Source organism: Mirounga leonina, unplaced genomic scaffold, assembly GCF_011800145.1.
Source record: "Mirounga leonina isolate KUSES-001 unplaced genomic scaffold, KU_Mleo_1.0 Mir_127, whole genome shotgun sequence".
NCBI classification, from domain to species: domain Eukaryota; kingdom Metazoa; phylum Chordata; class Mammalia; order Carnivora; family Phocidae; genus Mirounga; species Mirounga leonina.
In genome coordinates, this window is record NW_023270316.1 from 49928852 (window position 1) to 50073030 (window position 144179).

Sequence of the window (144179 nt, forward strand, 5' to 3'; positions counted from 1 at the left end):
AAGCACTGTGAATTGTGCAAGACTGTTGAATCTCAGACCTGTACCTCTGAAACAAATAATGCAACATATGTTAAGGAAAAAAAAAAAGAAGAAGATAGCAGGAGGGGAAGAATGAAGGGGGGGAAATCGGAGGGGTAGACGAACCATGAGAGACGATGGACTCTGAACAACAAACTGAGGGATCTAGAGGGGAGGGGGGTGGGAGGATGGGTTAGCCTGGTGATGGGTATTAAAGAGGGCACATTCTGAATGGAGCACTGGGTGTTATGCACAAACAATGAATCATGGAACACTACATCTAAAACGAATGATGTAATGTATGGTGATTAACATAACAATAAAAAAATTTAAAAAAAAGAAGATCTGTAGCATTCCAACTTCCTTGTCATATTCTTGCAAATTTCCTACCTCAAGGATTTTTCTGATACCTGAACATGTCAGAATGCTTACCAACAGTGTTTCAGCCTGAAACTCAATATAACTAAGGATGATTTAAAGGGATTAGAATTTAGATATAGCTATAGGTTTAGATTCATAAGATCACCTTATAAACTGGCCCATTTAAGAGTAGTCAAGAAGTTTCCATTTCATGTTGAATTCCTTTCCATGACTTATCTGTACAATTTCAAATGTTTAGACAAACATATAACACAATAAAAGAGACCTATTTTTCATATTCTCAACCCTTCTTGTTTGCTAGACTAAAAGAAGTACAAACAAATAAAACTCACAAAAAATTCAGTGCATAAGTTCTGCCAATGAAAATGCTACCTTCGGAATCTTGGACATTTGGGTTCTTTCTACATACTTCTCTTCTCCATTTAGAGCTTCTGCATGAGAGGAAAATTCTGCACAACTATGGAGAGATCATAAGTAAAGCCCCACGGCTCTATCCTAGTGAATACAGAGGGGTCTTCGCTTCATAAAGGTGACCCCTTCATGTATTACCATATTTGTGGCTTGGATCTTCAAACCCCTAATGCCTTAGACAGATAAGGTGGAGGGTCTGGGAATGTGGCCCAGGGGCTATTGTGCACAAATTCCTGTGTACAGACAATGTCTGAAATATTAAATTTTGTCCCCATGTGGTATTTTCTCTTTTCTTCCCTCACATTTAAAAGAAACAATTGATCAGGTGTCAGGTTCCTCTAAAAGGGAGGTATGCAAGAGGTTGAAAACCAGAAAATGAACACTATGCGTCTAGCTTTTACACATATGTCAAAAGCGCAAATCCTTTGGTAGTTTTAGAACACTGCACAGAATTACTGGAGAGCGCTCCAGCTCCTGAGATACTATGCAGAGAGGAACAGGGAACACTTTGAAAGAGAACTTTGATTTTTGAGGCAATAGAAGATGATGGATCATAATGGCATTAGCTGATTCCTGAATGGACAGGTGATTCAAGAGCCCTCCCACCCCCAACAAAGACTTGGCGCTAGGTAAGCGCCTGGAAATTAGCCACAACCTTTTGAAAAAAGGGAACTCTTAACAGAATGAAATTTAACTTATCCTTAAGTTTTAGGGCTTTAAAATAGTAACTAAATTGCAAAGTCATATTATTTACACATTTTATGGACTGAGAGTCCTACCTGCTCACTAAACTATACTGGACAATTAATCCGGTGTACATAACTGGAACCCCCTTTCTTAAGGGGTAACTACAGGTAGTGAATCTAATGTCTTTGCCTGCAGATATAGTTATATGTAGAATGGAAAAGTAACTACTTAAATTAATGTTAACCTCTATACTCACTTTCCCATACTTCCTGAAATACAATGCTTTAGATCTTACTAATCCCAATTATATCTATTATATATAATATATAATATATGTAATTTATAACCACAAAAGTCAGGGAATGAGGTATCATCTGGTACACTGGGTCATTAGACATTAGTTTGGACTATGTATAAATCGGATACATGGAAAATTCCCAAGTGCAAACAAGATAGTGAAGTTGGAGAAGACAAATATTCTGGTTCTAATATGCTCCCCCAAAACGAACTTCATCATGCACTACAGTAAAAATTAGGAGGAGGTAGAGGAGGGGTAGTAATAAGAAAACAACAGGTAATTTTCACTACTGTGGGGATTTACTATGTGCCACGCACTGCACTAAGTACTTACAAACATTATTTTATTTAAACTTTGCAATCATTTTATCTCCAGAGCCCATGCTTCTCATTACTCTTCCACATGGCTGTCCTTAACCTTGACCAAGCTCTAAAATGGGCTTTCCAAAGAAGAGGAATCACCGCTATGTGTCTCAATTGTAATTTGGTATTCACTTTTAAGTAGCACATGGTAAGACCGCCAGAAACATATATATTGTTTTAAATTCAGCTTCTCTGAATTTCTCTGCATCATCATTGACAAAGAAACACTGATATAAAAGGAAGAATACACTATTAGATTTTTTTTAACTTAAATGATTAGCAAATTATCCAGAGGATGCAATCTCTCATTCACATGAGTCCACATTAATAAAACAACATCTACTTCCTGCATTTTACCTGGTACATTGGTTACGACTTCTAAAACCTGGGTACGTTCAGAATAGAGAGTTGTGGGTATTATACTCCCAACATGGCTGAAGCATATCTGGAAATGGACATCTCATCTGCACTGTTATTTTTATGTGGAGAGTAGTTCTTCACAGTTATCAGAGTGAAAATTCCATCTGCTACTTGCTGTATACCCAGACTCAGAGCAGAAGTCACAGACCTTTAGAAATGCTTATTTGCTACAAGAAAGTACAATTCATTTTGAGAATCCTCAAATATTGAACCAGAAAAGATTATAGAAAACTCTATACCAACAAGAGCTAGCAGAGATTACAAATGTTATACAGAGGGGAAAATAAAAACATCCTGACTATCCCTATGGAGTAAACTGCCTCATTATATAGTTTTGAAACACAACTTAGATTTTTTTTTCCTCTATTGTTTCTGATATAATTTCAAGTCAGGCAGATAACTAGAGAGTGGGAGGGCAGAAAGCATGTACTGTGAATGACAGGGGCACAAGGAACTAGGGAGGCAGGAGAAAGGCAAGAACAAATTTAACTTTAGATTCTTTTTAGAAAAAAAAATGACAATTTATTAAATGAGAGGCAGTTACACACACCTCCGACATCTCAGAGTTCTAAGCAGCTGATAGAGCATTTTAAGATGTTAAATATGCATTGTGGGCTGTTTTTTCAGAAAGTCATTTTCACCATACCCACTGTCTGTAAAAATGAATGGTTAAGTAGCCCTGCAGTTTTTAGGGAACATTTTGGTCATCACAAATTCTCCAAAACAAGCTTGCTTATTTATTTTCTAAATACGCAATAAAATACACATCTAGGCCAGCAGACACAGGTTGCTCGACAGATATTTTTTGATTGGCTTTCCTTTTCAGATGTTCATGATACTTGATGTCATTGTTGGGATATATTTATTAAAAAGTATGAGCATGATTATTCTTTACCTCTATTTGGATCTCCTACCATTACCTATTATTTTTCTAGTAATTCTCGTTTACCTATGCCTATGAGGCTTATGTACTTGAAGAACCTTCCAGAAGAAAAAGTTACTTTTATGTGCCCTTGCTTGTTTTTGTTTTGTTTTTTTTCCCCAAGAAGGTTTTTTACTAGCCCCAAAGATGTGCATTGTTGGAATAATTTAGTACTATCCTAGGGCTAGTCAATTGTAAACAAGTCTGCTGTATGGAAAAACTGCCTAAAAATTGCAACTCAACATCTTAGACTATGAAAAGGCACTGGCTGAGGATATGTTTTATAATAAGGTTACTCAATTAATTTTTTTAAATCAACACTTCCCATTAGATTTTCTGTGGGTTAGAAAGAATGTTACATTCTGAACTAACATCATTTAAATAAAAGCAAGGATTTAAAAAAAAATACTTTCTCTGATTTTATAAAGGCGATTCTAGTCCTAAATCAACAATCCACCAAAATTTAGAAATTGTTTTGTATTTGGGTCTGTTGCCATTTCCCACAATTGAAGTGACCACTAAAAAGTAAAATTCAAAGGATTTATCCAGGAGTTGGTAAATTTTTTTTCTGTAAAAGAACAGATAGTAAATATTTTTGGCTTTGTGGGCCAACTGTCACTATTACTGAACTCTGCCATTACTGTAACTCACAAGCAGCCATAGACAATAAAACCAACGGGCTTGGCTGCGTAGCAGTAAAACTTTATTTACAAAAACAGGCAGTCACTGCTTTGGCCTATGAACCATAGTTAGCCATAGTTTTAAAATGCAGTGATTAAAATGTAATCATTCCTTTTAAAAAGAATCTTGAATAGCTTTTTATAAAAACTGTTTTATTTCAGATGTTTTTAGAATATCACTATTCTTTTATCACATTGTCAACAAATCCAATATTTTGACTGAATTGATAACTTAATGTAGTCATATAAAATGGTTGTAAAATTGGGAAAGTTTATTTTATACATGCTTTTCATGACCCCCTCCCTTTTTTCTTTTTTTTACTGTTTCAGATTTCTAAATTACTTACTGCTATCTGACAGAACAGGTCAGTTTTCTTTTACCTTCCAGTGATTTCCTTGGTCAATAAAAAGCTCAATACAAAGCTCTGAGGGATTGAACCTACTGTTAGTCTTTAAAACCTTCCTGAAAAGAGTCCTTACCCATGCAAATTATTAAAATATTGATGCAAACAGATTAAGCCACTCCAGCACATGCTACATGGTGAAAGTATAATACTAAGGTTAGTTTACAAAATAATCTATGAATAACGAGTTTGGAAAAAGAAAGCTTCATCTTTTACATACAGTTCTAAGGTGTGTCGTCATTCTTATTCACAACAGGACACTCCGAGCAATCTATAGACTTTAATGGTTCTGCTTAGCTCTCTTCACTTCTTTTGATATTACCAGGAGGTAGACTGTCCTTTATACACATCTTCGGCGTCATGAAGACTCTGCTTAGAACCTTTTACTAGAGTTAGCTAAGAGCTTTGGCTTGCTTAGCGGACACCTGAATTGCTGCAGCTTGATCCTGTCCTCATACAGACTGTGACAATGTTTTCTTTAATATCTTGTTATTGTTTAAAGTGTACTTTACCCACTTACATTAGCAGAAACCCATTTCCTCCTTTCACTAAGAGTGGCAAAATAGATCTATTAGAACTTTACAAGTGCAAGAAAGGAAGATCTACCACTGAGCTTGAACTAAGAAAGGCCCACTTTTCACTGCTGATTTAGACTCTCGCTTTTGCTACATCTCATTTACCCAACACGTGGCTGGCAAACAAAGAAAAATTGGAGAGCGCTTTATGTGTTTCATTTATGGTACAACGCATTCTGTATCTAACCCGAACCTACATCACAGAATGTTAAATCTACCTGGCATCAAGCAGTTCATGCCTTGATGATTAATTACAAGTCTAATACAAAAGATAAACAACCCATTGCAATTGCAGAACAGTAAGCATACATTTCCTTAATCATGGAGAAATTACTAAATCCTATTCACCGCAGGTGTGTAAGTTTATGTTACCAGCATCTGCTGTGAATCCCATGAAGTTATTATTTTCATTCCACAGCACCAATGGGTGTTTATGGAAATAACTGTACACTATACAATTTTGATTGCACAGAGAGAAAAATAGTTATTTGAAATGCAATTTGGACTGCAATATTTCTTTTTCGTTGCCTCTCATTTGGCAGCTTATCCGACTCAGATATTATCATCAATATGCCATACATAAACTTACATTCATCACTGGTACTTAGGCTTATTAACTAAACAGCAATTATATTGTCATAGGAGGATTATGGGAATGGGAATGAAGACAACTGTGTGTCACAATGTTTCCTTCTTTATAGCACAATGTTTTTTGTTGTTAACAACAAGCCGCAATATAAGTCTGAAAATATAAGAAGTGTCACTGAAGGCAAAAACAGCATTTTTTGTGAATATGCCCATTTATAGACATTCTTTTATAAAATTTAGCAACCCATAATGTTCTAACATAAACTTATATTGAACACAAACTGCATAGAAGATTCAATTATAGTATGCAATTTTACAAATTAATCAAGATCTGATTTTTCTGAAAAAAAAAGGGTGATTTTTAGAGTTATCAGTTCCTACTAAAATAGCATATAACTGGTTGCTTGTTGCACATCTTGGTGGCTTTTCACCTCCCTATGAAAGGATCCTTCTGTTGGGACCCAGCCTTCCTGATTCCAGATCAGCAGAAAGCAGATGAGCTCTTCTGCATCATACAACTACAGCAAATTTGTGGACCATATCGTAGGTCCTTGATATTCTCTTGACAACAGTTTCTGTGATGGGGTAAGTTCATTTTTCCCTTATGTCAAATTTCTGAAGAGTGCAGGAGAAATGCCTACCTGCCTACCACTCAAATGGTTAATGTAGTGAGCTGGCTTTCAGATTCCAGGAATGACTTTTCCCACAGCCTGTAGCATTACAGTGGATTCCTTAAAGGAGATTCCTTAAGGCTCAAGGATATTAGTAGCATTAAAAGTGGTCAGATTTTTTTTTTTAAGGGCAGAATTGAAAAGGAGATTCTGAGAGCTATTTTAAGGAAGGTAAACTAGTCCTTTTGGTGGAAAAATATACTTCTCTAACCAGATATAAATCTTCTACCAAATGCTTATACACATGGAGACCTAGGATGAGAACCACTTTTACTGGGGAGGGGAAAAGAAAGAAAAACAAAATCGTTATCAGCTGCTATTATACCTGTAAATAGTAAGTTGTATTATTTGAAATAATGACAGTCATATTAAATATTCTCACCCAAATTAACCAGGTTTATTGACGTAAGGGCAATTCTGTTCTAATTTGCATATATTAACAGAGCTTTTGTAGTCACTATATAATGGTTTCATAAAACGACATGTGATTAAAGGTGGGACTAGAAATGAGGAACTAGCTAATAAGAAACCCCAGGCTTTCTATTCAAGCTTCAGGCAATGATCTCACCTGAGTTTGGATGAGCTGTTCCCTTTTGTGTGCTCACTCTTGCTAGGTATAAATTAGAATTGCCACTTTTGTTCTGCAATTCCTCAGAGAGGATGAGAATATAGGTTCAGATTTTTAATAAATCCTAGAAGTCTTCAAAGGAAGAAAATAGGTCTATATAAAATAATTATGAATCTATAATTTCTTTTTATATTTAAAAATTATAATTGCAAACTTGCATTTTATTTTAAAAACTTGTCACTGCTGGGTGGCCCAGATATTGGGTTGACATTCCCACTCTTAGCAAGAAGTGACTCATTCTTTACATGTGCTATTACAATTCTCAGTCTATTTACTCTTTTAAGACTGCAAAATCCCGCTGACTTTTCACACTTTTTGAATAGAGAAAAGCATATACATGAAAAATAAAATTATCACTTCTTAAAAAAGAAATTTAGAATATTGATTCAGAGTATATGTTCCTTAGCATGGCTTTTTTTCTGATTTTAGGCTGATTTTTCTTTTAGCTCTCAATTAATAGAGTTTATTTAATTTACATTTAAATAAGGTATTTGAAAGAATTTTTAAAAACAATCTAGATTGCTTAGATTGTTTAGCCTTGTACATTTTTCTCCTAATAAGTATTAGTTTTATGCAGAAATTTTTACTTATGAATACTGAAACAAAAATATATATATTCTATCAGGATATATATTCTGAATACATATATTCACAACATGATTAATGATAATGGGTAAGGTAGTCAAGGGGAACTTCTACATTTGAAAGCAAAATTAATGACTGCATATATGCAGAAGTTGCCACAGTAGCTCCCCCCTGCCCTCATCTTTGGTTTCACTTTCCACAATTTTGGTCCTGAAGAAAATGATCCTTCTTCTGACATGATCATAAAGGCAATAGGAGCCTAGTGTAGACAGCCCTGGGGGTATACGACATAGAAACAATAGCTTGAAAAGCCTCTGAGGTAGAAGGAGATTCTACGAATCTCAGATCCATTGCTAGAGGGGTAGAGGTCTCTGGGAGACTTCAACAACAAAAGCACTGGCAGGTGCCATCTCCCTCCCCCATCCCCAAGCCTAGACACATGGACACCTGAAGGAATTGGCACAGCACAAACATTCTGCATGTAGCTTGCTAAAAGCACACCAGGCCCCAGTACTCTTTTGTGGGCCTGCCCTCTCTAACCAGGCCGAGATGGAGTTTTCCCAGGTAGCTGCAGGCCCCCAGCACAGACACTGCTGGCAATGTGTCCCTGCCCCCCAACCCCATTCTTCTTCCGACCACCCTCCACAGCAGTCCCTCTAAAGTTGTACTACAAGCCTGGCAGTGTGCGAGTAGCTCCAAGAAGGGCCACCACCGCTACAAAGTGACTCCCGCCCCAGGGTGGTGGTAAGGACACACACCGTGATTGCAGGCCCCACCTGCCAGTGACAGCTTCCCAGGGGACAACACAGGGAGAGTGCCCTGCAGTTGGATGCAACTGTAGCTCTGGGAAACATCTGCTCTGACTCAACTAAAGGCCAAAGAGGTCCCAGACTGGCCCACTAACCACACAGGCACCAAACCCCACCCACAAAAGGCAAAGAGAGCCACTGCAGGAGACTGGACTAATGTGGCCCAGCCACAACAGTAGGGGACACACAACACGCATAGGAGATGCACCTGAAATGCCAGGTCCTGGTAAAGAGGGGACACTGCACTGCAGGGCACTACAGGGCTTCTTCTTCATAAGGCCACTACTTGCGAGAGTAGGAGACGTAGCTGACTTTGCTAACACACAGAAACAGGCTTAGAGAGCTGACAAGTGAGGAGACAGAGGAGTATGTCCCAAATGAAAGAACAGGAGAGAATCACAGCAAGAGACCGAAATGAACACAGAGATAAGTAATATGTCTGAGAGAGAATTTAAGGTGATGGTCATAAAGGTACTCAGTGTACTTGAGAAAAGACTGGGGGACCTCAGTGAGACTCAACACAGAGACAGAAAACAAAAAAAGGAACCAATCAGAGATGAACTCAATGACTGAAATTAAAAATACACTAGATGGAATAAACATTAGACTAGAGGAAACAAAGAACAGATCAGCAACCTGGAGGACAGAGTAATGAAAAACAATCACACTGAATAACAGAGAGAAAAAAAGAATAAAAAAACGAGAACAGACCTAGGGAATGCAGCAATACCATCAAGCGTAATAACATTCACATTATTGTGAACTCAGAAGGAGAAGAGAGAGAAAATGGGGCAGAAAATTTATTTGAAGAAATGCAAGCTGTAAACTTCCCAAATCTGGGGAAGGAAATAGAAATCCAGCTCTAGAAGGCACAGAGAGCCCCCAACAAAATTAACTCAAGTAGGTCCACACCAAGACACATAGTATTAAAATGGCAAAATGTAGTGATAAAGAATTTAAAAACAGCAAGAGAAGAGAAAGCAACTACATACAAGGGAAACCCATATGCCTATCAGCTGATTTTTTTTTTTTTTTGGTTAAGATTTTATTTATTTATTTGACAGAGACACAGCGAGAGAGGGAACACAAGCAGGGGGAGTGGGAGAGGGAGAAGCAGGCTTCCCGCTGAGCAGGGAGCCCGATGTGGGGCTCGATCCCAGGACCCTGGGATCATGACCTAAGCTGAAGGCAGACGCTTAACGACTGAGCCACCCAGGCACCCCCCTATCAGCTGATTTTTCAGCAGAAACGTTGAAGGCCAGAAGAGAGTGGCAGGATATATTGGAAGTGCTAAGAGAAAAAAAAAATTGTAACCATCAATACTCCATTCAACAAGACTATCATTCAGAACAGAATGAAAGATAAAGAGCTTCCCAGGCAAACAAAAGTTAAAGGAATGCATCACCACTAAATCAGCCTTATAAGAAATGTTAAAGGGGACTCTGTAAGCAGGAATAAGAAAAGTAGGAAGCACAAAAGCAGTAAAATTAAATATATGTATGAAAATCAGTTAAGGTATTCCCAAAATAAAAGGATGCAAAGTATGACACCATATTCCTAAAACGTGTATGGAGGGGGGAGAAAAATTTAGTGCTTTTAGAATGAATATAAACTTAAGCTACCATCAATTTAATATAGAGTGCTATATGCATAAGATATTATATACCAACTTATGAAATCAAAAACTGGTAATACCCATGCAAAAAATAATGAGAATGGAATCTGAGTATACCACTAAAGAATGCCAGAAAACCATGAGAGAAGAGAGCAAGAGAAGAAAGGAACAGAGAAGAACTACAAAAACAACCATAAAACAAGTAACGAAGTGGCAATAAATACATTACTTACCAATAATTACTTTGACTGTAAATGGACTAAATGTTCCAATCAAAAGACATAGGGTGACTGAATGGATAAAAAAGTAAGACCCATCTATGTGCTGCCTACAAAAGACTCATTTCATACCTAAAGACACAAGCAGATTGAAAGTGAAGGGATGGAAAAATATTTATCATTCATATGGAAGTGAAAAGAAAGATGGGGTACCAATATTTATATCAGATGGAAGAGAGTTTGAAACAGGCTGTCACAAGAGACAAAGAAGAACGCTACATAATCACAATGGGAGCAATTCAATAGGAAGATACAACAATCATAAATATTTATATACCCAACCATGGAACACCCAAATATATAAACCAGCTAATAACAAATATGAAGTAATTGATAGGAATACAGTAACAGTAGGGGACTTTAACACCCCACTTACATCAATGGATAGATCATCTATATAGAAAATCAATAAGGAAACAGTGACTTTGAATGACACATTGAACCAGATGGATGTAACAGATATTTTCAGAACACTCCATTCTAAAACAGAGGAATACACATTCTCTTCAAATGCATATGGAATAGTCTCCAGAATAGATCGCATGTTAGGCCACAGTACAAGTCTCAACAATTAAAAGAACAAAACAAAACAAAACTGAAGTCATACCATGCATCTTTTCCAACCACAACACTATGAAACTAGAAATCAACCACAAGAAAAAATCTGGAAAGAACACAAATATATGGAGGATAAAATTACATGCTACAAAACAATGAATGGATCAAACAAGAAATAAAAGAGGAAATAAAAAAATACATGGAGACAAATGAGAATGAAAACAGAATAGTCCAAAACCTTTGGTATGTACCAAAAGCAGTTCTAAGAGGGAAGTTTATAGCAATACAGGCCTACCTCAAGAATCAAGAAAGATCTCAAATGAACAATGTAACTTTATACATAAGGAACTGGGAAGAACAAAGAAAACCCAACCCCAGCAAAAGGCAGGAAATAATAAATATTAGAGTGGGAATAGATGAAATATAAACTAAAAACAGAATAGAACAGATCAATGAAAACAGGAGCTGGTTCTTTAAAAAGATCTACAAAATTGATAAACTTTTAGCCAGACTCATTAAAAAAAGAAGACTCAATAAACAAAAATAAGAAATGAAAGAGGAGAAATAACAACCAGCACTAGAGAAATACAAAAAAATTATAGGAGAGTATTAGGAAAAATTACTGCCAACAAATTGGACAACTTAGAAGAAATAGAAAAATTCCTAGAAACATATAACCTCCCAAATCTGAATATGGAAGAAATAGAAAATTTGAACAGACCAATTGTCAGCAATGAAATTGCATCCATAATCAAAAAGCTCCCAACAAACAAAAGTCCAGGACCAGATGGCGTGACAGGTGAATCCTATCAAACACTTAAAAGAAAAGTTACTACCTATCATTCTCAAACTATTTTAAAAAGGAGAAGAGGAAGGAAAGCTTCCAAATTCATTCTATGAGGCCATTCTATGAGGTAATTTGATATCATTACCCTGATATCAAAATGAGATAAAGATAATAGAAAAAAAGAACTACAGGCCAATATCTGTGATGAACACAGATGCAAAAATCCTCAACACAATATTAGCAAACTGAATCCAACAATACAATAAAAAACAATCATTCAGGGGCACCTGGGTGGCTCAGTCATTAAGCATCTGCCTTTGGCTCAGGTCATGATCCCAGGGTCCTGAGATCAAGGCCCGGAGCCCCGCATCAAGCTCTCTGTTCTGCGGGAAGCCTGCTTCTCCTTCTCCCACTCCCCTTGCTTGTGTTCCCTCTCTCGCTGTGTCTCTCTCTGTCAAATAAATAAATGAAATCTTAAAAAAAAAAAAATCACTCAACACTATCAAGTGTGATTTATTCCTGGGATGGAAGGGTAGTTCAATAATCACAAATCAATCAATGTGATAGATCACCTCAACCAGAGAAAGGATAAAAAAACATGATTATTTCAATAGATGCAGAAAAAGCATTTCACAAAGTACAACATCCATTCATGATTAAAATCCTCAACAAAGTAGGTTTAGAGGGAACATATCTCAACATATTAAAGGCCATACATGAAAAACCCACAGGTTACATTATACTCAATGGTAAAAAACTGAAAGGTTTTCTCCTAAGATCAAGAACAATATGAGGATGGGCTCTCTCCCCACTTTAATTCCACATAGTTGTGGAAGTCCTAGCCACAGCAATCAGACAAGAGAAAGAATTAAAAGTCATCCAAGAGGGTAAGAAGAAAAAAAAACTTTCATTATTTGTAGATAACATGAGACAATACATAGAAAACCTAAAGACTCCACCAAAAAACAATTAGAACTTTTGAACAAATTGGGTAAGGTTGCAGAATACAAAATATAGAGAAATCTCTTGTATTTCTATACACCAATTATGAAGCAGCAGAAAGGGAAATTAACAGTTCCATTTATAATTTCACCAAAAATAATAGAATACCTAGGAAAAACTTGACCAAAGAGGTGAAAGACCTGTACTCTGAAAACTATAAAACACTGATTAAAGAAATTGAAGATGACACAGTCAGTTGGAAAGATATTCCATACTCATGGATTAGGAGAACAAGTATTGTTAAAATACCCATACTACCAAAAGCAATCCACAGATTTAATGCAAGCATTATCAAAATGCCAACAGCAATTTCCACAGAACTAGAACAACCCTAAAATTCCTATGGAGCCACAAAAGACAAATAGCCAAAGCTATCTTGAAAAAGAAGAACAAAGCTGGAGGTATCATAATTCTAGATTTCAAGATACACTACAAAGCCATAGTAATCAAAACAGTGTGGTACTAGCACAAAAATAGATACATAGATCAATGGAATAGAATAGAAAACCCAGAAATAAACCCAGGATTATATGGTTAATTAATCTTCAACAATGAAAGCAAGAATATGCAATGGGAAAAAGACAGTCTCTTCAATAAATGGTGTTGGGAAAACTGGACAGCTACATGCCAAAAAAAAAAAAAAAAAGAAAGAAAGAAAGAAAGAAACTGGATCACTTTCTTAGACCATACACAAAAATAATCTCAAAATGGATTAAAGACCTAAGCGTGAGACCTGAAACCATAAAAATCCTAGATGAGAGCAGAAGCAGTAATTTTTCTGACAGGCCATAACAACACTCCTGTGGCTAGGTCTGCCGAGGCAAGGAAAACAAAAGCAAAAACAAGCTATTGGGACTACATCAAAATAAAAACTTCTGCCCAAACAAAGGAAACAATCAACAAAACAAAAAGACAACCAACTGAATAGGAAAAGATATCTTCAAATGACATAGCCAACAAATAGTACCCAAAATCTATAAAGAACTGAAACAACTCAATACCACAAATACAACCTAATTAAAAAATGGGCAGAAGATATGAGCAGGGGCACTGGGTGGCTCATCCATTAAGTGTCTGCCTTCGGCTCAGGTCACGATCCCAGGGTCCTGGGATCGAGCCCTGCATCGGGCTCCCTGCTCAGCGGGAACCTATTTCTCCCTCTCCCACTCCCCCTGCTTGTGTTCCCTCTCTCACTGTGTGTCTCTCTGTCAAATAAATAAAATCTTAAAAAAAAAAAAAGACATAAGCAGATATTTCTCCAAAGACATAGAGACAACCAAGAGACACATGAAAAGATGCTCAACATCACTAATTATCAGAGAAATGCAAATCAACAAAACCACAATGAGATATCACCTCATACCTGTCAGAATGGGTAAAATGAAAAACACAAGAAATAAGTGTTGGCAAGAATATGGAGAAAAAGGAACCCTCGTGCACAGTTGGTGGGAATGAAACTGGTGCAGCCACTGTGGAAAACAGTTTGGAGGTTTCTTAAAAAGTTAAAAACAGGGGCACCTGGGTGGCTCAGTCGTTAAGCGTCTGCCTTTGGCTCAGGTCATGATCTCAGGGTCCTAGGATCGAGCCCCGCATCGGGCTCTCTGCTCAGTGGGAAGCCTGCTTCTCCCTCTCCCACTCCCCCGCCTGCTTGTGTTCCCTCTCTCACTGTGTCTCCCTCAGTCAAATAAACAATAAAAAAAATCTTAAAAAAAAAAAAAAAGTTAAAAACAGAAATAGCATTTGATCCAGAAATTTCAGTATTGGGTATTTACACAAAGTATACAAAAACACTAATTTGAAAAGATATGGGCACTCTTATGTTTACTGCAGTATTATTTAGAATCACCAAATTATGGAAGCAACTCAAGTGTCCATCCAAAGATGAATGGATAAAGACAAAGTGGTGTGTGTGTGTGTGTATTACCGAGCCATAAAAAAGAATGAAATCTTGCCATTTGGCAACAACATGGGTGGATCTAGAGTGTATAATGCTAAGTGAAATAAGTCAGTGAAAGACAAATACCGTATGATTTCACTCATGTAGAATTTAAGAAACAAAACAAAGGAAGAACAATAAAAAAGAAAGAAACCAAAAACAGACTCTTAGATATAGAGAACTGATGATTACCAAAGGGGGATGAGTGAAATAGGTGAAAGGGATTAAGGGTACACCTATCATAATGAACACGGAGTAATAATATAGAAGTGTTGAATCACTGTATTATACACCTGAAACTAATATAACACTGCATGTGAATTATACTGGAATCAAAGTTTTTTTTTTTAAAGTTGTTTAAGTCCTAACCCTCAGTACTCATGAATGTGACTTTATTTGGAAATAGTGTCTTTGTAGATGATCGGCTTAAGATGGGTGGGCCCCAGCCCAAGGTAACTGTGTTCTTATAAAACGGGGAAATTTAGACACATAGGCACTCACACAGGGAGAACACCATGTAAAGATAAAGACAGAAATCAGTATGATGCATCCATGATTTCAGGCAAACTATAAGAAGCTAGGAGGGGAACATGGAACAAATTCTCTCTCTCAACCCTCAGAATAAACCAACCCTGCCAACACCTCGATCTCATTTTTGTAGCTTCCAGAACTGTGAGGCAATAGATTTCTGTTGTTCAAGTCACCCAGTGTCATACTTTCTTACAGTAGCCTTAGGAAAGTAACACATGGGTCTATACTCACTGAGTGGAATGAGTTAAACAAGACAGCTATATATATATATGTGAGTTTAAATTTAACGGAGAAGCCTGGGCTTGACACTGTTTAAACAAAATTTATATGTAGTAAAGTTGAAAAAAATGCTTCCTTATTAAAATAAGGCACACAAATCTATTATTTTTATGAGATTCTGAATTTTAATTATAAAATGACCTATATCTGTACATTTTTTCAATGCATAATCTCCCCATTTTCAAATGAAATCTTTTGGATCCTAGTTTAAGTTAGGTCTACCTCACATTTCTGTTACCATCATGCTCCCTATAAAATCAACATGAGAACTGCTTTGAAAACATACTAATATATGAAATTATAAGGAACTGGCATTTATTGAACATCCACTACATGCCAGGAACTGTGTTGTGCATACTACATGCATATTCTCATTTTAATTTTATAATATCCTTTAGTAGAAAAAGACAAATCAGAATTTTTTTGCAGCTATCCAATTTATAGTCCAGTAAATGAGGCAAAATACTAGTAAGTGTGACGTCAAGCACATGGTAGGTTTTCAATAAATGTTAGTTTCCTGATCTTTATTGGTGGGTTATTCATCATAAGAACTATTATTATTGGGACGCCTGGGTGGCTCAGTTGGCTAAGCATCTGCCTTCGGCTCAGGTCATGAGCCCAGGGTCCTGGGATCGAGTCCCGCATCGGGCTCCTTGCTGCTACTCCCTATGCCTGTGCTCTCTCTCTCTCTCTCTCTGACAAATACATAAATAAAATCTTAAAAAGAGAACTATTATTATTATCAAGAATGTATCAATATAACCAAAATCACAATAGGCCCGTGTCTGTCTTATGGTACTATGTTCAAAGGAGTGTGTGTATGTATGTGTATCAGACTTCTTAGTTGTAATCAATAATTGCATTTGGGATAACAGAAGTAGAAAAGGAATTTTTTAAAAAGATGCTATGTAGCTAGATAAATTAATAGGGGATCTATGGAATCATCAGTGGAATGTATGGAATCAGATTCGACTTCCAAAACCATGTGCAGAATTCATCTATTAAAAAAAATTAGAGCTACCCTTGATTACCAATCACAAGGAATTAGGGGTTTCTTTATTGCCACTAATACAGGGGAATTTGATTCTGTAGACTTCACTACTTCTGCTCTCCCTTGGAAGAGAGGTCTATGGTCCCCTTTTCTGGTATCATTAGCTTCTGGGTCAAAATCAGCACAAATGTCACTGATTGGCAGAAACTAGATCACATGCTTGAGTCTCTGTTACAAGGAAGTCTGAAACAGCATGAATCTGGCATGCCGAGCTTTTATCATAGGGAACGATCTCTTACTCTCAACAAGATCTTTATGGCGAAACATTCCCAAACATACAAAAGAAACTCAAATACTGCATGATCATAAGGGATGATGATGTCTACCGCATGGGGAGAGACTGTGTCTCACCTGTCTGTACATCCCAGCACTTAACCACATGCATAAGGTACATCAAACACTTAATTTAAAAAAATTAAATAAGGAGCATGAAGAATAAGAACACCAACTGAGTGACGTTCACTTTTATTATTTATTGAAATTTGAGCCAATGTTCCCAATTTTGAAGCCAGGCCAAATTTCTTAGTTGGACCTGTAAGTAAATGGGATCAATAGGTTGGTTCTGTTTAGTCTGATATTGGTCAAGTACTAAAATTGAAATGTATATTTAAAAATGCAAGTGTTTTGTTCATTTAATGAATAATGGTGGCAAGTTTATTAGAAATATCATTCCCGGGCCCCTGAAGCAGTAATTTCTCATTTGAATTCAGTTGTCAGGGAGATGAGGCTAAAGCAAAATCAGCGTCACATCATTCACTTGGGATAGAAAGCAATTAATAAATAGATCGGGGAAAATAGATCGGGGAAAAAATAATAAATAGTGGCCAAACACTCTGAAGAACTAACCAATTAACAGAGCATCTCACTCAGGGTCTCGAAACATCATTCAGTCATTATTCAGCATAAATTTATTGAAGAACTAGTGAAACATGCCAGGCATACTCTTGGAGCTGAGGATATATCCTATATATGAAAGTAAAACAGTGTCACATTTCCCCCTTTAAGGTTGAAAAAGGGGAGAAATTTTACTTCCAAATAAATGCTACTGAAGCTCTAAAATGTTGGGCTAATCAGGAAGTTATTTTTGCCTAAATTATCATACATGTTTCCATGTCACTCCAGATGTAACTGTCAGGTACAGTTTGTGTCTCTTTGCTCTTTGCCATATCCTTTCTTTGGCCTTTCCTTCCATATGTTTGTCTCTCTCCTGTCTGTGGTTTTCTATTTCTGTCTCCCTTTAAAAAAAAAAAAAATGAAAATGGGGCGCCTGGGTGGCTTAGTCGTTAAGTGCCTGCCTTCTGCTCAGGTCATGGTCCTGGAGTCCCAGGAGACAGTCCTGCATCCGGCTCCCTGCTCAGTGGGAAGCCTGCTTCTCCCTCTCCCACTCCCCCTGCTTGTGTTCCCTCCCTTGCTGTCTCTCTCTGTCAAATAAATAAATAAAATCTTAAAAAAAAAAAAGAAAGAAAAAGAGAAAAAGAGATACCACTTTGCCTGCTGTACACTAAACTGAATAAGGAAATGATACCCATCAACTTTATCTCTTGGCACCATTCTTCCTAGTAATATATAGCATGCTACTAATTTTCAAGTGAATAAAATGCCCTTGCTACCTGACTGTGGATATATGGATATAATCTTTCCTTTTGTATGTGTTTTTGACTATTTTGTAGAACTTTCAAGGAAAGAAAATCTAATCCATCCCTTGTCTTCTTGTCTCCTAAAGGACAGGACATTAGAGTATTTGTCCACTGGTCCACAGGCTCATTGGTTGAAGGTTGTCTTTGGTGGCATTAACTCCTATTTCAGGCTGGGCTTTTGCATGGGCCAGGGGGTCAGAGTCAAATAATTTGGGAGGAAGAAAGGAACAGACTCACTGTTCATCTGAACAAAGGTGTATCTGAGCTCACAGAGAGCTGTCCATCATAGGAGCATCTGAAATCATCAGCAGACCAAGGGGAAAGTCAAATACAAATACCATTGCATATTTTAGTGCAGTAGCTAATTCTGAAATTTCTCTGACAATATTCATCCATCCACCAGCTGATTTTGTCGCCAGTTCTCCTCCTCGCTAGCTAACGAGGAATTGAAGGTGCAGTTGTATCACCAGCTCGGACAGACCAATGAGTTTGGGAACAGCCTTCATCTTGTGTGATAGTTCTAAAATTCAGAAAACCATAAATCCAATCAAACAAAGGCAGCACTGGAGGCATCAGCTAGGGATTTACAGATATTTTCCATCCAGCATCTGAAGTATTTTTGTTTTTGCCTACATTCCAAAGGCCAGATACTATAACACTGCCAACTCTGCAGCGAGTGGAAAAAAAAGAATGCGATGTCATTTAGAATCCTGGGTGTCTGAACTTACCACTATTTTTGATTCACACCTTATTTACCTGTATAACAATTTTATGTACAAATTCCAGTGAATAAACACTCAAGTGTGTTTAAGGAGACAGACGGTTCATGTATATGAGTGAGATAAGCCAGGCAGACCCTATGCCAAACTGGGTAATATGTGCTCAGCTATTGGGGGTAGTAGCTGCTTAGGTCCAATCAAATACTGCATTGTAGGACTGAAGGCCCAGCAGCAGTGGCTCAGCGGCTTTCTCATGATAAACCAGAAATCAGGATACCTGGGTAAAATCTCCCAATTTTAAATTTAAAAATACTTTTTAAATATTGTGAAAATTTTAATTTTTAAAAATGTTGAGTAATTTTAAAATACTTTAAATGTGCAAAACAAAACATATGTAGGCAAGATTCATGTGTGTGTGTGTGTGTGTGTTGGCGGGGGCGGGGGGAGGTGCAGAGGGAGGGACAGCAGACTCCCTGCCCAGCGCAGAGCCCAACTGAGGGCTCAATCTCACAACCCTAAGATCATGACCTGAGCTGAAATCAAGACTGGGATGTTTAACCAACTGAGCCACCAAGGCGCCCCTACAGGCAAGATTCTTAAGTGCTAATATAAACATATTGACTCCTTTTTGTTCAAGTGAGAGGTGACTGAAATTACTGTTTTTGCTTTTTGTTTATCTATAGAGGAGGGAAGCAAAATATCAAAATTTCAACCTAATCCCTTAAATCAGTGAATGGATATGCCTTCAGTTAGTACCTCTGAAAGTTCTAAAACATCTGTCTGTCCTAAGACAACCAAGAGGTAGGATCTCTGTTATTTTACTCCTCCTTAAGGTCCTTGAAACTTCAAAGACCCAATTTCTATAATTCTGTGAGTCATTAAGTTAAAAAAAATTGGTAGTTTTTGAGAACATATGCCAAGACTAAGCCAACAAAGACGTTTACAGAGTTACCTGATCTACACTCAATTCAAGAATATTCACAATCAAGATATAACTTTTATTTTCTTTGGCAATCAGGTGAATACGTAAAACTTTGATATGCCCAGTGTTTCCTTTGAACCTATAATATGGGCAAATGCCTGTATTAAAAATTCATGAGCATTTCACTATATTCCGACCAACTGCACAATATTATCATCTTCTCAGTCCCTGTAAATATTCATTTACACACTTCTAGAATTCCTAAATTCTCCTAGAACTTAGGTATGAAAGTTTTTCCTTTTTTTCCCTCATGTCCCAGCACTAAACATTCTGGATGTTTGAATAATAATATTCAAAACAATAACCATATAATTTACATTCTTGTAGAAAATTACACCCTTTAAATATTTTTCCCCCTGATAGGACTTAACGTTACCAGGATATAATAAACCAAAGAAAGGAAAAATGTGATGGTGGGGATGACAACTACAACTGAGCCTGAACATTGGGAGCACCAGCATTAGGGTTAGAATGTGCTTAACCTCCAACTTCCAGTCTGAGCCTGAATCAAATTACCCAGAAATATGTCCTGTATCTTTATTATAATCAGAAAATCTATTGAACATAAACCACGTGATATCTTTGCTCTGCATAGTAACGTAGTTATACAGGGAAAATCTGATTGAATTCCAAAAATCAGCATAGCTCTTTGTGTGTAATTTGACCCCTACCTGACTAAATCACGAAGATTCATGCTACAAAGTAAAATTTCATGCCTTCTTTCTTTGCTTTTATTAAAATACATAATCTGGGGCACCTGGGTGCTTCAGTCAGTTAAGTGTCCCGACTCTTGATTTCGACTCAGGTCATGATCTCAGGGCCCTGGGATGAGCCTCACATCAGGCTCTATGCTCTCAATCTCTCTCTCTCTCTCTCAAATAAATAAATAAATCTTAAAAAATTGCACGTATGACGGGGCGCCTGGGTGGCTCAGTTGGTTAAGCAACTGCCTTCGGCTCAGGTCATGATCCTGGGGTCCCGGGATCGAGTCCCACATCGGGCTCCCTGCTTGGCAGGGAGTCTGCTTCTCCCTCTGACCCTCCTTCCTCTCATGCTCTCTGTCTCTCATTCTCTCTCTCTCAAATAAATAAAATCTTAAAAAAAAAAATTGCACGTATGTGTATATATATATGTATATATATACATATATATATACACACACACATAATCTACAAATTCTTATGGTCAATTTCCCTGTTTTGGGATAAGTCTTAGTATGATTTTATATACATACACATATTAAAGTTTCCCAACATGATCTTTACAAAATACCTACTAAAACCATTATTCATATCTTACAGCTTGTTACTTTCAGAAGTAATGCCCAAATCGCTACATATATATATATGTAGTTTGATGACTATTGCTAAGCAATTAAACCTTCTAGGTGAAGGTAGTTATCTTCAAATGTACTTAACTTTAAACTTTTATCTACAGAAGAAAAGACTGACTTAACAGTTATAATGTCATATTATCCTTAAATGTTTCCTCTTAAAAACAGAAAAACTCAACTTTGGACCATTCAATCTCCATAGCATTTTTTTCTTTTTTCCTTTTTTCCCTCTCTTCCTCCTTACACATCTTCCTTACTTCTCTCCTTCCTTCCATCCATTTTTTTCAGCTTTACTAAGGTATAATTGAAAAATAAAATTGTAAAATATGTAAAGTGTACAATGTGATGATTTGGTAAACATATGCATTGTCAAAGTATTTCCCCCATTGAGTTAATTAACACATCCATCACCTTACATATTTATTTTTTGTCCTTGTTGGGAACATTTAAATTCTACTCTCTTAGCGAAGTTCAATTATAAAATATAATGTTATCAACTATAGGCACCATGTTATACATTAGATCCTCAGACCTTATTCATCATATAAGAGAAAGTTTGGACCTTTTTGCCAACTCTCCCTCCTTCTCCCATCTCCCAGCCCCTGGCAACCACTTTTCTACTCTCAACTTCTAGAAGTTTGCTTTTTTTTTTTTTTTTTTGACAGTTTCACATATAACTGATACCATGTAGTATTTGTCTTTATCTGGCTTATTTCACTTAGCATAATGTCCTCCAGGTTCATTCAAGTTGTTGTTGCAAATGGCAGGATTTCCTTCTTTTGAAAGGATGTATAATATTCCATTATATGTAACATTTTCTTTATCATTTCTCTGTATCACATTTTCTTTATCCATTCATCGAGATATGGAAACAGCCTAAGTGTCTGTCCATGGATGAATACATATTTTCTTTAGATTTTGAATCATTACTGCTAGACTGATTATTCCCAAATTTGCCTACATATTGGAATAACCTGGGGAACTTCAAAAAAAGGCTAATGATTTTGGCATATCCCTAGATACCGTGATTCAATTGGTTTGGGGTACGTCCTAAGATTTGGAACAGTTTTTTAAAAGATTTTATTTATTTATCGGAGACAGAGAGAGTGCGAGTGAGTGGGGGGAGGGGCAGAGGGAGAGAGAGAGAGAGAGAGGGAGAGAATCTCAAGCAGACTCTCTGCTGAGCACAGAGCCAGACACAAGGCTCGATCTCACAACCCCAAGATCATGACCTGAGCTGAAATCAAGAGTCCGACGCTTAACCAACTGATCCACCCAGGCATCCCAAGATTTGGAACATTTTTAAAGGTTCCCAGAGGATTCTAATGTGCACACAAATTTGGGAATCATTGTGCTAAGTCAATGTCATGGCTCATTTATAGAAATTTCCTAAGCATTGGCAATCTTGCTAAATGCCTGTATCTCAGAGAAAATACTAAGTCTATACAGATACTTTTAAAAGTCCAGCTCTCCAAAAGAATCATGGCTGAAAGTGATTCACAGAAGTAACTATAAAAAAGATGCACAAAGGGAAGCGAGCAGGGTCTAAGAAGCATGGTTCTGAGACAGTAGTCCCAAAGATATCATGTGTATTCCAGTGAATTCAGAGCCATAAGGCTCTCTTCCTCCTGGATGAAGCCTTAGGCTTACCCACATTATTGTGAGAACACAACACTAATTTCAATGGACCAATTGAGCCCAGTATTTTGAGAAAATGTAGATAATAGTTCTATAAGGATATACAGTATTTATGAGAACATTTTATTTAATGGTATTTAATTTAGATGGCTGTACATGAGGATAGTAATTACATTGGTGCTTAATGTACCAATGGGAACCACATTACAGAATCCTATATAAGAAACAAAGTGTTGAAAGAAACAGCTTTATATGCAGTGTAAGGTAAATGAATATTTTATTGTGCACCCTGGGTGCCTGATAAAAATGGAATTTTTTTGGTTATCATTAGTTCAATACCAAAGATAATGTTATTACTATTTGTGGGTGTCATGTTACAATTGTCTCTTTCTTCTACACACCTTGAATCTCAGTAAATAAGAACATAGCTGTTAACAAAGGAGGTGCTTGATATTTATTCATTATCCACTGCTATGTCGCTGCCACTCAAACTAGATAAATTATGAGGGGTATTTTAACAAATTATACTTCAATTAGTAATAGGGATGCTTACATTTTGGCACAGAAATGTGTTGCATGGAATGGAACAGTCTTTCAAAGTAATTACTATTAGATCCAAACTCTAAACTTTAGTAAGCATATGTACATTTATTTACACATTTTAAATTGGGGGGGGGAACATTGAAAAGAATAGTGTAACTCTCTTGCTATATTTGACACTGACTTTCTTACTAAACTGATTTATACTGATGTGCCTTTTCCAGGGGTCTACTTCTGAGCTATCATTCATTTGTAAATATAAATTTTAGTTCATCAGTTAAAGGTATACACTACTGAAAGAATGTACATAATTATACCCCATAAATTGCTAAAATATTTTAAATCATCGTAGAAATGTGTGAACTGATATACACTCAGGAAAAATTTGTCATATGAGTGAAAACCTGGAAGAAACCAGAGAGGTCATCTAATCTCTCCATTTCCATTTTCAGATTAATCTATTAAACATTAACTCAACAAGTATTTATTGAGACTCTATTGTTAAATGTAGATGTAGAAACTGAGACCCAGAGAACTGAGGTGATTCATCCAAGGGCCAAACTGAAACAAAAGAGTAGGATACTTGGCTTCTAATTCAAGGATCTGTATACTAATTCACTACCTTCCCCTTCACTTGCTACCAGAAGTTGCTATCTACTTCTCTAAACCATCTTTCCAACATTTATTATTAAAAATTCAAATATACTGTAAAATGGAAAGAATTTTAAAATAAATTTTAAAGTGAGTACTCATAAACCCACAACCTGAATTTTTCACTGACTGACTTTTGCTCAGTTGCTTTATCGCATATCTACTCATCTATCTATCCTTCTATCATCCCATTACTCAATCTAATTATTAAGTACATTTCAAACTAAATTAAAAACATCAGTATACTACTCCCCCAAATACTTGAACACACACATCATTAAACACATGCTGATGATCTAGCTTTCCTGTCTATAATGTCTACCTCACATATGAATTCACAGGTGGATACTGATTTTACCCCACCTGCAAATTTTTAAGCATCTATAGAACATTAAAAATATTTATCCATATACCAGACCTTTGCTTTCCACAGTGAAATATATTTTAATATATTATATAATTATATAAATATATATTTAATATATTATTTTTTATTAAAACAAAACCAAAACACATAGGCTCCAAAATAACTACAGTTCAAAGAAGAAATCTAAACTATTACAATGTGGTGTTTGCCTAGCATCTGTTTCTTGAAGATTTTTTTTTAAATAATAGGAAAAGTTTCAAAAAAACTGCCATTTTAAAGTCGCAGGCAGTTATTCTTCAAATTGTGACTTAAATTCACTTTTGTGAAAGCAATTTGAGGGAGCTCTCGAGTTACAGAGACGTAAAGAAAGGAAAGTATGCATTGTTCTTGGATAAAATGCTGTTAAGTGACCATTTTCTTTTCAACTCCAATGTTAAGTGTTCTGGTTTGATAACGTAAATTGCTTTGAGAGGCCAACTGACCACAGCAGTAAATGGCTTCTTGTGGAGGTCCCTGGGAAAATAATTTAATACCTGTTCATTAGAACCTGTGCCTTAGGAACCTAGGAAAACTTCTTTAATACCCAGACATAGTTCTTCAAACCAGCAGGTGGGAGCTCAAGTAAATTTTGCTTGAGACGAAAAGAAAGGTGGAATGAATGTTTACACAGAGGCCTAGTTTTCTTGTTCCAGCTATAGTTCATCATGTAGCGTACAGATTCTACCAACCGTGTTATTTTAAGATAACACCTTTCTCTCTCTCACCCATGGCCGGAATTCCAGTGCTTAAAAGAGTGCTGAGCACACTGGAACAGTATGAGTGCTTAATCTGTTAAATTAATAAACAGATGAACAAATTTATAAAAAAAAGAAATAGAAAAAATACTACAAGCCAAGACTAATGGGATACAGCCAAAGCTTCAATGTGTGGAAAAATCCATAATATTAAAAACTATCATTTTTTTGAAATTGAAATTCAACAAACTAAGCATTCTACTTAAATGAGAACATGATAGAATCTAAATGAAACCTAAGATACAAACATATGTGTAGAATGAGATTTTAATGATATAAAAATTCATGATTAGTGAAAATGAATGTAAGAAAAGGGTATACACACATATATAATAGTCAAAGCAAGAAAATACAGCTAAATATGAGATTAATCTTATTGTAAGAATCTTACTTTTATTTCAGGTTTTATCACTTTCTGATAAAAGTTTATATAAATTTATATAAGCTTTATGGTTACATAAATGATGTTTTTTAAACTTAGCACATGTACATGTGTTACTGTATCTCAGAGATAATTTAGACCTACTCTATCATTTACAAAAAAAAAATAAATAAAAGGATTCTGTGGCCATGAAAATAAAGTCACATATTCTTTGGAGACAGAATTGAGGTAATTAATTTTGTTTCAGCAAGTAATTTTTAAGAGTTTATTATGTGCTAGGCATCATGTTAAGTGGTGGGAATGCAAATCGTTCCTATCCTCCAAGTATGTGAGATTCTAGTAAATAGTTTAGATAACAGCTAGATTAACATTTGCTATACTACAGGAGAACACAAGGTGCCATAGGCAAAGAGCCCTTAGCCCAGGTCAAGTGATTGGGAGATAAATATACAAATAAAAGATAAGTTACAGTCACTCAGACTGGTAGCAAGAATGTGAGATGATTTGGTCTATCTTCTGCTTAATATCAGCAGCTCTTTCCAAAAACTGGATGCTCTGAACAAAACTTTCTAACCAACAGCCTCTCTTACTTTATTAAATGATATTTTACACAGTGAGCAATCAGCTACTATTCCACAACAACTGCGCGTAATACTCCATCCCCAAACCTATTAGCTTACAAACATATGCATTTATTTCTTACACACATCAAAACATAAACTGGGGTTTGCTAGTCTGGGCTTCGATGGACGGGGCTTGGTTCAAGCTGTGGGTTCACTCCCAGACTGCACCATGGTCCTGTTGCTCTTAGAACATCAGCTCTACTGGAAGCATAATCTTTTCAGGAAGAAGGGCAGTGGCGCAGGAGACCAAGCCCAACCCTACAAGCTGCCCTGTATTCTTTTATGTGATGGTAAGTAAGGTGTGCTCACAAGAGGGGACAGAGGACAGAGTCAAGAAAACAAAGGTTTATTATATCACAGGTCCTAGAAATAGGAAGCGCAGCATGCAATTGCAGGGCCACAAGGGGGAACCTGAGGGTGGTCAGGAGGCAGAAAGCAAGAGCAAGAGAAAACTGAGGCAGAGCTGGGTAGATAGTTTCGGATTGGCTATTTGAATATTTTGCCTGGCTCTAAGCTATAGGACAGGTCTCTAGTTGCCTGCTACAGAGCCCTGGGATGATCATGGCAGAGGAATACTGCCTTTTTGGTAGTAGGGGCTAGATAAAGGTTATACCCTCTAGGTTGGTTAGTTTACATATCAAAGGCCTGCTTCAGGCTGAGCTCTTTGCTTTCTCTAAGAATTGGCTAACTCGGAGAGGGGCTGTCTCACCCCAGTCAAAAAGCCTTCTAAGATGCCAAAATACCCTTGTAGTATACAGAACATAAAAAACAAACCAAAAAACAATAGACAAGCACATTTAGGCCTCTGCTTGCCATGCACTTACCATCATCCCATTGGCCAAAGCAAGTCACCTATGTGCCTACAAGATGAGGTCATGATAAAGGGAGGGCTCTCTACTATTTCAAAAGGATACTGAAGAATCTATTTCACATCTCAACCCAAAATCCTCAAGCAATTTCCTAAAATAGAACTAAAGCAAAGAGATATGACTACATCATAAAACAATCATTTTACATTGTAAAATGTTGAGAACTTTCTCATCACCAGTGAAGGTGGTTTCAGTACGCTTGTTCATGTTATTCACACAGTTTTGTATATGTCGGTAACATCTTCTATTTTCATCACCTTTCTCAATCCCTTTGCTTCTCCATGACATACTTCAATGCTATCGCAAAATCTATGCAAGACTATGGGGTAAACAGGAAAGCCTCTGTGGAAACACATTCAGGACAGGCATACAATGACACAGAATTGTTCACACTGAGAAGACACTGTGCTACATACATCTCTTCCTGGCAGCAGTCTCCAAGGAGCACATACCCTTTGTGACATTTGGCACACTTCTCAGTTTGTATAAAAGTTACTCTGGCATTCTAGCAGCTGTGTTTGGATTATAACTCAAGAATTTTCCTGCAAGTCATTTGTTAAAAAACATTTCATTGAACTTTGGGGACAGAAATATATTTTTTGTCTTAAATAAACATTCACTGAAAAACACTGTATTAAGAGATATATATGTTCTATGAAGCTGGGACAATAAAAACCAAGGGACATTCCTCTAGAAGAATGTTAACCAGGTAGGTACTCTGGGAGTTTGCCTATAAATGGCAAGGGCCAGAATTTAGAGCTGAGGATGAAAGTACTATCTCATCTATTAAATCTAGGTTGACATCAAATATAAACTAAATCATAATTCTGTGTATCAAAATGAAAGGGAAAATACTGCAATTGACCGGGATTCATCATATTGGGTATATTAAAATGTGAAAAAAAAATATGTGTCTTAAAATCTGTGCATTAAGGTTTTTTCGTATGGCTGGATCACAGAATGCAGATGTGGTGGGGAGAGATAATGCTGTTGATTTAGCAGGGCTGCATTATGTTGGGCAGTACAAGCCAAATGTACAAACTAAAATCTAGACTTTAAAACCAAGAGAGATAAAAAGCCACTGGACTGTTCTAAGTGGGGAAGTGTCCTGATAGAATTCTCATTTTAAAAAATGTAATTTTGTCTGCAGTACAGAAAAAGGAACAGGGATTCAGGCAGAAGTATGAGATTAAAACTGAAAGGGTTAGTTCCTAGTTATAAAGCCGGGGGAGAAATCCAGGTGAGAGATGATGGTGGCCTGAACTAGAATCACAGCAGTGGACTTGGAGAAGAATGAACAGATTTCAAGATCACAAGGAGTTACAGCCAGGGCTGAAACCAGAACATACATACATACATTCATTCATTCACTCATTCCCTCCTTCATTCATTCAGTAAACCTTTACTGATGACATCCTAGGTATTGAAGGTACTGAAATAAAAGACATAATCTTGTTCTATGAAAAGCTCTTGGTCTGGTGAACCACACCTAGTTAGACTGACTCATTTCAGTCTGTTATTATAATAATTTTGCTCCCTATTATTGATGGAAAAAATGGTTTGGGATCTTCATACCTTCTGGGGTAGAAAGTTGGCCCTAAAAATCTTTACCACTTTCTATAAAGTGGTCTTCCCTGGAGCTGTCACTGTCCTCCAGTCTTCTGGTAGGAAAGTAGTAGGATGAACGATAAGCTGCATTCTCATGGTGACTCTTCTCCTCCTAGTACATGGAAGTTGATGAATGGGAACTCAGCAGAGCTTCACCCCATTCTGGCCTCACCACTGGCACTGACATGTGAAGTCTCCATTTGCTCCACATATTCTCCATTTTTACAAACTATTTGAGAGAGAGAGAGAGAGAAAGAGAAAGAGCGCATGTGAGAGGGGCGAGGGACAGAGGGAAATCATGACCTGAGATGAAACCAAGAGTCAGACACTTAACTGACTGAGCCACCCAGGCGCCCCCACATATTTTCCACTTTTTAATGTTCCCACCACTGTTAGTGCTCTATTAGCAGTAGAAACAGATGATGGCTTAATTCCAAATGATGGCTGTGGAAATTCTGACTAAAAGCTTTACATCTATGATGAAAATACTCATCAGAATTCATCAAGTTTCCTTCCCCCCCCCCCGAGATGGGACGGGAGAGGGTGGAGTTCAGTTAGTTTGTTATAAAATCTTGCTGTTTGACCTAAAAAGAATAAAGTAATTTGTTATTATTCCCTACTGCTTCTTCCTGAGGTGTCTGGAGTTAAATGGAGAAGAGAAGCAGCTGTAGTAAAAGCAGCCACAATCCCTCTTTTAGACAGATCTAAACATTCTCCAAACAAAACCCCTGTTATCCACATGTTCCATAAAACCGCCACTAATCCACCTGCTCCAAAGCAGCTGAACTGGCAATTTCAAGCCTCCAAATCCAAAAGGTGAGAGGGGAAAATGACAGAGAATAGCAAGAGATTAATAAGAGAATGAAGCCACAAATCTCATATGGTGAGCCTCTCTGCATCTGTTTGTATATCTGGAGGCAGAAAAAGACTGTGACTAATCCCATTTGATCATCAGGGATTCATTGAGCACATCACAGCATACCTAGCACTTAGCACTGTCTCGTTTCCACTGGGAACAGGAGGACTGTGGACCATTCAGGATTAAAGCCATACCGTGCACTATATCCACAGGAGTAGAACAGTGCCCACACATTATCTCCCCACAGAAAACAACTGCATGGCATTTGAGCCAGTGATAACACAGACCAGCAAAACATTTCGACTCATCTAGCAAGTGTCACTCAAGATCAATGGCGGGGCAGGAGGATACCGCAAACTCTGGTACATCACTTGCTAACTACCATGAGGAATGAATTAAAAAAAAAAAAAAAAAAGGAAGAATGAATGAAAAAAATGTAGTGCCCATCTACAATGTGCCAAGCACTGTTCTAAGCATGTTAGGCATATTATATCATGTAATTCTCATAATTGCTCTGTGAGATAGGTACAACTTTTGAGGAAATTCAGGTAGAGAGAGTCAAGTAACTTCTTCAGGTCACAAAATTTGAAATCATAATGTAATCTTATATAGCTTCCACACCACAAAACTGCCCTTCCCTGTCATTTAAGACAAGAAAGCATCGGAAGACACTCTGAAATTGTCTGCATGTTCATTTGTCATCAAGCTTGGGGTTTTATTTCATGTCAGAGCCACCTCTGTGTAAAGTCCTGTGATGCAGAGATTATTAAGATTTCTTGAATTAATTCATTTATTCATTCATCATATCTTACTTGGTATTTCTACTGCATGGCCTACAGTTTTCCAGGGCTGAAGAGAAAACAGTGAGCCCTACAGTTTCTTCCATTATGGTGGCAACTTTCTAGCAGAGTGCTGGGAAATCAAGATAAAAAATATAGATGTAAAATATTTACAATAGTTTAGGAACAAAGTTAAATAGTATATGGGAATAGATAGAGAGGAGGTAAGGGAGTGAGAAGATACTCTAGGCCAGGTAATCAGAGACGGTTTCTTTGTGGAGGTAACATCTGCAGTGACCTTAATTAAGAAAAGCTGTGAGCCATGCGAAAACCCAGGGGATGAGCCTTCTAGACTGAGAAGAAATAAATGTATTGACTGCAAGGTTAGACTACGTTTGGTATGTTCAAGGAATAGTCAGTCAGGAAGGCAGCATAACTGGAGAAAAATGAGAAAAGGTCTGAGTAGTAGGAGAGGTTATAGAGGTCATGGCTATATTGCATAGTGTGCTACAGGCATGGGAAGGGGGTCATAGTTTATTCTATTTAGGTTTTATGGAACACTGTTGGGAAGGGGTCTGAGTGGTGAATGGATCTGGCTCATGTTTAATAAGATAACTATGGGTGCTATTGGGAGAATACATTGTAAGAGATGTCAATGGTAGCAAGTTGGACAATAAAGGGGCTATGGCCAAACTCCAAGTGGTCAATGGTGGTGGCTTGGTCTAGAGTGGCAAGGAGGAATGTTATGAGGAGCGCTGAGATTAAGACTATATGTTAAGCGTCTCTGCAAACAATGAATCATGGAACACTACATCAAAAACTAATGAGGTAATGTATGGTGATTAACATAAGATAATAAAAAAAAGACTATATGTTAAGTGTCAAACTGATGGAATTTGAAATACAAGAAAAGGAGAGAAGTCAGGAATGATTCCAATGTTTCTGAGCAACTGGGTAAATTGTGGGGTTCTATCTTGAAATAGGGGACCCTTGGGGGCAGGCAGGTTTGTGTTTATGTAGGGGGGAGAAGGGAAGGGGAACTCAAGGGTTCTAGTTCTGGACATATTTGAGACCCTTGTGAGTACCCTGGAATGGAAACACCGTGAGTGTAAGGGCCCTGTCTTACTCTCTGTGGTCACACACAGAGCAGTGCTTTCTTTGCATTATTAGCAGCTGAAAAAAATGTTTCTTGTGTGAAATGTTTGTTGTAAATAAATCTATTAAATGAAAATCGAAATATTATAGGCAACTGGGTCTCAAACTTTGAAATTAAGAAGGAGTTATTGGCATAAGGTTGTTACACAACCACAGGACTGAATGAGATCGTATTAGGAGTCCACACAAAGAAAAACCTCCCAGGACTGCTTCGTAGAGCACCTGATCCAATATTTTCAAAGAAATCAGAGGAATACCCAGAAAAAAAGCAGAAAACAAAGAATGTTCATAAAATACAGTAAATGGAAAACAAGTAGCATGCTATTTCTCAGAGGCCAAGTGAAGAAAGTGTTTCATCTGAGAACAGACTTTATTTGAAAATGTGGGAACCGTTCTAATTAAAAAAAAAAAAAATGTTCTTCTCTAGATATAATTTGAAAGAACATTATTAATATCTGTCCTATAAGTTAAAATCTTGAAGTTACATATGGCAATTTTTATTTTCACTTTCAGTTTTAAAATGCATCAAATACACTTACCTGTGGGCTATTAAAAGAGCATTTATTTGATACCATCCTATATTCTCACAAGAGCACAAATTCATTTATCCAATTATCTGGAGTGGGGTGACCATATGTGTTTTGAATGCCTTCAAAACAATTGAAAGTTTCTGAAAGGGGGCGCCATTTTCACCTATGCTAGTATAACAGGCATTATTAGTGATTTTCTCAGACAAACCAGGATGTAGGGCCACCCTGCCAAGGTGAGCCCTCAGAGGATACACAGATTCAGGGTCCAAGAAGAACAATGAGGATGTGCCCTTTAGTGGGGCAGGGATAAATGTCCTGGGTGGTCTGCAGTCACCGTCTGGCGTTCAGTGGGGAAGAAACCAGGTTGAAAAAAATAGCAGGAGAGCCAAGGCTCTGGAGGACCAGTTGGGCGTGATTAGGTACCCAGAGGAGAAAGCGGGGAGATGCCAACAGAAAAAAAACAAAGGAAGAGTGGCCACAAATGCTAATATGTGTGAGAATAAACAATCTTGGGTTAGCGAAAACAAAGTGACCTTTTACAGTTGTCATAGCTGTTTTCTTTTCCTGATTATCTTTTGTTTATCTTTTACCTCCAAGAAATTTTACATCTAAGAAATGTCACGAACTGGCTTATTTTCAGAACGCCAGACAGGGAGTCCAAATATCTATTTTCTAGGCCCAACTCTGAACCTCTACTTCTGCGATCTTAAGCAAATCATTGGATAGCTCAAAATTTCAAATCCTTCCTGTCCAAACCTCAAAGTAAGTAAGAACAGTAGTATCATTCATAGGATTATGATAAGGATCCAGTGACATTATTTATGTAAACTTCTTTATAATTTATGAAGCCCTCTAAAATTGGGAGCTTTAGTATATTCTAAAATGAATGTCTGATTTGGATATTTCCCAGAAAAAAGACTAAAAGCAGCACTTAAAAATTAGTTGTCCCTGCTTCCATCTGTTCACATGGCCAATAAGTCATAAGAGGAAGCACAGATCGGATCCTTCTGTGGCTACAATATTATGCCATATGAGTTTTCAGAAGTTAGCAAGTAAGTTTTCCTTTAGGGCAGACTCATCCTCTGTTGATGGATTTTGGCTTTGGAAGGATAAACATGTTTCATAATGCCTCTCCTAGTGGTGCCTTGGTACTTCTGTTACGTCTGCCTGGAAGATTCTTTCCTTATTTCTGTTCGTATCTAATGAACTCTTGCTTACGCTTCAGAGTCCAGCTGAACTGTAACCTTTTATCCTGTCAAAACCTGCATTAGGGGAAGTGCAAAGCCATGGTGAGAGTTGTGGAGAGGTGGGTGCAATGGGTACCTCAAAGATGTTTATATCTCCCAACTGTAATGCAGTTTTAGAAAGATGTGGAAGAAACGATACAAATGTGTTATATCGCACCTGAGTTTGTTGTTGTTGTTGTTTGTTGTTGTTTTTACAATTGTTATGTGCCTGATCTTTTGGACCGGAGTCAGAACCCTGCCTCCTAGGTTTTTCTTGCTCCACAACTTGCTAACTGTGTGGTTACAGATAAACTACTTAACTGCCTCCTTAATAAAATGGAGATAATGGTCTCAAATCCGCTGGCACACAATGGATGTAAGAATCTCTGCTCACCTCAAAATGGTCTAAATCACAATCAACGGAAATAATTTACAGATCCTTCTGATAACTTTTACAAAGTGCCTCATATATTAAAAATGATTTTTTTCATTTAATCTTTTAGAAAACTTTAGAAATAGGGTAACATATGATTTGCTGAGGAAACGCAATCAGAAGATAATTTTTTTAACCGTTGCTAAAAAACTTGGCACATATCTATTAGAAAATACACTTTCTACGAAGTACATCTTTGCAAAAGGCCAAGAGAGAGAGACAAACTAGCAGATGTGTGAATTTTTACAACTAGAATGGTGGCAGCTGAGCCAGGCTACATATCTCTCTTAGAGACCCACAGACAGGAGAAAGGCTAAATGGGAAAAAGATAGACCTCCACTGAGTACAGACAGGCGGACATAAAGGTGAAGCTAAATTATGAGAAGTGGTTCTGGAGTGAGCTATTTGCCTATTTTATATGGATGTGCTGAAAGCATATTGTAAATAAATAGGGTGCCCAAGCACAAGATGTTGTTATGAATCTTGAGAGCCCTTAAGCATCAGCCTGGATGTGCAGAGATGGATTAAAGGAGTAGCTAAAGGACAAGGTGGGTCAAAGGGCAAAATATCATAATGTTTAATGCATTGGGCAAAGACTTTTTTTTTTTTTTTGCCAGCTGGTGGGATGCATGCATTAACAAATTGGTGAGCAGAATAAGAGGAAGCAGCACTATCTAAAACAAAGGAGCTCTCTCAAAAGCACAGATCAAGGGGAGAGGTGAGTGGCTATTGGAAATATAGAGAATAACATCACTGATTCGGATCACAAGTTAAGAGGTAAGTGTGTCCTCAGGAAGCTATGGAAAGACAAATAGTCAAGGAGGAATCTAAACAAAAAGATGAATTCGTGAAAGACGACTGGCTTAAAGGGATATAAATAAGAAAGTTTTACCAAAACACATTTGCTCTTTGTCTCTTCCTTCTGAAGAAAAAATCAGACAGAGAAGACAGAAATATAGAATGCTGGGCTCAGGAAGAATGCCTTTGTTTTAATGAAAGAGGCAAAGATGTAGAGATAGGAACAAAAGTACTTAGAGTTACTGGGTCACCATTCTTACTCTAGAAAATACTGAGATTCTAGGATTATTTCTGAGAGTCTATTAACTTATTAACTCTAGGGTTCTATCAATCTAATAACAAAGAGAGGAAATTTTGAGAGGTTGGCCATCAGAGGAAAATGTGAGAAATTTTCAGTCTTATTTTATTTGGGAAGTAGCGGTATTTTTGGTCACCATCTGTTTATTAACAATTTGGCATGGATGCCCTAAGTCAGTTTTCTCTGAATGCTCTTGGTGAGTACAAAATTGATGTTCTGTTTCTTACTTTGAGAATCTTCAGATATGAGCTTAAACTGGTTTAAGGTGGTTTGCCAAGCAAATTATTTAAATTAGGGGGGACCTGATATACATATATATTTTTACTTTCTGAAGCAAGCATGCAGGTTGGGGAAATAACATTTGCCAATGCACAGGGCTTTGGTTACACAGCTAGCAGACCAACTGGGTAGGCCTCCTGCTCGAAAGACCTACCAGAGCCTTACCAACAGTACTCCTCGCACCCGACATGGAAGATGCATCTTTTGTATTAGCCCCAGAAATGTATGACCTGACTTCTAAGTTTCTCCTTTCTGATTTACCCAGTTTCTCTTTTTCCTGGAGGTTCTTATGTCTTCTATTAATTGACCTCCCCTGAAATATTTCATAGGCCTAAACATTCACAAGCTTGGATCTAATTAAGATCATGTAGGGAGTTCGTTAAAATACAGATAACCAGGACTTACCCTCATACTTAAATGCCAATATATTGCTTTTCATTGAGTGTGGGTCCAAGAAAAATTTTATCACTCCTATTCTTATTTCTAAACTATTCACTTATTTATAGGAACAGTTATCAGGATTTTTATGAACCCAATAATAGTAATGGTATGCAGTATTTATCAAGATAAGTATGAACCAGGCGCTCTTCAAAGAACTGTACATATAGGGGCGCCTGCATGGCTCAGTCGGTTGAATGGCTGCCTTTGGTTCAGGTCATGGTCCTGGGGTCCTGGGATCGAGCCCCACGTCCGGCTCCCTGCTCGGTGGAGAGCCTGCTTCTCCCTCTCCCTCTGCCTGCCACTCTGCCTACTTGTGCTCGCTCTCTCTGTCAAATAAATAAATAAAATCTTAAAAAAAAAAAAGAATTGTACATATAATCTTTGCTACAATCCTATAATTATTATTCCCATTTTAAAAACAGAAAAATCAGGGCAGAACATTCCCCCTAGGGTTTTGAAAATAAGTAGTAGACCGAAGATTCAAACCTAGGATATCTCACCTCACTGTGCTATTAACCATCCTCCACAGTGAAGTGAGGTTCATTGCCAGAGCATAGAGATAATAAAGCAAAGAACTTTCCCTAAGTTTTCTTTGATGATTCATCATTGAGCAAGTCTCAGGAGTATAGCCCTACTAAATCTTAACAACAGTTGTATGATAAAATATCTTAAGTATAAGTAAAAACAGACACAATATAGAAATTGAATTTCCCTCACCAGAATATGGTGAGACTAGGTAGTATCACTTACCGAGCAGTATAGCTTAATATCTAATATTTAATGAAAATCAAGATCACCTAGGCCCCAATCTTGCCTTTGTCTCTTACCATTAATGTGACTTAATACAAGGCTACCTTATCTCTATAAGCCTCAGTTGCCTCTTCTAAAAGAGAAATAATGATATATGCCTCATAATGTTTCTATAAAAGTGTACGCAAAAGTGCTTAGTAAGTTCTCTCTAAATGGAAGCCTAATATTAGCATTAGCATTATTATGCATCTTGGAAGGCCCAGAAGAACTTTCAAGGCGACACTAGCTGCCAATGACACTAAAGAGAGAAACAAAGGAGAGCTTTTTCTTATTTATGTGTATCAAACCTAAAATTACTAATAAGGAGGCAGAATGACAGCAAAAGAGAAAATGAAAGGCAGAAAGCAACATATTTATAATAAAGAAATCTCATTACCACGTACATGTATTTAGGGATTCTGCATATTTATTTCAGACTGAAAGGTTCTATTATTGAAAATGTTAATAAGCATTTAGGAGGGAAAACATAATGCCCAATGGAAACCTTCAATAGTTCAATTATATCTAAGTAGTAGTCACTTATTTTAGTTATATTTACTTTAATTTTTACAGTTTCATATGTCTTCCTTCTAAAGAATATATGGATAAATATTTTTAGCAAAGTATTGATTTCCATGTGATTTCATTCTTTAATGGACTTTTTATTCTGTCGATTACAACCTCACAGCCAGTACTACTGGACATAAAACACACTGATGAATTATTAAGCTGATCATCGAAATCCTGTTGAAAAATATTTTAAAAGTCACTTGTAAATAAAATATACAATTATAAAGCTGAACACCATTAATCATTTACATTTAATTTACAATTTCTTTTAAACATTAACTGTAAAGTCAAAAATGTCAAGCATATTAAAATACTGGCCTGACAGAAGCCCTGAGGGGGAAACAGAGCAATGTTTCTTTTGGTAGCAGATCAAATAACCCAAAAAGGACTTGGTCTCCTGGGACCAGGACTGTATTTCAACTCTCAGAAGATGGACATTTCACAACAGCTTCCCTACAGCAAGTAGTGTGAATTAATAATTGGTTATTATATTAACTATCAAAATGTTGGCAGTTGGAACTCAGGCTTCTAGTCCACATTTACATAAAAAAAATTCTATTAATAAATTCTAGTTCATATAAAACAGAGACAACATGAGACAGTAGAGGAAAACTGATGACCTCTGGAGATCGATCCCAGTGTTCTGATCGATTTTGTTCTCTTTCTATAGTAAGTACCGTAGCTTTTTACAGTGACACTGGTAGAGCTACTGGAGGCTTCAGGTCTTTGCCTTGGTCCACAAATGCCTCCCCTATGGAAGCACTGTGCAAGAAATTCAAATACAAGGATGAATTAACATTCACTCACAGATTATTACTCTTGATGTTTAAAAGTTACCAGGGGAGATTTAATATATCAGAGAGATCTGGGAAGATTCCCCTATGAAGTGACACTTGAGCTGACTTGGAGGAGGATGTACAAGGTTGTATCAGAAAGAAGAGCATTCACGGCAGTGAGAACAACAGGGGCAAAGGACCCATGGAAGGAGGGAGTGTGTCAGATGCAAGGAGTAAAACAAGGTCAATGGAGCTAGAAGCACGAAGCAGAAGGGGACCTGGTTCAAAAGTAAGAATTGGGAGGAATAGAGGAGGTAGACAACCCTGGGCCTGGCAGAGACAAAGAACACCATTAAATGATTTTGATAGGTGAGTGAACTGACAAGGTCTACCTTTTGAAAGAATCTTCTAGCTGCTGGAAAATAGATCCAAGGACGCCAAAGTGAATGTACATTAATTATTTAAGATTTGAAGGAGTCTAGGCAAGAAGTAATGATGATTCTGCCCCTCACTGTGTTGGCAATAGAACTTTTGGCAATGACGGAAACCTCCTAATCCATACTGCCTCATGTAGTAGCCACTATCTACAAGTGGCCATTTAATACTTAAATGTGGCTGGAGAAACTGAGGAATTGAATTTTATTTAATAGTGATTATTTCAAATTTACATTTAAAAAGTCACATGAAAAAAAAAGCCACGTGTAGCTAGTAGCAAATGGACTGGACAGCACTGCTCTAGGGGATTGAAATCTAGTGTATTCAATTATTCTAATACAGTGCAGTATGTGTGGGATACTGTACTTTTTAAATTTTATTATGTTATGTTAATCACCATACATTACATCATTAGTTTCTGATGTAGTATTCCAGGATTCATTGTTTGCATATAACACCCAGTGCTCCATTCAGTACGTGCCCTCCTTAACACCCATCACCAGGCTGTACTTTAAAAGGGAGACATTTAAATGTTTAAAATAGGAGATAACTTGAGCAATGTCACCCAGCTACTATCTGGAAGAGTCAAGATTTTAACCAAATAACTTAGTCTCTAGACCCTATTTTCTCCCTCTCTCTCTCTTTTTTTTTTTTTTTTTTGGTTGCACTCTCTTCCATAAGAGGTCGAAGGTCAAGTAAATTTGACCTTTTTCTACTTCTGATTCATTGATGCAACCTTAGGATATCTGCAAATTGTGGTTTTCCCAGGGCAGTTTGGTTTTACACTACTTATCCCAGGATGATATTAATGGTGTCCCCTCACACTCTCAACAGTGTCCCAGTTTGGATGATAAATTATATGCCATCCTAGCCAACCTCTACTGAAGATGTCAGATTTATTGCACAAAATATATTTGAAAATATAAGTAGTGCAAGATGAAATACAGTCTCAAATTCCTTGGTGAAAGTTTCTACTAGAAAGTTTTAAAACATTGCAGAGAATAAAATGAATTATATTTATCAAATAATAAACTGTAACAGTGTATGAAGTTGATGACTATTAAAACTATTGAGTAGTTAAGTTTTGTCAGGTTCTCTTTAGTGATGTCAGTTAAATGTCTTTCATCAATTCTTATTTGCCTCACTTTTCCTGTAAATAACTTATTAACCACCCACTACTTCTTCTGTGACTGATTAAATGGCATAAACGTGGAGGAAAAACAACATGAATGACATAAATGCTAAGAATCGTTTGAAATGTGAAAATATGTTTAATACAGAGGTTCTGTTTATGACTCCTACAAACATGCTTAAGGAAGCACACCGTTAAATAATATCAATAACTAGGATCTGTAGAAATCTTTCATCTTCTTAATTCTTATTCTGTAGCCTATTTGTCAGGAGCTTAAGAGAGGAAATGTAGTAGGTCAAACAAATCAAGAAAAGGGCAATGTACTGCTGCAAGACTTATCTAGTTGATGTGCCAGCGCCAAACATGATCTGAAAATTGAGACAATGCAGAGCAGGAAAGTGTAAAATACTGTAGGAAATAATAAAGTAAAAGACATCAAGTTCTGCCTCAGTTTCCCACGCTAACCCTATCTCTGTTCTTCATTGCTCCTGCCTGCATTCTGAATAGGGCTGACATTGTTCAAAGTGATGGAAAACATTACTCAGTGAATTCTTTTATCTTTTTTATGCTAATGTCTTGCCTCAATTTGAAAGTTCAGTTTAGCAGTTACAAAGGAAAGCGTCATTATTATGGAGACATGGATACTTGAGGGGCTATAGCAATTCAGAGAACAGTTATATGTGATCCCAAATTATAACTACGGAGCAAAGAACCAAAGACAAAGCAGCAGTGAACAATTTAATCTACACTTGTGTGGTGCACCTGGGTGGCTCAGTCGGTTAAGCATCTGCTTTCTGCTCAGGTCATGATCTTGGGGTCCTGGGATTAAGCTCAAGTCATGATCCTGGGGTCATGGGATCAAGCTCAGGTCATGATCCTAGGGTCCTGGGATTGAGCCCTGGAGCCCCGTATTGGGCTCCCTGATCATCAGGGAGTCTGCTTCTCCCTCTCCCTCTCCAATTGCCTGTCTCAAATTTATAAATAATTAAAATCTTAAAAAAAAAAAAATCTGCACTTGTGTCCCCTGGGGGTTACATTTGCTCACAGGATATAACTATGGGATAAAGGGCTTTTGTCAAATGAAGAATACTTTTCTAGGTAGCTCCCAGAATAAAACTTGTTTTCCCACAATACTCCACACATGTACTTCCTACACAGGCACACCATACACACATGCACACACGATTTGTTGGTTCAAAGGAATCACTTCCTGTGTTTTCATGGATTTTTGCATAAACAAACAGGAGTGGAACCAACTCTTACAGAACATAGGTTAAGGAAAATCTTAATTCAGATCTGACTTGCTTTGGATGAAATGCAGTGTAATGTACATTGGATTATAATGTGTGAATTCTCTTCTCTCACACCAGCTTTGGTATGAATTAGAGTGAATTGCAGACCGATGTGAGCCACAAAATAGGATCAGCACATCACACATATCCAAGGACAAAGGAAGAAAACCTTAGTGAGAACCAGATCAGGGATTATCCTGTTACTCATGGCTGTGGCTTTTTCCAATGTCCTAGGAAGTGGAGATGGGAAATTACCACCAAATCTAACACTGATGACAGCTATAAATTATTTGTAATAGATGTGCAGACTTAAATTAATATTTTGGATGTTCAGAGGTGACTTTAACATGGTCCTGTGCATGCAGATGATGAGTTGTAAGGAGCCAGTAGTAGGCTGAGGTGTTCGGTCTCTGTCAACCTCCCTCAAGACTCAGACCATGATTTTTCTGTCACCCAACACTTACCTGTGCCTTCTAGCTATAGTGCCCTTTTTGGGATGAGATTTTTCTGAATTTCCTTAGTGGAGTTTTAGAGACTACAAATCAACTTCTGTTACCCATACCGTTACTGATACTGCTTGTGATCAGTTTCTCATTTAGTTTGTGATTTTTGTTTTGTTTTGTTTTGACTCGATGTGACCCTTTGAAGTTTGGTGCTCAGGTTTCTTGTGAAATGTGTCCCACAGATGATTCTGTTATTTTATATTATTTATGCTTTCTTTGTAAGGATGTTTTCTTCAGACACTTGGGGTAGATAAGAAACACCTCCTATAGAATGGGTTTCTGAGCTGCGCTCATTCCTATTGCAGCGTGCAAACATACACAAAGAAAGGTGAGGAAAAAGGGCAATCTAACATCAGACTTGAGAGGACTAATTTCAGAGAAAAAAATGTTCCTGAAAACTTAATGAAGAAACTTCTTATATCTATCAGCATAGTATGAATCAATGGAAAATCAAAATAATCTGGGCTCTAATTTTTTTTTTGAATCATTGGGTGATAGACTATAACAAGAGCACATGTAAATACAGTTGAAGGCAGAAGTGATTCATTGCAAGAAGATCGATGCAAAAATGTTATGGAAAGTCTCAGGGAAATGAGAGAACATAATTGAAGATTCAAATAAGACTCTGAGCTGATCCTAAAGTATTGGTAGAATTTTGACAGCTCGATATAAAGTAGAGGAGCATTTCATGCCAAGAGAATAGCATCTCAGAGATGGGAAAGTACAGGTAATGTCAAGTTGTCAGGTTGCACAAAAGCATGGAGCTATATTACAGAAAAGATGGAAGAAGAGTTGCAAAGGTATACTGAGACCAGGGCATAGAAGTCCTTGAATTTTATGCTAATACATATGAATTTGTTTAGTAAATCACAGGAATCCTTTCATGGTGTTTGACTAGGACAACATATGCACTTTAGGATGGGGTAGTGACATGCAGAATGGATCAGAGTAGACAGAGAATGAAGATGGGCAGTCGGGATTAGAGATATGGAGGCCAGAACACATTGGTAAGAAGCAGTAGTCCCAAACATGATACAATCTCTTTCGATAACCCTAATGGGTCATAACATCCCAGGGCCTCAGTTTCCACATTAGTAAATGAAGTTGACTAAATAAAGAATAATGGAAATGATGTGAACCCTGGCTATATAAGGGGGCAAGAGAGAAAGGGATAAAGAGCCACAATTGAGGCCAAAACCTGGGTGATTGGAAGAATAAAAGAATCATTAGTGAAAATAACAGGAAAAATCTGGGCTTTAGGAAGGATGGTAATATAATCTTGTAATGCCATAGATATAATTTGACTCTAAATTCTAATAGTTTTCCAATTTTATGCTAACATCAATTAAATATAAGTCACAACTTTTGAATATATTTAACATGGTTCATACAAATATGAATTTTTAAAACACTCCATTTGTACAGTGACTAACTGAACAATAACGGAATTGGAAAAACATCATATAAATGGCAGAAATAGAAAACAGCAATTTTAATGAAAGGAAGAAAACACCTTTAAGTCATTATAAATTCAACATTTTGAGAAAATTGCAAATTAGTGACAAGTTAATAAAATATACCCTCTATTCTACAAAAATAAAAGTTTATTTTGGAAGTCAGTTGTTTTCCATAAGAATGAGTTTGGGTGTGAAAAATGTAACTTTTTAAAAACTGTCTTGCTATGACCTTGGTTTTGTTTTTTCTGTATTTTTTTATTGTTTTTTTCTTTGAATTTCACACAATAAGAAATTTTATCTTATGAAAAATAGTATGTCACCTCTGACACATTGATCAGCTTACTGTTCTCATGATTGTCATTAAAGACAGCTTTTATGAAGTATACAACTGCTCACAATTTTCAGAACACAGTCTCTGGTGAATTTTTGTAAATTCATTCTATTTAATTCTGACAATAACACTTTGAGGAGGTATGGACAGCTCCTTTTACAGATAAAGAGTATGATTTTGAGATGTTAATTGCCAAAGATCACTACATTCTTTATATGATTCAAAGGGCTGCTCACCATCTACCACCCGAGAGGTTCACTGCCATTGGTGCCTGAAGCTCTTCTAAGGGATCCTCCTGTGTGGTGTAATATCACCAGGTAATGTTCCCGATGTCATGACAGAAATGGCCATTGTATAAATAACTATGTCCTTCCTATGGAGGAGAAATCTGTGTACATCTCTGAATCTACTGGGGAAGAAGTGGCCCAATTTGAATCATCTCTTGCAAAATACTCTAGACAATGGCATTAGTAAAACCATAACAAGAACAAGAAAGGAGCATTAGTAAATGCTAATGAAATGGCATTAGTAAAACCATAACAAGAACAAGAAAGGAGCAGTGAATATCAATCATCATTACTTTTCAAAATTTAAAATATGTCTATTATGCATCTGATACGGGAACTATGTGAGAGAAACTGGAGGAATCTTTGATCAGCTATAATGGGATTTGCTATTCAATTGATTTGAGACCCAAGCATGTAGGTCTAACTTAAAATCTGATATCAACTGATTGTGTTTCCCTGAAGCATCACTTAACCTTCCAGAGCCTCAGTTTCCTAAATAGTAAAACAAAGGCTTGAATCAGCTGATAGCTGGGAATCAATTTTCCATGGGTCTGTAACTCTTGCTCACATCTTGTGAGCAAAGACACTGACAGCCTTTGTTCCAGACTGTCTTTCCAATTACGATTGTATAACAAATAGCCTTGGAAGGCAGAACAGTGTCTCCCTCCAGAAGAATGGCCAGGTGGGCTTATTGCACATTAATAGTTTTTGGGTTCCCTAAACTCATGGCTTCACTCCTTTAGCTCAACCTACTGTGTAAACAGGTGTCACCTGGCCTTCTTTGTGTTGTTCTGAGGGAGCTAGGGCTCAGTGAACTGGCACAAGTTCACTATTGCTATCACTGGGAGTAATGAAATCCTTTGTCTCTGACCCAGGAGCCTTCTTGTGTTTGCCAGCATCCATAAAACTGTGACTGACTAAACAGTTAGCTTGTAGGTACATTACATTCCCAGACCCTTCATAGTTCTTAAACATTGATAGGTACAGTCTTCTTTAAGTCTTGCAAGACTCTATTTGCCCAGTCCTCAAATTTCCATAACTGGACTGTCTAACCACTGTCTTCAGCTCAACTAGTTAAATCCTGACCTTTGCTGATATAATTTAATTAGCTCTTTTTCAGTCAGTCTGCATCATTGACCTTCCAACATCCCTGGTCTGAGAACTTGTGCTGAAGTTCTAACAAGGTGAAGGTTAAGACCATTTGAGAACTGGTGTAGTGAACAGATCATGGTGCCCTCTGCATGTGTAATTCAAGATAAAAACCAAACTCATCAGCAAAGGAAGTGTATAAAGCTGATTACTGAATATGCATTTTCCTCCACCTAAAGTCGGGCGTAGTCCACCTGTTGAATAACTGAGGAGCACTAATTCTAAACCCTGAACCCTAAGTGTGGCTACTACTTAACTTCCTTCTTGCCCACATCTATGTTGTGTCTCCCCGCTAGCTCCCTGCCTCTGTTCCATCACACTACTAAGTCCAGCTGCCTCTCTTCTGCCAACTTAATCTGATATCAATAGCTCACCTTGTGCCACTGGCTGAATGTCTTCCCCCTGCTCACCTTAATTGGGACCATTCCATTGCACCAGTAATGCTGAGCTCACTGACTGACACAACACACATTTCTTTGAGATAATGAATGATTCAAGGCTCATCTATCTAAGGAAAGAGGTGCATGCCAGGAGCCCCATTTTAATCAGAAATGCAGGTTATGTTCATTTCCAATTATACTGTTAGGTGAGTATCATTAGGCATTGAATTATGTGTTACCACTGGTATACTGAAAAAGAAAGGGGTGGGGCAGAGAAAATGAATCCAGATTGTGAGGGCCTTGGATTGTATCAGTGAAGAGTGAAGAGTGTGGAGTTCCCTGAAAGCTGTCAGGAGTCCTCCTCACCCATGACTTGCTAGGCCACCGCAGAGATTAGAATTGCATTTTAGAATATTAGATCTCATGGCTGTAGAGCATACACACAAAGGTAGAGATCTGGGTCTGCAAGAGCAGTCACAGTTTAATACAATTCTCTGTGAGAGAGATTAGAGCTGAACAAAGCCAATGCTAGTAGAAATGGAAAGTAAAAGATTCCAGAGACATTTTGGAAAATGTGGGGAATCAGGGAAAGGGAAGCATCAATAATGATGTAGGGGTACTAATTTGGGTGACTAGGATACTGTTGATAATGGTGAACAAAGAGATTTTGCAGAGATCAGAGCCACTGTAAACACCCTATTGTATAAGGTATCATCATAATTATCATTGTGCAGTGCTGTATTAATAGCTCTTTGGGTCTAGAGCTTGAGTTATGGGCCTCTTCTTATATTTGAAAGAAACTACACCCCAACTAGTCCAGATAAATATTGCCTATCCTACTTTAAGACCCTCCGGGGATGAGCCACTATAACAAACCCAAGCAAGCCCCTCTTCCTAGCACAAAGCATCTTTTCCAGATGTCTGATCCATAGCCTCATCCCCTCTCTATGTTACGGAGAACATTTGGGCAATTTTTAAAGGGAATTATGAGATTCTGGTATACGAGAATCATGGTTCTTAGAGTTTTTTAAAATTCAAATGTAGGGGGAAAAGTAAGTCATCTGTTTGATCGTAAAAGCTATAAAGATATAGAGAAAGGTCTAGCCTAGCATTGAAATACAATCTGTTTTCACTGGAAACCTGAGACGACTTTAATCATTTTAGTCTGGGCCAATATCTCAGAAAGCTGTAAGCATTGTGAATGCTCTCACACTAACACAAAACCTTTGCAGAAATTTCCCCAGGATACACAGACACATTTTCTTGTCTCTGTCGCTCTCTCACACACACACATACACATACAAATTGTCTTTAATTCTTAAATCTCCTTCCCTATAGACAGGATAAGTATTTTAACTAATATAGTATTGTTCATGCTAAAAATGTTTTACCCATTAAAAAGATACTCACTTGTAATGGGTTAGTTCAATCAATATTTATACATTGCAAATTTAGGGGGAAATTTGGGAAATACAATTAGACAGGAGGAGAGAGCACTGTGTCTTTGTTCTTTCTGAGAAATCAGAGTCTGACTAAAGAAATACAGAGCACTGCCAGTCAACACACTTTGAAATATGAACACAGCATCATTCAGAGATCACTCACTAACCCTTCCATTTGAATTTACTTTTTTTGTGCTGTCATTAGAACATGGAATACTTTTTTAATTTAAAAATATTTTTTTTAAAAAGGATTTTAAATTTAGAAAAAAAAAAAACCTTTAAACTTAAAAAAAAAATCTCCTTTATCTATCACTTTCATGCTTAAATGGCCATCCAGTTTGACATTACCTTTATTGAGAATAATAAGTCTCAATACACTTCTATTATCCAGTCTACTGTGAGTATGTGGCACTTAAGTTGAAGGAAGATTATTTCATTTTTATCTTTTCTGGAACACCAGAGGAAAGCCTCAGACATTGTCACATTTCATTTGCAGGTAAACCTGTATTCATCTTAGGTTAACTGGTTACCACTACTCACTTTCACCTAATGTTTCCATATTTTTTTCTTATAGAGCAATGTCTACTTTTATTTCGGAATGTATCATTTGTGGCTATTTGACTTTTCATGGCTCATGGATTCCTAATGAATATCCAAATCGTATTTGCATTATCCAGTATACAGTCTTTTCAAAATGGCAAGATTTTCATTTTATATGTGTGGCTTGATGCCCTTTCTTATATATTGGTAGGGAATGTCTCCTTGGCTTATTCATGAAGAAATAAATGATGGGGGTACTTGCAAGCATTTATACTTGATATTTTATTCAGTTCTTCTAATCAAGAGTTTTTACTACTCTATAAGTTAGAAGAAAATATGGTGGGTAGCAGACTCCTCACATTTCTGTTCCACATATTTTTGTCATGCTTACACAACAATATCTGAATATGGTTCTCTCAAAAAAAATTCTGAAAAATTTAGCAGAGACACATACCATTCTCTAGATAAGGAAATACAGTACAGAAATTCTTGCTTACATAAAACTTGTTAGAGTAGAATACAGGGATAACCAAAAAGGATAAGTATATCACTCATATTCTTTCTAAATGTTCTGAAGATTTAAGCAGTCTAGTATCATGGGAACCATTAATAGGAACACAGAATAGAAAGGTAATAATAGTCAATCATTAAAAGATACCAAGAAAGGAAAATAAAGTATTTAAGTCACAGCTCCATAAAAATACGGTAATGTTTCTAAATTTTAAATGACATTCACTAGGTACTAACACTTTTGAGGGCAGAGAGTGTAAATTATACAACATGAGAGGTACATTTTTACACTAACACTTAGTCCTTTACTTCTAAAACAGATTATCCACAGAATTTATTTACCTAGACATGAGCTGCTGACTTCACCTGCCAATGTCTGTTTTCATATTCCCAGATTTAAATTTGTGAAAACCTATATACAGGAAAGAATGAAGTACTGGGTATTTATTTAATCATAGTTTCTCAATGAATTCCCTATAATAATCCTCTGGAGTCTAGCAAGATGCACTGATGATGGGGTCTTTGTTTGGTGTGTGGTGTATAGTGGTGTGTGTGTGTATTGAATCAAATGTTTAAAATTTGAGCTGCATAGTTTTTTAATGAATAAAAAAACTGAATTTGCATTGATGACTTTTTTTGCATTGCCCTTTAGATTATATTTTCTCCTTCTATTCAGTAGGAAAAAGATTTTTTATTTCACTGACTCAATCCTCTTTACCTCTCTCAGTTTCTCATTTCCTTGCGGGAATGGGAGTGGGAGGGAGTTGCTGGTATTTTCCATTGCTGCCCAAGGCTTGAGAGGGAAAGCAATACCAGAATGACTTGCCTCTATTCTTCCTCATTTATCCTACTCAGAGCATAACAAAATCAAATCTTAATAGTAAGTACTTACCTTGCTCTAAACAGATCAATCTTTTTCCATTAGATTTGTCACATGAGACATGAACTCAACGGTAACTGATTTCAAAATCATGTGGCACAACAGTCACTATAGTATTTTTCCTATGATAGTCTCAATCAATAGGCCTAGCAGCTTAACAAAAATAATTACATCAACGTATCTGCTTTCCTGACACCATTTTGTTCTTAGGTGTTAGAAACAGTCTGGTATTAGAAGAAATCCAATAAGTTAGAAGCAAGAAGGCTGAGACCGGGTAACTAAGTGCTTGCACCTCCTGGGCTTCAATGATACTGATTCCCTCATTTTCTCAATCTTTTCACAGCTCACAGAACAGTCCATCAGTCTTACAAGCAGTTCTAATAGTTCCTGGATTTGGAGTTTGATGCAGGCTTTGTATGAGCAGATGCTTATATAAAAGCTAAAATAGGCAGGTATTAAAAGGATTAAGTGATTCAGTAGAGTATCTCAGCCAGCCAAAACTCAAGACACAATAGTTCAAATCTTTCATTGCTGTTTTCTTTGATAAAACGTAGGTTTTAACCTTTGGGGAAGTCTTTTTCTACAATGTCAGCAGCAACTCCAGACCTGTCAACTCAACAATACTTTACAACTAATGCCTTTCACAATGTCTGAGGTAGAGAAAGGAATCACAATAATACCACCTAGGATTCTGTGAGATTGGAAATGCAGTGGCATACACTGGCTAGTTAATTTGTGTATGGAAATAGGTGAGTCGGCAATGACGTGAGGGAAAAAAAAAATACCTGTGGTAGAAATCAAGTCACTGGAAAGAATAAAGGTATTCAATCAGGAGATGTCTAAGACTAGTACATGCCATGTCTGAATTAAAATGATCAACTATTACATGTCATTTTAGTGCTTATCTCCAGAGTTTTCAAAGACTAATTTTTATTTGCATCAAGGCAGAAAATATTAGTCACTGAATGGTTGAGAATCAGTCTGGATTTTTGACATTTCTGTTTATACTGGTTACTTACTCATTTTTAGATATTTATTTCTTCTGTTAACCTCACAGGATGCCAATGTCAATTGACTTCAACTTTGTGTCTTTCATTATGTAAATCCTTGAACTGCTATTTCTTTTGCCCATATCAAAACATAATTTTATTGACCAAAGGAAGGTTATTTGATATAGCTCTAGAATTCCTTCATCACTGAGATCTAATTATGCACCATCCACTCATTTAAGAGACATTTACTGAGCGCCTATTATCTTCATCTATTGTGTGAGATACAACAGTGGGCAAACAGACATGGTCTCTTCCAAGAAGTGGCAAAAATCATTTAGAACTGAAAAATAAAACATACAATAAAACTTGATAGGAGAAATGATTTGAAGACAGAATGAATGTTCTAGTTCCAGTGGTGAGAAACAGCAGGCAAGGAGGAGAAAGCAATCTGATTTAGTCATTAAAGTGGAAGTGATATTTGGCCCAATATGACTGAACTTGTCCATAGATTAGTAAGTACTTTTATATAAGGTAAGTACATTTATATGATCTGTAAATTTCCAGAAGGGCTCCTATCTAAGTATATATATTTCTTATACAATGCCTATGCATTTCAAATTTTAATAAAAAATATTTACAGTGGTTAAAACAAATTCTCTCTTAAAATGCAGAATCATCTAGGAGAATAACAGATTAATATTGATAGTTATTTGCTTCTCCACTGAATTATCTTGGGATTATTTAATGACAGTCAATGGAAATGAAAGCATGGTTTTTAATGGGGACCAACATAGCATTGCTTGGGAGATCTTACAAACCAACTTCATGGAGAACAGCTTAGGGCAGAAAGACATGCAGAATGAGGAATTGTGACCCCAGGGAGAAACTTTTCCTGCTTGTATAGTTGCACACTCACTAGTCAAGGTTACACTAACAAAGTTGTGAATCAGATTTATTGTTAGACTTTATTCAAGAATGACACAGGGATTGATTTTAGATAATTTCCTCTCTGAGAAATATAACTCCAGAAAAGAACATGCGTAGATAGATAATAGCTAGATACACAGAAACATTTCTATGAGATAATTGGCAAAATTATTCTCATTGTCCCGGAAAGAAAAGGGTATAGTGGATATGTGACTAAGGTAGGACAGTAAATAAATGAAAGATTACGAGGGACCTGTTTTTCCTAATAATGTTTCACTTCATAATAATGAAAACTTTCTTCTTTTAATAGTGTCCACTTTCTTCCCTGCTCCTCTTTCTTTCAATGTTCTCTGTTTCCTTCATCTCCTTTGGTGTTTATCAAACATATTATAATAATAGCCAAACTGTGGAAGGAGCTGAGATGTCCTTCAACAGATGAATGGATAAATAAGATGTGTTTCACATATACAATGGAATATTACTCAGCCATCAGAAAGGATGAATACCTACCATTTTAATCAACATGGATGGAACTGGAGGATATTATGCTAAGTGAAATAAGTCAAAATACAATGAGCTGAATATGAGATAATATGTTTAAATAAAATAGTTTCTTTAACACCTTATGGAATAGTTTGTTGTGTGGGTTGTATGGAATGTTTTTTATTAGATTTCAGTTTTAGAGCAGTTTGACTTCAGATTTATTTCTAAAAAATAATTTTCAATTTAGAGATGCTAAATATGGGATATTTCTAAATTTTAGATGTGTCAATGGTCAAATTATTAATAATGATTTTATAACAAAATTAAATATATATGAAGCTTGAAATTATGCATTATCATATTGTTGATGTTTTTCTTTTTTTTTTTTTTTTTGGTATGTTGAAATATTTGCAATGTTCTTTTACAATGGAAAACAAAGATTTGGAAGGTCAGATTCCAATAATTGATACTCGTAATTCAGAGATTGTGTGGGCCAATAACAACATAATGTGCTGATTTTTTTTTTAAGATTTTATTTATTTATTTGAGAGAGAGAGATAAAGCAAGAGAAGGAACACAAGCAGGGGGAGTGGGAGAGGGAGAAGAAGGCTTCCCACTGAGCGGGGAGCCTGATGCTGGGCTCGATCCCAGGACCCTGGGATCATGACCTGAGCCGAAGGCAGACGCTTAACGACTGAGCCACCCAGGTGCCTCAGATTTTATTTCACCTTAAAGATCACAACTACTCATATATGGAACATAATTAATAGTGCAGAGGACAATAAGGGTAGGGGGGAAAAACTGAATGGGAACAAATCAGAGAGGGAGACAAACCATATAAGACTCTTGACTCCAGGAAACAAACTGAGGGTTGCAGAAAGGGAGGTGGTTGGGGGATAGGGTAACTGGGTGATGGTCATTAAGGAGGGCACGTGATGCAATGAGCACTGGGTATTATACCGAACTGATGAATCACGGAACATTGTATCAAAAACCAATGATGTACTATACCTTGGCTAATTGAATTTAAATAATAAAACTAAAAAAAAAAAATCACTGAAGACTTAATTAAAGATATGCATTTAACACAATTTAGAAATAAAAAGTTTCTTTAACACCTTATGGAATAGTTTGTTGTGTGGGTTGTATGGAAAGCTTTTTATTAGACTTCAGTTTTTAGAGCAGTTTGAATTCAGGATTATTTCTAAAAAATAATTTTTAAAAGTTCTTTTCTCAAAAGAATTTTGCTTAGCATTTAATTATTCAATAGAGTAAGGTCAATGTCCAAGGAAGTATTAGCTCGAAATCTACTCCTAAAAAAATTATGAAGTTTATAATGTAAATATTTACCACTAAATGTGTAAGACAGAGATAAAGAATTCTGCATTTGTGGCATTATTTTCTCCTCACTGTATTTATATGATAAATCTACATTTAGATAAAACTCTATTTCTATATTTAGAAAAACCTAAATGTTTCTCAAATGTTTAGGTAAATCTAGAAAGTTCTGTTATGTCTGAGAGTTATTTCTTAAAATTAGAATATAAGAAATTGCTTAAAAAATATTTTGACCTCAGAGTTTTTAATATACATTTTGAAACTAGGTATTTGTGTCTTATTTAGATATTTCATTTTATGTTTAGTTCTAATCTTTAAGGATATTCTCTCTCACAAAAAGCATTTTCTTTATTTTGAATTATGATCTACAGAATTTCCCTACATCTTTTTTGCAAGTGGCAAGATTTTTATTAATGACAATTATGTTTATGGTAACATAAAATACAGAAAAAAACCCTATGTGCAGCATAAGATTAAGCTATATACTATATTCTTTTGTATTCTTTCATTGACAAGATTGGTAATGGGTCCATACTTTTTCTAATAGTCATGGGAACAGGTACTAATGATGCACTGAGTTCTCTATGATTGGATCAAGGTTGTAAAAAAATAAATAAATAAACGATTTATTCTAGATTAATGCATTTCTATTTCCATAATCATTTTAATTATGCATGGCAGAAACAAATGTTTTATCTAAGGAATCTAATGTTGTACTTAAAGAATATCTTTAGCTTGAAGAAGATTATTTACAGGTTCAGACTTACACTTTCATATGCTATCTCCACGCTTGGAATGAGAAATGAAGGGTTTTCACAGTCCAGGGCATTGAACAACTAATTTCTTTTTGTCTAGTTTTTTTTTTCTTTTGATAAATATTTTCCAGTTTTAGTTTTCTGTTCATAGTTTTAATTTACCTTTCATGTTACTTAAATTTTCTTACTGAAGGGCATTTGAGAGTAAGGTTAAAAGTACTGCAATTTTGGTCAATAATACTGTGTATCCACAGTATACAGTGAGTACACGAGTCTGTAATAAGAAACTGAAGAAATAAAAAGGACAATTCCATCTCTTCGAGAAGCACCATTTTTATCCATACAGCTACACCTCACTTTGAAAGGAGATAGACATCTTAAAAGCAAAACAAGCTGTAAACAGAGCTGCAGGTTTAAATGCATAAGAGTTCATTATTAAAAGAGATCCCACAGCCAATTAAAAGTTAGGTTATTTTATTAACCTTATTTAGCTTAGAGATCCTTTATATATAGTTAGTGATGGGGATATAAGAATACTTTGAGGTAGCAATATAAGGTCAAGTTCATAAAAAATGGTTCCATGGAGAAGCAATTGCGATTACCGAAAAAAAGAACTGATTATCCAAAGGAGAGCAATAAGAAACACGTTACAGAAAGATTTTCTTAATTGTCTGATAGAACACATCTCATAAGCTCTTGTTTTATTTTGTTTTCTTTTCTCTTATTGGCACTTGGGTGTTTGAATGACCTACTCTTGGAAGTCAGAAAATCTTGGCCCTATGAGGATTTTGTTTGGCATGAGTAGCATTCTTAAAATTTTAATAACTTTATATGGGGCAGACACTCCCCAGTTTACCTAGTTCCTAGGCACTAAGCTGTCTTACATTCAGACTGAGGATATTTAGGTTTACTGTCCCTGATTATAACCCTTATATTAATTGAGCCTACTATGTGCAATAATGCTATAGAAGAGGGACATAGTTCTTACCATCATATGGAGCTTACAGTCCATTAGTGGAATAGATAGTAAATAAATAATTACATAATTAAATTGAACTGACGTTAAATACCTCAAAGGAAATTACACATGAAATTAGAAGTTTAACAATAGGATTTAAATGAGAAAAGTGATACTTAAGCTAAAACTTGAAGAATTAGTTAGTAAATCCTAGGAAGAGCTATCCAGGCACTGTGCCCATTTCCTAACGAGGAAAATGAGGTCTGGAGAGACTAAGTGACATTCATGACCAATTAATAGAGGAAGAAAATTCAGGTCTCCTGGCTCCCAGGATGACATTCTTTTCACTGTCAAGTGTTTTTAACATCCATTTAAAATGAACCAATCCTGGGGCACCTGGGTGGCTCAGTCGGTTAAGCGTCTGCCTTCTGGTCAGGTCATGATCCCAGGGTCCTGGGATCAAGCCCCGCATCGGGCTCCCTGCTCAGTGGGAAGCCTGCTTCTCCCTCTCCCCCTGCTTGTGTTCCCTCTCTCGCTGTGTCTCTCTCTGTCAAATAAATACATTCTTTAAAAAATAAATAAATAAATAAATAAAATGAACCAATCCTATAAATGCAATGCTTTTGTATACTAAAGCTTGCAGATGTATGAACTACTTCAAAAAAATTAAATGAGCAGAGATAATTTGATTGACTTTCACTGTTTTATTGGGTCTTCTCTAATTGTCACAGCTAAAGACCACAGTAAAAAATAATGAGACAATTCATTAATTGGGATCAGTTTTTACCTCCTTTAACTAGTTAAATCATTTGTGAAAGATGTACTTTTATTATCACCTGAAGTAAAAGTGCATATTGTGTATAATGCTTCCTTTAAAAAAAAAAAAAAAAAAAAAAAAACAACCTAAGAAAATTTTAACTTGGACACAGAAAGTAAAACATTCACATGCCCAAACCAGAAACAATATGAAGGTTGTGTTTCAGTGAGCATATGATCTATTACTTGGCTAGAACTCTAATTAATAAATATGTCAATTTTTCTTTGCTGTGGTTTTTGGATATGATTTTCATTTTGCTTTAAAACATGTGATTACATGCCACAAGTTTGACCTAAAGAATTCAAAATCTCTAGTCTTCCTATGTGTACTTGGAATGCACATGATCACTCATAGACACTCTGGTAATAATTATTAGTGTCAGATTTCCCAAGGGTAGTTTTTCTAGTCTTGGGCTCCTGTTCCTGCCCTGAGAATTCTGTAAACCATTCAAAGGGCATCTTTAAATCAGTGAACCACAAAGAATAACTTTTAAAATCTTGTGATTTTTACACAACTTAATCTAACTTGGGAAATAACAGGGTCAATTCCTTTACCCCAGTACTATGCCTGCTCCCCTGATTCAGGCAAATAGTAGACAGAGGTTCTAAAAGCTAAATATATCCAAATCTACTCTCAATGTCCTACTTAACAAATATGGGATAGATGGGAGTAGACAGTAAAATAAAAAATAAAAAAAACTTAATGTGTATACCACTTTTACTAGGCTTAATTTTTGATACAAAATGTATGTTAACGAATTTAAACTTTATACCAACCCTATAAGGGACATATTATTAACCTCATGTTATAGATGAGAAAACCAATGCACAAAGAACTTAATAAATTAGCCCCAGTCCTATAGATTCTGAAGAATTAGAACTCAGGCAGATGATTCCATAATGGCTGTCCACTGTACCCACAGAAGGTATTTGTGGAATCAGCCTGCATTCAAATCTGGATCGCTAAGATTTACCAGTTGTGAGACCTTGGATAATCTAATTATTTTCTCTGAAAATCAATTTCTTTGTCTGTAAAATGAGAATAATACTATTACCCACCTCATAGGGTTACCGGGAGGATGAATTGTGATAGTCTGTGTAAAGCCCCTTAGCAGAGTGTCTGATAGCACAGAGAACCCTCTAAGTATTTAACTCCCATAATCACTGTTATTATGTTCTGATAGGCTGGGGAATGTCCTTATCAGCCCTCTGCCCACTCATGCGAAGAAAGATAGCTAGATGTCCTCCAGGAGACCTTGGTGTAAAGAGTGATCAGAATCTGAAGTAGCCTCTGTTTTAAATATCCTTAAATTGAAGTCACAAAACAAAATCATTCTGAGCAACATCAAATTAAACAAATAAATAAAAAACACTTCCATTGATTGACTTGATAGAATTTCCAGTTGTAAAGGGGATTCTGACAGGTGAAACCAGTTATTGAGTCATATCCTTGCCTCAAGTCTCCTTTTCTCTCTACACTGAACAAAGAGTTATTGTACCAAAGGAAAAAATTTAAAAATAGAATTATCGTATGATCCAGTAATTCCACTACTGGGTATTTACTCAAAGAAAATGAAAACACTAATTTTGAAAAGATATATGCACCCCTATGTTTATTGCAGCCTTATTTACAACAGCCAAGATATGAAAACAACACAAATGTCCATCAATAGATGGATACACACACACACACACACACACACTGGAATGTTTCTCAGCCATAAAAAGAATATCTTGCCATTTGTTACAACATGGATGGACCTAGAGGATATAATGCTAAGTGAAATAAGTCAGAGAAAGACAAATGCCATATGATTTCACTCATATGTGGAATTTAAGAAACAAAACAGATGAACAAATAAAGGAAAAAAAAAAAAAAGAAACAAAAAACCTGACTCTTAAATACGGATAACTGGTGGTGCTAGAGGGGAGGTGGGTGGGGGGATGGGCCAAAAAGATAACAGGGATTAAAAGTGTACTTATTTTGAGAACTGAGAAAGGTATGGAATTGTTGAATCATATTGTACACCTAAAACTAATAATACTGTATGTTAATTATACTTGAATAAAACCAAAAATAATTATTTTATGAGAAACAGTCTCATTATCCTTGTTGTCGGCTCTTATTTCTTATGTGGTTTGGAGATAAGTGCAATGCTCTGTGATAAAGACAGTGAGAACACAGAGTATAGCAATAGCAATCAAGAAGAAAAGGAGAAGTCAGAGACTTATCATAAATATGCCTTCCTTCCAATCACTGTGGAGGATCAAGGGGGTATAATAGCACAAAATGAAGAACAACTGATTCTCCTAGCTTAGAAGGACAAATAGATGGTGATGCCAATATGGGAAACAGAATGACAAGAGAAAGAGAAGATGGAAAGTAATGCACTTTATTTTGTGTATGTTGAGAGTCTAATCTCAGAATAAAGTGTCAAGGCTGAAGATTAAGATTGACGGTTACCAACTATGTAGACATCACAGTCAATGGAGTGGATAAAACTTCTTGGGAGAGAGCCCATCAATTCTCACTCTAGAATCCTGTACTGTATACATTTTATGTTCATTTATTAAATGGAGTAATTATTCCAATCCCATCTTTTGGAACCCATCTTATTTGACTCACATAGAAAGGAAAAGAAAAAGAGAGGATCCCAACGATTGCACACTATCAACAACCAGAATATCAAAGCAAAGTTTACGGTAATTATCCTTTGCTAACTACCATTTTGTCCTGGCCTTTTAGAACTTCTCTTTTCATTAAGGGTAAATGATCATCATGTTCCTTTTAACTTGGGTTTGTCTATATATCAATTATAATTTATAGAAAGTGATGAGACACGGATGCAGTGTGCACTTCCCTGGTTTCAGAACCCCTCAGGACTGGTCTGGACTCTGAGCCTTGGGCAAGGAAGGTATGTTACTGCTGAACTGATATTTCATTTATCCACAGTTTGACCTATGCCACAGCTTAATCTCATTCCTAAGATGCACTACCCTGACTTTTTTCCTCCTGGCATATAATCAATAGTAAGGGCATTATTCATGTTTTCCACACCTATGTGAAGTCAAAAGTTCCTAAGTTCACCGCAAATCTGGGGAGCCCTCCTGCTGACCAGACCTGAACCCTATTCTCTGTTAAAATATTTAGTGTAAAGTTGATTTCTTAGTGCAGCTCTGGTCCTACAGTATCAAAATAAGTTTTCTAAGACATGTTTTAAGTGAATTGCTCAAGAAATTTCTCCTCTTCTGTTGTATAGACAAAATTATTGTTAGTTCTTTTAATTAATTTTGAAATAAGAGATAAGTGAGTAGGCTGTACAAAACCATCCAATCACTTTGTGAGGTTATCCCAATAAAAATAAAGAGCTGCAGTTTACAAATTCTGTAATTTGACTGGCTCTGAATTATAAATGCCAATTCTTATCCTATAAATGCAAACTCACCAAGGGAATATCAATGGAAAACAATTACCAGGTGGATTTTTGTGCGCCGGTTCCTCAAATATAAAATGCATTTAGTGTTTTCAAATCAATGCTGGAGGAAATGTCAAGACAGAGGTACACATTTACTCATTTTGCAGAGATGTCCAAAGCTATTAACTTTCTACACTTTAATTAGAAAAGCAATGCAAAACTATTCCATTGCTCAACTGTAGGAAATTCAAGGCATTTGGTATTGGGAAAGAGTACTGAAATTGTGAAATCTTATAGATCCAAATATATTTTTAGTAAAATGGCAACAGTTACTAAAAACGCATTTCTATTTTTATGGCTATAAGCTTGGTTCTTTAAGAATAAACCCTAGGCATACAAAGATAATGGATATTGAAAGAGGAAGATAATTATGGGAAAACTAGGATGCTTAGGCAGTTTTAAAAATGATACAATTTAAATTTCCTTACACAGTGAATGAAACCACTATGTTTTCAAGTTAGTTTCAGGGTGGGAATTGCCATGGCTGCTAAAGTATTTCTTGAAGATCATTATTAACAGATTGTGAATTTTCCTGTTTGTTTGAATTGCATTTTCTTTTCTTTCATATGCAGTTATTTAAGAAAGAAACATTGTTCCGATGTTCAGTCACACTGAGAGAATTAATATGCCATATGCCTTAAGCCTGAGACACTTTCAGTTACTGTCAATGCTCAGATATGTATATAGGGAAAGGGAACTAGAGTATTTTATGCCTCATGGTAATCCTCATTCCTTTTTTTAAATTTTTCTACTCATATTGAGACTCACAGATAAGCAATGGAGATAAATGGAGAGCTAAAGGAGATGAGGTAAGAGAGAAAAGCAAGCAGAAGAAATCATGCTCTGAGACATCTGACACCTTTAGAAGTTCCTATGGAGAATCCCAGGTGCCACAGGAGAACACTGTTCTCCTTGCCACCAATTTCGAACGTGGTTTTCTGGATGTTTATTAAAATTCCTCATTTAACTGAGTGTTGAAAAACAGGTTATTGATTGCTCTATTTCTTTTTTCAGGAAAAATCTGATTCCTGACCTGAGACTGTGAGATGGAGCCAAGAAATCTCCAAATACATGTCCAGGAGGAGAGCCGTATGTCGCCTTGAAGATAAATACAAATACTCTGTTTAATTCATTCAAGTTCAGTAGCTACTGAATTCTAGCTGTAGGCCATATATTGCGGGAGGATGGAGGTAAATATGACAGAGTTCCTGCCTTGTAAAAACTTATGCCAGAAATTCTGGTGGAACTGTAGATTCTGATACAAGTTATGCAGCTAGTGGAGTCCAAGGCTGAATTTCTAAGCTTATATTATTTGCTCACTTTTATGGTCTTAGGAACAGCATGGACTTTGGGGTTAGATGGTCCTGATCAATTTACCAACCTCCTCTTAGCATCGGCTTTCCCATCCATGAAATAAAACTTCCATCTGTGGCACTCTCTGTAGGCTCTGCCTGGAATTTTTACCTTTCCTTTGTTTTACCTACAAAAGTCAAAATGGTTACTACAAAAAAGTAAATGGTACACGATAAAAGCATCATCATGTAAAGTTCTCCTCCACTTTTGTCACCCCTACGATCCTACTCCCTGGAGTTAACTTTGACAAACAGATTGGGGTCTAGCCTCTGGGCAGATAAGAACTGAAGAATACACCAACCCTGAAGAACTCTTCATTTATTAGAATTAAGTAGAATTCTTTCAAAGTAGAAAAAGAAAATACTTTATCAGTGGTCCATATCTTAGAATGTAATAAGAGCATCACTACATACACATATGTGCTTATTGTTTAAAATAGGATTGTCCTTGTATTACTTAAATATGCCTCTCCAAAGAAAGCTTCCATCAGCCCCTGATGATGGATGGAGATAGATCTATTTCAGTTTAATGTAGTTATAATATCTGGCTCAGAAAACAAGTAGACTAGATCCAGATTTCAACTCAATCACTTACTAAATATATGAATTTGGGCAAGTTCCCTAGGCTCTCTGTTTCTTAGTTTCCTCGTTACATAATGACTTAATCATAACACCTATTTCATAAAGTCATTGTGAATGTTAAACGATTTCATCCATGTAAAGCAATGGCCTAGGGGAAACACTCAATAAATGTTAGTAATTATTTTCTCTAATAAAATAGAATTGATAAAATTAACTGTGGCTAAATAATAATTTAAAAAGTTCCTTTTCTCCTTTCCGATGCCATAAAAAAACTTCCAATTAAAAAATATTAATACAATAAAACATGCTTAAAATATGTGTACAAACCAACATTTAAGTATATTATCTCACATTCTGGAGAAGTCACACAAATTTAGTAACAGGCAGCAAATGGAATATTTTCCCTCTGGGCTCTTACTACAGTTTTTTGATACATCTGCTTTCATTATTTAAATAAAGTTATAAATAAAGGTTTTTCTAATGCATGGGTAATGTGTCTAAGTCATTAAGTACTTTAGGTTCCTTATATCCTTTTGATGTGAAAAGTTTACTATACTATTGGATTTTTTTCTTAGTAGTATACTTTTATCAGAGAGCTCTTTTTTCCCCTACACCAAATCAAGCAGGTGTCACACTTACTAACTCATGCAACCCATTATAAACTAAGCCAAAAATATAATGACAGGAAATCAATCTAAAATTGTAGACAATATGGACATAATAATTTTGTGTCCTTGAACATGGAGAGTCGTTTTTTAAGATAAGGGATTATTTAGTACTTATAACTGAACAACAGTTGTGACTGTATTTGAAGATAAAAAATATTGTCCTATGTTCTCAGGCTACAGTCACCTTTTACATCTTATAAATCTTTGTACACATAAATATAAAAATTGTTTTGATGGTTAAAGTAAAAAAAAAAGCTCTAGTTATTTCAATCTGGTGGTTCTCTGAATTTTAATAGCTGACAATAATTAAAATATAAAGACAAACACCATTTTTTGTGTTACATTTCAACAGTATTTTTTACATACACAAAACCACAGAACCCGGGCAGCTGTGATTCAAATCCTAGACCTACCGCTTTCAAGCCATGTGAACTAGGAGAAGATTACCTGCTCACTCTCAGATTTTTTTTTTAATATATAAAATGGAGATGACAGTAGTATCTATTTGAGGGAAATTCATATAAAGTGTCTAATAGTGATAGAACATACTAAACATGCCATTTCTATTTGCTACAATTACTATATTTGCATGAATACAGTTCCTTGAAGATAATATTATTGCTATTGTTTCTGTTGAAATGATTGATTTTCACTTAAATTGCTGATGATTTTGTATCTCAGTTTACGGCATCCTGAACTGATGTGCCCCACCTTATGCTCAAGATTCATCCATGTCCATATAATTAATTACACTCCCAACCTTTGGGTCATTAGTACTTATGATATTGAATTTTGAAAATCATATTCTGAAATATTTTCTGCCAGAAAGCTCTGCCTTGGCTGCTGAAGTTCAAGCTTTATCTTTACAACAACCTTTGTTACAAAAGACCTGAGTTCAGAAAGAACATCCCTTGGTAACTGATCACTGTGTTGGAAAATTCCAGCATGGATACTCTGGTGAAGGAAGATTTTGTCGGTATGGAAAGATAAACATAAAACACTGAAATGCACAGGAATCAGGACATTTTCCAGAGAAGTAAAGGTAATCCATACTGCATTAAAAATCACTGAAATAAAGATCAGAAGTCTTGGTAGTAGTACTTGACTATTAATTACTTTAAATTACCTAGGCTCAATTTTTTTTCCCATATACCATACCTACCCCATGGTTTGCTAAAGTCACCCGCAGGAAATGTGCTTCTAGAGCTCAAGAATGAAGTTGGGGCACCATTCTTGCCTTTTGCCTACCGATATGATAACAAGATCAATGTGTCAGTCCTTTGGGAGTCACTATGTCCCATAAGAGTTAAAAACTAAAAACTTTTCAATGATTCTCATTGTTTTTGCCTGAAATCCAAATTTCTCTGGTCCCTCCTGTTCTCACTCAAGTACACTGGATTTCTGTCTATTCATCCAATTTAAATGGAATAAAGCATTTTTTTTATCACAATGCATACATTTCCCCAATTTATATTTACTTGATTTTTTAAATTTTATTATGTTAATCACCATACATTACATCATTAGTTTTTGATGTAGTGTTCCATGATTCATTGTTTGCATATAACACCCAGTGCTCCATTCAATACGTGCCCTCCTTAATACCCATCACCGGGCTAACCCATCCCCCCACACTCCTCTCCTCTAAAACGCTCAGTTTGTGTCTCAGAGTTCATCGTCTCTCATGGTTCGTTTCCCCCTCCGATTTCTCCCCCTTCATTTTTCCCTTCCTATTTTTTTTAACATATAATGTATTATTTGTTTCAGAGGTACAGGTCTGTGATTCATCAGTCTTACACAATTCACAGCACTCACCATAGCACATACCCTCCCCAGTGTCCATCACCCAGCCACCCCATCCCTCCCACCTCCCCACCACTCCAGCAATCTTCAGTTTGTTTCCTGAGATTAAGAATTCCTCGTATCAGTGAGATCATATGATACTTGTCTTTCTCTGATTGATATTTACTTGATTTTTTTTTATCTTTGACAGAGTATTAGCTCCTTTAGGGCAGGGGCAATATGAATTTTATTCAATTTTATTTTATTTTTTTTTTTAGAGAGGGAGGGGGAAGGGGCAGAGGGAGGGAGAGAGAAAATCCTCAACAGGCTCCATGCCAAGCGCAGAGCCCAACGTGGGGCTGGATCTCACAACCCTGAAATCATGAACTGAGCCAAAATCAAGAGCTGGATGCTCAACTGACTGAACCACCCATGCACCCCAAGTTTTATTCAATTTTTAAGCCTTAGCTCCAAGCACAATGCCTAGTATACAATCAGTGCATAATTCATAATATTTTAAAACAAATTAACATCTACTACCAAAGTTTTGACTACCAACTTCAAGTTGGTATATCCCAAAGCTTTATCTGCAGTCCTAGGGCTCTCTCCCAAGCTTCGTATTTGTTTATCTGAATTTCCACTAAACTCTTCACCTAAAGGTTCCTCAAGAACCTCAAAGTTAGTAATTCCAAATAAATGTACAATTATGTCCCCTTTCCTTTTTCTTACTCTTATATTAATCTCAGTTGGTGGCATGTCTATCAAACCAGTCAACCAAGAAGGAAACCTGGAAGCCATTCTTATCTTCTTCACCCACCATTCATATGGGGGGAAAAAAATCACAAAAATCTATCTTGTAAATTTGACCATATCACTCCACTAAATAAGATTTTTCTAATGGACCTCCAGGAAAAATAAAATGAAAAGGGATTGACAAATCTTCTGAGGAAAGCAAGAATCAGAGAACATGGGACAACTACATCCCACTTTGTATTCCGTCTTGATGGAGGGAAGCCAAAGAGGTAAAGTGAGTTATGTATGGCAGCTTTAATGAGGAAAGAACAAACAAAACCTGCGGTGCCCACAGAAATATGAGATGTTAGCCAAAGGTCAGAAAACAGATTTTAGGGGAAAGAGAATTAATATTTTCAGAGAATTTACTTTGTGTGCCAAGTGTTTTAAATATATTACTTCTTTTCATCACAATAAAGTACTCATCTATATTCCCCATGAGTGAAGAGATGTTGTCCAACATAGTACACTAAGATTCTAGTACAGTAATGCAACTTACAAGGTTCTCCGTATTTGTTGAATAAATAAATTCATATTGGTAAGAAAAATGGAAGTTTCAAAAGGTTAACTAATATCAGTGTTTCTGCAGCATATAGTGTTGCAGAATTCAAACCAGTTTCTCTTGTTTCAAAGTCTGGTTTATAATCACTATACTGTATTATCTACTGTAGAGTTAAATACTTACTATGTCCAAAAGGTCCCAGGCTTCCTGAGATTTCTATAAAGAATTGTTGTAAATAGCAGTAACCCAGTTTGGTGATTAATTTGGGACTAAAGAAGCCAAAGTTGTTTACTACTTCTAAACTGTAGAATGAGGAGGATGGAGACAGAGTCCATTGATGGAAAAGGCCAAATTTATGACCGGATTTTTTTTCCTTTTTGAGGTAAGGGAATACATTCTATTCCAGATTTGCAGAATGTGAGGCTACAATTGGGTATGGAGGTGACAATGTTGATGGTAGTGAAAAGTGGGTCTCAGTTCTAAAGTGATTAGAGCTAAACATAAACATTTGTGCATCACCAACATGGAGTTGTCAGTCGAAGCCATGGAAAAGAGACTGATGCTCCTCAACAGGGAGTAGAGAGAGGGAAGGGAGTTGAGAACAACACTTCAAGAAATAGCTTCATGGAGAGGATGGAGATAGAAAACACCAGCAGAGAGAAAGGAAGAGTAGTTGGAGATCTAGTGCTGCTTCTCCATCAAGTGGAAACCAGAGAAATTCAGTAGTTCAAGTCACCAGAGCTTATCAAGCCATCGGTGTCGCCAAGCCATAGGTGTGACACATTCAGCCAATTAAAGTAAGGGAGTGAGATAAAAATAAAGAGCTATTCTTCTCAGTTTTAATACTGAATCTGGGCCAGCCGTACTCTCTGGGGTATGCTGTGCCAGTTGCCAAGAGAGAGTCCCTGCATCCTCAGTTCCTCTGGCAGCCATCTGGGAACTTCAAGTCAAACCCTGAGCAAAACCTGTGTCTGCGCTCCCTGTGGTGTTCTCAGGTCCTAGCAAAGAGACCAGCAGTGAAACTGGCAAGTAGTAGGGATGATAAATTAATACACACATGTAGATTGAAGCCGTTCTGTCCTGTCTGCCAGTCACACCCTGCCTGGCCAGCAGCTGCCTGAAATACCTGAAGAACTAGAGAAGTTGGAAAAATGAACACTTTCATATTTGACAACCAGAGAGTTTTAAACATTGGAATCACCTACGGTGTTTGTTAAAATTTTAATTTCTAGGCCTTAGCTCTAGAGATTCTGAATCAATGGGTCTACACTGGGCCAGGTAGCTGCATTCCTAAAGAGCTTACGGATGTTTCTGGTTTTGAATTGCCCTCTGAATATATATTTTTGAAACACTGTCTTCAATAGTAGATGCTGAGAAAATCTTGTTGATGGAATATATATCTGAGCAGGTACACTCTTTTTTGACATGTAAACACCACTTTGATTATTAATGTTTCACTATTATATCATTCACTTCAAAATAAATGATTAGTGTGCATATATTAACTCAACCTTTTTGCAACGTAATAGTATTGCATGATATTAAATACACTATTGTCTTCTGTCCTAGAAAAAGATGACGAAAATTAATCAAATTTTGCGAAGATTGAGGACATCATAAATCATGACCTAAACACGCTCATATTTGCACTTTTGATAGATTACTGAGGGGAGCACATTCAGGAGGCAAGGGCTATCCACAGAGAATATTCTGCTTTAAATTCGAATCTAAGAATAGATAAGATTCCAGCCAGCTGCAACTGACATGACATGGAGTGAGGGATGCGGAACTTTCAGAAATAATTAGGTCCCAACACATTCAGCATGTTATAAATAATAAATGAAACCTTGAATTGGCTAAAGAAACAGAATTGGTGCTAACTTGAGAGCACAGGTGTTTTGTGTTTGGTATTCCTTGCCCTGCCCATGAGGCAAGCAGACACGTTCAATACAACTTAATGAATCTTCTGGGAAGGCCCCAGATAGATTACCTCATAGGAGCCCAGTGCAGGAAGTGTCAAAGCCTGGCTAACTGTAGTGCAATGCATAGTTGAGAAAGAAGATACACTCTTGAACATTATTGACTACAGAGGCAGAATAATTCATTGTTATGCACAAAAGCTCAGATAGATCCAATGAGAACCCTGACTTAGTATCTTCTGAAACACAAAACAAGATTGCCTGATAGTCATGTTTGTGTGTGTATGCCTGTTGTTGTTTCTTGTACTTCCATTTTTAAGAGCCTTAAGAGCTGTACTGTCTCATTATGGTGGTAATCTTACTTATTTTACAGACTTGAATATTCATTATGGGTCAAGCGTTATACTAAGTACTTTGCAAACATTAAATTTACTATATATATATATATATAGTATGTTACTATATATATATAGTATGTTACTATATATATATATAGTATGTTACTATATATATATATATATATGACTTACATAACATATAAATTTTAATGTCCTTATAACCTTTTTATGGGCAATGAAACTGAAGCAAAAAGAGGTTAAGTAACTTGCCCAAGGTCACACAGCAAGAAGTGAGAGTAACAGATGTGGGAATCTCACTCCACAGACGGCCAGTCTATCACACTGTTGTGCTGCCAAAGTTCTGAGGAACTAGAGGCTTAGCATTTACACACATATGTCCTCATAGAGCGTGGACAAGTGAGTTTTGCAGCGTATCTATAGAGCAATGGGTTTAAGCTGTTTCCAAGGTGAATTGAATCACATCATAAAATGTAACCAGGCATAACCAGGTGCTGGTAGAAGGTCAGTAGTTTAGATGTGTCAAACTAATGAATACATATTTATGCTCTATAATTTGGCTTGCTTTAGACTCTCTTTTTTTTTTTTTTTTAGATGATCCTACGGTGATTCACAGTAAAGAACTTCACACTTTGCAGTGAACTGTACACTACACAGAACATATCTGTAAGTTCTGGACTTCCCCGAATTGTTCTCAACCACCTGATCTTTACTTGTACCACAGTTCTGTTTCCTAACTATGGTTAGTGTTCTAAATTAGACAAGGAAAGGAGTTCTCTTCCTAGAGCTCAGCAACAATCACTGCTAAATTTAAAACCACACAAAAACGGCTTTATAGCCATGGCATATCTCTATGATTTAAATGATTAAAGATATTGCAAAATAACTAAGTATTATGATCTTTCCCCCAAGGTATTATCAATGCATGCTTAACAATATTGACTGATACCCAAAGCTACAACAAAACTACCTTGGACATGACCTCCATCCATTAAAAGGTTATCACTAAAGATGTCAGTGCATTGTGCCTGAGTGCTAATGACTCTCATAAATTCGGAGAAATCTGGGAGCAATGGAGTTGATCTTCTACTACCATCTCATCGGAATTCCCAAGGAAAAGGTAGGTTAGTCGAATTGAACAGAAAGTACGTGATAACAAATGGCAATAGCCAAATCATAATTTATCTTATAGCATATATTCATCCTCATGAAATAACGTTCGAACTTCACTATCACAAACATATTAATATATTCATTTTTACCCACCCAACCAAGGCAGAAGCACAGCTGAGCTAAGGTTCTACGAGTATTTGGGGATGTTTTTACAATATCAGTGCAAGTATAAAGAGGAATGTTAACCTCTAAATGGGGACCATTTCAGTGTTAAATAAAAAGTCAAAAGCTTTTGCAATAAAACATGCCACATAAATACTATTATTATATGTTTCTAAGTATTATGAAACTTGATGAGTTAGAAGAAAAGTCTCCTAGGATCAATGTGCAGTGAGTGTATCTTTTGATTTTATCAAGTTTTAAATTCTCATGTGTAGACTTTCCTTGAAGAATTATTATATTGTTAATGATATATTATAGGCAGTATCTTTCTTTGAGGTTAAGTTTTAAAATACTAGTTTTACCAAAAACATAATCTTAAACAAGTCAAACAAGCAATTCAGCACAGTGAAGGACCACAGAGAATTGACTACATGGGAAGTCATAAGTACTTCACTTGATTGCATGTATACCTGGCTCTCCTGTGGCCAAAATTGATGCCACTTCCTTAAACAAATTCTCTCATGGGTAAATGCCTGTGGAGTTCTGTGGCAACTTGCTGTATAATTCTTTGCACAAAAAGGGAAGTTAAGCTGGAAATGAACCACAAAAAGCAAGTTCATGACTTGAACTGACTTCTGGGCTGCATTTTTCCATCTTCTGAGTCTCCAGAATTTTCAGGGAGACTGAGAACTCTCAAATCAACACACAATGGCTAAGCACAGCATAAAAACCTGTAGAGTGTATCTCAGGGTTTTGGTTCTATTTCCCTCTAAACATCTGGAATCTCAACTTATCTATTATATATGTTTTATACTTTTGGAAACATTAAAAATATTTTGAGGTAAGCTACAAATCCTGGGAAATAGCTCAGAGTTCTTTGGGAGGTAAAACATTACCTAAATATTAGGAGAAATAAGAATTATTCTTTTAAGCTCAGTGCATAAAACAAGTACAAATGTATACAAGTCATAAGACAAAAGATTTAGGCTAGGGGTGCCTGGGTGGCTCAGTCGGTTAAGCGTTTGCCTTTGGCTCAGGTCATGATCCCAGGGTCCTGGGATCAAGCTCCGCATCGGGCTCCGTGCTCAGCAGGGAACCTGCTTCTCCCTCTCCCTCTGCCTGCCTGCCTGTCTGTCTGCCTACTTCTGATCTCTCTCTCTCTCTGTCAAACAAATAAAATCTAAAAAAAGTTTAGGCCAAGTGTATAATATCTTGGTAGTTAAACAATAAGTAAGCTGTTTTGTGGAATAAAAAGTTTCCTTTTATTGATACTTTCTACTCTGATGAGCAGAGAGAGAATGGAGAAACAAGATAATTCATTAGTCCTTATATATTAAATATATTTTGTGTACCAGGAGCTGGACTAGGTGTGGATATTATCCAAGGACCAGCACCTCAGTCTTCCTTAATGCAACTACCAGTTAGGAGGCAGGTTCTGTGGCCAATAAATTCATCAAATGAGTTTTCTGCAAGGTGTTTTGAGCAGGCAGAGCCAACTACGTGTGGGCTGGATTCTGTGGATAGAGCAAAGGAAATGTGAACTGTGGACGTTGCTTGTCAAGGAGCTTACAATTCAGTTGAAAAGACAGTCACACATAAAACAAAATAGTACCAGCAAGATCACTGCTGAAAGTAAACAAATGATAAAAACAAAGACTGCTTTGAAAGTTCAGAAAAGAAGGAAGTGATATTAGCTGTGGGATTTGGCATAGAATGACTTTTGCTCAAGACTCATTTGCCTTGAATTTAGCAGATAAATGCTGGGTTACCATTTGAATATATCATATTTTGACATTTTTGGCTTACTCCTGTATTAAGCCATTTCAAACTGTTTTAACCGCACATTTTAAATGGTGTTCCAACAGACTGTTTTTAAAAAGAGTTAAAAAATATAACCTTAAAAATATTTTTTGGTAAATTTTAATCAAGATAGTATATATATATATATATATATATATATATATATATATATATATATATACACACACACACATATATATAATATGCAAATTGTACCATCCTTGTAAATGACATAATTTCTTGTTATATATAAACTGAACTTTCCATTGACGATCCCATTTATGTGATGATTACCATAGTGAAGTGAATTGCATGAATTCCCTATTTCAGATGCATTCAGCTTTAGTAAGTGGGAAAAAAAAAATCCTAATCATATAAGGTCATTCTTGCCTGTTGCAGAGCTCTGAGAGCTGTAACTTTGAGGGCTTGAATGCTATCTCTTGAATTAAGATGATACCATTGAGAAATAAGCCTTTTTATACTTTGTTTTACATTTAAAGAAGGGTATTTCTCTGAGGATACAAGTCCAATACCTTGACAAACTTTAAATTCAAGTTAACTGTTTTTATCGCTGTTCTTTATTTCTTGATTTTATTTTCAATTATGATACAAATGGATATCTGAAATTCTCTAATCTATGTAAATTATAAATTGACTTCATTGATATTTTATTTAGTGATCAAAATCTTAAAACATAATTGCTCTAAATCTCTTTGCCTCTGGTGCTAAAACATTTTAGGCATAATTTCACATTGTTAGTACAAATTCTTTCTTTCTAAGCCTTGGAAATAGAAGTAAAATGTTTAACACATTTAAGTCTAAAGGGTGATACAACTTCCATTAACAGCTTTCAAGTACAACTGCTTCTAAAAAGGTTTTACCATTGATTTGAAGTTTGGTACCTGCAGCTCTCAATGATTTCATCAATAAAAATACTAATAAACCCACCGATATAAAGGACTATATTCATTACATGAAATTAAGGAAAAAACCAGAATAACTGAGAAGACAAAACTGCTTTCTTCTTAATATTATAACTTTGACCAATTCTAATAAAGCTAAGCAAAATTAAATAAACAAATATGGCATTTATATCTCAAACACTGTAATTTTCTTTGAATGGAATCTAGTCTTAGTTAATAGAAAGAGGTATTAGAGTGTTTCCAAAATATGTTCCTTTAAATGTTTATATAATTGGAGAAGTGGATTGCACATTTATAGAAATATACAGACTACTGTCATGAACATAGGCATATAATTTTATATGAGGGTTTCTAAGCAACTCTTAATATGCTCATTAACATAATAATAGTGATACATATTTTGCATCATTTTTAATGATTTGACAGTATATATCACTTGAGATTTTTCATTATTTTCATCACAAGGAACAAAAGACACAACTAAGCATGGCTTAAAAATTAAGGTCAGGGAAATGGTTTCTGGCTCCTCATGTAAAGAATTTAGAAGTTGTCACACTGTCCTCAACAAACTGAAAACTCAACAACTCTTCTTGAATCTCTAAGAGAGAGTTAGACACAGGACAAACCACTGCCTCCATGACTGGAGAGACAGAGAGAATTTAGAAAGCCATGGCTAACTAGAGCTGATACAAGAAACTACCCTGGGAACCAGTACCAGGGTAAGAAAACCTGAACTTTAGTTACAAATTGCTGGAGGCTCAGTAGGGACAACACTGAGAGTTTAAAACTCTAGGGGTAGGGAGCAGTCACAGGGGACTCCATAATATGGAGAGATTCATCTCAAGGAGCTTGACAAATTTTTTACGGTCAATATAAGAGAAAAATCCCCTGAACTTCAGGCAGTGGGAGCGGAAAATAAACCATTTTGAATTACACCAGAACACTCTTTTCTTCTTAATGAGGTCTGCTCTCAGGGGGGGGAAAAAAAATTAAGCGAATTATAGCATTCTGGGGTATTCACTGAGCCAAACTGACCCAGAGAAGGGAAACACCCAACTCCAACCATTCCAGCCAAGCCATGAGAGAGAAGGGAAATACCAATTTCAGGCCACTCTAGCCATCCTGTTCCACCTAAGAGGTAAGCAAAAAATAGAGAGACTTTTTATGAAGCTCATAGTTCAGAGGCATAGGCTCACTAAAGGACCAAGACCTAGTCATAGAATTATAGAACGTTTACCCTCTCCCCACACTTCACAACCACATTACTGGGGCCCATTTATGGCAGTTCCTTTTCTCTCCCATACATGATGCCTGGCTACCAAGAAAAATTAAAGGCAAAATTAAAGGCTACCAAAAGGCAAAAAAACACAGTTTGAAGAGAAGAGTATGCATCAGAACCAGATATGGCAGGGATGTTAGAATTTAAAACAAATATGATTAATATGCTAATGACTTCAATGGATAATGTAGATAGCAGATAAGAACAAACGGGCAAGATAAGCAGAGAGACAGAAATCCTTAGAAAGAAGCAAAAATAACTGCTAGACACAAAAAACACTATAACAGAAATGAAGAATGCCTTTGGTGGGCTAGTTATAGTAGACTAGACACAGGTGAGGAAAGGTTCTCTGACTTAAGAAGAATTTCCTTAAAATCCTTGAAAACTGAAAAGCAAAGTGAACAAAGACTGAAAAAAGGCAGAATATCTAAGGACTGTGGGACAACTATAAAAGGCATAACATACACGTGATGGGAGTATTAAGAGGGGAGAGAAAAGAACAGAATATTTGAATCAATAATGACTGAGAATTTACCCAAAATGTTAAACACTAAACCACAGATCCAGGAAGCTCAAAGAATAAGAAGCAGGATAAATGCCAAAACAAATTATACCCAGGCATATACAAACTACAAAAAAATCAAAGATAAAGAAAAAATCCTGAAAGAAGCCAAAGCAGGAAAAAAACCAACACCTTACCTATCCTATATAAGAATAAAGATAAGAATTACATCCAACTTCTCCTCAGAAACTATGTGAGAAAGAAAATAGAGTGAAATCTTTGAAGTGTTCAGAGGAAAATAGCCACTAACTTAAAAATCTGTGTCCTGAGAAATCCAAATCAAAACCTCAGTGAAATACCACCTCACACGAGTCAGAATGGCTAAAATTAACAAGTCAGGAAACGACAGATATTGGCGGGGATGCAGAGAAAGGGGAATCTTCCTATACTGCTGGCAGAAATGCAAGCTGGTGCAGCCACTCTGGAAAACAGTATGGAGGTTCCTCGAAAAGTTGAAAATAGAGCTACCCTACGACCCAGCAATTGCACTACTGGGTATTTACCCCAAAGATACAAATGTAGGGATCCGAAGGGGTACGTGCACCCCGATGTTTATAGCAGCAATGACCACTATAGCTAAACTGTGGAAAGAGCCAAGATGTCCATCGACAGATGAATGGATAAAGAAGATGTGGTACATATATACAATGGAATATTGTGCAGCCATCAAAAGGAATGAAATCTTGCCATTTGCAATGACATGGATGGAACTGGAGGGTATTATGCTGAGAGAAATAAGTCAATCAGAGAAAGACATGTATCATATGACCTCACTGATATGAGGAATTCTTAATATCAGGAAACAAACTGAGAGTTGCTGGAGTGGTGGGGGGTGTGAGGGATGGGGTGGCTGGGTGATAGACATTGGGGAGGGTATGTGCTATGGGGAGTGATGTGAATTGTGTAAGACTGTTGAATCACAGACCTGTACCTCTGAAACAAATAATACATTATATGTTAAAAAAAAGAAGATAGTAGGAAGGGAAAAATGAAGGGGGGAGGGGAATCAGAGGGGGAGACGAACCATGAGAGACTATGGACTCTGAGAAACAAACTGAGGGTTCTAGAGGGGATGGGGGTGGGAGGATGGGTTAGCCTGGTGATGGATATTAAAGAGGGCATGTATTGAATGGAGCACTGGGTGTTATATACAAACAATGAATCATGGAACACTACATCAAAAACTAATGTAAAAAAAAAAACTAATGATGTAATGTATGGTGATTAACATAACATAATAAAATTTAAAAAAAATCTGTGTCCTGAGAAATTATTCTTTGAAATTGAAGAAGAAATAAGGACTTTATCTAACAAATAAAAATTGAGGGAATTTGTTGCCAGACTTATAAGAAATGTTAAAAAATTTTAGAGAGGAAAAAAAATTAATAATGTCAGAAGGATTGATCTACATGAAGGAAGAGCATCAAAGAAGGAAGAAGTGTACGTAAAATAAAAACTTTTTATTTTCTTATCCATAATTAATCTAACACAACAGTTTGTTCATAATAATATCAACAAATGTGGCAGATTATGTATGTTATAGATATGTTGCAAATATATATATATGTTTATGCATATTAATATATAAGTGAAATGAATGATAGCAATGATACAAGGGATGGGAGGGAGGAACTTGGATCATTTCATTATTATAAGGTATTCATGCCATTTGTGAAGTAGTATAGTGTTATTTGAAAGTGGATTTGGATTAACTGTAAATGTATATTGCAAACTCTACGGCAACCACTAAAAAAAAGTAAAAAATAATAACTATTACGCTACAAAGTGAGAAAATGCTCAATATAAATATAAAACGCTCAATTAAGACCACAAAAAGCAGGGAAAAAAAGTGGAAAACAAAAATAGAAATGAAGAACAAAAGCAACAAATAGAAAACAGTAACAAACATGGTAAATATTAATCCAAGCATATTGATAATCACTTTGAATGTCAATGGTCTAAATGCATCAATTAAAAGACAAAGACTGTCAAAGTAGATCAAAAACAAAACCCAAGGGGCGCCTGGGTGGCTCAGTTGGTTAAGCGACTGCCTTCAGCTCAGGTCATGATCCCAGGGTCCTGGGATCGAGCCCCGCATCGGGCTCCCTGCTCCGCGGGAAGCCTGCTTCTCCCTCTCCCACTCCCCTCGCTTGTGTTCCCTCTCTCTCGCTGTGTCTCTCTCTGTCAAATAAATAAATAAAATCTTTAAAAAAAAAAACAACAAGACCCAAATATGTGATGCTTATAAGAAACACACTTTAAATATAAAAACACATATAGAAGAAAATACACATGGAGGAAAATATACCATGCTAACCTTAATCAAAGGAAAGCAGGATTAGCTACATTAATTTTAGAGAAACTTGATGCCAAAGCAAGGAAAGTTATCAGGGATAATGAGGGGCATTACCTAATGATTAAGTGTTCAATTTTCCAATGAAATAATCCTTAACATGTGTGCACCTAATAATAGAGTTTCAAACAATGAGACAAAAATAAAACTGCAAAGAGAAATGGCCAAATCCACTATCAGAGTTGGAGACTTCAATAGCCCTCTCTCAGAAATGGACAGTAGTAAGGAAACAGTTAAATTCAACAATACCGTCCATTAACTGGATATAACTGACATCTAGAGACTACTTCAATAACAGCAGAATACACATTTTTCTCAAGCCTACATGAAACATTCACCAAGACACAACACTTGGGGCCATAAAACACACCTTAACAAACTTAAAATAATAGAAACCATACAACGTCTGCCCTCAGACCACAACGGAATTATACTACAAAGCAATAACAGAAAGATAAGTGGAAAATCCCCAAATACAGAGAAATTAAACAACATACTTTTATTTTTCAAGGATTTTTATTCATTTTTTTTTTGAGAGAGAGACAGTGAAGTGACAGAGATAGCAAGAGACAGCACAAGCAGGGAGGAGAGGGAGAGAGCTTGACGTGGGGCTCAATCCCAGGACCCTGAGATCGTGACCTGAGCTGAAGGCAGACGCTTAACCAACTGAGCTACCCAGGTGTCCCTAAACAACATACTTTTAATAACATGTGGGTCAAAGAAGAAATCTCAAGAGAAATTTTAAAATAATTTAAATACATGAAGATGAAAACATAATTTATCAAAATCTGTGGGATACAGGAAAAGCAGTGTTTAGAGGGAAACATATCATTTAATGCATATATTTGAAAAGAAAGAGCTAAATTCTATGATCTAAGTTTCCACCTATAGAAACTAGAAAGAAAAGGGCACATGAACTCCAAAGTAAGCCAAAGAAAATCAATAATAAGAATTAGAGCAGACATCAATGAAACTGAAAACAGACAATCAATAGAGAAAATCAATGAAACCAAAAGCTGGTATTTTTACAAGATTAATAAAATCAGTGAGCATCTAGCTAGGCTAACTAAGAAAAAAAGAGACGAACCAACTTACTAATATCAGATATGAAATAGAGGAGATCACTATAGAAGCTATGGATATTAAAAAGAATATAAAGGAATACTATGAATAGTTCTAGGCCCACATATTTGATAACCTAGATGAAACAGATTAATGCCTTGAAAGACAAGATTTGCCAAAGTTCAAACAACAAGAAATTGACAATCTGAATAGGCTTATGTTTATTAATCAATAATTAATTACTTAGTAATCAATGTTTATGGATTCAGTAAATAATAACCTTCCAAAACAGAAAGCACAAAAACCCAAATGGATTTATTGGAGAATTCTAGCAAACTTTTAAGTAAGAAATTATAAAAGATCTCTACAATCTCTTTCAGAGGATAGAAGCAGAAGGAATGTTTCCTGACTCATTCTATGCGGCTAGCATTATTCTAATACTCAAGCCAAACATACATTACAAGAAAAGAGAGTATCTGTAACTTCCCCTCAATTTTGCTGTGAACTTTAAACTGGTCTAAAAGGGGCACCTGGGTGGCTCGGTCGGTTAGGCTTCTGCCTTGGGCTCAGGTCATGATCCCAGGGCTCCCTGCTCAGCGGGGAGTCTGCTCCTCCCTCTTCCTCTGCCCCTTCCTCTGCTTGTGCGTGCTCTCTCTCTCTCTCTCTCTCTCTCCCCCTCATAAATAATTAAATCTTTAAAAAAATAAACTCTTCTAAAAATAAAGTATTAATAAAAAAATGCACACCACACACACACAAACTAAGGTAGTTTATCATCTCAATAAACAAAGTCTAAAGGACAGCAGTTATGTTTGATTTTATGGCTCAATAATGTCATAGTGGAGCCATACTTTGTTTTGTTTTGTGATCCTCAGCTCTGATATGCTTAATGGGTCAGAATTTGCTCAATTTTGATTCCAGCATGAGAAACATGGAATCAAGTGTTCCAGATTCAATTCTAAACAAAATTATATTAAACTTTTTTTCTACTGCTTTACTTTCTGTCTTCTTTGCTTTTTCTCTTCCTTCTCTTTCCTCGTCCTCCTCCTCCTCCTCCTTTCTCTTCTTTTTTTTTTCTTAAGAAATGTGGAAATCTCTCTGGGATTTACTAAACCCTTTACAGTCTATTTGTTCAAATTACGCCATATGACCACTAGCAAGAAGGTCAGAATGAGTATACTGGGTGTACACTAGTCATCTGTACGTGATGAGGGCTTTGGTATCAACCACTTGCACCCCTCTTTCCTAGAGCAAGACTCAAGTTCTGTGGAGGTATTTGGAGAAATGGTAATCAATAAAATGAATAATGCATAAGAATCTGCTCCTGTGTTTGTACCTGGGGCCTGGAGGAAATAGGTACCTTTGTGTTTTAAGACCTGGGATACTGTGTTTGGGGATATAAAGTTAAGAATAAGCATCTGGTGACAGTATAATTTATCTATTCAAGAAAGAAACTAACAAATACAAAGAGCATCTTTGGATTTTTCTCTTTAAAAGTCATTATCTCTTGGGTATTAAAGAGGGCACGTATTGAATGGAGAACTGGGTGTTATACGCAAACAATGAATCATAGAACATTACATCAAAAACTAATGATGTAATGTATGGTGATTAACATAACATAATAAAATAAAAATAAATAAAAGTCATTATCTCTTTTCCCTTTATGCAAAGCTAAACACAGTATCATCATATTTCCATTGAAACCTACATGGAAGAAAAGATAATATGGTAGAAAAATTATGAGTGAGAAACATAGCTCTGTTATTTGCTTGACTCCACTCAATACAACATAAATATTTAATGCAAACATCTTTTACATATTAAATCTTTCCTGGGAGATAAATTTTGAAATTTCTATCACTTTTTTGACTACTATTCAAAAATTGGAATTCTATTCATATAGGAAGCAGATGGTCCAAACATTAAGAAATATAATTGAGAACACAATTATCTTAAAATGAGATACTTAAGTAGATTTTTTTATGAACAATGTTTTAATATAATTACAAGCAAAAATACTGTAAGAAAATACATAATACTGTATATGAAATGCTGTTGCCTTAGGGGCAATCTTGTGGCAAAAAGATCTGCATTCTGGATATTATTAGGTCCATCCAGCTATTCTGACTCTTCTCCCTTACTGCATCATCACACATTTATTTATTGATTAGTGGTAGCATCTCTTCTGTAAAATAGGACTTAATCCCCTTAGTCAAAGAACTGCTCCATCATCTGGAGTTATCTATTTAAAACATATACTTTGAGTATGAGATGAATTATTGCACTTAACATAAAATGTCTTGTATTAAAGTGGAATATTTTAGAATACATATATCTTTGTAATATTGGATACTGCATAAAACTGTGAATATAACAGTTACTTAAAAGATATTTGGGATAGGGTGCCTGGGTGGCTCAGTCGGTTAGGCGTCTGCCTTCAGCTCAGTTCATGATCCCAGGGTCCTGGCATCAAGCCCCACGTCGGGCTCCCTGCTCAGCAGAGAGCCTGCTTCTCCCTCTCCCTCGGCCTGCCGCTCTGCCTATCTGTGTGCTCTCTCTGTGTCTGTCAAATAAATAAATGTTTAAAAAGAAAAGATATTTGGAAATTCATTCTACTTAAAAAATTTAGGACTTTAACTTAAGTTAAAGGAATTTATCTCAGCTAGCTTATCACGTTTTTCTTAAAATATTAGTTATTTAATGTAATTCAATCTTATTACAAACATTAGCTAACATGATTGCTTTGAAATGCCTGCCCCTTACTTCATAGGAAGAGTCATTTTATGCTACTTTTATGAAGATTTGACTCACAGAATGTTGGCCTGTGGGCAAGTGGAGGGTGCTTAGAAAGTTTTATGGGCATTAAGTATATAAAAGAATACTTAATTATATTGGAGGGAGTTTCCTTCTTGAATTATGAGGATTTCCATAAACAGAAGAACTGTAAGCAGTAGATATTCAAACAAAAGTACAATGTGGAAGTATGATGATTTTTCTGGGAAAGATGGCCAGTTCACTGTAGCAAGATTTGGACACAAGGTTTGGATTGAAGATGAGATGGGAAATGTTTATTGAGGTCAGGTTTTGATGGCCATGTATTTTTTTTTTTAAAGATTTTATTTATTTATTCATGAGAGACAGAGAGAGGCAGAGGGAGAAGCAGGCTCCCAAGGAGCAGGGAGCCCGATGCGGGACTCGATCCCAGGACCCTGAGATCATGACCTGAGCCGAAGGCAGACGCTTAACCATTTGAGCCACCCAGGCGCCCAATGACCATGTATTTTGAGCACATGCTTGGCTGTCTTAACAGTCCTCCATAAATGCAAGCAATTAATTTCTTCTATCCTTCACTACTAGAAAATATTATTTACTATCATATGCTTTCAATATTTTGATAAATTTTGATATTCTTTTATGAACTTGAATGTACCTATTATTTTTCACATTTCTCTGATTCCTTTTGGTGTATAAATTCCTCTTGGTGTATTTATACCTGTTGATGTGAATAGAAATACTAGTAACAAGATATTGGTGATTTTGTGAATATACATATAAGGTAACCACAAAACATTTTAGTTAGAAATAAACAAATCTTTTTGCTTTTTGCTCAAATGATTATTTCAACAAATTGAGGGGAGATTTATCAGCAAAATCCTACTATAACCAATTTTCAGAGAATAGGTTCCCTGCTTCCTTTTTATAGTCCTTTCTCTAACTCTACGTAGATGATGAACAGATAAGAAGAGAAGTTGGGTATAGGGAAGAAACATAAAGGGTTCAGAAATAGGTTTAAATATAATTTCCTCTGGATCAGGCCTAGGACAAAATAATAAACCAGCATTTGCAATAAAATAATGACAAAATTATTTACGTGAAAATGTTACAATAGAAAAATCTCTGCATGTAAAGAGGGAACCAGTTTACGGTCTCACTGACTTTAAAAGAATGTTAGTTGGAATAGATTGTCTTTCTTAATGCTGAATTGTGGTTACTACATATTTTATACTTAAGTAGTACTGTCACTTTTTATTTGCAAACTTATCCATTTTACCTATAGCATTTTTGTGTATCCATTCATTTCTAATGAATCAAACCAGACCTTAAAGCTATAGAATTCCTAAGTCAGATACTTAGGTTCATAATAAAAGAGAGCTGAACTCAACTGCTGAGAAACTAGTTTAGATAATCTTTCATTATTCAGACATCACAAATGAATCATGTATTTTTTAAATCACACTAATTCCATTAAATATATATAAATAAGGTGCATTTCTACTAAGTCACTTAGGACACAACTAAATTTGCTAGACACTCTTGGCACTTACACTCTTTTTTCAAAGGCAACTATTTCTTCTTTCTCATGTTTACCATTTGGTCGGTAATCATGCATTTGGGTATTATTTTAAAATTTTAGGAGTTATAAAAAGCCATATGTATTAAAATATTTACTTCAATATTAACACAGTGAAAAAAAATGAGGGCCACTCCAAATATCCAATGATAAGTTACAATGGATTAAATTAAGGCACAATCTCAACATACACTCTCACCCACAATTACATAGATTGCATGATAACACAGAGATAAATTCAAACTGGACAAATTTTTGATGAAGATTCTGATGGCAATTATATACATTCTGCTATAAAAAATGGTTAGAAGGATGCTTTGAGAAATGGAGATACTCATACACAATCATACAGAATGATAAAGACAGAAAAAGAAAAGGAAGCTATATAACAACTGTGTTTAAAATGGTAAAATTTAAGGGGCACCTTGGTGGCTCAGATGGTTAAGCGTCTGCCTTCAGCTCAGGTCATGATCCCAGGGTCCTGGGATCGAGTCCCACATTGGGCTCCCTGATCCTTGGGAGCCTGCTTCTCCCTCTGCCTCTCTCTCTCTCTCTCTGTCTCTCATGAATAAATAAATAAAATCTTTAAAAAAAATAAAATAAAATGGTAAAATTTTTTAAAAAAATCAACATTTCTCTCATGTTGAAATAACTGCATGTTAAAAGCAGCCAAAATGATAGCAGTTTTTACAGTGATTTACTGTTCTTCATTGCGCACTCTTTATAACTGTTGTATTTGATAACTTAAGGATTTGGTAAATAAAATGGTCTCCATAGGCAAGTCTCCAGACAATTACTGAATGAGCTGTAAAATAGGACACATTGACTTTTTCATCAGAAAATTTTTGATATGGTAGTAGTGTTAAATATTTGGAAATCGTTTCACTGTTGTTGTTGAATGTGTGTCTTGAGGTTGGCATGAGAGGTTCTCATAACTTAAAGGCAATAATAGACCACTTATATTTGTGATTATTAAGACTGGTTAATGGGAAACACACAAAGTTAAATGGCTGAGAAATGGGTAAGATTTCAAAAGAAATAAATGTTAATCTAGGGCCAAAGGAACAATATTTCATCTTTAACAAGGTTATTTTCTGTAACAGGAGGTAGGACACTTCCCCATTTGTCCAGGACATACCAAATTAACACTCTTTTGGAGGTACAATTATTAATGGCACCATGTTTCTCTCTCAAAATGCACAAGTCTAAATGGTAAGTTATATGGTCGACTTATAATTCTGTTTAGGTGATTAAAGATCACACAAAGCACACTTGGATTTCACTTGTGGAATAGAGCAGAAAGTGATTTTGAAAGTAACTGTGCAAAATTATGAGAAATATAAACTTGGTAGATTGCGGCAGATGTTCTTAGAAAGGTCGATTTCAGATCCAGGTCTTGTTTACCTGATTTCTGACAACTTCTAATGGGGGTTACATTATGGGGACCCTGCTTTTCAGCACTGAGCTCTCTATCTGTCTTTGAAGTTGCTATGTTTTGCTTTGATCTTGAAATCATCTTTCAGTGTTTTGATGATTACTAATGGTTAAAGTCACAAAGTCAGAACATGGCTTTACTCATTCTCTTTTGCAGGCTTAATGGGAATGTCATAGCTAAACTCCTAAGTTCTTCTTTGATAATATAGCTGAAGTTGTTTTTTCAAACTCATTTTTCCATCTTACGAGAATAAAAGTAAAAGACATATACACATTTTTGGGGGGAAAAAGAAACCAAACATATCTTGGAAGTTTCCTTTTTCTTAGATGGAGCTATGTTATCATGAAAACATGAGCAAAGCCCAGACAGAGACAAAGTATACAAGAGACTAAACTACGTTTAACATGGTTTTAGCTGTTGGTCATAGAGTCAGATTACAGAAAAATCCAGAATAACTTCAAATAGAAGGCTGCAGATTTAAATCTATGATTAAAAGATTCTTGAAGATTTTTCATAAGCTGTTAGGTTGAAGTTTCTATGTGGTCTGACAAAATAGTCCATTTCCTGTGTCCTGCTTTTGTTAAGACAATTTTAAGAGCTCTCCTATACAAAAATGATGGGTCATCATCATTATCAAATGGGATATACTTCCTGTATAACTCATAAAACTGTGCTATGATCTGAGAAGTAGATTAAATAGACAAAGTCACCCCCTGTTAGTACTTGAACTTCAGGAGGCAATTATTGGCAAGCAGTGGGAACCAGTGATAACTTTCCACTGAGGGAGAAATGAGAATGCAAGCAATGCCCACTTAATTGTGTTTACTATGTTTCTGGAAATGCCAAAGAAGTTTCTTGGAATTAAAAATAGTTTGGCTGAAGAGCCACTTAATTGAGAACTCTGTCTGGGAGAGATGAAATTTAAAGGAAAAGACATGCTAAGCACACAAAGCAGCAGGTGTATGGATTAAACATCAAGTTAACAGCATTCAAAGTAGGGAAAATTTGTGAAAATCAGTGATACGGGGTGTCTTTCAATAAGCAAAGCTGTTGTGACACCCAATGTAGCTCATTGTTTCCAAACAGAAATACAGGATAAAGATAAAGGAGCACAAAAGAACCCATAGCAATTACCTGTCCCTGCTTCTGTTTAAAGCCAATTATTCTACCTATGGCATTGATCTCATCCTCTGCTACGTTCTCTGGAGTTTGCCTCCCTTACCCTCAAGTTTGTTCTTGGTTCTGTATCTTTTCATTCTTCTATGAACATTCTCAAGTCTATCCCAAACCCTATCCAAATAAAACAGGACACTTTTTTTTTTCCACCCTGCACTCTAGTTTCCTGTCTCCACCCCTTTTGGTGACATTCCTTACTGTTAGTCTGTCCAAAACTTCCAGCTAGAATGAGTGCCCTATTTCTCTGTGTTTTTATTTTATTTTACTTTGCAGAAATGTATGCAGTTTCAATTAGTTTCATACTGTTAAGCATGTGATAAGGAGCAAATACTGTTTCGACCACTTCGTAATTAATTTCCATAATAACACATTGGAATAAGGTACTCTTATTAGTCCCATTTTACAGATGAGAAAAATGAGGGCCAGTGGAGTTAAGTAACTTGCCTAGTTAGTAAATTGTAGAAGGAGGATTCTAATCCCAAGCACTCTGGCTCCAGAGTTCTTGCTCTTAACTCCTCTGCTGCACTGTCTCTCAGAAAATTCTGTATCACTGCTTTAGAAACTGCCAAGCTGTCAAGAATATAGAAGCACTGCTGGAGAGCTTCATCAGTTGATGCTAAAGAATTAAACAAGGCCTAGACCACACTCCTTTGTTGGCTACACTGGCTACTCAAAGATCTATCCTTAAAGCAGTGAGAAGTATGGGTGGGCATTCAGGGCCCGACAGTCTGTGTTTAGACTACAACAAAATATTTGAATGACACACATTTTGAATGCCACTCTATGTACAGTGCCAGGCACTGTATGAATGTAAACTGGCATCTCTCTGCAGTATTCCCTCCACTAAGTAAGCTCTGACTAGATTCAAGGACAGGAAAACTACGGTTCTGCCACCTCTTCTGAACAATGCAATTCACTAGCCATGTACTCCATTCATCTTTGTATTCATCTGTTGAATACATTATTACTAATACCTAATAAGAACCAGTAACATGTTAGATGAGCCCAAGCTCATATGGTGCAGGAAACCATCTTGATATTCCGACATCTAAGTTAAAAGGAGAAAATGACCAAGTTACATACCCATCCCTCACCTTCCACAACACACTAATACATTTCCAGCTAATTACAAGGTGAAACAATCTAGCAATGTTCTTACTGCTGTTTCCCTTTATGTGTTCAAATTGAATGCCTCCTCCTCTAAAGTTTTTTGGTTTTCTTTTTCTACTTGTCAATCCTTCCTCCACATCCCACCTTTCAATCAAGGTTCTATGTCATTGTCTATTTAACTTGGGTTTTGATTCTACTTCCCTAAGGATGACCTTCATTATTTCCCAGGTTATTGCTGAAGTCTCCTTGATGATGACTAGTGCCTTCTTCATGATGGCTCCTGTTACCTACCACCGAAGTCTGAGGGCTATTTCATGCCTTTGGAAGTTTTCTATAGCTGCTAAGTATCTCAGAGAACCTAACAAAAAGGAGCAAGGAAAAACTGACTGCATTTTAATTGGCCTGGGAATGCAGATACACAATCATTTATTTCATTGAAACTATAACTTTTTATTGGTTTGTCTCTAGGAAAATGAAAAAAAAAGTATAGGATAATGAATGCATTATGAATCAACATTTCCTTTTCATTCATATCCTATATATTCCTAATTCTGATAAAAATGAATGTAGGCTAATAGGGTGCCAAACTCACAGTATTTAATAGATGCTAGTTTATTATGATAATAGAAATATTTCCAACTAGTTTACTTTCCTCTTGATAGTCGCAAAAAGGTAGCTATGTTGATCACTTGCAAATTTTGTACCCAGTCCTGTGAAAGAAACAAAATTTATTTACTTCAGAGTGTAGATGACTACATTCTGGTTGACTAATTTACTGATGAATAGAACTTGCTTATTAGAAGCCCAGAAATGCACAGCCCTTTTTAACTTGGAAGGATATAGTAGAAAGAATTTGAATTTAGATGTCAAACTGGATTTAAATCATTCTTTTCAGGGCACTTAATATTATTGTAAATAGAGAAGTTACCCAACATTTCTGAGTTCTCTTCCCTTTTCTGTAAAACAAAAAGAGTACTAACTTTTAGGCAGTTAGACATGGTTGTCATGAAATTAGATATTTTATCTAAAGTGCCTCATATATTATCCTGCACATCATAGGTATTTAATACATGGTAATCATTATAGTTTACAGTGTCTCAACCACCAGTCACAGAAAATTACATTTGTCCAAAAGCACTGTTTTCAAGGAGGCATATTTTTTCACTCAGAATTTTTCTCTCACTTTTCATTATATATAAAAGAAGACACAAAATACTCTTTAAAACAAACTCTTCATCCCGGATAAGTTCATCTTCTTAACCCAGGAACAAACCTTGCTATCTCCACTTCTTTTATGATGTTCAATCTGCTGATGGTCCAATTCTCTCCTCTCATGCCTGTTTAAGTCCTATCATTTTTTCAAGGCTGAGCTCAAATCCTTCCTGCCTGCCAATCCTTTCAATACCACTCCAGTTCACAATGATCTTGTTCTTAGACATTGTATTTATTTGTTTTCCACTCATATTGGCATTTAGCTCTACAGTCAAAATAGATGTATACAATACATTGTTTCTCAAGCAGTGGGGTTGGCAATATATTCTTGCATGTGGCCATGACTTGTCTGTCCAAATTTATTTTGAGTCATCAAAGATAATAAAAGATTCTTATTCTGAATCATCCCAATGATTACCTTTTCACCAAATATTGTCTAAGATTTCATGGTCCACACTTGTATTTTGTATTTACAATTATGTTGAGGCCAACAGAGCACCTGCAGAAATGGCAGTTTCAAGATATTGAGAAGCATATCATACTGCCCATAGTTCTAATATTAAAATAATAATCATCTGTGTTAACTTTTGTATTTATGTAATACTTTACCAATAACAGATACTAAACTAGTTTTATGTGCATGGTAACATAATTTTAAGCCATTTTAGAGTGTAAGTTTTCAGTTTTGGAATTGTGATAGTCATCATTTGTACTCACCAATGTATATTGTAATGTCATTCTTGGGACCTATAGCATCCAGCCCTCTTACAGTTAGATGGGGCCACATGACTAGTTCTTACTAATATTCAAGGGTGAGACAGTGAAAATTATTCTATCATTCCAGCTATTTCTCTGCTTTGGTACATTAAGCATCCTGAATGGATGGTACATTAACCATCCTGAATTTGAATAGTAAAACCTGCCCTAGAAAGACACCTGACACAAACCATGTGATAGAATCTTATGTGTTAAGCCACTGAGATTTGGAGTTTGTTATCAATGTAGCAAAATCTACCCATGCAGACTAACAAAGAGCCTGAGCTATAGCTATCAATACAGAATTCACATTTTAGTAATTTCATTTTAAAAATAATAATGTATCACAATAATGCTGTTAATTTGAATTATGCTCTGTTGCTTTTGTTTCTATTTCATTTGTAAAATTTATAAAGCCAAATACTGCTTTATTTTTAGGGTTCCATAAATCTATAAGTATTTCACCACTATATTATATGTTTAAGTACCAGTATCATAATGTTAATTTAATTCTACAGTAGGAATCTTCAAAAATATTTTGATATTTTAATGAGGGTACACATATTACTAAAATTTGACGAGCACTGGTTTTAAGTTTTAATTCACTGATTTTGGATTAAGATATCTGAGGTATATTCTAAACAGTAGCCTTGCTGTATGGGCTAGGATATAATTCACAACATTTTGAAGACTCAATTTTTTCTTCTGTAAAACTGATATATTAATGTCTTCCTTCTATCAGACTTCTGAGGAATAAGTGAGATATTTTTAAAGGTTAATTTAATGCATGTCCATAGTAAGTGCTCAATGAATGTCAAATAAAAATAACTTTACCAGTTTACTTCTGTCTTGTTTCTAAAATGTTTTATAAGAATTTTAAAGATGTATCAAAGGTTCTGTATATTTTTGTTTTTACATTTTTATTATACTTCTCACAATGCTTACCAAGAGAACTGCCATAGATTAAGCTCTGTTTTCTAAAAAAGTATATTATACTTAATTGAATCATGACTTATTTCCCTGAAAAGACATGGTATTACCCCTACAATTTACTCTATGACTCAGTCACTGCCTTAGTGCTTTGAGGGGACTTGCCCAAGTCCAGAAATCTCTCAACTTTTTCTCCATCTCATTTTCTCTTTTTTTTAAAAAAAAATTATTATGTTAGCCAACATATAGTACATCATTAATTTTTGATGTAGTGTTCAACAATTAATTTTCTCAAAGCCTTATTTTCTGTACCAAGACTTAAAAAAAAAGACAAAATCCACACTTACATGATAATCGATGTATGACTTCTCAAGTTAACATAACCCATTCATTCAACAACCATACTATGTGCTAAAATTAAAGTGTTGAGCAAAAGGAGAAACTGCCCTTGCCCTCATGAAGCTTATTATCTACTAGCAGAGAATAAAACAAAGAATCTCATACAAAAATGTGAATTATAACTGTGATAAATACAATTAAATAATATATCTAAGAAGAAGTGTATGGGGCTAAAAGAGCTTACATTAGGATGAAATTCATTGTTAGAGAAGTCAGGGTGAGCTTTTCTGAGGAAGTAACAAGTGACCCAAGACCTAAGGAGCATGAACTGGCTGAGGGGTTGGTAGACAAGGTAGGGGATTTCACAGGGGGAGGACAACATGGTCAAAATCCTTGTGGTGGGAAGGAGCATGTGGGAAGGCCTTCATTCTCTCTAGAATGCAGAACTGAATGGATACCAGTATGACTAAAGCAGTCAATAAGAAAAAGAGGTGTAAGGAAACTGCAGAAATAAGCAGCGTTCTATATTCATGACATTATGAAGCCAGAATATTATTTTCTATAAAACTGATATATTAATATATTCCTTTTATTAGATTTATGGTGATTAAATGAGATACTTTTGAAAGTTTATTATAATGCATGTCCATAGTAAGTGCTCAATGAATATCAAATAAAAATATCAGTTTATTTCTGTCTTGTGTCTAAAATGTTTTAATAAGTATTTTAAGACTTACAAGACAGAGGTTTTGTTTGTTTTTTAATACCACAGGGTCTTTCATTTATTCCAAGAGCAGTGGGAAGTGATTGGAATGTTTTAAATTGGGCAGAGAAAAGTGACATGGGTTGGTTGTCTTTTTTTTTTTTTTAACTGAGGCTATAACAGATAGTATGGAAAATAAAATGGATGCATGTGAGCAAATACAGCAGCTACAAACTATAGTCCAGGAAGAAGATGATGATAGCCTGGAGTAGGGTGATGGTGGTGGAGATGAAAAGAAAACATATTCAAAATCTGTTTAAGAAGGGAAGCTGACAGAGCTTGGTGATAGGGAAGGAGAAGATGTCAAAAATGGCTCCTACATTTCTGATTTGTGTGTATGGCAGTGGTGAACTCACCAACTTAGAGGATGTTGGAACATAAGATGAAAGAAGATCATAAAGTACATTTTAGACACACTGAGTCTGAGATGACTTTGAACAGTCAAATAAAGACACTAGGTAGGCAAGTGGACATACATTTTGGTGCTGGAGATAGAAATCTGTGCCAATAACTAAAAGCATGGATTCACTGTCTGAGTATGAGATTTTCTGTAAAGATTCAAATGGACCAACAGCCAAGATGTAAGGAACTACAATATTTAATGTCCAGGGAGAAGGATCCGAGACTGCAGAAGTCAGTAAACAAGGCTATTGATATTAAAGACTATTTCATCAAGAAAGGAATCGTCAACAGAAGTAAAGTAAGATGAGTAGTGAAAAGTGACCTGTGAACTTACAGGCACAAATATATCTGTGATCTGAGGGAAATTTATTTATTTGAATTTTGGGAATGGAAGTCAGACTGAAGTGGGTGGATGGGTGAGTAGGAGTAAAGAGATAAAAGGAAGGTATAAATACTTCTTCCTTAAGTTTAATGGAAAATATGAGGAAAGGACCAGAATTTGGAGTACCTAAAGGAAGTCTTTAAACACTGGTATTAAGGCAGAGGTGTGTGCGTATGAGTGTTTACTAAAGTAAAAATTTTCTACTTTATTTCCAAATTAATTGCATCTCATCTTACATAATAGGTATATCCTTCAAAAGTGAATATGAATATGAATTTTGTCAAAATGTTTTAGATACAACAGGAAAATGACTGGACGATAATCTCTTCATGAATTGCTGATTACAGTGGGTTGTTTTTGTTTGTTTTCGTTTGTCTGTCTGTCTGTTTTAGAGACAGAGAGCATGCACACAGGGGGCAGGAGTTAGAGAGAGAAAGAATCTTAAGCAGGCTTCATGCCCAGCATGGAGCCCCACACAGGGCTCAATCTCATGACCCTGAGATCATGACCTGAGCCAAAATCAAGAGTCAGATGCTTATCCAACTGAGCCACCCTAGTGCCCCAAATTGCTGATTACTTTTGAACAATTTTCCACTTACTTCTATGACTATTTAAGAACTCTTCATTACATTTATTTGTCTAGCTTTCCTTAAATCATCTACACCCATCCACATTCATGTGCACTAGACATTAGCCTTGCTAATTATGCCATAACTTTTTGTGCTATCTAAATTGTTACCTGAATTTATTTACTATTAAAATTGAACTCCATTCTATTACTGATTAGTGTCGTGTTTTTCCATTCCAGCTAAGGGTTAATCAAAAAATATTTTTAAATTAAGAAAAAAGATTCAGATCCCTTGGAAAACTATAGAAATATAATTGAACTCTGATAAAGGTAGTATAAAGGTATTAACTATTATTAATATCCTTATACTTAATCTTCCTACACACATTTTCTAAATGGTTTTTAATATAAAAACAAAAGGAATCCAATTTCTCACCCTAGAAATAGGTATATAATCATGAACTACAACAGGGAAATACGTTCAAACCTTAATAATGAAAAATAATTTAATGACTAAATAAATCAAATCTCACATATAGAATTCTGAGGACAGGCTTAAAGGAAAGCCACAGATTTGATCTTGGTAAAATATTACCCATCAATAAAAGTTGATATATGGATACAAATTAGTTCTTGCTTATATAAACCTGAAATCCACTATAACTTTTATTCACTGTCCCCTAAGGCAACAGAATGGGTCTGCTTATCTGTCACCTATTGAATGGATCTCTGAATATTTTAAGACACTATTCATATCACTCTATCTCAAGTATTCTCTCTCTATGCCAAACAGGACTGCCTTCTAAGAGAGCTTCTACTCTATCTCTTGCTCTTTCATCTTCTGACATGTTTCAATGTGCTTTTATTCCCAAAATATAACACCCAAAACATAAGGTAGTCTTCTAGTAATTATTAGTACTGATAAATGAATTCAGTAGAGTCACAGTATACAAAATCAATGTACAAAAATCTGTTGCTTTCCTATACACTAAAAATGAAGCAGCAGTGAAATTAAGAAAACAATCCCACTAAAAACAATAAAATATCTACAAATAAACTTAACCAAAGAGGTGAAAGACTTACACTTTGAAAACTATAAAACAGTGATGAAAGAAATTCAAGATGGCACAAAGAAATGGAAAGATATCCCATGCTTATGGGTTGGATGAACAAATACTATTAAAATGTCCATACTACCCAAAGCAATCTACAGGTTTAATGGAATTCCTATCAAAATACCAACAGCATTTTTCACAGAACTGAAACAAACAATCCTAAAATTTGTATGGAACCACAAAAGACCCTGAATAGCCAAAACATCTTGAAAAAGAAGAACAAAACTGGAAGTAGCATAATCCCAGATTTCAAGATACACAAAAAAGCTATAGTAATCGAAACAGTATGGTACTGGCACAAAAACAGACCTACAGATCAACAGAACAGAAAAGAGAGTCCAAAAATAAACCCACCATTATACAGTCAATCTTCAAAAAAGGAGGCAAGAATATGCAATGGGAAAAAGACAGTCTCTTCAACAAATGGTGTTGGGAAAACTGGACAGCTACTTGCCAAAGAATGAAACTGGATCACTTTCTTTCACCATAAACAAAAATACATTCAAAATGGATTAAAGACCTGGATGTGAGACCTGAAACCATAAAAATCCTAGGAGAGAGCATAGGCACTAAGTTTTGGGACATCAGCCATAGCAACATTTTTCTAGATATGTCTCCTGAGGCAAAGGAAACAAAAGCAAAATAAACTATTGGGACTACATAAAAACAAAAAACTTCTACACAGTGAAGGAAACAATCAACAAAACTAAAAGACAACCAACTGAATGGGAGAAGATAGTGCAAATGCATTTCCAATAAAGGGTTAGTATCCAAAATATGTAAAGAACTGATACAACTCAACACCCCAAAACCAAATAATCCAATTAAAAAATGGACAGAAAACATGAACAGACATTTCTCCAAAGAAGATATACAGATGATGAACAGACCCATGGAAAGATGCTCAACATCATTCATCACCAGGAAAATGCAAATCAAAACTACAATGATATTATCTTCTCACACTTGTCAGGATAGCTAAAATCAAAAACACAAGAAACAGTAAGTGTTGGCAAGGATATGGAGAAAAAGAAACACTTCTGTTTGGTGGGAATGTAAACTGGTGCAGCCTCTGTGGAAAACAGGATGGAGTTTCCTCAAAAAGTTAAAAATAGAACTACCCTACAATCCAGTAATTGCACTACTGGGTTTTACCCCAAAAATACAAAAACGTTAATTCAAAGGGATACATACACCCTTGTGTTTACTGCAGTATTTACAAAAGCCAAATTATGGAAGCAGTCCAAGTGTCCATGTTGAATCATTATATTGTACACCTCAAATTAATATAATACTGTATGTTAGCTATACTGGAATTAAAATAAAAAGCTTTAAAAAATAAAAAAAATAATCAATAATCATTTCTATAAATATTTATTAAGCATTTGCTAGGTACTAGTCTAGACACTAGGGATACTGAGCAAAATAGAGGCCAAATCCCTGTCACTTACATACCACAGAGTATTTTTACATTTTAATTTAGAAAAAAGATTTGACCATATTTAGCTCCTTTTCTCATCATTTCTCAAAGTAGTTCAATAACAATGTAGGTTTTCTTGGGTTTCCTTTTAATGTATTGTTCCCCATTTCCTGATTTCTCTCTTTTAGAAATAAAGTAGGGAACAAAGGAAGGCTATGGCAGAGGATAGATTAACTAGCTCTTACTTCCACTCAAGTTACTTATTTTTGAGAATAAAGCTCACAATTGTTTGTGGGTATAGGCTACATATGGGGTCATATGTCTACAACATATGTGTCTACAACAAGCAAGTGTTCCACTACCTTCACCCCAAAAACTTAGACAACAGAAAAGTAAGACTATGCTTTGAAAATCAAACTATGCAGTCAATATTAGTGTATCTAGCAGACAAATACTTATTTTAAAGTTATGGAAAGAATAAGTCTTGGGATAGCAAACTGTTTTCCTGATTGAACATACTAATAATTAAAAAACAAAGAAATGGGGCACCTGGGTGGCTCAGTCATTAAGTGTCTGCCTTCGGCTCAGGTCATGATCCCAGGGTCCTGGGATTGAGCCCCACATTGGGCTCCCTGCTCCGCGGGAAGCCTGCTTCTCCCTCTCCCACTCCCCCTGCTTGTGTTCTCTCTCTCACTGTCTCTCTGTCAAATAAATAAATAAAATCTTTTAAAAAAAAAAAGATCTCACACAAGATTAATAAATAAATAAATACATACATACATACATACATACAAAGAAATAATGTCAGTCAGAAGCAGAACATGAGTACTGCCAAAAGCAAAGCAAAGCAAGAATCCTGGATGCTTCCTCAAGCAATATTTTGGGCAGAGAGCATCTTCTAAGGTTGCTACAAATTCACTGTATGGGTATCTTCACAGGTGTATGTTATTAAGGAGATAAATACCTCAGTTACTAGAGTTGCAGCAATTACACATTTGAATCTCACAGCTAACTCACTTTGCGGTTCTGAATGTTTGCTAAGGAACAAACTAATATGTTATTCCTGATTATTTTGCAATAAATAATCATTTAACTCTCTAGGTATTAGTCAGTAACTTGAGTTCAAGCTACTCTGAGAAACGGAAGAGTTCACCTCTCTAAAAAACTTCAGGGCCAAGGAAGAGCCAAATCAGGCCTGGAGCCCATGAAGGTTCATCTTCGTGGTGAGGATTTCATGAGTGAGCAACCTTCTATTTTACTTTGTGCCTTGAGTTCTTTTCACTAATAAAGACCCAGATCTTCCATCTCTATCCAGACCTTCATTGATGACCATTATCATCCCCACGGTTTTGTGTCCCGCCAAGGGAGAACATTGCTCCCTGGTTCTGTTCAGTTCCTGCAGGTTTCCTCTTCTCCAGGTAAAGTATCTAACTCCCTAAACACTCTTCAATAGGGCTTGCATATCCAGCAATTTGTCCACAGATTTTGAGTCAACAAAGGCGGGGTAAAGGGCAATATTCTTTACTGTTCCTTTTGCTCTACTCCTAAGCCCTTTCTCTAAACTTCAACTTTGTCTTTTTTTGAGTTGCCTCTCCACTTGTTTCCCTTCTCTTCCCCCGAGCTTCTCTCATATACACTCTTCAGCATACCCACCCCCTAAAAAAGGGCAGTTCTTCCACTATGGATCAAAGAAGAGAATTTTCTTCAGTTGCCCTCAATATTAGGGCTTCATCATAAAGTAGAATGGAAAATGACCTTTGGAGTGTAAATGAAAGAGGTAAGACAATGCACAAAAAACAATCAGACTAATACTTACATAAAACTGAGGCACAAAAAGATGAAACAGTTGGCTCCAGATAAGTAAAGTAACAAAAATAGATCTTAGTTTCTAAGTAAACTACACTGATGCTTGCTTAAAGAGTTGTTCATTATTGGACTATGTATCCCAGTTCTGCCCCCTTGCACTAATTATCTGTCCACTTTTACTCTCAAATGTATCTCATTTGGTCAATTGTATATGCAGTCATGTTTATCATACTTGGAGTAATTAGAGTTTCTTATTTCTGGGTTTATTCATTGTTGTGTAGTTTGTGTGGTTTTTTGTTTAATCCTGTGTTTGTTTAGTATGCTGCCTGTGCAGGATTGGAACACATCTAATTGTTAGAATTAAGGTGCTCCCCACATTTGATGGATTAGTTTGGCTCATCCTTATTTATCTGGTGTATTCACTAATGACACTGGATAAAACTGTTGTCATTCTGCACTAGTTAAAATTAAAAGTAAACTGTGACACCATTTGAAGTACTGTTGAACTTTAGCTCTCTTTCAGTTAAAAGATTCTAAAAGAACAGATGATCAATTCTGAATTTTAAAAATATACACGAATTATTTTCCCTGTTGAGTAATTAATGCATAATTACATAATTACTTTATCACATGGCTCTGATCAAATAATTATATATGGCCTTTATTCAAGCTCTCTGTGCTCTAAGCATTTTGCACACATGATTAATTGGCTAGGGAATTATTTCGTAAAGGGAAGACTATCTACTAAATTATTTTTAACATTAACTGTATACTTACATACACATTTAACAACTGGTTCACTGCTAAAATGGCCCCAATTCTGCATCCTTCCATATACCACAAACTTTGCAATACGACTTTGCAGATCTTCATATCAAGAGGTAGAACTCATATTCTCATTTCTAGAATCTGGGCTGGATTTGTGACCTGCTTTATCTAATAGAATATGGCAGAAGTAATTTGCCAGATCTAAGGCAAAGCTTCCATGGAGTTTCCACACCTGTACTTACCTTCTTGGAACTATGCTCAACCACCAGGACAAGTATAGGCTAGCCTGATGAACTAAGTCATTCATGCACATCTAGAGAGCCAGATGAATGCCAGACTTGTGAAGGAGATCATGCTAGAAAAGCCATCCTCTAGTCAGCCAACCTGGTAGTTAATCAAAAATACATAAGTAAACCCAGATGATACCAGCTGAGCCTAACTCAGATCAACAAAACTACCTACCTGACTCTTAGACTATGGAGTAATGATAAATGTTTATTGTTTGAAGTCATTAGAGTTTGCATTAGATTGTTACAAAGAGATGGCTAACTGCTACAGTACCTCTTAGATATTCTTACTTCAATATACAAAAATATTTCAAAATAGTATAACCTATATTATTTTCCATTACTAGCTAAACAACCCAATCTCTGAATGTCCATATGGCACTCAAATTGAAGATGTCTGAAATATTTTTCCAAATTGTGTTCCTTTACTTTACTTATGCTAAGAAAATTTATTATTTTTTCTACATTTGCTAATTTCCCCCATTCAATTATTTACCCTAGCCAATGTTTAAATAGCCATTTAAACATTAATCAAGTATATTCCCAACTCTTCATTCACACATACTGCCATAATTTGGAACTATATCACCTCTCTCCTGAATTAATTGCCTTGTCTTCAGTCTCTCCCTACAAATCAATTCTACCAGAATTTTTTTCTACAACACACACCCAATCTTGTGCCTTCTTTCCTTAAAAATCATTCTATGTTAAATTTAAATACATATACCCTTTTTGTAAGTATATATATATATATATATATATATATATATATATATATATATATATATATATAATTTTCTGTGTGGTAAATACACAAAGTTCCCCAATATAGATAAAATAATATTCACCACAGTACTATTAGCTTTTATTTTCAAAAGAGTTTATCTGGGTAATGAATTTATGGGCCATTTAAAAAATTCTTTCTGCTTTGACACACTGAAGAACAGTAGCAACCATCTTGACAGATTACATGAGTCAAAATTTGGTGCTTGTTGCCTAGGGGTTGAAGTTCATATAACTTTGCAAATACAATATCAAATCTTGTCATTTGCATTCCCATTCTCATCCCAAACACACCATCCCTCTTAAGTTGTCTTTATTCCTTTACCAAGGTGCTTCATCTGTATCAAATGTCCTTCCTTATTCCTCACTAGGAAAAATTTTGTTCATCCAATAAAAGATAACTTAAAAAACACCATCTCAGTGATACCTTCCTTGATAATTCAGTCAGAAATAATCCCCCATCTATGTGCTCCCCTACAGCAAGTTTTTACTAATATTAATATAGTACTTAACTCATTGCAGTTAGTTGTATAGTTTGTCTATCCTGCTTGACTGTGAGCTCTTTGAAGGCAATGATTATATAATTTTCACTTTTGTATCCTTAGAAGCTAATAAAGGGCCTGGCAGTAGATATGAGTGACTACCTATATGTCAATAGGAACATATTTTATGTAGATTGAGTAGGTTTTTCCCCTCACTGATTCCTAGTATATATCTCTATAGAGTAATTGCAATAGGCAATTCATGAGCAAACTATTTCATCTGGAATTGTTTTCACAAAAACATTCCATATTATATTTTAGACTAAAGCAGCATTAATGTGGGCATCATTCCCTGTTTATAAATGAAGAAACTTGGAGAGGTAAGGGGAATTGACAAAAAGTACAAAGTACTTTAATTCTACAGTTTGGTATCTTTTTACCTGACTAACAAGAAAACAATTTCATCACAATATAGCATGAGTTAAAACCCCCAAAGTCCTCAACTAACTTCAGGGTTCATATACACTGGAAGTTTAAAAGTGTGAATGAATACTTTTAAGGTGTCATTTCCGCAGCATATGTTATTAAACTATGTTTTCCCACATATAGGCTCATTGCAATTCTAGCGTCTTGCTAGCCTAAAAAAAGTCCCTTCTTGTAAAGAAAAAAAGTGACATAACAATGACAATTGCAAATTATTTCATATTTTTCAAAACATGAAATGAGTAAAAAAAAAACTGATTTTAAATTTAATTCTCATAACAACAATTAAATTTCAGTTTGAATTTGTTTGAAAGAACTTCTTCAGAAGTTTTATGAATGACCTTTTTTACTGCATGGCTATAATCTTTACTTCCTTAAAAGAATTTCCTTTGTTCTTATTGCACCATGTGCGTGTTTTCCATCTTGAAGTTCAGTTTTCTTTGCCAAGTTAGGCATTGAAATGTATAAGGCAGGGATTCGTCTCCTCTGCTGATTCTGTGATACCAGCACATTTTTTCCAGGCAATGAAAAGAAAATTACTATAATGCTAATAATATGTACCAATAAAAGCAATAATGATATTGACAGTGAATTGACAATAAGCAAACTATATAACCTTCAGCACATCAAAGACACCTGCTAGTATAGAGAAATTATGATTTCATTGATTTTGGCTTGGTTGCTTATTTGTTTTTGGGGTCTCTGACATTCTAATCTAGAACTCTTGCCAGACAGTTAAGCATACTCTTACAGAATACTGTAGCTAAAACCCAAAACAAATTTAAACAAATTATGCAATGCTGCACTTAATAAAATACAATTCAGTAGCTGCAATCCTCTCCTAACTGCAGAAAGGAGTCAGACATACAGGACAATTAGGCAATCTGTTCATCATGTGGGTCTACTGGTAGAGCAATGTTGGAGCAGTTACATAACATGCTTTTCAACCACATGCTTATCTGTTTCTTATTTGAAAATAGTGTATTCACAATGTAGAAGATATATTTGGAGATTATATTTTGAAAGGGTAATCAATTTTGTCTATATGAAACCGTGATCTTAGTTGTAAAAGAACGATCCACACAGTTGGGAGTGACTTAAATTTCAGACTGACAGGATTATCTACTTAAAATATCTCTGATGGAAACCTACTGGACTAGCCTCTAGCATTTCTCTCTTAACATGAAATTTTTAATGAAGTTTTTCACCTAACACCTTACTTATTTACCTTCCACTCTCATTGAAGAGAGATCAAATATTAGGTAAAAGGTAGACGTTTCTTGTGATGCCCAGTTTTTTCTATTTCAAGTCAAAGCTGAAAATGTCATAAAAAAGCAACTCGAGGCTTTTTTCCCCTTAAATTCCATGTAAACGAGACTATATATGGTATTTTTTTTCCTCCCAAAAAGTGACTGAATTCTGGGTGACTGTCTCAGTTATAGTTCTTTGAATGTAAGTAATAGAAATTGATTATAAATTATTCAAAGACGAAAAATGGATCCCAGCCAGTCCACAGAATCAAAGCAGAGCTGAAAACCCAGGCTTGCTGGAAGAATGAATGTGATTTGCCTCGTGTGGGTTGTTTGTTCACCCTGCACAATATTGGTGGTTTTGGGTACTGGGGTTTCTACTGTTTGGGGTGATGAGTCAGGACTTATACCAGAACAAAGAGAAAAGGGATTTTAGGTAGACTGAAACAACATATTCCACTGAGGTAGTAAGTGAATCATCTACCCAATTTATTCTCTTACGATTATCCTTCCACTTATTATCCTCCTTTACTCTTTGTATTTAGATCTCATAATGAGAAAGGAAGTGAACTGTTATTAGCAAAGTGAAAGGTACTGTTACATGAACCATGAGTTTTCATTATTTAAGAGCAAGGGGAGATCTGTGATGACCACAGGGAATATTTCACAGAACCTTAGGGAGTTTGAGTAAAGAGAAATAGAAGTAAAACCAGATACAATACTGATAATGTAGGATTTCCTCTTGGCATGTTGCAGAGTGAAAAACACTGTCCATGGAATTAGTACAATGGATTCAAGCTCCAAATTTTGTATCTCATATAACTGTGGGCAAGTTAATCTGTCATTTTATTCATGTGAAAACAGGAGAAACTATGTGAGCCACCCAACTGCATTATTGTGAGAAGACAAAAATATTTTTATATGAAATAATTTTTAAAAAACAAAGACTTCAATGAGTAGGAGTTATTAAGTTCAGTCTAAGTCAATATTTATTTTTTCTCTTCTAAATTACTCACATTCTAAATATTGAAATTTGAATTCTTGATAACATTTCCTAAATCACTCAAATAACATCACAACCACATCCCTAGATAATTTCTACACTAGAAGGTTTAGGAGGGCAGTGATAACTCCTGATTTATTTATAGCTTTAGCTCTATGTCCTTCAGAGCCCAGCATTTTGAAGGTGCCAAATAAATATTTCTTGATTGACTGAAATTCATTTAGTGCTTGAGATTTAGTGCTCAAGAAGTCGATTCTTACCCTGAATTTTAGAGCACCAAAAACATAGATTCAAGAAATTTCTGTTTTAGGGAAGTTCAACAAACTTATAACAACTTTTACTATGCTCTATTTCATTTTGAATGTAACGTAGTGACAATGGCAGGGGTTCAGTTTTGAAATTAAAAAGTGCTCCATAAATCATCAGTTACTTTTCTGAGTCCTGGAGTAGTAGCACCAATTCGCTTTTATGCACTGTTTGTATAAAGCAAGAACTACGATGGTATGTCTAGTTACACAAAAGTAAAGCAAGTCCTTCATTCACCTGTTTCTTTCCTGGAGAAAATGTAAAGACAACACTATGTAAAAATTCAAACTGAGACGCTCCGTGTTTTATTTAGCAATGTAAGTTGGGTATGCATTTAGCCAGTGTCTTAGCTGGGGCTGCTCTAACCAATCACCATAGCCTACGCTCTTAAAACAGCTATTTTGTTTTTCATAGTTCTGGAGACAGGAAAGTCCAAATTCAAGGTGCCAGAAGATCCAGTGTCTGGTGATGCCCACTTCCTGGTTTGGAGATGGCTGTCTTCCTGCACTCTCCATGGTGGAGAGCAGAAAGAGGAAGCTCTCATTTTTCTTCTTAGAAGCACATAAATCCCATTCATGAGGGCTCCTCCTTTATGACCTAAATACCTCCCAAAGGCCCCACCTCCTAATCACCATCACATTGAGGGTTAGAATTTCAACAAATGGAAATCTCATTGTGGTTGGGGAGGGACATAAACATTCTGTCCATGGTAGCTAGACTATACTATAGCAGAGTTACAAAATAAGTTTCCTAAGTAAAGGACTAAATACAAATACCCATGAAAATGTGTTTTGTTGTTGCTGGTTTTTTTTTTTTTTTAAGATTTTATTTATTTATTTGACAGAGAGACACAGCGAGAGAGGGAACACCAGCAGGGGGAGGGGGAGAGGGAGAAGCAGGCTCCCCGCAGAGCAGGGAGCCCGATGCGGGACTCGATCCTGGGACTCCAGGATCATGACCTGAGCCGAAGGCAGTCGCTTAACCAACTGAGCCACCCAGGCACCCTGTTGTTGCTGTTTTTAACCAAATGTCATCACAGGTAATCTGGCAATCCAGAGGACTGATCTTCTCTTTACCTTATGATGGAAATAATGTTGTGAATAGGATTCAAATTGTATTGTCATGTCTCTGCTCAGACTGTTGACACCCCCTCCCCTGTATGTTATTTAGAGGTAAACCACCCAAAACTCTTTGGAAGTGTATTGGCAAGTATTTTGATTGCTTTTGTGGAACCATGTAAGTTGAACATGTCTTGTGTGTCATGGTGAACAGTTTTCTTTCATGGCATCATCAGGAGCAGGAAACGAGGGAGGCCTTCATTAAACAGAGGACGAAAAAGAACTCTTTTTGGGATAAGTTGGGTAGAGTTTTCAAATAATGTTAAGTTCCAAAGCTTTTATCAGTAGAAGGGGAGCTGGCCCCTGCTAGAGGCAGCAGACTGGGGAATAAGGAGAAATCAACTGCAGAGAACTCCCTTGGTCTGTGGATCTAGAAATGATATCTTACTTTTTAAAAATGTAATTACCTTTGTTCATAAACATAAATAAATGTAATTACCTTCGTGTGTAAATTTTATACTTCTGTGCATGAGAGTATTGTATCTAGCACAAAACAAAATGTATGTGCCAAGTACCAGCAAATCTACAGAAGTCCATCACATGATGGCAGGTGGTAGCCTTAGAAATCTAAAGCAGATACCCAGACATGACATTGTAATGAGCTACATTGTCATGGATTTCTATAACCAAAATCTATTTCCTGGGTACCTCCAGAAGTAGGTAGGGAAAAGATCCATGCAAGTTTAGATTCCTACTTTCATATACAAGATATCAGCTGAGACCCTGGTTACGTGGCTCTTACAATGTAGGATTGACCCTTGATGGCTAATATGGGACCTTGTGGTCTTAATAAGGGCTAAATAACAATTTCACTCTTCCTCCTCCCTCTCCCACTCTATGTCTACTACATACACTCCTTGAGCCCACCAGTTACAGACCATTTGAGGCTCTATTACTACAGACACTCATTATTTATTTCTATATTCAGGCAAAGAACTAAAGAAAAATCTTTAAAAAATAAATCTGTCAAGCTTCTCCAAGTCTGAGGTAAAAGAGCTGACCATTGTATTTAAATGTGGAAAGCTATCATGTGATTTTAGAGTAAAATAAGAGTTGTTTTTGTTTTCAAACTATTTCTACTACCTTTTTAAGAAAATATTTTATTGTGGAAAGAGCACTTAACATGAGACCTACCCTCTTTTTTTTTTTTTTTAAAGATTTTATCTATTTATTTGAGACAGAGAGAATGAGAGACAGAGAGCATGAGAGGGAGAAGCAGACTCCCCGCCGAGCAGGGAGCCCGATGCGGGACTCGATCCCGGGACTCCAGGACCATGACCCGAGCCGAAGGCAGTCGCTCAACCAACTGAGCCACCCAGGCGCCCAGAGACCTACCCTCTTTTAACAAATGTTTTAAGTGTATGATACAGTACTATTGACTATAGGTACAATGTTGTAAAGTGGAGGTCTATAGTTTATTTATCTAGCTTGACTGGAATGCTATGCCTACTGATTATTAATTCCTCATTTCTCCCTCTCACTAGCCCCTGGAAACCATCATTCGACTCAGATTCTATGAATTTGACTATTTTAAATACCTCATATAGGTGAAATTATGCAGTACATGACTTTCTGTAACTGACTTACTTCACTAATAAAATGTCCTCAAGATTTACCCAGGTTGTAGCATGTTGCAGAATTTCCTTCATTTTAAGGGCTGGATAATATTCCATTATAGTTACATACCACATTTTCTTTAATCATCTGTCAATGGACATTTAGGTCATTTCCACATCTTGGCTATATGCAATGAAGTGTGGGAGTGCTAATATCTCTTTGAGATCTCAATTTCAATTCAGATTGCTGGATAACATGGTAGTTTTATTTTTAAATTTTGGGGGAAGCTCCATACTGTTTTCCATAGGAACTATACCATTTTGCATTTCCACCTATCAATTCTTAAAACAATTGAGCTCTGGAAAATAGCTGTGCACTCTTTCCCAACTGTTTCTCCATTTTTAAAAATTTTAATTCCTATTACTTTTGTATACACAAAATCTTAAAACTACAAAAAAAAAAAACCCTACTTACCTCTATATCTGTTTATTTACCTTGGAAATAGCTGTTTTGTTTTGTTTTGTTTTTTTAAAGGAAACAGCTGTTTTGAAAATACCATTTCATGGGTAAGAAAATATATATTTATATATATATATTTTAAACAGATTCTATATGGGGCACCTGGGTGGATCAGTTGTTAAGCGTCTGCCTTTGGCTCAGATCATGATCCCAGGATCCTGGGATTGAACCCCATATCGGGCTCCGTGCTCAGCAGGAAGCCTGCTTCTCCCTCTCCCACTCCCCCTGCTTGTGTTCCCTCTCTCGCTCTCTCTCTGTCAAATAAATATATGAAATCTAAAAGAAATAAATAAATAAAGACATTCTGTATGAAAAACAAACTTAGTACTTATACATTTTGAGTTTGGTTTGGAAAAATTCAGCTGCTATAAGAAGCCAGATTCAGAAAGATGATTCCCTCTTACCCTCTTATAATTACTAGAAAAGATTTTGCAGGGAATTGAACATCTTCATAGAATGCAGTGATGATTATGTAGAAACCTTGACAACGCAAATTACTGTACTTTTAGGACTTTTTTAAAAAATTTAAATTCAATTTAGTTAACATACAGTGTATTATTAATTTCAGGGGTAGAATCCAGTGATTCATCAGTTGCATATAGCACCCAGTGCTCATTACATCAAGTGTTCTCCTAAATATTCATCACCCAGTTACCCCATCCCCCACCCACCTCCCCTCTAGCAACCCTCCATTTGTTTCCTAGAGTTAAGAGTCTCTTATGGTTTTCAAGTGACGAAGAACTTAGCTATATTACATATAAATTTCTTGCCAAGGCTTATTCTTATGTCTCTTCTCTATCTTTGCAGTGATCATAAACTCTTATTTATAATAACTTCAGGAAGACTAATGATATAGCTTGTTATCAAGTGTATACAAAAATGCAACAATTCTTGATTTTTTTTCCCCCAAATTAAAAAAGGATAAGATGGAATTGTGAATGGAAAGACCTTGGTACAGAGATTCTCCATGCTCTAGAGCAGGAAGTCAGGTTGGGTAGATCACTTTCCCTTTCTGCATTTGTTTCTCTGCCTATTAATTGTTGGAAAGAACATAAGGGGTCACTTACTCAAGTGCTATGGGGGCCAAATATAACGTAAATGAGCAAAGAGAGCCACTGTAACACAATGGCAGTGGGGGCACCTGAAGAGAACCAGGAAGTAGATGGCATTTTAAACAAGGCCAGCCGCTAGCTAGCAACAAATTATTGTAGAAAAGCAAGTATCATAACTGCAAATTTGCTTAAAGAAACAGAAAGTCTGGTTTTTAGGTGAAATATCCTAGTTTTTAAATGTTGAGAACTCAATTTTTTGCACACTATCTACCACAACACAACAAAATCAGCACTGTGTTTGGCTTTTAAGCTGCCAGTTAGCAACCTATGAGCAAGAGAATCTCCAGTTATGGTGCTAATATGCCTTAATTGAAAGTGTACTGAGCATTTAACATCTCTTTTATTCAGAATCATGCAAGGACATCTAATGACTTTAAGGATATAATTGTGCTAGAGACTAGAAAAACCAGTTCATTAATGCCAAAAACTGGTTGATAAAGTACCAGTTACATTTTTTATGAATTTAACTACTTGGTACTAAATGTCACTACTATTTTCATGATTCTTTTAATATTCTCTTTTTTTCTTTTTAAAATTTAAATCCATTTAGCCAACATATAGTATATCATTAGTTTTAGATGTAGAGTTCAATAATTTATCAGTTATGTATAACACCCATTGGTCATGAAATCACGTGCCCTCCTTAATGCCCATCTCTTTTAATATTCTTTATGCCATATATGATTACAAGTATGTAAGTATCAGTGCAATTTAAAATATACTAGGTGAGCTGAACATGCTACAGATTGTCCCATGTTCCATATTTTCCCTTCAGATTAAAAGCTCCCCCAAAAATGCATTATTACCCAAAGCAATCTACAGTATTATAACTCAGTGACAAGTATAGAGCTCACTGCACCTGCTAATAATGGTAGTCTACAGTCTCTTTGTCAGAAAAAAAAACAAAACAAAAAACAACAGCTTTTTTATCTAATTATCATCGTTTCCATTGATTATGGTGTTTTTCAGAGAATTAGACTAAAACATAGTGTTGCTTATATGACGAGATCAAATAATGACAAAGGCACACACACAAAGAGTGATCTCAATGACAGACTAAACCTCCCAAATTGCTAATCATTACGACATCATATTGGGAAAGGTTTTATGTGACACAGATATGAAGCTTTGGCATGGAATAGGCTCCTCTCTTTTACTTTTTTAAATGACTAATCTGCTTCAGAAAGCAGTCAATAAAAGTATATTCCTATACTTGGATTCCTTTTGAATTTCTAGAAATATTAGCTCGGGAAGTGGGACTATAGGTGATCTTTTGTGTAAGTCATGGTATCCACACCAGAAAGAAGCTAATTCATCTGATGAAATTTAAAACTGATAAAACATATACACAAACAATTTCTTAGCAAGCTTTTTCCGAAGAAACCACTTTCCACTCTGAAAGCATTTTTATCCTTGGTATTAACAGTTTCACAAGGATATGTGTTAATTTGCAGACTCTATTTGTTTCCCCCTGCTCAGCACTTAACTGAAATATCAATATGAAACTTGAGATTTGGTTTTTCTTTTATTAATGGATTACTTTTCTATTTTTTTCTATTCTCTTTCTGAAAATATATTTCATTTTGATGTTATATATGCTAGATAAGATTATCCAGATGGCTTAATTTAGCTTTCAAATTGTCCTAATTTTTGTCTTTGTCTTGATTTTCCTTTGTGTCTTTTAAATTTTCCACAACCACTGTACTAACTTACCTAACATACTTCTTCCTCAAACTTCCATTTCAAAACAAACACACACAAGCATATACATGTACACACAGAAAGAGACGGGGCTGGGAGGAGGTCTTATTTTTTTTTTTTTTAACTTGGGCAGTAACATTTTGGGAAACATATTTTGTTCTTGTTTCAGAATACTTTTTCATTCTAGTAGCTTCTTTTGGGGGGAATATGCTATCTTCTCTAGTCTTTATGAGAATGCTAATTTGGAATTAAAACATATTTCTGTATTTTCATATAACAAAATTCTTTGTAGTTTAGAGTCCCATGTGTTCTGAAATATGATAGAGCTTTATAATCACTGCCCCAATCATGATACAGAACAGCTTCATCATCCCTCCAAAAATTCCCTTTTGCAGTCCTTCCATACCCTCAATTCCTGGCAACCATGGATAAGTTCTCCAGCCTTACAGTTTGCCTCTTCCAGAATATAAGTGGAATCATATGTTATCTTGCTGTTTGAATCTGGCCTCTTCACTTAGCAAAATGCATCTGAGCTTCACCTATGTTACTGCATGTATCAATAGTTCCTCTAATTATAATGTTTTGGGTTTTTTTTTTTTTAAGTTTTCTCTTTTACCAAAAACATGTTTGATCTTCCGGAAATCAACTGTTCTGGTTTATTTTTATTTTTGACTATTAGCTTACATAAATGCCTGGCAGTCCTTAACTGCTATTTATATTTATAAATGAAGAGCCATTTTATTTATAAAAGTCATTGGCATAAACCTTTCTACCTGGAGTAGGTCCTTTTTTTTTTTTTTTTTTTTTTTTTTTTTTTATGACTGACCTTCCCCAGAAGAGACAGATTAACAGGTCCTTGTGAAACAGGAGGGAATATTGACTGCCAAGTTTTTTAGGGGCGGGGGGGGAGTGGAATAGGGGGTTGCACACATGGGATGTAGAGTCAGGTAATTCCTACACTCATTCAAATGCCAAAATAAGGACTTTTTGATGGTATTGAAATTTACACTAAAAACCTTGGTTTTTCCTGGCAGATTATTCAGTTTCTTTATAGGGCAAGGTTTTGTTTTAATTCCTTTTAACTAGAAGTAAAAGCCACCGCTGCTTTCTGCTTCCTCCCTCCCTCCTGATCTGTACGTATGTGTGTACATTGAAAGGGTAAGTGCCAAGGAAGATGAAGATATGTGTTAGGTGTAGTAGCCCAGTGGTTGTAGAGAATGTCCACCCATTTCAAGTTTGAGGTCTCTTCACAGCTATGCTGGAAAAGGACATCTTCCACTTTAGCAGCAATATTTTTCTCTAGTTTTTAAACAACATGAACCAATTGGTTTTTGTTCTCAAAATTCATCATAATTTCTGAAACACTCTTGATCCTGCTTCTGTTCTCAGTGTTATTATGCATACTCTCTTCTATCCATACTCATAGTTCCTTCACAAGAAGTGGGAAGGAACAGGCAAAATTGTGTGCATTCTCAGCCATCCAGAACCAGAACCCAAATAGTACTGTCATTGTAGGAATGCCTGATCTCATGCAAGAACTGTGTGATGCTACACTATGAGTTATAGTCTTCATTACTTGCCACAGTACTATGGATCTCCTTTACTGTTTGTCACATATCCCCAGAGTTGAGATTCAGCTAAACCTTTCTTTTTAATAGTAACCTCTTGAAAGCTGAATTATATTTGGACCCAAAGTGTTTGCCTATGGGTGGGTGGGTGGTGTCAAATGAAGAAATGTAGATGCGTTAGCAGATAGTTGAGCATGTTTGGTGTAGGGAGCCTTCCATATACTCCTCAAGTACCATGCAGAAATGTTCTACTCTGCCATTTGGTTCGCAGTAACAGAGAATAGTGAAGGGGGAAAATATTACTGGGAGGAAAAATGCTAGGTTCTTGACATGCATTTTAGTACTTGTTTTTCCTTAAATATCTTCTTCAAAATAATTGACATCATATAAAAAAACTGAGCCTTAGGAAATATTCCCCAAATCACTCAGCTCATAAGGGAAAGAGCTACCAGTCCAACGTATTTCCTCTGGTACTTAAGACCAGACTCTACAAAAAGATCAACTGTGGCCTGCTGAGGAAGTCTACTTGGAGGCAGGACTTCTACTCACATAGCAAAACAAAGGTAATTTAGCAGGGCCCTGTGAAAATTATGTGCTTTGATTTGATTTCTCATCACTTCTTTTTCTTTTCCTTTCTTACCAAGATTGATGCTTAACAGCTTAATTGAGGTGTCACTTATTACCATAAAATCCAACCACTGTAAGTGTACAATAGTTTACACTAAACTTATAGTTGTACAACCATCCTGACAATCCAATTTTAGAAAATTTCCATCACTCCAAAGAATCCCCTCATGCCTATTTGAAGTTGATATCCACATCTACCATAACCCTAGGCAAAAACGATCTGTTTTATCTCTCAGATATCTCAGATTTACCTTTTCAAAGAACCAGCTCTTAATTTCATTGATCTTTCCTATTGTCTTTTTAGTCTCTATTTCATTTATCTCTGCTCTGATTTTTATTATTTCCTTCTAACTTTGGGCTTTGTTCTTTTTTCCTAGTTCATTTGGGTGTAAAGTGAAATTGGTTATTTGAATATCTTCTTTCTTAAGATAGGCTGTATTGTCATGAACATCCCTCTTAAAGTACTTCTGCTGTACCCCATAGATTTCGGTACTATTTTCATTTTCATTTCCCTCTAGGTATTTTTTATTCCTCCTTTGATTTCTTCATTGACCCACTGATTGTTTAGTATCATGTTTAATTTCCATGTATTTGTAAATTTTTAGTCTTCTTTTAATTGATTTCTAGTCTCATACCCTTGTGGTCAAAAAGATGCTTGAGGGTGCCTGGGTGGCTCAGTTGGTTAAGTGACTGCCTTCGGCTCAGGTCATGATCCTGGAGTCCTAGGATCGAGTCCCACGTCAGGCTCCCTGCTCAGCAGGGAATCTGCCTGTCTCTCTGACCCTCCCCCCTCTCATGCTCTCTATCTCATTCTCTCTCTCAAATAAAAAAAAAAAGATGCTTGATATCATTTCAAATGATGAACTCCTTTAGCTTTTGCTTATCTGGAAAATTCTTTATTTCTCTTCAATTCTGAATGATAATATTCACAGGTGAACCATCCTTGGTTGGAAATTTCTTTTCTTTTCACCACATTAAATATGGCATGTCATGCCTTTCTGGCCTGCAAAGTTTCTGCTGAAAAATCTGCTGATAGCCTTATGGGGTTTTCCCTTGTATGTAACACATTGCTTTTCTGTTGCTGCTTTTAAGTTACTCTCTTTAGCCTTCTTAAAAAAAATAAATAAACGATTTATTTATTTATTTGAGAGAAAGAGAGAGAGCACACAGACGGAGAGGGAGGAGCAGACTCCCCACTGAGCAGGGACCCTGGGATCGTGACCTGAGCTGAAGGCAGATGCTTAACTGACTGAGCCACCCAGGTGCCCCGGTGCTCTCTTAAACTTTCAACGTCTTACTTATAATGTTTTTGGTGTGGATATTTTGGGGTTCATTTTAATTCAAACTCTGTGGATTTTCTAGACCTGGACATCTGTCTCCTTCACCAGATTAGAAAGGTTTTCAGCCATTATTTCCTCAAATAAGTTTCCTGCCCCTTTCTTTCTCTCTTCCTCTGGGACCTGTACAATATAAATGTTATCTACTTGATGCTGTCCCACAGATTCTTTAAGCTATCATCACTTTTTTTTTCCCCCATTTCATTTTTCTTTTTGCAGTTGTTTGGATGTTTTCTTTTTGTTGTGTTTGGATGAGTCCCACTGTTCTGAGTTCATTGATCCTTTCTTCTGCTTCATCTAGGCTATTATTGAATACTTCCAGTGCATTTTTTATTTACTTATTATATTCTTCAGATGTGTGACTTCTGTTTGGTATTTTCTCATATATGTATTCCATCTCTTTGTTAAAGTTATCAGGGTGTCCATCCATTCTTCTCTTGAGTTAGCTGAGCATCTTTATGACCACTACTTTGAACTCTTTTTCAGGTAGATTATTTATCTCCATTTCATGAAAGTTTATTCCTGGGTTTTTATGTTATTTTTTTTTTAAAGTGGGTATTTTATTTATTTGTACTTAAACCTATAAACCAACCAGCCAACTGGTACTATTATCATGATACATTAAAATACAAGACATCTTTCTACAAATACTAGAATAATGAACAAATTAACAGTTCCAGTAAAACATCACAAGGGGCAGAGGAAATCAATGAAGCACATTATAGCTTAACCATTTATCATTTACAATTGAGGTTATTAACGAGAAAAGACTCACAAACTCAGAAAATACAAATTATCCTTCATCACATGTCTTTGTATCTTTACTTCCTATTCTTGAGGTTAGATTCTAGAGCATAAAGATATCCACATTAGTATTGTATCTAGTTATCTATAGCCAGAAACACCTTTTATCATGTTGTCCATAGCAGCCAATGCTACTGAAACCGCTTTGACTCCAATCGTACCCCCTCAATGGATACAGCAATAATGGGAAACAGAATATCAAGGCAGAGATATATAGGACCCTAAAAGACAAAGCCTATGAGAAGTAATACAGCCACTGCCCAAATTGAGATCAAATAATATACTCATTGTCACACATCTTCAGGCTGTATATTCACAGAGTACTTTGGGAATAAATACATTATTTGTTGGGTACTAAAATACTTAGCAGATTGCTATATTACACTATGGCTTTCCCCAGAAGTTTCTAAAATGGACTCCAAATCGCTGATGGAATTTTGCTGGAACTGGATCTGGGGCTGCAAGGATTCATCTCCAAGGGTGTGGAACTGGCTGTTCCAGGCTTGGGGGCACCAGGTGTGACTGGTCCAGGAATGGTTGCTCTAAGACTGGCCGTTCCAGGAGTGGTTGCTCCAAGACTGGCTGTTCCAGGTCTGGTTGCTCCAATTCGAGTTATTCCAGGTCTGGTTGCTCCATATTGGAAGGTTTCTGGAAGTGTTTATCAGGTATCCCTGGTGGTAGGAATAGAAGCCTGGGTATTCTGCAGTTGCTGTGCTGTTCTGAGTCACACTCTTGCTCTCCTTCGGCCAATGGTTTTTCTGCCACCTCTTACATTTCATTCTCTGGTTCTGGAACCAGGTCTTCACTTACTTATAGCTAAGGTTCAGAATGTTGGAAAGTTCTTGCGTCTGCTGGAGACTGAGGTATTTCTGTCTCTGAAATCGATCACTGAGGACATAGAATTGGGTCTGAGAGAACACGGTCCTGATGTCCTGTTTCTTGCCCTGGGCCATATCTTCTTTCCTCACTGTTCTCTCCTCTCCAGAAGTGGGTGGTAATTTTACCCTGGGACTGGTGGAGGAACTGGGGCTGTCCTGAACAAGCAGATCCATGGAGGAAGGTAGAGGAGAGACAGTCTCCATGTGGGGTGTCTCAGAAGATGACATTTGCAGGGATGCATAATTTTCTTCAGGCCCGTAAATCTCAGGCATTGGAGAAGAGTCCCTAGAACTGGGTGCTTTGGGGCCAGGGGGGCATTGGGGTGGAATTGGATCTGCCCTCATGCTGGTGAGTTGAGGGTAAAGGGCTATGTTGTTCTTTAGTTTGAAATATATTCTTCTGTTTCCTCATTCTTACTTGAATCTCTGAGTTTGTTTCCATATACTAGGTGAAAGAGCTATTTCTCCCAGTCTTGAAGGAGTGGGCTTATGCAGAAGATGAATCTTATCATTCAAACTTGCCCTAGTTCTTGTTTGTCTCTTGAATCTTTGTGGTTGTATAAGCTGTCTGATCTATTCTTGAAAGGTCCCAGTTGCTGAGGGTGTAACAAGACCTGTCAGTGTTCCAAAGGGAGGGATCTCTGTCAGCACCTAGTTTCTTGCTCACTGAAAGCCAGACCCTCAAGCTTCAGGTTTTAAAGTGTGTGTGTATATATATATAATACGTATACACACACATATATATATATATATGTATATGTGTGTGTGTGTATATATATATATATAGTCCTGTGGGACTACAATCATAAATCTTGCTGGCCTCCACACCAGGTAATCTGGAGGTATCTCCTGATGACTGTTGCAAAATAAGGGCTCCAGACAAGTGCATAAGCTCCCTTCTTGGAGATACCAGTGAACTATAGGAAGGCCTAGGGAGAGTGCAACAATGGTAACCCCCAGGCTACATTCCTGAGATCACCTTGGAAGCCTCTGGATGTTAACCTGAAGGCTGTCCCTCAGGCTGAAGCTCCTGGACAAGTAAATAGGACATTTTCACTGGAAGACTAAGGGTTTGTTTCACTCTGTTGTCTGTGTCATGCCCAAGGGTGGCAGCCTGCCAAGACCTATGTCTCCAACTGTTTTATCCCTGATTACCAGAGCCAGCCACTCAAGGGACTCATGAACTGTGCACATGCCTGCCAGCTTTAGCAAAGCCCCAGGAGAGCACAGGGGTAGGGCATCACCACTGTTAGTAAGATAAAGAGAGTGAAAAATTGTGCATGCCTGGTAGAGAGCACATAAAGGGTACCTGCCAGTGTCTCCATACCCAAAGAAAGTCCCAACAGATCCCTATCCCTCCTGCGGACACTAAGATTAGCAAATGAATCTCCTTCACATATGGTCTGGGCACTTTCTAAACTGCTGCTTTTACACTGGGTTTCAAAGTGAGTTTAAGTGTGAGCCCTTTCAGTGTGAAATCTCAGTTCCCTATAGCCCTTTGAGTTTCCTGGACAGAAGCCCCACTATTTTTCAAAGCCAGACATCTTAGGGGCTTGTCTTCCTAGTTCAGGTCCCAAGGGTTGGCTATCTGATGTGGACCATGAACCCCCTGCTCCTCAGAGAGAAGGCTTATGTTTGTGAGATCCCTCCCAATTAATGGTTGTTGCACTGGGAGTGCAGACCACATCTCTGCCTCTCCTATCAGTCCTCCTTTTTTGTGGAGGAGCTGTTCAGTTAGTTTCCAGGTCTTTTTCAAAGGAAATTGTTCCACATGTAGCTGTAGATTTGGTGTGTCTGAGGGAGGAAGTGAATTCAGGATCTTCCTACGTCATCATCTTGAACCACCTATAGATCTGTGTCCTATAATACTTTTGCATTTAGTATATACCTCTATTTTAACCCCATCTCATGGTACTGTGTGTATATATATTTAAATCCTCCTCACTGGAAAGTGAACTCCTTGGTAATAACATCTACCTATAAAGTCTAGGAATCAATATACTTCTGTGGAAAAAAAAATAGTTCTTTATGTGGACATCTCATGGTGATAGAGTTACCTAAACAGCAATAAATATATAAAAATTTTACCTATCTGAAACTAAACTCTTTTAGTATTTATCAACACCAAGAATGATAAAAAGGATTTGAAGTAGTAATAAACATTCAAATGTTTTTAGAATGAGTATGTTCTCACTAACATACTTCAGTTTGTTTTTGAAACCCCTATCCCTTGATTGCTCCACCCTGGTGAGGGTTTTGCAGAGTACGACTGCTAACTGTACAATCCTGGGTCAAAGACTGAAGAGTAAATTTTCAATTGTGCTTCTTTTAAGATTTTTGTCTTAGTTACACACACACATTTAAAAAATATGTCCAGGGCGCCTGGGTGGCTCAGTTGGTTCAGCGACTGCCTTCGGCTCAGGTCATGATCCTGGAGTCCTGGGATCGAGTCCCGCATCGGGCTCCCTGCTCAGCAGGGAGTCTGCTTCTCCCTCTGACCCTCTTCCCTCTCGTGCTCTCTGTCTCTCATTCTCTCTCTCTCAAATAAATAAATAAATAAATCTTTAAAAAAAATAAATAAATAAAAAATATTATAAATTCTACAGAGGATATTATAAAATTGTAAATGATATATGAGTTAAAAAAAATCCTTGTCTAAAAACCAATACACATAGAGTGCAGATGTCCTTTAACTGCCCTTTGTAACACTAAGCCCTGAGAACTATTTCCTCTAAATAATGGACCACATTAACTTTTTTAAAAGGAAAGCAGAGAGGGAGAGAGAGAGAGAGAGAAACTTTGTAGTTTCTTTAGAAGTTGGTTTTGGTTATCATTTAGAGAAGAACACTATACCTCTCTCAATGGAAATATCATACATCAGGTACACTTGTCAATATTTGAAACTAATTATTGGATGGAGCGATCAATTTCTATTGCTTTTAATCTATTCAACTCCTAGGAAGTGTATTATTCTATGAAACTTTTTAAGTTTAGTGGCAGACTGAAACAACAGTACATCTGCCCTACATATGGCAGCAACTTTCATATATAAACTCTTGCTCTTTGGTGTGTACACACACACACACACACACACACACATTGACTCTTCAACATTATTGCCATAATTTGTAATACTCACATGCATAATCTATAAATGTACTACTTCAAAGGTAACGTGTCTTTGTGTATGTAATCTAAGAAAGCAATAAATCAGTCTGTAATAACTTCAGTGTAAAATGGACAGAAATAATATACCCATCATATTTTGAATTTTAGGACAAATGCTTACAAAGTTGTTTCTTACTTAATATCAAGGGTCTCAATTTTTTTTTTTTTTCTATGAGATTCATTGTTAAGGAAGAAGTTAACATTCTGGACACATTCCCATGATATATCCAGATTTTTAAAGCATTGTGCTACTGATGCCAAAGACAAATATGAGGCAGATAATGTAAATTTCCAACTAACTGTCTAGACACTTTTCCAGTAACTGAGGGCTCATCTGTGTGTCATACAACATGGTTTATTTATCAAGTAGTGAACTGCAGCCCATGATTAGAGAAAATGCCAGCCTAGTCCACTACACCAAATGAGAATCTCAGAGGTATTCCAATTCAACTCCTTCTAAGCTCCATTTTACTCCCTCAGTCTTGCTCTGAAAAGAATCTGTAACAGGTCCCAGACGTTACTGATAAGGACTTATAAGTGGTAAATTCTTTTCTACTATTCAGTGAGTTGGAATGAGGAGTTCCTGAGAGTTCTATGAGTTCAGGTTAATGGTACTTGCTATAGTAAGTTGTAATTCAAAATTCATCTACCTACAGAAACCTACTGGGTGATGCTTCACGATATAGTATTGACAAAAATATAATTGAAGTATAATGTTGATTAAATAGTAATATTCTGGGAGAGAGTCCAAGACGGAAGAGGAGTAGGAGACCTTAACTTCATCTGGTCCCAGAAATTCAGCTAGATAGCTATCAAACCATTCTGAACACCTGCAAACTCAACCGTAAATCAAAGAAAAGAATAACTGCAATGTTACAAACAGAAAAGCGACCACTTTCTGCAAGAATGACAAGACGGAAAAACTCACCTCAAAAAAGAGAACAAGAGGCAGTACTGACTGCCAGGGACCTAAGCAATATGGACATTAGTAAGATGTTGGAACTAGAGTTCAGAATAACTATTATAAAGATACTAGCTCGGCTTGAATAAAACATGTAAGATGCTAGAGAATCCCTTTCTGGAGAAATTAAAGAACTAAAATCTAACCAAGTCAAAATAAAAAAGGCTATTAATAAGATGCAACCAAAAATGGAGGTTCTAACTGCTAGGATAAATGAGGCAGAAGATAAATGAGGAGAACTGATATAGAAGACCAAATGATGGAGAATAACAAAGCTGAGAAAAAGACAGATGAACAACTACTGGAACATGAGGGGAGAATTTGAGAGATAAGTGAAATAAAGTGAGACAATATTAGAATAATTGGGATCCCAGAAGAAGAAGGAAGAGAGAGAGGGGCAGAAGGTATATTGGAGCAAATTATAGCAGAGAACTTCCCTAATTTGGGGAAGGAAACAGACATCAAAATCCAGGAGACACAGAGAAACCCCTTCAAAATCAATAAAAATAGGTCAACACCCCGACATCTAATAGTAAAACTTAAAAATCTCAGAGACAAAGAGAAAATCCTGAAAGCAGCTCGGGAAAAGAGGTCTGTAACCTAAAATGGTAGAAACATTAGACTGGCAACAGACCTAACCACAGAGACCTGGCAGGCCAGAAAGGACTGGCATGATATATTCAGGGTACTAAATGAGAAAAATATGCAGCCAAGAATACTTTATCCAGTTAGGCTGTCATTGAAAATAGAAGGAGTGATAAAAAGCTTCCAGGATAAACAGAAACTAAAAGAATTTGTGATCACCAAACCAGCCCTACAAGAAATGTTGAAAGGGGTCCTCTAAGCAAAGACAGAGCCCAAAAGTAACACAGGCCAGAAAGCAACAGAGACAATATAAAGCAACAGTCACCTTACAGGCAATACAATGGCACTAAATTCATATCTTTCAATAGTTACCCTGAATGTAAGTGGGATAAATGCCCCAATCAAAAGACACAGGGTATTAGATTGGATAAAAAAGAAACACCCACCCATATGCTGTCTGCAAGAGACTCATTTTAGACCCAAAGACATCTTCAGATCGAAAGTGAGGGGTGGAAAACAATTTATCATGTTAATGGACACGAAAAGAAAGCTGGGGTGGCAATCCTTATTTCAGACAAATTAGATTTTAAACCAAAGACTGTAATAAGAGATGAGGAAGGACACTATATTATACTTAAAGGGTCTATCCAATAAGAGGATCTAACAATTATAAATATTTATGCCCCTAACATGGGAGCAGCCAATTATATAAGCTAATTAATAACAAAATCAAAGAAATGCATCAACAATAATACAATAATAGTAGAGAACTTTAACACCCCCCCCATTAAAATGGACAGATCATCTAAGCAAAAGATCAACAAGGAAATAAGGTCTTTGAATGACACACTGGACCAGATGGACTTCACAGATATATTCAGAACATTCCATCCCAAATCAACAGAATACACATTCTTCTCTAGTGCCCATGGAACATTCTCCAGAATAGATCACATCCTGGGTCACAAATCAGGTCTCAACTGGTACCAAAAGATCAGGATCATTCCCTGCCTATTTTCAGACCACAGGGCTTTGAAACTAGAACTCAATCACAAGAGGAAAGTTGGAAAGAATTCAAATACATGGAGGCTAAAGAGCATCCTACTAAAGAATGAATGGGTCAACCAGGAAATTAAAGAAGAATTTAAAAAAATTCATGGAAACCGATGAAAATGAAACATAACTGTTCAAAATCTTTGGGATGCAGAAAAAGCAGTCCGAAGAGGAAAGTATATAGCAATACAAGCCTTTCTCAAGAAACAAGAAAGGTCTCAAATACACAACCTAACCCTACACCTAAAGGAGCTGGAGAAAGAACAGCAAATAAAGCCTAAACCCAGCAGGAGAAGAGAAATAATAAAGATCAGAGCAGAAATCAATGAAATAGAAACCAAAAGAACAGTAGAACAGATCAACGAACCTAGAAGGTGGTTCTTTGAAAGAATTAACAAGAGTGATAAACCCCTAGCCAGACTTATCAAAAAGAAAAGAGAAATGACCCAAATAAATCATGAATGAAAGAGAGCACAACCAACACCAAAGAAATACAAACAATTATAAGAACATATTATGAGCAACTATATGCCAGCAAATTACATAATCTGGAAGAAATGGATACATCCCTAGAGACGTATAAACTACCAAAACTGAACCAAGAAGAAATAGAAAACCTGAACAGACCCATAACCGGCAAGGAAATTGAAGCAGTAATCAAAAATCTCCCAACAAACAAGAGCCCAGGGCCAGATGGCTTCCCAGGGGAATTCTACCAAACATTTAAAGAAGAATTAATACCTATTTTTCTGAAACTGTTCCAAAAAAATAGAAATGGAAGGAAAACTTCCAAATTCATTCTATGAGGCCAGCACTACCTTAATCCCAAAACCAAAGACCCCACCAAAAAGGAGAATTATAGACTGATATCTCTGATGAACATGGATGCCAAACTTCTCACCAAAATACTAGCCAATAGGATCCAACAATTCATTAAAAGGAATATTCACCACAACCAAGTGGGATTTATTTGTAGGCTGCAAGAGTGGTTCAACATCTGTAAATCAATCAATGTGATACACTACATTAATAAAGGACAAGAACCATATGATCCTCTCAATAGATGTAGAAAAAGCATTTGACAAAGTACAGCATCCTTTCTTGAATACAACTCTTCACAGTGTAGGGATAAAGGGAACAAACCCCAATATCATAAAAGCCTTCTATGAAAAACCCACAGCAAATATCACTCTCAATGGAGAAAAACTGAGAGCTTTTCCCCTAAGGTCAGGAAGACGGCAGGGATGTCCACTATCACCACTATTATTCAACATAGTATTTAAAGCCCTAGCCTCAGCAATCAAACAATAAAAAGAAATAAAAGGCATCCTAATTGGCAAAGAAGTCAAACTCTCACTCTCCACAGATGACATGTTACTCTATGTTGAAAACCCACAAGACTCCACCCAAAAATTGCTAGAACTCATACAGGAATTCAGCAAAGTGGCAGGATATAAAATCAATGCACAAAAATCAGTTGTACTTCTATACACTAACAATGAGACAGAAGAAAGAGAAATTAAGCAATCGATCCCATTTACAATTGCATCAAAAATTGTAAGATACCTAGGAATAAATCTAACCAAAGAGGTAAAATATCTATACTCTGAAAACTATAGAACACTTATGAAAGAAATTGAGGAATACACAAAGAAATGGAAAAACATCCCATGCTCATGGATTAGAAGAACAAATAATGTTAAAAAGTCTATGCTGTGTAAGACTGTTGAATCACAGACCAGTACCTCTGAAACAAAGAATACATTGTATGTTAAAAAAAGAAGAAGAAGACAGCAGGAAGGGAAAAATGACGGTGAGGAAATCGGAGGGGGGAGACGAACCATGAGAGACTATGGACTCTGAGAAACAAACTGAGAGTTTTCGAGGGGAGGAGAGTAGGGGGATGGGTTAGCCAGGTGATGGGTATTAAAGAGGGCATGTACTGAATGGAGCACTGGGTGTTATGCGCAAACAATGAATCATGGAACATTACATCAAAAACTAATGATGTAATGTATGGTGATTAACATAACATAATAAAATAAATTAATTAATTTTAAAAAATTCTATGCTCCCCAAAGCAATCTACACATTCAGTTTAATCTCTATCAAAATACCATCAACATTTTTTACAGAGAGGTAACAAATAATCATAAAATTTGTATGGAACCAGAAAAGACCCCAAATAGCCAAAGGATTATTGAAAAAGAAAACCAAAGCTGGTGGCATCATAATTCCAGACTTCAAGTTCTATTACAAAGCTGTAATCATCAAGACAGTATGGTATTGGCACAAAAACAGACACATAGATCAATAGAACAGGATAGAGAATTGGCCAGAAATGGACCCTCAAGTCTATGGTCAACTAGTCTTTGACAAAGCAGGAAAGAAATCCAATGAATAAAAGACAGTCTCTTCAACAAACGGTGTTGGGAAAATTGGACAGCCACATGCAGAAGAGTGAAACTGTACCACTTCCTTACACCATACACAAAGATTAACTCAAAATGGATGAAGGACCTAAATGTGAGACAGGAATCCATCAAAATCCTAGGGGAGAACACAGGCAGCAACCTCTTCGACCTTGACTGTAGCAACTTCTTGCTAGACAAATCTTCAAAGTAAGGGAAACAGGTAAAAATGAACTACTGGGACTTCACCAAGATAAAAAGCTTTTGCACAGCAAAGGAAACAATCAACAAAAAACAAAAGACAACCTACAGAATGGGAGAAGATATTTTCAAATGTCCTATCAGATAAAGGGCTAATATCCAAAATCCATAAAGAACTTACCAAACTCAACACCCAAAGAATAAATAATCCAATGAAGAAATGGGCAGAAAACATGAACAGATATTTCTGCAAAGACGACATACAAATGGCCAACAGACCCCTGAAAAAGTGCTCAACATCACTTGGCATCAGGGAAATACAAATCAAAACCACAATGAGATACCACCTCATACCAGTCAGAATGGTTAAAATTAACAAGTCAGGAAACGACAGATCTTGGCGAGGATGTGGAGAAAGAGGAACCCTCCTATGCTGTTGGTGGGAATGCAAGCTGTTGCAGCCACTCTGGAAAACAGTATGGAAGTTCCTCAGAAAGTTGAAAATAGAGCTACCCTACGACCCAGCAATTGTACTACTGGGTATTTGCCCCAAAGATACAAATGTAGTGACCCGAAGGGATACGTGTACTCCAATATTTATAGCAGCAATGTCTACAATAGCCAAACAATGGAAAGAGCCCAGATGTCCATCAACAGATGAATGGATAAAGAAGATGTGGTGTACACACACACACACACACACACACACAGGAATATTACTCAGCCATCAAAAAAAAATGAAATCTTGCCATTTGCAACAACATGGGTGGAACTAGAGGGTATTATGCTAAGCAAAATAAGTCAATCAGGGAAAGACAATTATCATACGATGTCATTCATACATGGAATTTAAGAAACAAGGCAGAGGATCATAGGGGAAGAGAGGAATAAATGAAACAAGATGAAACCAGAGAGGGAGACAAACCATAAGGGACTCTTAATCTCAGGAAACAAACTGAGGGTTGCTGGAGAGGAGGAGGGTGGGGGGATGAGGTGGCTGGGTGACGGACATTTGGGAGGGTATGTTTTGTGGTGAGCACTGTGTGTTGTGTATACTGATGAATCACACACCTGTACCTCTGAAACAATACATTATATGTTAATTTTAAAAAGTTAATAAAAAAGGAAAAAGAGAAATAAGTCAAATAAGGAAAAAATTAAAAAATAGTAATATTCTGTACTTGAATGTCAATTGTAATTTTTTTCTAAGAGAAATACAAAGGCAAAGTACAATCAAGTAAGTTGAAAATGGACTTTTGTAATGCAATAAAGTTTTAAAAAGTAGATGTCCTCTAATGGAAGTCCCATAGGAAAATGATTCTTACTTTACACTAAAGCTTCATATATTTGAGAATACTATTCAAAATTTCTAAAAGGATTTGAATCACATTTTTAAAAGAAGGTTGAAGCCTCTCAGACAAGAGAGGTAAGAAGCAAACAGAATAAAAATCTTAGAATTTTAAGTTAAAAGCATGTGATCTCTGAAGTCAAACAATAAGAGTTACTAAATTGTACTCTTCCAACTATTAGCTGGCTGAACTCAGATATTTTACTAAATTTTTCTGTTGTTTCATCTATGATTTTCTGTTGTTTCATCTATGAATTTAATAATACTTATATGAAAAGGAAGTCATAACTAAGGGAGATGATGCAAAATTTTAGCACACTGCCATGCACAGAGTCATCACATTAAATTTTAATTCTCTACCTCTCACTTTCCTCATGGGTTTTTTGAGAATATGTCTTACCTTCTGCTATTTTGGGGGTAAGCCAATTTTATGATATAGTGACTTTTATTTAGAGAATATTATTGCTGGGTTGTGTTATTTATTAAGCATCTTTTATCTACGAGGAGGAAGACTGACACCTGTTTTGCCCTGCTAAGCCATTTGGCTCACCTACAGAAATCTGACAAGAAAACCATCAGAGACTTTGATTGATGGCCCAATAAACAGATTATTGGTCATAATAAATTCATCCATCTGATATTTTGAGTGAGTTACTCGTTACTAGTAGCTCATGCAGTTACTGTTTGTAAATAGGTAGTAGTTCATTTTGTGTCACCACCAGGAATACAAGAGCAGGTCATTTATCACAACTCCTCAAATATCTGTAATATCATTATCTATATGTGATAGATTCTCATTATTCAGGTAACTATGTTTAAGCAAGTCTCCATGAACACTGAATTAGTCAATATTGAACTAGTGCTCTTGGGGGAAATATGGGATTAGGTTCCTATAAGCCCCTGGTCACAAAATTTTCATCAACTAGCCAATATATAATCTTATTTTATGTGTACTTGTTTAAAGACACTTTATTTAATATATATTTGTGATTCATTAACATTGAACTCATAAACAACAGCACTATAATTCATCCCTGAGTATGAATTTCTCTGTATTTTCCCTGCAAGACACATCACAGCCTTCTTGGGCTTAGGAACCCAAGCCAGCACTTTAGCACTATGCTTGAGGACAATGCTATACAGTGACATCATCAACAAAAGGCACAAAAAATAAGGCACTAAAAAGACCACAGGAAGGGCACTTGATTAGTATTAGAGCTGTAATAAAAAGGCAGTGCCACCTTGTTCCTCCTCAGCTGACAACATGTAAGTCTGGTAACTCAAATTTCTGCCCCACTGTGCATGTCCTTCAATGACTGCAAAAGTATCGTATTGATTTTCAGGTTATAAGTACATTTTAGCAAGTACATTATTTTGCAAATAAGGAATCCACAAATAATGAGGATTGGCTGTAATTTTAGATGGTATAATTCTTGAAAATCTGCCTCTAGATATATTTTGTCTCCTTTCATGTTATTTTTAATTAAATATGGTATTTCTAATCTTAAAATTGGTAATTTATGAAAATCAAAATTTTTGAGACATACTGGTTAACATGAGGGTATCCATACTATGAATGCTTTGTGTTTAGATCCTCAGAAATTCTTGGAACTGATATCACTACTATACTAACCTAGTTTATTTTACTCCTAGGTAAAGGAAAACCATCAAGGAGTCCCAGAAAGAGATTTATGAAGGATGGTGAACATCTGGAAGATCTCGCTACAAAATACTGAAAAGATGATCATAAATAGGTAAAATTGCTGGTGAATAATATTGACAAACCAAGATTTACTTATAATACGAATTGAAAGAGGTGAAAATAAATGAAGTTGTGATCAGAGGTTATATGTTAGGGTTTAAATTTACAGAGGTATAATAATAATTTGGGCTGTTCACAAAGCCCAGGGCTTTACCCAAAGATAAGAAAGAGGAGGAGTGGTTTAAACTGATTGATTCCTAGTAAAGACATTTTCATTGTGGGAGATTGTTCACATTTATTCTGATGATTAAAGTTCTTGGAATAGAGAATAATGTGAGTGATGCCAACATCCATTATGAATAAAGAATGGGAACTCTGTAGAAGTAGTTCCAAGTAGTGATAGAAGATGGCACAGTCTGAAGTCATGAACCTCAGGAGGGAAGTGCTCTGTATGTGAAGGAAGTAGAAGAACCATCTGAAATTGGAAATAGGGACCTGGGAGGACGCCAATGTCATCTCAGTCTCCTGTGTTCTCAGTAGTGTAGGAGGATGAGAGAATACAGTGTTCCCTTTAGGAGAGCTGCAGGGGAGATTAATATGCTGAGGCTGAGAGCCAAAGTTAAATTATGTCAACTATGTTCAGAGAAAATCATGTGCAGTGGCTTAGATTTAAGGTGTAGGTTTATAATGAAAGATGGATTCTAGAGAACAGGGAGAGTATGGGAGTGACAGTAAAAGGGAGCAGCAGATGAGAGTAGGGAGAAGGTTGGGCAAGAAAGTAAAGAAGCAGCTAGGTTGAGTTTGTATATGTAGTTGTGTTTAGGGATAATTGGAGTTAAAGGACTTGATGCATTTAACAAGTATCACGATTTCCAGAAGAAAGAGGTGGAAAACTCGAGTAGTAATAGAGACCTGAGGAGTTCAGCAGTCTGGAGTCTTAATTTACTGGGTATATCTAATCTTCCCCAGGCAAATGGCTGTGATGGGACCAATTGCTATGCATGTATGTTTAATGAGAAAAAACATCGGGGCACCTGGGTGGCTCAGCTGGTTAAGCGTCTGCCTTCAGCTCAGGTCATGATTCCAGGGTCCTGGGACCGAGCCCCGCATCAGGCTCCCTGCTCCGCGGGAAGCCTGCTTCTTCCTCTCCCTCTGCCTGCCGCTACCCCTGCTCGTGCTTTCTCTCTTTCTCTGTCAAATAAACACAAAATTAAAAACAAAAACAAAACTCTGCCTCTTTAAAAAGGAAAAAAAAAATCTGTCCATGTATGTTCAATGAACTTTGAACTAGGAGTAAACTACTGATATAAGCTGGGTCGGTGCCCTTGTCCCTGGAGATTTTGGGTCTGTGATAAAGACACATGGCTGTGTATACCTGGTAGATAAAGCTTTCAGATGCCATATTCAGGAGCTGGTGGAAGCCATGTGTCCTGCCACGTAGACCAGAAGGGGGGGGGGATATTTTTTTTAAGATTTTACATATTTATTTGAGAGAGAGAGAGCAGGCGGGAGGGCATCAGTGGCAGAGGGAGAGGGAGAAGCAGACTCCTGCTGAGCTGGGAGACCAACATGGGGACCCATGCTGAAAGCAGACACTCAATTAACTGAGCCACCCAGGTGCCCCAGGAGGGGGGATTTTAATTTATTTTAAAAGAGAATCAGCAGTTTTGTCTCTGGAGGAGAGTGATTCTTCTAAGGTTAAGAGAATAAATAAAACTTAAGAACTTGTAATTACATGTATGTGTTAAATGTTAAAGTTTAATTTGAAGCAATCCCTTACTCTAAAAGTAAACGAACTTTACTAATTTTATTGTTTGTATATGCACTATTGTATGCACATACTACCATGTATGTGTATACACGTATATGAGTATATGTAGTGTGTGTCAATATCTCATGCATACAATCTCATGCTGTTGTTCTATCTTATTTATAAACTGTTATTTTTAATTCATGGTTTTGTTATGCTTTCTTCTGTTTCTTGACTTACGATTTTTTTCTACACTGTATTCCTCATCAGTATTTTTTAATGTTATGTTTCTCTTTTCTTCCTCTTCTTCTATCTTGTATAAATAGGAGATAATTTTATCTTTCATTTGGTCTAGTAAAATTCAGTTGATTTCTCCTTGGGTTTTTCTACCTTGTCAGAAAAAAAAAAAGTCTTTTTTTCTAATCTGCACTTGAAATCTGTTCTAGCTTCTTGATTTTCTTTAATCTAAGGGGATGGCGCAGGGAGTATAGAGAATGGTAACCTAAGGCTATATTCAGCCTTTTTTTTTTTTTTTTTTTGAAACACAGACTCTTATCTTTTGGGGGATGCTGCTAAATGACCTAAAAGAGTGTTAACTAAAACAGAGACAAAAGCATATCCTATTTCTAAGGAAAATACCCCTGAACTTGGACCATTCCCGGCTTGGAGTCCTGGAAATGGCAGGCTTCTGTACTTTGTCTTGCATCTACTCCTGAAACACTGAGATACTGACCTTCTTAGTTATTGATAAGACATTCTATTTTTAGGTGATTTTCCATCTATGATTCCAGTCCATTTCTATTCTAATTTATTACATGTGCTTTGCAGAAAGAAGTCTATTAGTGAATATTGCAAGGATTTTTTCTATTTACCCCTTTTCCCCAGCAAGGCCTCTAGAGGTTGGGGTAAGGAGTTGAGATCAGGTCTGATGAGGAAGAGATTTTTCTTTGCTTAGCCACAATTTTATGGAAAATAATTTTATTTCAGTGATAAAAAACATTTTGCTAAACTCTACTCTCATGTGTTCAGATCTATGAGATTTTGGTGAGAGAACTTCTGTGATCTGGTTTTCTTCTGCCACCCTTACCCAGGACAGTGAACACTCCTTTCAAGTAGAAAAAAAGGAAAAAAAAATGAGCCCGAAAGTGTCCCCTAGTTCACCCAGGGTTACTCAGCAAATAAGAGTGTTTTTAGTTTATACAAACTGTAGAACTGTTAGGAATACATTTCAGTGAAACTTTTTAATGAATACATTTAAGAAAAACATAACTAGAATCATTTAAAAATACACAAATTTACTAGTATATATAATTTGAGAACTTCTTGAGTGGTTTTTTCCTATGCAGTTTTCCTGATTTTTTTTTTAATTGAGTTGAATATGAATCTAGATATTCGAGGTCAAAATACTAAATTTATGTCAGCTGAAATGTAAAAACCCTAATTCTAATTCCCATTTTTATACCATCATTAAACCAAGAACTATAATCTTTACCTGGACTGACCAACAATACAAAATCATCACCAGTACTTTACCCAGGAATTTCTTAAGCTACAGCAATATAACCAAAAAAAGTTGAAGCAAATAAGGCTACAATTTCAGGATTTACCAACTGTCTACCTAAATATCTGAAGAACATTTTTGGCAGAACATACTAAATTTATTATTCTTTTCTCAAATATCAAATGAAGGTTCACTAAATCTAACCACAAGATCAGAGTCTTCAATGCTTTGTCTGTCTAATGGTTTAGGTTCATATGCTATATAGAAAAGAGCCATAGACCCTCAGGATAAATTTCAGTAGTGATTTAAGAAATAAAAATCAAACTGTCTCTGGTAGATGTTAGATGTTTTCCTTTAAATTGTATTGATATGGAAACATTCTAAAGGTCACCCTTAGTGGGAAAATCCCTTCACCCTGAGGAGCTGTAGTCATGCTTAAGGTCTTAGAATCCCTTTCTTTTTTTCTCTTTAACTTTTTTTCTTAATTTTGTTTAGACCATCAGGCTACTGCTTCTATGCTCCCCACTTAGCTCCCAACTGAGGCTTTTATTCTTAACCAGTGGGTTGGCAGGTTCCCAATTTCTTTTTGTTTTGGGGGAAAAAAAAGAAATTGGGAAATTTCTCTCACTGCTTTGGCTCAGCTGGTCTGCTGTCTGCCAGCCTTTAGAGATGACTGCCTCCATTATTATTTTATGTGTACTGGATTTGGCAAATATTGTGGCTATAACTGTTGTCTTTACTGAGTTCCTCTTTTTCACTGACAAGAAGCTATTGCATCATCCACAGATGAAATATCCATCCGTGGCTCACAATATCTATTTACTGAGTTGTAATTTTTATGGGGAAAAACCCATGATTACAGAGCATGTAATCATGCTCTTCTATATTTCACATGGCTGTCACTTTATTAAATAAAGCACTAACAGCTTTTTTTCAAACCATTTCCATAAATTCTAAGTTATATTTCACATCCTACTCTACCCAACAGGGCCTAAACACGCAGGTGAATACAAATGAGAGAAACAGAAGACATAAAGAGAGGGAACATACTTAGAAAGTGCTGGAACAGAATCCAAACAGTTCATAATGTGTGTGTACTCAATGTAGCAACCACAGCTGTGACCAGGGCTGATGTGGTCTGCACACTGGTCTGTCCAGTCTCGTTTGTACACAGACCTAGCCATTGTCGGCTAGTCACTAGGGCTCAATATGAACAATAGCGGCATGTCTACCAACCTTGTTTCCTACCCCATGCATGAAAGCAGAGTGGTGGTCCTTAAGTGGTCTGAGTGGAGGACACGTCATCACCAAAAACTCAACTCAACCATGGCTTCCCTCAGTAAGGCCTTCTCCAGTCCTAAGGCAAAGGTTGTGGATGCTGCCCCAGGTTGCACAGAAGCAGGTATATGGCTAATACGATGCCTACAATATGCTATTGTCCTTACCTTCTCACTCGTCCACAGGACCTCAGCTGGAGGTGGCTGGAGAAGGGAGACAGCAGAATCTCTGCTGGTTTTTCAAACCATAAGTACCTGTGCAACTGCAGCAAGAACCTTCTTCATGGTCCTTCTGAATTTTGCCTGCCAAGACCCCCTACTCACATCAGCACAAAAATTTTACTTTTAACTGTCCCTTCCATGTATATTGACGTAATAGTTTATCTTTGCTGTCATACTACCTCAATTACAGAACTGAAGCCCTGAGTTATATGTTATAGTGACAGTCTATGTTTTTTTCAGATATATAAATCTTCTCTCCTCAATAGAAATTGGAGTATGTACCCAATATTGCACAAGTAAGCATTCAGTATGGGACAGCAATCCTTTACTATACTCCTGACATCTAAACTCTGGGAAAAAAGAAAGTTGTGGGCTTTTTTATTATTACTTACTGGAGCGGAAGGGGTGGGGGGACGGGGTGGCTGGGTGATGGACGTTAGGGAGGTATGTGTTGTAGTGAGTGCTGTGTACTGTGTAAGACTGATGAATCACAGACCTGTACCCCTGAAACAAATAATACATTATATGTTAATAATAAAAAAAAGATTAAAAAATTACTTTCTTTTTTAAACTCTCATTTGGCAGCACAACCTAACTTCATCAGAACTCATTTGCTGGCAAAACTGCCAAAATTGATATATGACCAATTATAGTCTTTACTCTATGGTATTTGGATTCTAAATTTCCATGTTTCTTGCCCCAACTGTTTGTATAAGAAATTGTGGACCTGTAGATGCTTAATAATTTTTTTTTGTTAAGTTGAAGACTTCTATCCACATCCACCTTAAAACTCAAAAGTATTTCATGTACCAAGGGATGCTATCTACAGTCTGCAACTACTAGTCTAACTCCTTTTCCCTTGATTCCCTCACCTTCTCCTCCATCCCTCATATCCTGACTTGACTGATTATTTTGATACCATGCAACACGGAATAAGTGTCTGCTTTCATGACTTTTGTGACTTCCATTTATAATTAATATTGCACAAAATATCTTTTAATGTACAAACTGACTAGTTGTAATTCAATTTCTCCAGGAATCTTAGGTAGAAATGGGACAATTTTCGAAAGGAGTTCATAAGATTCTTCACAGCAGCATGGTAAGTTGGCCTAATACTGATAGTTTTATGCAAATTATCACAGCATGCTACAAATTCTTGAAAAGAAAATCTTCTAAGAATACACAGTATTTAATCTCCCTTTTACAGACTTTCATCAAACAGGATATCTTCTAAAAGCAATTATCTAAATTATGCATGGATAGCTCAATAATTTAATGTCTACATATTTTTACTAAAACAATTTGTCTCGGTGTATGTTTTTAAAAGTGCTTTAAGGTTTCTAAATAAAAGTAACTAGATAAAACAATTATTTCCGCAACAAATATACTTAAAATTGACTTTCACACTTAAAAACTTTGAAGGGAATTGTGATAAATAATATATACTTTTATTATTATGAAGTAGATGAGAAATGATGTTTAAGTGACTGAATAATGAACATTTAACAATGTTAGGTTTATAAGTAGGTACTGAAATGAATACAAGGAAAAAGCAACTCTAACCACTCATTAGTCCAATTCCTTTCCATGATTGTGATATTATTGTTATTGTTTAATCTGGGGGGGGAGTTAATAGGTCTCATTTTGGAATACTTAGTTATATTATACATTGATATACACTGTTGCTTACTTTTAAATATTTTTAAATGATAGCATGGTCCATGAAGTGCAAACCTGTAACCTCTGAAAGTATAAGTTCAATGGCTGCTTTAAAGTGATGAATTAGTTTTATCTTTTGACCTTTTGAAGGAAGTTGGACAGTGAACTCATAATATATATTCATTCTTTTATTTATTCATCAAAGTACTTATACATACCATACCTTTTTCTAGAAATGCAAGACGGGAATGAATCAGGCAAGATTTCTGTTATTCAAAATTAAAATCAAGTGTAGTGAGATTGACAAATTATTAAATAAACTGTACTAGGTAGAAGTGGAAAAGAGGTTAAATAGGAAGAAACAGTGGGTTTGAGAGGCAAGAAAGAGTGGGATAGTACTAAAAAAGCTTTAGGGAGGCAGGTTATTAGAATGTTTGATGAAAGACCTATTGTAGAATGAGAATGTATGTGTACTTGTTGGGGTTGGTTGGCATGGTAGAGAAGGATGGTGTGTATTTAATACAACAGCAAATGTGAACATTTACATTAACGGCCATAAGACACTGAATGTAAGTTGCTTTGTTATGTTGGGGAATAGAATGAGTAAGATTGAGAAGGGGTTTTTTTTATTATTATTTTTTATTGTTATGTTAATCCCCATACATTACATCATTACTTGTAGATGTAGTGTTCCATGATTCATTGTTTGTGCATAACACCCAGTGCTCCATGCAGAACGTGCCCTCCTCAATACCCATCACCAGGCTCACCCATCCTCCCACCCCTCTCCCCTCTAGAACCCTCAGTTTGTTTTTCAGAGTCCATCATCTCTCATGGTTCGTCTACCCCTCCGATTTCCCCCCCTTCATTCTTCCCCTCCTGCTACCTTTTTTTTTTTCTTAACATATATTGCATTATTTGTTTCAGAGGTACAGATCTGAGATTCAACAGTCTTGCACAATTAGATTGAGAAGAGTTTTGTGCAGCTGACAAGGTTAGAGATGGACCCAATGGGGGCCAGACCATCGAAGCACTTGTGGTCTTGATAAGTAGTTTGGGCTTTGCTGCATGGAAATGTGGGACCATTTAAGGATTTTAGCCCAAGGACAATTAAGATCAGATTGAAATTACAGAAATATCTATGCAGATGTACACTACATGACAAAGTTGAGTCCTTTAAGACTAGAGTCAAAGAAGACTTCCACAAGAGTCCATGTGAGGTATGAAAACAGTCAAAGAAAAAGCGATAGTAGTAGGCTGGAAAAAATGGAATTTAAAAGTCAATAGAACTATAAGGGGCATATGGTTTTGGTCCCAGGAACATCTATGCTTGAGTAATGACTATATTTGCTACTTACAGTATGATGTTTGGAAAACGATTTAATCTGTCTATTCTTGGATATCCATTTGCAAAATGAGAATCACAGTGTATATTCATAAGGTTATTACGATGATTAAATGAAATAATGCCTGTAAAATCCTAGGACAAACCTTAAACATTATAAGCCTCAATAAACATGTTTTTTTTTTTTTCGTTAGGAACACACCCCAAATGAACAAAAGGGCAGAGCAAAAATAAAAATGGCAAATTGTAGACATTTGAAAAATATTACAAGTGCAGAAGTGCTCAAAGATATGCAAAATAAATGGAGAGCAAGGGATAATTTACACCTGGCAGGTTAGCCAACATTAAAAGAATGGTTAAGACCCAGTGTGGGCAGAGAGATGAGACCATGAGCCCCTAAGCTTCGGTGAACAGTATGGTTGCTCTGGAAGGTACATGGACCCAAAGCATGAAAATTATAACTTCTCTGACCCAACAATTTCATATCTGGAATATTATACTGCAGAACTAAACAGATAAATATGAAAATATATGTCATTTGTAGCATTGTTTATGGCAACAAAATACTGGAAACAACCTAAATATTCAACAACTAGGAAATGTTTAAGTAATTTATGTTGTAATTTACAGAGTAAAATGATGTTCAGCCTTTAAAATGATGAAATAAGTGGATATTTGTTGCTGTGTAAATATCTAAGTGGGGTTTCATTTTTTGAAAAGCAAGTACAGTGTAAGCTAATTTTTTATTGAACTCATAAACATACAATCACAAATGGTAAATTGGATAGATCTGACTAAATTTATAGACTTATTAGAAGTTGTTAGAGTAAGAGAATGAGGTTTACAAATAGAGAACTGCAAAGGGAAAATTGATTAATGAAATTCCCTTTGGAAACAAGAGCTCTTTTCATGGTATTTGTGTCATAAAAAAGGAAACATTTTTCTCACAATTTGAAATAAAAAAGGTGAGGATATATCATGTGATCCAATAATTTCCTGACCCCGGAGAAAACAAGTTCAAGGTCTTTGTGTTTTGTTTTTTCGTCGTCCTTGTTTTGATTTTTTGCTCTCCAGCTTAGACTACTTCTCCATTTATTTCCTCTCCAGTACTCTGGCTTTGTCTAGTTTTCCTTCTGCCACACATACTGTGCAGGCCCTAAACATACAATTTTTAGTTAAATGTTTGGGCCAAGAGGTGAAGGATGGCTTGTTTTGTTACCTCAGCTGTTTCTGTTAAATTGTCAGTAAGATTCTTTACTGAAAGAGAGGGAGGCAGCAGTGGGGAGATGTTTTAAGAGCACAGTAAAGAGATGCAAAACACACTACAGAGGACATCCATCTAACCCACATCCTCTCTTTGGGGGCCCTCTCCTTTCAGGTCCCTAGTGATATAACTCATCTTGGTTAGCTACAGTATTACCTCCAGTTTATTTTCTGGGGTTTTATAAGAGTTATGGGGAAAGACAGGCTTTTTTCCTCTAGGTGTATGAGGTAAAAAGGATATTCAATCCTGGAGCTCTTAGTACCATTTTTTTCTGTCATGAGAGAAGACATTGCCTGAAAAATGAAGCCAACACAGAGGAAGAATGAAGAAGACAGAAAATAGATATATTCATATTATATCTTTGGGCACCTGTATCCCAACATATGGTTCTAGACTAGTGGTTCTCGAAGTATGGTTTCCACTCCTGGCAATTTGTTGGAAAATCAAAGTTCCCATCTTAGACCTACTGAATCACAAACTCTGGAATGGGCCTGACAATTTTAACAAGACCTACAGGGGATTCTTGGGAATGCTAAAGGTTGAAAGTCACTGCCCAGACTTTTCAAATACAGGAGCCATTAGATACCGTATTTATGTCTCTTTCACTTGAAAAGCCCTGTTTAACACAGCCACTGAGATAAACTGAGTAGGTGGGGTTGTCATAGCTGATCAGACCCAAAGGAAATTGAAATCAGTTTTTAGTGGCATCAAAATGTACGGTTATGTGATTTCATGGGGCAACTTTCAGCTGCCCAGATATATGAATAAAGATGGTAAATTTTAAGAGTTTGCAGGGGAGCTGTCTCAGATAAGCAAGATCAAGGAGTAGGACCTAAGCTGAAGACAGGCTTTAAAGAAGGAAATGAAACCATAGAGGAGGTGATCGATGAAGATATAAAGGTAACATCAAGGGACAAGATATCAGAATGACATCAATCAATGTACCTAGGAGGCTGTGGTTAGACATCTTCATATCTGAATTTGAGTTAGACCAGTAATAAGAGATAACAGTACCCAAGGTAAGTATATAAGAACAGATGGCAAGAGTTTTTGGTGTTGAGATGATCAAACAATTCTGGATTCCTGGGTCAACCATGTAGACATCCACAAAAGTTTAGCCAACTGACAAATTCCATACTGAACAAGGGAATAGTCAGGACCTAGGTAAAGAAAAGCAAAAGGTATTTTGAGGGTCTTACAGCTAGATGAAATGAGCCTCAGAAATGGAAGCAGTGTTGTGAAAGTGGGCAGTTTAGGTTCAGAAGTAACACAGGCAGGCATGAGAACTGTAACTGTAACTGCAGAATATGGCACATGGAAAGCAAGCTTATAAACCTCCACCAAGGAGAACTAAGAGAAGCAATGCTTAGAGGTGGAGGAGAGGGGGGGCAGGGTTTCTTGAAGGCCCAGAATTGGAGGCAGCGTCATGGGATGCTCAGTAAGAAGTGACACAGCCTCTGTCTGGAGAGACGGTTGTGATATAAAAAGATGACAGAGAAGCAGCAGAAAATTAGCAGGCTCTGTTTAGCTTCCATTTTCTCTGCTAAGAATAATTCAGAATGGAAGCAAGTTAAAGAGGAAATTGAAGATGAAGATCATTTATGCTCTGTTATTGTACACGAACATTTACCTTAGTCAATCCATGATTGTACTTGATCTATTTCTATAAATAATTTGTAGAAACTCTTCACAGGAGGTTCATTTTTGTGTGTGTGAATAATGGGTCACATTCACTTGCCATTTAGACAAATCAGCTTTGGTGTTTAGTGGGTGATAAATGCAGCCTGGCCTTTCTATTAGTTCTTCCGAAGCTTGCAGGGGCTATAGTCTCCTGGCTCTTTGCTGGCTTAGCACCTGTGACTACCTTATCTATAGAGTGCTAAATTGTAGGTAGTGTGCTTGGTTTTTATTTTTTTTAAAGATTTATTTATTTGAGACAGAGAGAGCACGTGCATGCAAGCGAGTGGGGAGAGGGGCAGAGAGAGAGGGAGACAAGTAGACTCCCCAGTGAGCAGGAAGCCCAACACAAGGCTTGATCCCAGGACTCTGAGATCATGACCTGAGCTGAAACCAAGCGTCGGAAGCTTAACTGACTGAGCCGCCCAGGTGTCCCAGGGTGCTTGGTTTTTAAATAGTGCTCATTATGACTGACATCAGTGTATCACTATTAGTGTGAGAAATTTTTTTCATGTTGTGAATGAAATACTCATTCAAGCATGGCATAGATAGCAGAAATCAATAAGTTTGTACACGTGTCAAACTATTCTCTGGGTTAATCATTAGCAGTCATTTTTCTAGTCCTTTCCCCAGAAAATATTCTTAAAAATAATCTTGGATCAATCACACAACAACCTTAGCAAAAAGAAGCATATTATTTTCACCGATTGATCAAAACTTCCTAGATTTTACACTCTTAAGAAAATAATAAAAATAAAAGTTGAAGAAAACAGAGAATACAAAAATACGGTTTTCAATGTTTTTCCTTCATAATGTTATATGTTCAGGAATGTTTTTGTTTTTGTTTATTTGTTTGGACAGTAATGGATAGTCCCACTATTAGGCTTTATTTAGTTCCATAGACCCAGGCCAACAGAATAAACAAAATAATAAAGTGTATTTTATACTGAAAGTTGTATTTAAGACTGATTCATTTCTGCTACATATTCATGGAACTCTACTTGTCCTTAAGCGACAATGTTTTTCTTCCCATTTAGGCAAGCACCAGATATGTAAATCTAGTCCCACCACATTAAAAAAACACATATATTAAGAATGTTAAACATTCCCTATACATCAAAAAATGCTTCTGAGTGGCTCCCAGCAGAGCATGTCTATCTCCAGCTAATGAGTTTTAATGTATGATTTTCTTGTACCTAGCTTTTCTTTACACATCAATCTGTTCATGGCATCTGTCATGCAAACAGTAACAGAGAAACCGCTGGGGCTGTCAAGGAAATGACACCTTTCTCCTTTACCAGAGTCTGAAAATGATGCCCAGATTTCTCTGAAATTCTCCAGGCAAACTATGTCTTTCTTTTAAAACCAATACCATCTGCCCAGGCAGACATTTGTGAGCCAATTGTCACATAAAAGATTTTAGTTGATTTCTAATGCTCAAGCTTGTTACAATAGGTTATCAAGCTTTCACTTAACTAGATGACTTACCTTACACATTTCAAATTGAAGATGGGTATTAGAGAATAGAATGCTATGGATTAATCTTAGCCAAACTACAGGACACTAACAAAAGCAACCTTGGTTTATATTTAAAAGCAAAATCACTCAGTATTTGTTTCAACTTACAAACGTACATATATGATTTCTGAATTTTTTTTAGAATGAAAGTTGAGAACATTTAAAAGTATGTATAGTATGTACTGTCAATGGGTATAAATGAGTATTATTCACTTTCATGTTTCTTGATTAAGTTTATATTCAGATATAAATTTAACCAATATAATTCAGTACAATCTCAATAAAAAACTCAGCTACAGAAAGAAGATCCCCTCTTAATTACTCCAATTACACTGCCAATTGTATTCAGCGGATAATTCAGTCACAGGAACATTCTTTTTTACCTAGTTCAACTACCGAATTCGATTAACATAATTATTTTCCCCAAATCCATAAAGTTCCTCAAGTATGTATCAACTCAGACCAAACAATAAACATATATGTTTTCTATTTGTATATACATGTACATTATATATGTCATAACTTTTTTTCACTTAAAAATATTTAGTATCATTCTGGGTAAATATATCTGTAGCAGGAATTTTAATGTATTTAATGCATTTAATGTATTTAATGTAGCCCAGTATTTCATTCACAATAATGTATCACCTAAGTAACCTCCTTAAGGAGCTGTTATGAAGTTACAGTGTTTTGCTGTTGCAAAAAGCATTCAGATGAATGTTTTAATAAACTTTGGCAATTCTGTTCATTTCTATAACTCAAGGGTTATAATTGATCATTAAAAAGGAATTAATATTTTAAGAATTTTTATATATACTATCATATTCTAAAAATTATAAAATTAAAATCCTTCATCATTGCATAAATGTTTTCATTTCACCATAAACCTGTCAACATTAGATATTTTAATTAGTTACTTCCTGATAAAATGAAAAATGTTCTCATTGTTTTGTTTCCTTGATAACTAGTAGGGCTTAAATCTTTCTTAAGTTTCTAGAACAATTTCACCATGACCAAGTGGGATTTATTCCTGGGCTGCAAGGGTGGTTCAACATCCATAAATCAATCAACAGGATACACTACATTAATAAAAGAAAGGGCAGGCGCCTGGGTGGCTCAGTTGGTTAAGCGACTGCCTTCGGCTCAGGTCATGATCCTAGAGTCCTGGGATCGAGTCCCGCATCAGGCTCCCTGTTCAGCAGGGAGTCTGCTTCTCCTTCTGACCCTCCCCCCTCTCATGCTCTCTATCTTATTCTCTCTCTCAAATAAATAAATAAAATCTTTAAAAAAAAAAAAAGAAAGGGCAAGAACCATACAATCCTCTCAATAGATGCAGAAAAAGCAATTACAAAATACAGAATCCTTTCTTGATTAGAACTCTCTACGCTGTAGGGGTAGAGGGAACATACCTCAATATCATAAAAGCCAAATATGAAAAGCCCATAGCCAATATCATTCGCAATAGAGAAAAGCTGAGAGCTTTTCCCCTAAGGTCAGGAACATGACATGGAAGTCCACTATCACCACTGTTGTACAACATAGTACTTAAAGTCCTAGCCTCAGCAATCAAACAACAAAAAGAAATAAAAGTCATCCTAATTGGCAAAGAAGTCAAACTTTCACTCTTCACAGATGACATGTTACTCTATGTTGAAAACCCACAAGACTCCACCCAAAAATTGCTAGAACTCATACAGGAATTCAGCAAAGTGGCAGGATATAAAATCAATGCACAGAAATCAGTTGTATTTCTATACACTAACAATGAGAAGAAAGAGAAATTAAGCAATCGATCCCATTTACAATTGCACCAAAAATTATAAGATATCTAGGAATAAATCTAACCAAAGAGGTAAAATATTTATACTCTGAAAACTATAGAACACTTATGAAAGAAATTGAGGAATACACAAAGAAATGGAAAAACATTCCATGCTCATGGATTGGAAGAACAAATACTGTTAAAAGGTCTATGCTCCCCAAAGCAATCTACACATTGTTTAATCTCTATCAAAATACCATCAACATTTTTTTACAGAGAGGTGACAAATAATTATAAAATTTGTATGGAACCAGAAAAGACCCCAAATAGCCAAAGGATTATTGAAAAAGAAAACCAAAGCTGGTGGCATCACAGTTCCAGACTTAAGCTCTGTTACAAAGCTGTAATCATCAAGACAGTATGGTATTGGCACAAAAACAGACACATAGATCAATAGAACAGGATAGAGAATTGGCCAGAAATGGACCCTCAAGTCAATGGTCAACTGATCTCTGACAAAGCAGGAAAGAAATCCAATGAAAAAAAGACAGTCTCTTCAACAAACAGTGTTGGGAAAATTGGACAGCCACATGCAGAAGATTTCCTTACACCATACACAAAGATTAACTCAAATGGATGAAGGACCTAAATGTGAGACAGGAATCCATCAAAATCCTAGAGGAGAACACAGGCAGCAACCTCTTTGACCTTGGCTGTAGCAACTTCTTGCTAGACAAGTCTTCAAAGATAAGGGAAACAAAGGTAAAAATGAACTATTGGGACTTCATCAAGATAAAAAGCTTTTGTACAGCAAAGGAAACAGTCAACAAAAACCAAAAGACAGGGCGCCTGGGTGACTCAGGCGGTTAAGCGACTGACTTCCGCTCAGGTCATGATCCTGGAGTCCCGGGATCGAGTCCCGCGTTGGGCTCCCTGCTCAGTGGGGAGTCTGCTTCTCCCTCTCCCACTCCCCACCTCTTGTGCTCTCTCTCTCTCATTCTCTCAAATAAATAAAATCTTTTAAAAAACAACAACAACAAAAAAGACAGCCTACAGAATGGGAGAAGATATTTGCAAATGTCCTATCAGATAAAGGGCTAATATCCAAAATCCGTAAAGAACTTATCAAACTCAACACTCTAAAGAATAAATAATCCAATGAAGAAATGGGCAGAAAACATGAACAGATATTTCTCCAAAGAAGACATACAAATGGCCAACAGACACATGAAAAAATGCACAACATCACTCAGCATCAGGGAAGACAAATCAAAACCACAATGAGATACCACCTCACACTGATCAGAATGGCTAAAATTAACAAGAGAGGAAACAAGAGATGTTGTTGAGGATGTAGAGAAAAGGGAACCCTCTTCCACTGTTGGTGGGAATGCAGGCTGGTACAGTTGCTCTGGAAAACAGTATGGAGGTTCTTCAAAAAGTTAAAAATAGACCTACCCTATGAACTGCAATTGCACTACAGATCACATAATGATCTGAAGGAGCACCTGCACCCCAATGTTTATGGCAACAATGTCCACAATAGCCAAACTATGGGAAAAACCCAGATGTCCATCGACAGATGAATGGATAAAGAAGAGGTCGTATGTATAAATACAAAGGAATATTACTCAGCCATCAAAAAAATGAAATCTTACCATTTGCAACAATGTGGATGGAAGTAGAGGGTATTATGCTAAGTGAAATAAGTTAATCAGAGAAAAACAATTATATGATTTCACTTATATGTGGAAGTTAAGAATACAGAGGATCATAGGGGAAGGGAGGGAAGAGTAAAATCAGATGAAATGAGAGAGGGAGACAAACCATAAGAGACTCTTAACTATAGAAAACAAACAAGTTTGCTGGAGGGGAGGCAGGTGGAGGGATGGGGTAACTGGGTGATGGGCATTAAGGAGGGCACTTGATGTAATGAGCACCGAGTGGTTATATGCAACTGATGAATCACTAAACTCTACCTCTGAATCTAATAATACACTATATGTTAATTAAATTTAAATTAAAAATGTTTCTAGAACAATTTATTTCTGTCTATGTGTGTGTGAGACTTATGTCCTTGGTCATTCCTCCATAAAAGTGTTGATCAATAACTGTGCACTCTTTTAAGATATACATCTTTTATGTATTATATAAATTAGACAGATTTTCCTGATTTCCATTTGCATTTCAATAGATTTATGGTCATATTTTACTTGCATAGTTGGTCAATCATTTCTATCAATATTTTCCCTTATGGTTTCTATCACTCTTTATGGTTTGCTATCACTCTTAGAAAATTTCTCCTTGCTCTATAATTACACAAATTTTCACTACTCATTCTCTCAGAACTTTTATATGCCTAATTTTAATATCTTTTAATAATGAATCTTTCAACTACTTATTTGAAATATCACCTTTAGTATATGCCATATTTTTATAAATCATGAGATATAAATCTCTGAATGATATCCCTTAGGCTATTTTTCTATTCCTGTTTCAGCAACATATTCTTTTAATTATTTCACATATTTAAATTTTTTTAGGGAAAATTATTTCCTGAATATCCCCCCCAACTCTATTACTCTTTGTTTTTAGGAATGTTATAATTATTCTCACATGTTTATTATCCCAGGTCAATTTTAGAATGATTTGGTTAAGTTCTCAATAAACAAAAAAGTTTAGGTTGGTTTTTTACCTGGATGTCATGGCACCGTCCAACCATCTCCTATTATCTATTCTCCCTTCTTCCTTTTGCAATAGAAGACCCAAAATGTTAGCTGCAAGCAGGTTGCCTAGCCTTAAAGCTAACTCTCTATGGCTATATGATTAAATTTGTGCTTGTGAGTGGAAGTAGTGAGTGTAATTTTTGAGTCTTTTCCTTGAAATCTGTTGCCTTAGACCATTCATCTTATAACTGATACATGAGAGGAAAAAATAAAACTTCTTTTATTCAAGACAGTATATGATATTTCTTGTAGCACATTGTCCCAAAACCTAACATACAGAATTGTATTCTCAGATGTGGGAAAATGATAAAATCAGAGTTTGAAGGATTGCCTTAGCAAATGTTTAGTAACTAGAAAGAACACAGATCATACTATAGTCCTTCTAACTAGTCAACAATTTTATGGCAAGGAAAAGCAGTTGGCAGAACATTTGCTTGTGATTACCCTAAAAGCTAGTCTCATTACCTACCAAAGCCATACTAATAGGGAAACTGGTTGAGAAAATGTAGAATGATTGTGATGGCTGCTCCTTGTTATTTTTGGTAAAATACAGTGAAAGAGACATGTAGCCAAAAACTGGCCAGTCTGCAAGCAAAGATGGAGAAAAAACACACTGTTTATGGGAGGCTCTATCTGCCAGTAGCGTGAAATTTAAATTGATTGAATGTTCAGAAATCTGAAGCCTTAATGGGCTAGAAGTTCCAACTGCTTCTCTATGGAAATGGCAGGAAGTAAGTTTAGTGCCCAAAAGCAGACTGAAAGCAAATAGCAGATTAAGGATGTTGCCTTCAGACATGAAGTCATGGTTACAAATCCCTCAAGGGAGGCCCCATTATAGGACAGGGAGGGATGACCGACTAAATTCAGAAGCCATCCAACATTAGAAGAGATTGAGCAAGCTTAAGAAGTGTTACCAGAAGAGATCTTTGTGAATGGTTATTTCACACAGAACTGACTAGAAGCAAGTAGACCAGAGACTACTAAATTTTGGAGGGAATTGCATTGCCAAATAAATTATAGGCCCACCCACAGAAACCTATGATTTCTCTGGCTCCAAAGCAGCTCTCAGGTCATCAAGACTCCATACTCTCCAATAGTTGCTGAAAGAGCGGCTGCAGGGCATAAGTGAAGGAGAACCTGCAAAGGGAGGGCCAAGTAGGGATTATAAAGGACTGTGGAGAAGGAAGTTCCTTCTATAAAGCATCAGGATGGGCAAAATAGGATTAACCAAGGAAATCACTCCCTCTGGGGCAAGGAGTATTCTGTCAAGCAGGATTTAATCTGTAATAGACAAGTAAATGTTCCCATACCTTTTCTTTTCCAAAGGCAAGTTATTTAAGTTTTCTTGCTCCTAATCTTCCATGAATATTGGTATGTTTGTCTTTGATATTATTAGTTCCCCAATCTCTACAGCTCATTCTTGGAATTGCTGCAACTAAAAGAACATTCTATTTTTAGCTGTGAGCTAGATGCAGAACGGGTGTGGGACCCTGGGTTAATTTTCTAAATAAAGTGTGTGTGTGTGCGTGCATATGTGTGCATATTTATGGGACAGAGGTGCCTGGACACAGACTAAAAAATATTTCTCTGTTTCTATTCTTCCATTCTTCCTGTTAGTAAGTATGACAATTTTAAAATTTGGCCTCAAATTTTTGACACTTTTCCACTGGAAGTGGGTTCCATGTTTTCTCCTCTTGAATCTGGTGGGCTTTGTCTGTGTTTACCAATAGAGTACAATGGAGATGACACTAAGTGATTTCTTAAGGCTTCTTGAAGTGCTTTATTAAGGCAATGAATCTCCTGTAACATTCACAAGGAAAAAAAAAAACCCTCCCTAAGGAGCATCAACTTGCCATGTAAGCCAGCCAACTACCCAGAGGCTGCCATGTTGAGAGAAAGCACCAGCTGGTACATGTGAAGGGACCGCATGGAAAAGTTCTGGGATAACAAGACAGGGGAATGTCTGAGCAGCCACCAGCTGCTCCATCACCCCATAGCTCTTCTCCAACTTCCAGTATCTTCTCACTCCAACTGTGGCAGAGATGCTGGGCCAAAATCACCCCAAACCATCTCATTTCCTGTGCCTCTGGGAGTCTGAGAAATAACATGACTGTTGTTCTTTTAAGCCACTAAGTTTTAGGTTGTTTTGTTACTAAGCATGTAGAGATTCTACCCTGTTTTGGAATAACTACAGACTATATTCACTTCCTAGTCTCCTTGGCAGTCAGATGTGGCAATATGACAAGGTTCCTGCCAATGAGATGTGTGCAAATTCTGGGACATCTCCTTAAACATTACTTGCCCTAACGTCTCTATCTCCTTCTTCTAGCTTTGTGGAAAATAGGAGATATAAAGCAAATTTGGAAACCACATGCTAAGGATGACAGAACCCCTCTAACATCCCGGGGCCTCTCACCTCTGGGTGGTAAGATTAAGGAGAAATAAATTTCTTTCTTATTCAAATCACTATATTTTGATGGTTGTTAGAGTACCTTAGCCTGTATTGAAATAAATGCAGTGACACTGCAATAAAGGTAGACATCTTTCAACACTGAAAAAACTCACTAACATATTTTCTCAAAAATGCATATATCAACTCCATTTATTCAATGTATCCTTTCTTTCTCAAGGGAAGTTTTATAGTCTGTTTTTTATGTAGTTATTATGAATATTTTGATACATTTGCCCTAGGGTGTTTTATATTTTTGGTGTGATGATGAGAGAGATCTTTGGATATTTTTTCATTATATTTTCTAATTAGTTATTGGTATGCTGTAAGAACATAAATTCTTCAGGCCAGTCGTCTGCCGAGGTTGTTTGCCTGTTGTGGGTAGTGTTTGGTCCCTGGTTGGAATGTGACACGTTTTAACTAAGTGTGCTCTGGTCTGTTTGTGAAATGAGACCTGTTGTCACCACCAAAACTGATGCTCCATAAAACTCCCAGGTTGAGGGAAGAGGTGCGAGCAGGGGTTTGGACCAGTCTTCTGGGAGAGGGCACCCAATACTCTGGGACTGAGGCACATGTGACTAGGATAGGTGGTTTTTCTGGGGTCTGAGGCGGCAGTGTGACATGTTAACAGGCTTGGTGTAAGCATATATAATAAATCAGATATTGCTATTTAATCAATCAGTTCTATTATTAAACCTCAAATGATCAATCGTTTTCCTTTGCTTTTTCCCAGCATGATGAAATACTATGCACTCTTACTCTTTGGCTGACCTTGTTATTAAAATGTATGATTGTATCTGATAAGCCTTTTTTTAAAAATTATGGTAAAAAACACATAATACACATGCATCTACCTTAATACATTTTCCAGTATACAGTACAGTATCATTAACTACACACACACTGTTGTACAGATTTCTAGACTTTTTCACCTCGCATAACTGAAACTCGATATCCACTGAATAGCACCTTTCCATTTCCCCCTCCCTCCAGTTCCTGGTAACCATCATTCTACTCTCTGTTTATATGAGTTTGACTAGTTTTGGAACTTCATGTAAGTGGAATTATGGAGTATTTTTCCTTGTGGAACTGACCTATTTCATGTAGCATAAAGTCTTTAAACTTCACCCATGTTGTAGCATATGACGAGGCTTCCTTTTTTTTTTTTTTTTTTAAGATTTTATTTATTTATTCAACGGAAAGAGAGACAGCGAGAGAGGGAACACAAGCAGGAGGAGTGGGAGAGGGAGAAGCGGGCCTCCCGCCAAGCAGGGAGCACAACACGGGGCTTGATCCCAGGCTCCTGGGACCACGACCCGAGCCGAAGGCAGACGCCCAACGACTGAGCCACCCAGGCGCCCCGAGGCTTCCTTCTTTTTTACGGCTGAAAATAATTCATTGCATATGCGACATTTCTATCTTGGTTATCGTGAATAGTGCTTCAGTGGACAAGGATATGCAAATAAGTCCTCAAGATCCTGTTTTCAATTATTTTTGAGAAATACCCAGAAGCAGAATTGCTGGATCATGTGGATGTTCTCTTTTTAATTTTTTGAAGGAACCTCCATTCTGTATTCCTGACTTTAAAACATGTCACAGATTGGTTAAGATGGTGGCAGAGTAAGAAGATGCTAGGCTCATCTGGTCCCACGAATAAACTAGAAAACTATCAAATCATCTAAATACCCCAGAAATTGACCTGAAGACTGGCAGAACAAAGTCCAATACTAAAAGTAGAGAAGAGGCCACATTGAAGAAGGTAGGAAGTGCAGAGACATGGTTTGGGAGAGATCGTGGCTTCTGTGATGGGAAGGAGCCATGGACACAAAGAAGGGCCAAAGACAGATTAACACACAGTGGAGCACAAGGGGAAAATGAATCCCTGTGGCAACTGGCTTAGAGAGTTACAGAGACTGAATTTCATGACTTGTGGCAAACATCAGGGCTTAAAACCTGGACTTCCAAAGATCAGCGGGCTGGGCTTGGCTGGGATAGATTCTGAAGGCATTGCACTGCTCTTGGAGAGAAGACAGGCAATCAGACATACAGCCTGGAAACAGTGATCTGAAGAGCGCCTGGAGCACACAGTGGGGAGGTGATTCACTCATCTCAGAGCATATCCCAGAGAGAGAGCATTCAGGGAGAGACCCCTCTGGGAATAAAGGAATAGCTGAGGCCATTTTCCTCCCCCACCCCTCAGCCACCTGCATGAACCAGTACAGTGCCCACACTTTCTACTTAATATGCTTACACCAAGCCTGTTAACATGTCACATTGCCCCCTCAGACCCCATAAAAACCACCTATCCTAGTCACATGTGCCTCAGTCCCAGAGTATTGGGTGCCCTCTCCCAGAAGACTGGTCCAAACCCCTGCTCGCACCTCTTCCCTCAACCTGGGAGTTTTATGGAGCATCAGTTTTGGTGGTGACAACAGGTCTCATTTCACAAACAGACCAGAGCACACTTAGTTAAAACGTGTCACATTCCAGGCAGGGACCAAACACTACCCACAACAGGCAAACAACCTCAGCAGACGACTGGCCTGAAGGCTAAAGTGGCCAGGACAAAACAGCAGAGCACATGCAGCACACACTGAAGACGTTCCTGGAAGCACCAGGCCCTGGAAAAGACAGGACACCGCAGAGCAGGGCACTACCAGATGTCATCTTCATAAGGCTGTTACTCTCAAGAACTGGAAGCATAGCTGACTTTCCTAAACCAGAGGAACAGACACAGAGACTTAGACAAAATGAGAAGACAAAGAAATGTATCCCAAATGAATGAAAGAACAGGACAAAGCCACAGTCAGAGAATTAAGTGGAACAGATGGAACTAACATGAACTGATAATTTAAAGTAATGACTGGGGTGCCTGGGTGGCTCAGTCGTTGGGCGTCTGCCTTCAGCTCAGGTCATGATCTCAGGGTCATGAGATCGAGCCCCATGTCGGGCTCCCTGATCAGCAGGGAGTCTGCTTCTTCTTCTCCCTCTGCTCCTCCTTCTGCTCTCTCTCTCCCAAAATAAATGAATTAAAAAATAAATTTAAAAAATCTGTTGTTCTAACTTGGGAATCTAGCAATAGGACAGAGTTCCAGAAATTTCAATAATAAACTTTAAAAACATAGAGAAAAGAAGAAAATCATTTTAAAAGTAACTTACACACTCATTAGAGATGAGACCAGTGAGAAATGCCTATTTTTTTCTTCAGTATGACCTGGAAAGTAATTTTCTGTACACAGATTCTTTCCCCTCCTTCTCCTGCCCCCTCTGCTCCTCTCTCTGCTCATGCTCTCTCTTTCTAAAATAAATAAATTAAATCTTTAAAAAAATATAAAAGTAATGGTCTTAAGGATGCTCACTGAATTTGATAAAAGAATAGAACACATGAATGAGACCCTTAACACAGAGATAAGGAATAGCAGCAGAGATAATGAGTACAATAAAAGAAATGGGAAACATGTTTGATGGCATGAACAATAGGATGGAAGAAGCAGAGGAACAAATTAGTGACCTGGAAGACAGAATAATGGAAGGTAAACAAGATGAACAAGAGAGAGAAAAAAAGAATTGTCAAAACAAGAATAGATGTAGGGAATTCAGTGACTCCATCAAACATAGTAGCATTCATACTACAGGAAGAAAGAGAGAGAGGGGGACAGAAAATTTATTTGAAGTAGTAATAGCTGAAAACTTCCCTAATCTGGGGAAGGAACAGATATCCAGCCAGATCCAGGAGGCACAGAGAAGTCCCATCAAAATCAACAAAAGCAGATCTATACCAAGAAATATTGTAACTAAACTGGCAAAATAGAGTGATAAAGAAAAATATATATATATTTAAAAGAAACAAGACAAAAGAAGATAGTAACTTATAAAGGAAAACCCTTTGTAAGGCTAGCAGGAGAATTTTCAGCAGAAATTTTCAATGCCAGAGGGGAGTGGTAGCATATACTCAAAGTGCTAAATGGGAAAAATCTGCAGCCAAGACTTCTATCCAGCAAGGCTATCATTCAGACTAGAAGGAGAGATAGAATTTCTCAGACAAACAAAAACTAAAGGAGTTCATAACCACTAAATCAATCCTGCAAGAAAATTAAAGGGGACTCTGAGTAGAAAGGAGAGACCAAAAGTAACAGTATGGAAGTAGAAATCACAAAAGCAGAAAAAGGAATATTTCTGTAAAAAATCAGTCAAGGAACTCACAAAATAAAAAGATGTAAAATAGAACATATACCTAAACCATGGTGAGAAGAGTAAAGAATGAGTTAAAACTTAAACAACAATCAACTTAATATACACTGCTATTTGCAGAAGAGGTTATATACAAACACAGTGATAACCATATACATAAAATGACTGATAAATATTCAAAGAATAGAGAGAAAGAAACCTAAATATATCACTAAA

General features: G+C 36.4%; 1 pseudogene; it reads right to left on the reverse strand.

Annotated features, from left to right (window-relative positions):
- Positions 1 to 108230: 108230 nt before the first annotated feature.
- LOC118009175 lies at positions 108231 to 110828 on the reverse strand (annotated as a pseudogene).
- Between the last annotated feature and the right edge of the window lie 33351 nt (positions 110829 to 144179).